General features: G+C 45.8%; 1 protein-coding gene across 1 annotated transcript; it reads left to right on the top strand.

Annotated features, from left to right (window-relative positions):
* Positions 1-29,755: 29,755 nt before the first annotated feature.
* LOC134945677 (uncharacterized) lies at positions 29,756-131,675 on the top strand. The gene is made up of 4 exons (XM_063935118.1): positions 29,756-30,165; positions 37,224-37,350; positions 127,884-127,957; positions 130,564-131,675. The coding sequence occupies exons 1-4, from the start codon at positions 29,847-29,849 to the stop codon at positions 130,938-130,940; spliced, it is 897 nt and encodes a 298-aa protein (XP_063791188.1). The 5' UTR covers positions 29,756-29,846; the 3' UTR covers positions 130,941-131,675.
* The last annotated feature ends 2,616 nt before the right edge of the window (positions 131,676-134,291 follow it).

Here is a 134,291-nt window from a genome sequence, read left to right as displayed (position 1 = left end):
TGCTGCCCTGCTCAGTGCTGTAACTGCTGGTGCTGAGGAGAATAATCCGCCTCCTTCTCTGCCCTGTCCCGCCTCTGATGCTGCCCTGCTCAGTGCTGTAACTGCTGGTGCTGAGGAGAATAATCCGCCTCCTTCTCTGCCCCGTCCCGCCTCTGATGCTGCCCTGCTCAGTGCTGTAACTGCTGGTGCTGAGGAGAATAATCCGCCTCCTTCTCTGCCCCGTCCCGCCACTGATGCTGCCCTGCTCAGTGCTGTAACTGCTGGTGCTGAGGAGAATAATCCGCTCCTTCTCTGCCCCGTCCTGCCTCTGATGCTGCCCTGCTCAGTGCTGTACATGCTGGTGAGAGGAGAATAATCCGCATCCTTCTCTGCCCCGTCCTGCCTCTGATACTGCGCTGCTCAGTGCTGTAACTGCTGGTGCTGAGGAGAATAATCCGCCTCCTTCTCTGCCCCATCCTGCCTCTGATGCTGCTCTGCTCAGTGCTGTAACTGCTGGGGTTGAAGAGAATAATCTGCCTCCTTCTCTGCCCCATCCTGCCTCTGATGCTGCCCTGCTCAGTGCTGTAACTGCTGGTGCTGAAGAGAATAATCCACCTCCTTCTCTGCCACGTCCCGCCTCTGATGCTGCCCTGCTCAGTGCTGTAACTGCTGATGCTGAGGAGAATAATCCACCTCCTTCTCTTACCCATCCCACCTCTGATGCTGCCCTGCTCAGTGCTGTAACTGCTGGTGCTGAGGAGAATAATCCGCCTACTTCTCTGCCCTGTCCCACCTCTGATGCTGCCCTGCTCAGTGCTGTACATGCTGGTGCTGATGAGAATAATCCATCTCCTTCTCTGCCCCGTCCCGCCTCTGATGCTGCCCTGCTCAGTGCTGTACACGCTGGTGCTGAGGAGAATAATCCGCCTCCTTCTCTGCCCCGTCCCGCCTCTGATGCTGCCCTGCTCAGTGCTGTAACTGCTGGTGCTAAGGAGAATAATCTGCCTCCTTCTCTACCCCATCCCTCCTCTGATGCTGCCCTGCTCAGTGCTGTAACTGCTGGTGCTGAGGAGAATAATCCGCCTCCTTCTCTGCCCCTTTCCACCTCTGATGCTGCCCTGCTCAGTGCTGTAACTGCTGGTGCTGAGAATAATCCGCCTCCTTCTCTGCCCCGTCCCGCCTCTGATGCTGCCCTGCTCAGTACTGTAACTGCTGGTGCTGAGGAGAATAATCCACCTCCTTCTCTGCCCCGTCCTGCCTCTGATGCTGCCCTGCTCAGTGCTGTAACTGCTGGTGCTGAGGAGAATAATCCGCCTCGTTCTCTGCCCCGTCCCGCCTCTGATGCTGCCCTGCTCAGTGCTGTAACTGCTGGTGCTGAGGAGAATAATCTGCCTCCTTCTCTGCCCCGTCCCGCCTCTGATGCTGCCCTGCTCAGTGCTGTACATGCTGGTGCTGAGGAGAATAATCTGCCTCCTTCTCTGCCCCGTCCCGCCTCTGATGCTGACCTGCTCAGTGCTGTAACTGCTGGTGCTGAGGAGAATAATCTGCCTCCTTCTCTGCCCCGTCCCACCTCTGATGCTGTCCTGCTCAGTGCTGTAACTGCTGGTGCTGAGGAGAATAATCTGCCTCCTTCTCTGCCCCGTCCTGCCTCTGATGCTGCCCTGCTCAGTGCTGTACATGTTGGTGCTGAGGAGAATAATCCGCCTCCTTCTCTGCCCCGTCCTGCCTCTGATGCTGCCCTGCTCAGTGCTGTACATGCTGGTGCTGAGGAGAATAATCCGCCTCCTTCTCTGCCCCGTCCCACCTCTGATGCTGCCCTGCTCAGTGCTGTAACTGCTAGTGCTGAGGAGAATAATCCGCCTCCTTCTCTGCCCCGTCCTGCCTCTGATGCTGCCCTGCTCAGTGCTGTAACTGCTGGTGCTGAGGAGAATAATCCGCCTCCTTCTCTGCCCCGTCCTGCCTCTGATGCTGCCCTGCTCAGTGCTGTAACTGCTGGTGCTGAGGAGAATAATCCTCCTCCTTCTCTGCCCCGTCCTGCCTCTGATGCTGCCCTGCTCAGTGCTGTAACTGCTGGTGCTGAGGAGAATAATCCGCCTCCTTCTCTGCCCCGTCCTGCCTCTGATGCTGCCCTGCTCAGTGCTGTAACTGCTGGTGCTGAGGAGAATAATCCGCCTCCTTCTCTGCCCCGTCCTGCCTCTGATACTGCCCTGCTCAGTGCTGTAAATGCTGGTGCCGAGGAGAATAATCCTCCTCCTTCTCTGCCCCGTCCTGCCTCTGTTGCTGCGCTGCTCAGTGCTGTAACTGCTGGTGCTGAGGAGAATAATCCGCCTCCTTCTCTGCCCCGTCCTGCCTCTGATACTGCCCTGCTCAGTGCTGTAAATGCTGGTGCCGAGGAGAATAATCCTCCTCCTTCTCTGCTCCGTCCCGCCTCTGATGCTGCCCTGCTCAGTGCTGTAACTGCTGGTGCTGAGGAGAATAATCCTCCTCCTTCTCTGCCCCGTCCCGCCTCTGATGCTGCCCTACTCAGTGCTGTACATGCTGGTGCTGAGGAGAATAATCCGCCTCCTTCTCTGCCCCGTCCTGCCTCTGATGCTGCCCTGCTCAGTGCTGTAAATGCTGGTGCCGAGGAGAATAATCCTCCTCCTTCTCTGCCCCGTCCTGCCTCTGATGCTGCCCTGCTCAGTGCTGTAACTGCTGGTGCTGAGGAGAATAATCCGCCTCCTTCTCTGCCCCGTCCTGCCTCTGATGCTGCCCTGCTCAGTGCTGTAACTGCTGGTGCTGAGGAGAATAATCCGCCTCCTTCTCTGCCCCGTCCTGCCTCTGATGCTGCCCTGCTCAGTGCTGTAACTGCTGGTGCTGAGGAGAATAATCCTCCTCCTTCTCTGCCCAGTCCCGCCTCTGATGCTGCCCTGCTCAGTGCTGTAACTGCTGGTGCCGAGGAGAATAATCCGTCTCCTTCTCTGCCTCGTCCCGCCTCTGATGCTGCCCTGCTCAGTGCTGTAACTGCTTGTGCTGAGGAGAATAATCCGCCTCCTTCTCTGCCCCGTCCCGCCCCTGATGCTGCCCTGCTCAGTGCTGTACCTACTGGTGCTGAGGAGAATAATCTGCCTCCTTCTCTGCCCCGTCCTGCCTTTGATGCTGCCCTGCTCAGTGTTGTAACTGCTGGTGCTGAGGAGAATAATCCACCTCATTCTCTGCCCCGTCCTGCCTCTGATACTGCCCTGCTCAGTGCTGTACATGCTGGTGCTGAGGAGAATAAACCGCCTCCTTCTCTGCCCTGTCCTGCCTCTGATGCTGCCCTGCTCAGTGCTGTAACTGCTGGTGCTGAGGAGAATAATCCGCCTCCTCCTCTGCCCCGTCCCGCCTCTGATGCTGCCCTGCTCAGTGTTGTAAATGCTGGTGCTGAGGAGAATAATCCGCCTCCATATCTGCCCCATCCCCCCTCTGATGCTGCCCTGCTCAGTGCTGTAACTGCTGGTGCTGAAGAGAATAATCCGCCTCCTTCTCTGCCCCGTCCTGCCTCTGATGCTGCCCTGCTCAGTGCCGTAAATCTGCTGGTGCTGAGGAGAATAATCTGCCTCCTTCTCTGTCCCGTCCTGCCTCTGATGCTGCCCTGCTCAGTGCTGTAACTGCTGGTGCTGAGGAGAATAATCCGCCTCCTTCTCTGCCCCGTCCCTCCTCTGATGCTGCCCTGCTGAGTGCTGTAAATGCTGGGACGACAGGCCAACCTCCGCCCGCTGTATGTTACATATGTTTGCAGGCTGACTCTATGTCAAAGAGCCCTAGCTTTCCTTGCTTAGCTTCAACACTAAAGTATGGTTCTGCCCCTACCCATGTGTGCCTCTATCCTTACCCGTGTGTGCCTCTGTGTACATTGCTCCAGGCATTCCAGAGTTATGCCGAGAACTATGGATTTTTAATGTCACCCCCTTCCCACCCCTAGGGGTGCTATGGGTGTCTTACTCCCACAGTATTTTTTTTCCAGAGTGTAAGTCATATGTGTACCAAGTTTGGTGTAAATTGGTCTATACATTCCAGAGCTATGCCGAAATCTATGGATTTTGACATGTCACCTGTAACATGGAATACAGTGTTCTAAGGCAGGGGTGCAAAACCACCGGCCCGCAAAGACATTTGTTCCGGCTCACCTGCTTGTTTATCAGTGAAACACGCCACCGCTCAGTCTGGCGGTGACGTGTCTCTGCTGTTAGGGCAGGGAGGAGTGCGCAGCTACTACGTCCGACAGTGGCAGGTAGGATCTTAAACCAGCCACTGGTTCAGAGCTTGCGGACTGGCAGCCAATAAGGAGCTACCACTGTCAGTCCGCGAGCTCTACTTGGCTTACGAAACAGCGGCTGGTCTGAGGTCCTACACGCCGCCGCAGCCTGACATAGCCGCGCTCTCCTCCCTGCCCTGACCCGACAGCTGAGACACGCCGCCGCCAGATGGAACTGCAGCAGTCTGGCACTGTGGATGTTACAATTCACCTGCCTCTAATGTTTGGCAGGTGAATTACAAGAAGAGTTTTACCACTGGAGGTGCAGGCAGATACAGAGTGGTGCAGAAATAGTTAACCAGACTTGACTGTGGAATACTGTATTAACTTGAGCCAGGTGTAGCAGAATTTTAAGTTTAGAAGACTATGGACTCCCCCTTTAAGACAGGAATGTGCAGCACCACACTTTTCACTGATTATGGACAGCAGATGGACACAGCTTTGAGCCAAGGCTTGAATTCAGGACCAGAATTTATCACAATCACTGCTGCAGGTAATGAATGTCCAGAGATGTGATGGAATACTAAGTACTTTATTGTAGCAGTGATATAATAATGTATGGCAAAGGAATCACAGTAACAATCCAAGGTACAATAGGGGTCATTCCGAGTTGATCGCTAGCTGCCGTTGTTCGCAGTGCAGCGATTAGGTAAAAAAAAAAATCGGTAATCCTGCGCATGAGTATGGGGCGCAGTGCGCACGCGCGTCGTACTTTCACAAAAGCAGACGTAGTTTCACACAGGGTCTAGCGACGCTTTTCCGTCGCACTACTCGCCGCAGAGTGATTGACAGGAAGTTGGTGTTTCTGGGTGTCAACTGACCGTTTTCAGGGAGTGTGCGGAAAAACGCAGGCGTGCCAGATAAAAACGCAGGCTTGGCGGGGGAACCGGAGGCATGGTTGGCCAAACGCAGGGCGTGTTTATGACGTCAAAACAGGAACTAAACAGACTGAAGTGATCGCTAGCTAGGAGTAATGGGTCCTACACATTGGCCGATCTGCCGACGGGCGACCCTGCGGTGGAGGGGCAGTGACGGGGGGAGTGAAGTTTCTTCCTCCATCACCCGGCTGCACTGAAGTGCAGGCAAGTATGGACGAAATCATCCATATTGGCCTGCATGTAAAGCCGACGGGGGACCAGCGATGAGCGAGTGCGGGGCCGCGCATCGTTCATCGCTGGAGCCTCACACTCAAAGATATGAACGGGATCTCGTTCATTTATGAACGAGATCGTTCATATCTTTGATGTTGGCCAGTGTGTAGGGCCTATAAGTCTTCAGCTACTCTGAAACTGCACAATCTTTTTTTGTAGCAGTTCAGCGATCCTTTCGTTCGCACTTCTGCTAAGCTAAGATAAACTCCCTGAGGGCGGCGGCTTAGCGTTTGCACTGCTGCTAAAAGCAGCTAGCGAGCGAACAACCCAGAATGAAGGCCAATGTGAACAGAGTGTAATTGGTTGTCCAGAATGAGACTTGCAACAAAATAATGGAATAGTTTAACAAGAATCCAGAGTAATATAATCCACAGAATTAAGATTGCAGGACTTGCACAATAAATCAGAAATGCATGCAGCATAGAGGAAGTCCACAGTAGTATGTAAACATAGATAATGAATGCTTAGAGAATCCACAGGGCACAGTGAAAGTCCATAATACTTAGCTGAGGTCATCCTGGAACACAAACTGGCAAGAACAGGAGTTGCTGGATAACATGAACTGACAGACCAGGTTTCTCAGCATGAACAGGAGCTAGGACTAAGACATCAGACAATGCAGATAGTTCAGGCAGGAAAATAGTATAATATCACCGGCGTGGGAGAACTCAGCCAGCTGGTTTATAACCGCCACACTAACCAATGAACAAGGCCAGGCTGGGAGTGTTAACTCTAATTACAAATCCTGTGCACCTGCTGAGCTGCATGTACACAGAGCATAAGAAACAGAAAACACAGGAAGACACAGATTGATCAGTTGACATCAGGTGCATTCTGAACAGAATCATAACAGTGGGGGCATTTGTGTATCTGGCACTGTGGGGGCATTTGTGTATCTGGCACTGCACTGGCATATGTGTATCTGGCACTGCACTATTGGGGGAATATGTGTATCATGTCCCATTTTAATTGGCCACACCCATTTTTTTTGCACGTGTTCACCTTCACCGCACGCACTCAGTACCTCTAAGGGGCATAACTACTGGGGGGCAGGGTAATTTTTAAGTTGATAATTTTTGTATGGCCCCAGAAAGATTTTATAAATATCCAAATGGCCCTTGGTAGAAAAAAGGTTCCCCACCCCTGTTCTAAGGGCTACCAGCTGGTTCTTGGTGATGCTCACGTAATTACCATTGCCCAGAAGTCTTTTAGCCTCCTGCAATGCTAGTCTTCACCTTTAGCAGTCGCATTTCCATGGTGAATTAAGTCCACCCTGTACTCAGATGCCCCTAGGTCTTGTGTAAGGACAAGGCAACTATTGGAGGCTGGGCAAAAGTAAATGCAGTACGGTGAAGCGTTCACTGAATGCAACCTTGATAACACCGTACAATGCACAGATTATAAATGAATGCATGTGAGTGCAACAAAGCACAGGTTGGAATTATAATTACCACAAACTGTATGAAAATGCAACAATGCACAGGGTGGTAAAGAACACAGACTGTATGTAAATGCAACAATGCACAGGGTGATTTAAGCAACCAACCCATATATAAATGCAACAATGCACAAGGTGGTAACAATAATGAAACAAGTGAGAAAGGCAAGAGCCTGTGTGGAAGTTCCACACAAAACCTGTATTTTAGACAAGCTGGATCCAACCAGGAAAATGATCTAGAAAGGGTATTCAAATCTCAGCAGTTCACAGGGCTGACAGGTTCTCACATGCAGCAGGAACTATCACCAGCAGATTGTGAGTGACCAGGAAGGGGATTTATATGTATCTGATCCAATCAGCCCAGGAATCCAGAGAGGCAATGATTTAAGTAAAGGACATGCAGCTGGACATCTAGACACACAGAGGCAAACTACTAATTATGTAGCAGCTGAGGCTGAACACAGTGATACATGCAGCAATCTAGCTGCTGGAGTGAAGTAATACAGATGCGCCGCTAGCAGCTTGTAACAGTACCCCTCCCTTGAAGGGGGGTTAAGAAACCCCTAGAACCTGGTTTCTGGGGATATCTCGTGAAGAATCCTTTTTAGTTCAGGACCATGGAGGAACCTCCCAGACACCCAAGCTCTCTCCTCAGGACCATAGCCTTTCCAGTGAACCAAATAATGTACTTAGCCCCACACAAACTTGGAATCCAGGATTTTCTCCACAACAAACTCTTTGATGTCCCCGAATCATGACTGGAGAAGGTCTCTTGAAACCTCAAACTTTAAATTTTTTAGAAACAAATGCCGGTTTGAGCAAAGAACAATGGAAGGTATTATTGATTCTCAAAGATCTGGGTAATTGAAGATGGAAAGCATCAGGATTGACTTTATGAATGATTTGAAATGGCCCGATGTAACCGGGACCCAATTTCTGAGTTGTCTGGCGGAGCTTGATGTTCCGGGCAAACAACCACACCATGTCACCTACTTTGAAAGAACAAGGTTTCTGAAATCTGTCAATAAATCTCTTAGACCGGGCTGCAGCATCCTCCAAGGTTTGATGCAATTACCTCCAAATCCTCCTGAGGTGGGAAACGAGAGGAAAAGAAGAACTAGACTGTTGTGATGAAGTTAAAGAATTAAATTTAGGATAAAAATTAGATACACAAAAGAAAGGAGACATGGAAGTTGAAGAATGTTCAGAATTATTATACGCAAATTCTGCAAAGGGTAAGTGGTCAACCCAATCACTGTAGATACTGCTCCAAAGATTGATTAACCCGCTCTGTCTGCCCATTGGATTGTGGATGATACCCTGATGAAAGACTGATACTGATCCCCAATTCAGCACAAAAAGACCTTCAGAAACGGGCCGCAAATTGAGAGCCTCTATCCGAGACAATGTCTTGCGGTAATCCGTGAATACGAAAGATGTGTTAAATGAACAAAGAAGCAAGATCCTTAGCATTAAGCAGTTTAGACAGGGGAATGAAATTAGCCATTTTACTGAAACGGTCAACTACAACCCAGATGACCGAAAATTTGGAAGATTTTGGTAGATCCCCAAAAAAATCCATAGATAAATGAGTCCATGGCTTGGAGGGTACAGAAAAAAGAAGCGATTATAAAGAAGGAAGAATTTGAGGAGACATGTTTTTGGCATAGACATGACACACCCTAACAAACTCCTGAACGTCAGATTTGATAATTGGCCACCATACAGATCGAGAGAGAAGGTGTAAAGTTTGTCAGGTTTCTGGTTTTGTCTGTCCCCGGCGGGGGCACTAGTGGGTCAGTGTTGGTGCGATGTACAAAGCGTGAAGGCAATATAAAAGTCCTGCGCTGATGTTTATTATCACAGAGGTCACAGAGCAGATTATATAACAGTGCATAATAACTGAAGACCGGCAATGTAACAAACAGCGATTGATAACTAAATCCAAAAGTAACTGAAAGTCTCTTGCAACAAAATATGTAATGACTTGATACTGAATGCAGAGGAAATAAACAGAACTCCGGTAATACTTGAAAGCACACAATCTCTGTATAAAACTAGATGAGATGAACTGATAACTGAATATAAATGGATTTGAAAAGCAGAACTCCAGTATGATTTGGAAACACACAGTCTCTATATAGCACAAGTCCTTATGGCCACACTAGGCCCAAGCAGGAGACAGTCTCAATGCAATAAGCTGGTATCACTGCTGAGATGCACAGATTGATATGCTGATAATGAAGTGCACAGGTAAGGTAATGAAAGTGCGAATGAAGAAAGCCCGCTCCCAGGACTACAGGCTTGGTTTGCAGAGTGATGGAACCTTCAGCAATACGACTTCCATCCACAGCAGTAAGATGAACTGGACGAGGCAGCTTTAAAACTGGAAGACAAAATCTATCCACTATAGCTTGTGAGATAAAGTTCCCGTATAGTTGACGCACTAGAAAGAATTAATCAATCATAAAATGTAACCGTTATTAAATTAACATTAAGAATATATATGAGATTTCATTGACCCAAATTGCAATGAAACATAAGAGTTAAAATCAAAACAAACTGACATATATGTGAAACCTACAAGATAGGAGCTGGTGAATAAAGAAGTTTAAAAAGCGTGTCCTGCGTGTATTTTATATATATCCCCTATAGGATTCTTGTATTCAGAGAATCACCAATATTTAGTCCATTATAGGTGTGATTCTGTTTTTATGTGATGGCTGTTACAACAAATAATAGCAGTAAGCACTCTCCCGGTGAGTGGTTCCAGAGAGTCAATACTATCTTGTATGTATCGTCATTCACTCCACAAGAATAATCCCTGAAAGTTTCTCCCAAATATAGGGACTGTGAGTGTCAGAGGATATAAATATAATAGAGAGTTAATTGGATAGTGTATGAGCCACTTATTTATATGTTTCACGAATACATATAGATACACACGAGTTTGCACTTACACTTGTTTCCCACACAGTTTTACCATTGTTTGATTTACACCAGCGTCTGATGCGTATCACTGGTCTTCACTTTTGTTTTTTCACTTTAAGACTCTATCAAAACATAATTGTACTGATGCTTCAGTACACATCACTGTCTTCCAATGCTCTTACTCACCTTTTAATAATTTTTTTAGTGATTTACCTAAATTTAGCACTCATGTACACTTCACATTACACACATGCATAGGTGTAGAGTTTATCCTTGCCTCCTAGTAAATAAACTACAAAGAGAATAGATATCATATGGGATATATTCTGGAGATTCCCTCAGAAGACCACTTGATTCATGATAAGATGGTATATAATATAGATACTTACCTCGATATCGGATGGAAATATTATATAATCAGAGAACAGATATATTTTTGATAGAATCATTAGGATATTTATCACCGGATATACCCTCTGCGATAATTGATTGGATATAGAGAGTGGCAATGGGGATGAGAACCGACATCAGTATAAACAATCAAAACCACCACTCTCTACGCGTCATATGTACACCCTTTATTCTCTATATTTACTACACTTTCTATTTTTCTTTATTCACTATTATGATTATTCTAATAATTTTTTTCTTTATGAGAAAACAATGAGTGATATAAAGTTATGATTGGATATTTAATGAATTTATAATAAGCACAGTATTGACTGTTATTATAATGGAAGATATACATATCTATGGGAGATATACATATCTATAGGAATACATGATACATATATATAGGAATACATGTTCCAGACCACACATAAGACAGGATTCGATGTGAACTCAGTGACCCTGCGATCTGTATATGTATTCATATCTTGATTGGAATAGACATATAGGTATCAGAACCTATTGGATGCAATAGGACTATGGACACTTCAAACAGTATGGGGATAATATAATGTGGCAAACGGAATTAATAGGTATGATATTGCCGGTAAATATTAAGTTTTGCTTAATGTATACGTATATCGGGGCGTGGTGAGGATAGATCCCCGTCCTGTGGATATTAAATATGTTACCCTCGGATCGAGATCTGCAGGCCGTGACTGGAGGAAGAAATCATGTGACCGCGACTCATTGGCTGGCGGCCGCACGTGATCGGCCAAGACTCTCGAGACAGAGATAGGCTGGCGGCCGCACATGACTTAGAACAATGTTATGATTGGTCTATGCAAATCCGATTTATTCATGTCCTGGAAAGGCGCTCGTGTTGATCTCTGACGAAGCTGCCTATTAGTGCAGTGAAACACGCGTGTAGGGCACGGCGTGCCTGCGTGTACTTAATATACCATGTTATAAAACAAATGTGTTAAATATTTATACTACTTTGGCTGTTAGGATTAACCAAGAGAGAGGCTATACCAGACTGTCCAGAAATAGACATTAATGCAGGAAGATAAGATAGCAATAAAATCTGCAACAAAGTGTCATGGATAACAATCTGTAACAATGGTGGTCATTCCGAGTTGTTCGCTCTGTATTTTTCTTCGCATCGTAGCGATTTTCCGCTTATTGCGCATGCGCAATGTTTGTACTGCGACTGCGCCAAGTAAATTTGCTATGCAGTTAGGTATTTTACTCACGGCTTTTTCTTCGTTCTGGTGATCGTAATGTGATTGATAAGAAGTGGGTGTTTCTGGGCGGAAACAGGCCGTTTTATGGGTGTGTGTGAAAAAACGCTACAGTTTCTGGGAAAAACGCGGGAGTGGCTGGAGAAACAGGGCAGTGTCTGGGCGAACGCTGGGTGTGTTTGTGACGTCAAACCAGGAACGACAAGCACTGAACTGATCGCAGATGCCGAGTAAGTCTGGAGCTACTCAGAAACTGCTAAGAGAGGTCTAATCGCAATATTGCGAATCCGTTGGTCGCAATTTTAAGAAGCTAAGATTCACTCCCAGTAGGCGGCGGCTTAGCGTGTGCAAAGCTGCTAAAAGCAGCTTGCGAGCAAACAACTCGGAATGACCACCAATGTTTATAACAGCACATGCTGACAGTAGCTTATGTCTCCTTACTATGTGCTGATGGTAGCTGACACATATTTGTATTGAACAGCAATTAAGTGAATCTCAATCTATGTCAACAGATTATCAGTATTAATATGTGTTGGTGCTCCTAATCAGATCACTTTTGAAGGATTTAAATTCTTTAGATGTCAGCTGGATAAAGTTGTTACAAAGAGACATCTTGAATAAATGATGAGACAGTGCTAGTATTAACATTCAACACACCATATTGTAACAGACAATATGGTAACATTTGGAAACAGATGATAGTTGTATGACTGAATACTAGAATAGTGTAGCATAAAATTACCATACTACAGCCATTACAAATCAATACTTACCGGCAGCTATATTAACTAATGGAGTATTAAACTCCCTGATATACATAGATTGTGGGGCTTATATATCAGTCCCCAAGGGGTACTTAATGCATTAGGCACTATTCCACACCGTATGTTTAATCACACAGTGAAATTCATATAATTTAAAGGGACATAATATATGGGGTTGATGCACATTATGAATAGGAGTGCTGTCTCCAAGAATAATAACTTTATATATCTGAATAAAATAAACTGAGAATAAACTCGAATTATTGCATTATATTGCAGTTCATAGAACCTATTCAGGTCATATGTGGGTTATGAGAGATTATAATCTGGGATTGCTATATTCCCTTAAAAGACCCACATAGATGTGAGGATTGCTATATCCCTTATATGTGGATTACTGGAAATCAAAAATTGGGACTGCTATATCCCTTAAAGTAATCCACACGAAGTGGGGACTGCCATATCCCCCGGACGAAGAATAATTTCCCCATATATATGCCCAGATAATCATGTGTGTTATAATTAATGTGGATAGTACATATATCCTTGTGCTGAGAATATACCATATATCTTGATACCTATTCTCTTAGCTGACCTTGATCTAATAGTATATCATATACAAATGCTTTTTGGCCACAATTGAGGCTCATACACTATCTAAATAACTCTCTACTATACTTATATCCTCTGACACTCACAGTCCCTATATTTGGGAGAAACTTTCAGGGATTATTCTTGTGGAGTGAATGACGATACATACAAAATAGTATTGACTCTCTGGAACCACTCACCGGGAGAGTGCTTACTGCTATTATTTGTTGTAACAGCCACCACATAAAAACAGAATCACACCTATAATGGACTAAATATTGGTGATTCTCTGAATACAAGAATCCTATAGGGGATATATATAAAACACATGCAGGACACGCTTTTTAAACTTCTTTATTCACCAGCTCCTATGATGTAGGTTTCACATATATGTCAGTTTGTTTTGATTTTAACTCTTATGTTTCACTGCAATTTGGGTCAATGAAATGTCATATATATTCTTAATATTAATTTAATAAAGGTTACATTTTATGATTGATTAATTATTTCTAGTGCGTCAACTATACAATTTCTTCTTACTTCTCCCCCCAATTCTAGTACATATACACTGTAATTGACAGCACCCCCTTATGTTACTAAATATTATTCAAGATAAATTTAAAAGGGGTTCTACATAGTGATTGTATGGTGATGATTCACATACACTCACACTATTGAAACACACTATTGAAAACATACGGTGAGTGTGCAGATACCCAACCCATGTGAGATAAAGTTCCCAGCAGCACCACAATCCACTAAGGCAGACAACGACTGGAGACCATTCTGAATTTCCAGAGTAACGGACAGTATGAGATCTTGTGATGAAGGAGCTTTATTGAAGGTCCCTAACTTGACTCCTCCTCTACAAGTTAGGACCTGGCGTTTCCCGAACGAGCAGGAGAGGAACCAATCAAATGACCAGCAGCAGCACAATAGAGACACAGCCTTTCCCTTAACCTTCTGGATCTCTCCTCAGGTGTTAAGCAAAACTTATTTACCTGCATAGGTTCATCAGTAGTAATGGGTATAGACTGTACTGGAGGCATTACTCGATGCTTGCGTAGATCACCTCGGGAGCATTCACTGGCTCGCTCACGTAAACGTATTTCAAACTTAACACACAAGGAGATTAGGGCTTCCAGTTGTTCTGGGAGATCTCGAGTAGTTAACTCATCCTTTATGCGGTCGGAGAGACCATTCCAGAAGGTGGCAACCAATGCCTAGTTGTTCCACTTCACCTCTGATGCCAATGTCTGGAACTGGATGACATACTGAGCAACAGTACGTGTTCCCTAGTGGATCTGTAGGAGGTCTGAAGAAGCGGAGGTAGTACGCCCAGGTTCATCAAAGATGCGTCTGAATGCGGCAACAAATTCTGTATAATTATTCAGCAGTATATCTGCTCGCTCCCATAGCGGGGAGACCCAATTCAAGGCAGAGCCAGACAAAAGTGAAACAATATATGCAACCTTTGCCATGGGTGTTGGAAAATTCAGTGGCAGCAATTCGAAGTCACATTGATTCAGGAATCCACGACACATTTTAGGATTACCGTCAAACTTGCTTGGTGTAGGAAGATGAATACGATACACAGAAGTAGAAGCAACTGAAGAACTAGAAACTGATGAACTGGAAACTGGAGCAGAAACTGGAGATGACACTGACGAAACTTGGGTTGAAAAGGACTGTTGCAGAGTGTCCAATCGGGAAGACATTCCTTGCAAAAATGGTATAATCTGCTGCTGTGTAGCCTCTTGACCATCCAGTCATGACACCAGACTTTGGAGTGCCCCTGACCCCACACTCTGACCACCATCGGGGTCCATGGGTCCCGGACAAACTGTCAGGTTTCTGGTTTTGTCTGTCCCCAGTGGGGGCACTAGTGGGTCAGTGTTGGTGCGATGTACAAAGTGTGGAGCAATATAAAAGTCCTGCGCATATGCGCTGATGTTTATTATCACAGAGGTCACAGAGCAGATGATTTAACAGTGAATAATAACTGAAGACCGGAAATGTAACAATCCGCGATTGATAACTATATCCAAAAGTAACTGAAAGTCTCTTGCAACAAAATATGTAATGACTTGATACTGAATGCAGAAGAAATAAACAGAACTCCGGTAATACTTGAAAGCACACAGTCTCTGTATAAAACTAGATGAGATGAACTGATAACTGAATATAAATGGATTTGAAAAGCAGAACTCCAGTATGATTTGGAAACACACAGTCTCTATATAGCACAAGTCCTTATGGCCACACTAGTCCCAAGCAGGAGACAGTCTCAATGCATTAAGTTGGTATAACTGCTGAGATGCACAGATTGACATGCTGATAACGAAGTGCACAGGTAAGGTAATGAAATGAACACCTGAGGAGAGTCTCTTACTGCTGATGAGCTTGTAGCTGGCTGTGGCTGAAGTCCGGAGTAAACAGGAGAGCTGTAGAATGATGAATGGAACAGTGAAGGTAACCACGGAGGATCGCTGAAAACAGGAACACAGGAACCAGGAGAACTAGGCACACGATATGTGACTCGTTGTCTGAGACAATGAGACTGAGCCAGGAACTGGAGTTTATACCCCTTGCTCTGTGATGATTGGATGTTGAATCCCTGTGAGAACACACCCCGCTGGATTGGGTGTCTGGATCAGCTGAGCGCAGGTGTCATGGCGGCGCCCATACCGGACAGACGCTGGCACACAGCGGGGCACACGCTGGATGCAGTTGAGAGACACTCAGTGACATCAGTCATTGCACTTGCGGGCAGTGCACTCATGCAGCCGCGACTGGGGCCATGACCTCCAGAGGCCTGCACACCAGCGCGCTGGTAAGTGAGATGCTGAAAAATGACGATTCCTGACCAAGTTTTAGTAACACTTGGATGTCCTGAGGTCTTGTTGAAATGGAACTCAGATAACATGGCAGACCTGAGTTTCTCTAGAATGAACAGGAGTCCCGAAGGGGTCTCAGATGGGGCCTGCGTCTGTGCTGACTAGACTTGTGAGGCAAGATTCATGGTGAGACCATAAATAATGCATCCTGGGGAAAGAATAGGCTTCGGAAACTTAGAGACTTCATGGCTAGACAAATAAACTCTGGGATAAAGTGTCAGCTTTGATATTTTTGGAGCCTTGCCTAAAGGTAATTATAAAATTGAACCTAGCAAAGAACAACACCCATCTGGCTTGCTGAGACTTCAATATTTTAGCTGATTCAAGATAGACTACATTTTTGCGGTCGGTGAATGCGGTTACCGTATGCCTAGCCCTCTCTAGCCAGTGCCTCCATTCATCCAGAGCACATTTGACGGCTAAGAGCTCTCGATTTCCTACGTCATAGTTGATTTCAGCAGGGGAAAATTTCAGAGAGAAAAAGGCACAGGGGTGGAGTTTATGACTGGCTGGATCCTCTTCTGAAAGAATAGATCCAACACCCACTTCAGAGGCATCTACTTCTACAATGAAAGGCAGATCTGGATTGGGAGGCCGGAGAACAGGAGCAGAGAAGAATGCTTTTTTAAGGTCCTCAAATGCCTTAACCGCCTGCGGTGACCAATGAGCAGGATCCGCCCCTTTCTTGGTTAAACTCACAATTGGGGCTACTATTGAAGAGAATGAATCGATAAATCTTCTGTAATAGTTTGCAAAACCGAGGAAACGTTGAGTAGCTTTTAGATTAGAGGGATGAACCCATTCCACAATTGCCTGAAGTTTCTTAGCATCCATAGAAAAACCTTTGGAGGTGATGATGTATCCTAGGAAGGCCACCTTCTTTACCTCAAATTAACACTTCTCCAGTTTTGCATAAAGATGATTTTCCCTGAGCTTGGTGAGGACTGCTTTAACATGAGCTCGGTGTTCCTTTTTTTTTTTTTTTACTCGTCCCCTTGCCAGATCCGAATAAGATTGTATGCTCGTCGCAAATCAATCTTGGAGAAGACTGTAGCATTTCTGAGATGATTGAATAAGACGGAGATCAGAGGCAATGGGTATTAATTTTTGATTGTTATTTTATTCAGCCCCCTGTAATCTACACATGGCCGTAATGAGCCTTCCTTTTTTTCCAACAAAGAAAAACCCTGCTCCCACTGGTGACTTAGAAGGCCTAATAAAGCCTTTTTATAAACTCTCCCGGATGTATTCCTCCATAGCTTTCGTCTCAGGTAAAGATAGAGCATAAAGGCTGCCTTTAGGGAGTCTAGCTCCAGGCATAAGATTGATTGCACAATCATAAGGACGGTCAGGAGGCAAAGATTCAGCTTGCTGTTTGAAGAAGACATCCATGAAAGACATATATCGGGCTGGCAACCCTTTTGGGACTGGAATTGCTGAATGGGCCGGCACGGTGAAACATTTGGCAGCACATTCCGTGCCCCAAGAAACAAGATCTCCAGTACTCCAGTTGAACACTGGGTTATGAGTTTTTAGCTGGGCAAACACAGAACAATTGGAGTGAGTGGACAATGTACTAGGAAAAAAGATAATTCTTCACAATTAAACATTCCAACAAAAAACTGGAGGGCTGGAGTCCAGGTGCTCACCCGCCTATTTTTAAGAAAACTGCCATCTAAACCACAGGTGCAAATTTATTGGACAAAGAGTATCTATAGGAATTCCTTGGGCAAGAACAAATTCCAAGTCCATAAAGTTTCTGGCATCACCCGTCTACAAAAGCAGTTACTGTACTTCAATTGGTACAGGAGGGGTAGTTATCCTAATAGGTAACAATAAAGAATAAAGAATTATTCAGGGTGATGTAGCAGAGACCTGAGAAAACTCTCCCTGAATTTCTCGGGTCTACTTGTTTTCCGTCTTCTGCAGACAAGTGTTAGCCAGATGACCCTTGGACCTGCAATAAAGACATAATCCCAGACTGTGACGTCTAGCCTTCTCTTGAGGTGTCAAATGGAAAACCCCAATTTGCATGGGTTCCTCAGTATCCCCCGCAACCTCTGGCACTGTCCAACAGGATTAAGGTATGGGAACCTCTTTCTGCATCCTGCATTCCCGGATCCGCCTATCTGCTTTGATGGCTAACTCCATAAGTGCATCCAAAGTGGCCGGGAAAGAAAATTAAATGAGAAAATCCTTAATTTGCTCTGTTAGTCCCAACTGGAAATGAATCCGAAGTGCCGGGTCATTCCAACCACATTCATTGGTCCATCGGCGAAATTCGGTATAATATACCACAGCAGAATTTATCCCTTGCCTAAGGGAACGAAGATGAGCCTCCATGGAAGCTGCCTGATCTGGGTCATCATAAAGTATTCCCAGGGCTTTAAAGAAGGAATCCACGGAACGCAGACTGAAGTGATCTGCTGAATGGCCAAAGGCCCAAGATTGTGGGTCACCTTGCCACATGGAAATTAAGATTCCCACTCGCTGAGTCTCAAAACCTGAAGAGTAAGGCCTGAGCTTGAAATACAGCTTACAACTTTCCCGGTAGTTCACAAACTGTTTACAGTCCCCAGAAATCCTATCTGGGAGGTTTAGTTTAAATTCACTCGCAGCAGGTGACAAGACAGTCTGGGTCCTATGACTTTCCTCCTGGGTGTCCACATGAAGTGTAAGGTCCAGCAGCTGCTGGGTCAAATCCTGTTTCTGGCCCGACAGAATCTGGGCCAGATTTTGCACTGGATCCACCTGGAAATGAACGAACCATGGAGGTACGGTTTGTTTTGGCTAGTGATACTGTAACATGGAATACAGTGTTCTAAGGGCTACCAGGTGGTTCTTGGTGACGCTCAAGCAATTACCCTTGCCCAGCAGTCTTTTAGCCTCCTGCTATGCTAGGCTTCACCTTTAGCAGCCACCTTTCCAGGATGAATTAGTCCACCCCATACAAAGTCAACTATTGGAGGCTGGGCAAGAGTAAAGGCAGTACGGTGAGACGTTCACTGAATACAACCTTGATAATACTGCACAATGCACAGACAGAGATTATAAATGAATGCACAATAGTGCAACAATGCACAGGTTGGAATAATAATGAACACAGACTGTATGTAAATGCAACAATGCACAGGGTGATTTAAGCAACCAAACCATATATAAATGCAACAATGCACAAGGCGGTAACAATAACTAAATAAGTGAGAAAGGCAAGAGCTTTTGTGGAAGTTCCACACAAAACTTTTATTCTAGGCAAGCTGAATCCAACCAGGGAAATGATCTAGACAGGGTATTTAAATCTCAGCAGTTCAAAGGGCTGACAGGTTCTCACATGTAGCAGGAACTATCACCAGCAGATTGGGAGTGACCAGGAAGGGGATTTATATGTGGTTGCTCCAATCAGTCACAGGAATCCAGAGAGGTAATGATTAAAGTAAAGGGCATGCAGCTGGACAGCTAGACACACTGAGGCAAACTAATAATTATGCAGCAGCTGAGGCTGAACACAGGGATACATGCAGGAATCTAGCTGCTGGAGTGTAGTAATACAGATGCACCACTAATAGCTTATAACATCACCCCCTTCCCACCTCCACCCCTAGTGGTTCTAGGGTTGTCTCTCCCCCCAAAGTATTTATTTCCAGATTGTAAGACATATGTGTACCAAGTTTGGTATAAATTGCTCCAGGCATTCCAGAGTTATGCTGGAACACACACACACACACACACACACACACACGTCTAGGGAGACCAATCCCGGGCCGTTCCTGGGTATCGGGATTGGTCAATCCCGGGATTCCCGCAAAATTTGGGATCTGCTTTTCCCTATGTAGCCACCCCCCTCGCCGCGCCAAGCACACAAAACTCACCAAACATCGTGGGCGGCGGGTGGGAAACCTCTTCTCCCCTCTCCCTGTGGCTCCCGGCAGTGAGTAACGGCACAGTGTGACCTCTGTCTGCTCGTTAAGCTGCGCGGAGGAGCCAGGGGGAGGGAGCCGGAGGCGTGTGAGCATCCTCAGGACGCTTAACGCTGATCCTTTAATCCCTGGGATAGGAGCTTCCAATCCCGGGATTCTATCCAACACATTTTTGGGCATAAATCCCGGGATCCCGTCTATCCCGATCCCAGGATTGGCCTCCCTACACACGTCCATTTATATATATATATATATATATATATATATATATAAAAATTATTGGGCTTTACAGCATACAGCAATATCATTACAGTACATTTATTCTGTCTGATTTAACATATTAATTACATTATTTTAGAGCAAATTGAGAACAGGTTATTTATAAAAGATTTACATAGACAAGTACTAGTTTATACAAGTAAATTAGTCACATACAAGAGCAAAAAAAAGTTAAAAAATCATTAAGCAGGAGAAGATCCGGATCGGTGAATAGGGACATTGCCCACCAAATTTCTTGTTTGATACCACCGAGTTAAATGAAAACATTTGTGTATCTGAAATTTCAGATCAAGTGAAAAGTAATATGTTAAATCTACCCATATATATATAATTTTTTTTTCCCCCGGTGGATTTAGCTCAGCAGGTAAACATGTCTTTGCAAACGCATGTGACCAATTTCTCTGAAATTCTATTACCAGACAGGTTCAGGTTTTTTTTACAGGTAATTGTTGGTGTGCTGGGAGGGATACAAGGGGGGTGGGAGCACTCCCCCTCTCTGTCTCTGTTGTTTGTGACCCCTCCCCTTTTTGAGCACCTGATATATAATTATTTCCAGGAATGATTGAGCAGCTACCACTGTTTGTCTGGATTTAGCTCAGTGTGCAGAATCTTCCATCCGATCCATATGGAAAGCATTGTATAGCTTAGCATGAAACAAAGATAAGGTTGGAGGATCCGTATAAATCCAGCTTTGCTAAAGACATTGACAATCATCTGCAGAGGTGATAAGAAGACGCTATTTACTATGGTTTGGAATTATACTTGGTGTAGGAGGAAACAGTAATACTGACCATTCAGGAGAAATCAGTAAATAATTAAGAAGATACTGTAAGTTATGGCAAATTGACAGACGTGATACCAGAAATGAACAGTGGGCCCGATTCGGACCTGTTCGCTAGGCTGCGATTTCGTACAGTCTGCGATCAGGTCTGAACTGCGCATGCGTATGCACTGCAATGCGCAGGCACGTCACGAGTGTACAAAGCGGATCGCTGCTCAGCGATGGGTTTCTGCAAAGAATCCATTCGCATGGGCGAGCTCAAGGAGATTGACAGGAAGAAGGCATTTGTGAGTGGCCACTGACCGTTTTCAGGGAGTGGTTGGAAAAACGCAGGCGTGTCCAAGCGTTCACTGGGAGGGTTCCTGATGTCATTTCCGGTCCCGGACAGGCTGAAGTGATCGCAGCGGCTGAGTAAGTCCTGGGCTGCGCTGAAACTGCACAAGATCTGTTTGTACATCTCTGCTACACATGCGATCACACACTTGCACATCAAAGATACACTCCCCTATGGGCGGCGACTATGCGAACGCAGGACTGCAAAAAAAAAACTAGTGAGCGAACAGGTCTGAATTACCCCCAATAAAAGGGCAACCCACGTACAATGCATAACTGTAGCATTATCCAGCTATTATTTTAAGCAAGATCCTGAATCTGTCGAATCCATCAGATACCTTCCATGAGGTGAAAGGAATCCCCAATGGAATATATTATAAATCATTTCTCTGTACGTAGACAATATATAAAAGCAGAGAGCGCAACTATGGAGCAGATAGAATTAATATATATTTTTATTATTTAAAAATAAAAAACGTTACAATTCTATTTAAGGTGCATATATACGTTTTGTCCAATGATTGGGGCGTTCCCGATTAATCGGACAACCAATCGTTCTGTGTGTACAGTATGCACGATATCATGCATGGCGCGCTCTCGTGGCGTTGTCCGTTGCTTCTCCTGATCTTACGGCATGTTCAAAAGATCAGGGGAAGTGGCTGCTGATCCCATGCTGCACTATGCGGGGAGGCATAGTGGGTGATCATGCATCAGAATGCTCCACGCATATGGCTGTCCCGATATGTCGGCCCGAGGAGCATCCGATGCATCGGTAGGTACACATCGTACTGCATGTACCCACCTGTAGACAGGTTAATGCTCCTAATTTATAAATATTGGCAAATTGTGACTAAAGAGACAAAGAAGACAGTTACCGAGCCAACTGATAGAAAGACAACGGTCAATGCTGCAACCACGTTACTAAGAAAATAGGGATTACAGAATGCTTTGTATGTGCAGAGCCGTAAGTAAACATTTTGGAGCCCTGTGCCAGGAAAAGAATGATCGATGTGTTTTCCTGTAAATGTGACACGTGATGTTTGGTAAAGGATGTTTGGGTGTCACCTGGTGTAAGGTGCGGTCTCAGAGAATAGCTGGTATCTTGTGAACCATTTCGGCAGAGAGTTTGGCTGCTGGTGGTATTGGCTGAATTTCTGTTATAAATAAATACCAGTAAATGGCAAAACACAAATGTAACACTGACACAAATGGTCCATTACCGTGTGTGGTGGGGACATGGAATCACAGGTTTTGTTTAGTAGATTTGAAACCACTGCCACATTGTAACATTTGTCTTGGTAGGATAAGTAAGTACATTGGGGGTAATTCCAAGTTGATTGCAGCAGGAATTCTGTTAGCAATTGGGCAAAACCATGTGCACTGCAGGGGAGGCAGATATAACATGTGCAGAGAGAGATAGATTTGGGTGGGGTGTGTTTAATCTGCAATCTAAATTGCAGTGTAAACATAAAGCAGCCAGTATTTACCCTGCACAGAAATAAAATAACCCACCCAAATCAAACTCTCCTTGCAAATGTTACATCTCCCTCCCCTGCAGTGCACATGGTTTTGCCCAACTGCTAACAAAAATCCTGCTGCGATCAACTTGGCATTACCCCCCTTATATCCCTTTCACACTGCAAAAAATAACCCGGTATATTGCTGGGTCAATGCGGGTCAACCCGTGAATAAAGAAGGGTTATTCCCAGGCTATTTCAGGATCAGGGGCAGTGTGAACGGGTTTCACCCAGGACCTGTTCACTACACAGGGAGAGGCAGCACTAGGAGATGAGGCAACCCGACCCGGGAAGCCAATTGTTAAGGTCCAATGCCAGTTCGCACGCGTGAAGGTCCCGTTTCCAATTTCCGGATGCGACCCAACATTAGTGATTCCTTTCATTGATATATAGCGCTCATGTAGAGTTTGATCAGTGAAAGAGACACACATGAAAGTACATGTACAGCACATGTATGTGTCCATCTCCACAACAGTAGCACATGTATGTGTCCGTCTATACAACAGTAGCACATGTATGTGTCCATCTCTACAACAGTAGCACATGTATGTGTCCATCTCTACAACAGTAGCACATGCATGTGTCCATCTCTACAACAGTAGCACATGTATGTGTCCATCTCTACAACAGTAGCACATGTATGTGTCTGTCCATCTCTACAACAGTAGCACATGTATGTGTCTGTCCATCTCTACAACAGTAGCACATGTATGTGTCCATCTCAACAACAGTAGCACATGTATGTGTCCATCTCTACAACAGTAGCACATGTATGTGTCCATCTCTACAACAGTAGCACATGTATGTGTCCATCTCTACAACAGTAGCACATGTATGTGTCCATCTCTACAACAGTAGCACATGTATGTGTCTGTCCATCTCTACAACAGTAGCACATGTATGTGTCCATCTCAACAACAGTAGCACATGTATGTGTCCATCTCTACAACAGTAGCACATGTATGTGTCTGTCCATCTCTACAACAGTAGCACATGTATGTGTCTGTCCATCTCTACAACAGTAGCACATGTATGTGTCCATCTCAACAACAGTAGCACATGTATGTGTCCATCTCTACAACAGTAGCACATGTATGTGTCTGTCCATCTCTACAACAGTAGCACATGTATGTGTCTGTCCATCTCTACAACAGTAGCACATGTATGTGTCCATCTCAACAACAGTAGCACATGTATGTGTCCATCTCAACAACAGTAGCACATGTATGTGTCCATCTCTACAACAGTAGCACATGTATGTGTCCATCTCTACAACAGTAGCACATGTATGTGTCCATCTCTACAACAGTAGCACATGTATGTGTCTGTCCATCTCTACAACAGTAGCACATGTATGTGTCCATCTCAACAACAGTAGCACATGTATGTGTCCATCTCTACAACAGTAGCACATGTATGTGTCCATCTCTACAACAGTAGCACATGTATGTGTCTGTCCATCTCTACAACAGTAGCACATGTATGTGTCCATCTCTACAACAGTAGCACATGTATGTGTCTATCTCTACAACAGTAGCACATGTATGTGTCCATCTCTACAACAGTAGCACATGTATGTGTCCATCTCTACAACAGTAGCACATGTATGTGTCCATCTCTACAACAGTAGCACATGTATGTGTCCATCTCTACAACAGTAGCACATGTATGTGTCCATCTCTACAACAGTAGCACATGTATGTGTCCATCTCTACAACAGTAGCACATGTATGTGTCCATCTCTACAACAGTAGCACATGTATGTGTCTGTCCATCTCTACAACAGTAGCACATGTATGTGTCCATCTCAACAACAGTAGCACATGTATGTGTCCATCTCAACAACAGTAGCACATGTATGTGTCCATCTCTACAACAGTAGCACATGTATGTGTCTGTCCATCTCTACAACAGTAGCACATGTATGTGTCTGTCCATCTCTACAACAGTAGCACATGTATGTGTCTGTCCATCTCTACAACAGTAGCACATGTATGTGTCCATCTCAACAACAGTAGCACATGTATGTGTCCATCTCAACAACAGTAGCACATGTATGTGTCCATCTCAACAACAGTAGCACATGTATGTGTCCATCTCTACAACAGTAGCACATGTATGTGTCTGTCCATCTCTACAACAGTAGCACATGTATGTGTCCATCTCTACAACAGTAGCACATGTATGTGTCCATCTCTACAACAGTAGCACATGTATGTGTCCATCTCTACAACAGTAGCACATGTATGTGTCTGTCCATCTCTACAACAGTAGCACATGTATGTGTCTGTCCATCTCTACAACAGTAGCACATGTATGTGTCCATCTCTACAACAGTAGCACATGTATGTGTCCATCTCTACAACAGTAGCACATGCATGTGTCCATCTCTACAACAGAAGCACATGTATGTGTCCATCTCTACAACAGTAGCACATGTATGTGTCCATCTCTACAACAGTAGCACATGTATGTCTCCATCTCTACAACAGTAGCACATGTATGTGTCTATCTCTACAACAGTAGCACATGTATGTGACCATCTCTACAACAGTAGCACATGTATGTGTCCATCTCTACAACAGTAGCACATGTATGTGTCCATCTCTACAACAGTAGCACATGTATGTGTCCATCTCTACAACAGTAGCACATGTATTTGTCCATCTCTACAACAGTAGCACATGTATGTGTCTGTCCATCTCTACAACAGTAGCACATGTATGTGTCCATCTCAACAACAGTAGCACATGTATGTGTCCATCTCTACAACAGTAGCACATGTATGTTTCCATCTCTACAACAGTAGCACATGTATGTGTCCATCTCTACAACAGTAGCACATGTATGAGTCCATCTCTACAACAGTAGCACATGTATGTGTCTGTCCATCTCTACAACAGTAGCACATGTATGTGTCCATCTCAACAACAGTAGCACATGTATGTGTCCATCTCAACAACAGTAGCACATGTATGTGTCCATCTCTACAACAGTAGCACATGTATGTGTCTGTCCATCTCTACAACAGTAGCACATGTATGTGTCTGTCCATCTCTACAACAGTAGCACTGTTGTGTCCATCTCTACAACAGTAGCACATGTATGTGTCCATCTCTACAACAGTAGCACATGTATGTGTCCATCTCTACAACAGTAGCACATGTATGTGTCCATCTCTACAACAGTAGCACATGTATGTGTCCATCTCTACAACAGTAGCACATGTATGTGTCCATCTCTACAACAGTAGCACATGTATGTGTCCATCTCTACAACAGTAGCACATGTATGTGTCTATCTCTACAACAGTAGCACATGTATGTGTCCATCTCTACAACAGTAGCACATGTATGTGTCCATCTCTACAACAGTAGCACATGTATGTGTCCATCTCAACAACAGTAGCACATGTATGTGTCTGTCCATCTCTACAACAGTAGCACATGTATGTGTCCATCTCAACAACAGTAGCACATGTATGTGTCCATCTCTACAACAGTAGCACATGTATGTGTCCATCTCTACAACATTAGCACATGTATGTGTCTGTCCATCTCTACAACAGTAGCACATGTATGTGTCCATCTCAACAACAGTAGCACATGTATGTGTCCATCTCTACAACAGTAGCACATGTATGTGTCCATCTCTACAACAGTAGCACATGTATGTGTCCATCTCTACAACAGTAGCACATGTATGTGTCCATCTCTACAACAGTAGCACATGTATGTGTCTGTCCATCTCTACAACAGTAGCACATGTATGTGTCCATCTCAACAACAGTAGCACATGTATGTGTCCATCTCAACAACAGTAGCACATGTATGTGTCCATCTCTACAACAGTAGCACATGTATGTCTCCATCTCTACAACAGTAGCACATGTATGTGTCTATCTGAACAACAGTAGCACATGTATGTGTCCATCTCTACAACAGTAGCACATGTATGTGTCCATCTCAACAACAGTAGCACATGTATGTGTCCATCTCAACAACAGTAGCACATGTATGTGTCCATCTCTACAACAGTAGCACATGTATGTGTCCATCTCTACAACAGTAGCACATGTATGTGTCTGTCCATCTCTACAACAGTAGCACATGTATGTGTCCATCTCTACAACAGTAGCACATGTATGTGTCCATCTCTACAACAGTAGCACATGTATGTGTCCATCTCTACAACAGTAGCACATGTATGTGTCCATCTCTACAACAGTAGCACATGTATGTGTCCATCTCTACAACAGTAGCACATGTATGTGTCCATCTCTACAACAGTAGCACATGTATGTGTCCATCTCTACAACAGTAGCACATGTATGTGTCCATCTCTACAACAGTAGCACATGTATGTGTCCATCTCTACAACAGTAGCACATGTATGTGTCCATCTCTACAACAGTAGCACATGTATGTCTCCATCTCTACAACAGTAGCACATGTATGTGTCTATCTCTACAACAGTAGCACATGTATGTGTCCATCTCTACAACAGTAGCACATGTATGTGTCCATCTCTACAACAGTAGCACATGTATGTGTCCATCTCTTCAACAGTAGCACATGTATGTGTCCATCTCTACAACAGTAGCACATGTATGTGTCTGTCCATCTCTACAACAGTAGCACATGTATGTGTCCATCTCAACAACAGTAGCACATGTATGTGTCCATCTCTACAACAGTAGCACATGTATGTGTCCATCTCTACAACAGTAGCACATGTATGTGTCCATCTCTACAACAGTAGCACATGTATGTGTCCGTCTCTACAACAGTAGCACATGTATGTGTCCGTCTCTACACCATTAGCACATGCACCAGATTTATGACAGGAGCGGTGCGTATAACCTAGAGAAAGCAGAGAGATGAAGCGTGATAGTAATTAGGTCACATTGCCCGTCACTCACACACAATATAAGAATTTAATGAATTGTCATAAACATGAGAGAGACTCAGTGAAATTAAATGAAATGTATTTTATTACCAGTTATTTCTACAGTAGCTACATATTCCTCAGTGCTTTACAGAGAACATTTGGCCATTCACATCAGTCCAGTGGAGCTTACACTCTATGGGAGTCATTCCGAGTTGATCGCTAGCTGAAAATGTTCTCTGCGCAGCGATGATCCAAAAAAATCGGCACTTCTGCACATGCGTATGCGGCGCAATGCGCACGCGCGACGTACTTTCACAACGGCCGATGTAGTTTTACACAAGGTCTAGCAACGCTTTTCAGTCGCACTGCTGGCCGCAGAGTGATTGACAGGAAGAGGGCGTTTCTGGGTGTCAACTGACCGTTTTTAGGGAGTGTTCGAAAAAATGCAGACGTGCCAGGAAAAGAGCAGGCGTGGCTGGGAGAGCGCAGGGCGGGGGTGTGACATCAAATCCGGTACTGAATGGTGTGAAGTGATCACAAGCGCTGAGTAGGTTTTGAGCTGCTCTGAAACTGCACAAAATATTTTTGTAGCCGCTCTGCGATGAAAGCGTTCGCACTTCTGCAAAGCTAATACACACTCCCATAGGGCGGCGGCTTAGCGTTTGTACGGCTGCTAAAAACTGCCAGCGAGCGATCAACTCGGAATGACCCCCCTTGTTCCCCACTCCCTGCTCTATACTTTCTGCATGCAGCACCAGGCCGTACAGGTTGGGGATGAAATGCCAGTGGTCAGGATACAGGCAGCAGCATCCTGATGTTCAGAATACCGACGGGGGTCGGGTAAGCATGCCACCCCTCACCCCCTAACCCTCCCTTACTGCAGCCCATTCTGTATAACCCCCACACATTTAATATTATCCCCTACTCCATACACTGAGACCTACTGTACATAAGCATCACTAAACTCCACATACAGTACTACACTATGTGTCCCGGGATCCGGTCTCTAAGTCGACCACACTTGGGTCGACACTGTCTAGGTCGACCACTATTGGTCGACAGCAAGTATGTCGACATGGTTTCTAGGTTGACAGGGACTCTAGGTCAACATGTTCTAGGTCGACATGACAAAAGGTCAACATGAGTTTTTCACAATTTTTTCTTCATTTTTGGAACTTTTTCATACTTAACGATCGACGTGGACTATGACTGGGAATAGTCACCTGTGCCGAGCGCAGCGGTAGCAGAGCGAGGCACCTTGCCCGAAGCATGGCGAGCGAAACGAGCCATGCGAAGGAACACGGTGCACTAATTGGGGTTTCCGGTCACTGTACAGAAAAAACGATACCCAAAAAAGTAAAAAAAGTCATGTTGACCTAGTACACATTGACCTAAAGTCCCTGTCGACGTAGAAACCATGTCGACATACTTACTCTCGACCAATAGTGGTCAACCTAGACACTGTCGACGTAAGTCTAGTTAACCTTACATACCACACCTATGTGCACTATAGTCCACAGAAGTACCCCATGCAATACCTACCATATCAAACTAACTGCACCAAATATTCCACACACTATACCATACTTACCGACTCTTCTGCCAGGTCGGACCAGCAGGGGGCGGGGAAGGGTAGTGACGAGGAGAGGGGGTGGAGCAGAGGTGGAACGGGGATGTGGTGGAGGCGGGGTAGAGGTATGACTGAGGTATTACGTAATTTAAGCCACGCCCCCACCGCATAATGCCGCTATTATAGGCATTATATTGTAAGGGGCATGGCTATGATGACGCGATTCAACAAGAATCGCGTCATCGACTGCCCGGACCGCCCACTTTACTTACTAAGTGGGCAGCTGGGCAGGGGGGAGCGCAGGAATCGGGAGACTTGCCTGCTTTTCCGGGGGAAGGGTAGGGTCACCCGATTTTCAGGAACCTCCCGGCCATTCCGGGAGAGTAAGCAAGTATGCACTATACCCTCCAACACTGCAAAGTCACAAATCGGTACAAAAAAAAAAAAGAAAAGAAAAAATGAAAGCGGGCATGACCATGGGTAAAGGGGGCGTGGCCCCATGGCATTGCCATTTACCTCTATGGGACTACTGGAGACAGTGAACCCGATACAAGGCCCCTCTTGGCTGGCATAGACCATAAAAATTGTACAGTACCGGCCAATAAGGTGGAGATGGAGGGTACGCAGCACTGAAGACGTTACATTGTGTCACCGACTCTTAGCAGTAATATTCCTACACTGTTATATTATATAGAGACACGTTACACCATAACTCACTTCCTGCTATTATTTACTGTACAGTTACACTGACTCTATCTGGACATTCTCAGAGCTGCACTCTGTAATCATGTTTACTAAAATGAAAGTGAAAGAATCTAGAAGCAGATACTGCGTAGGTTGAAGTACATTCTGAGGAAAGAGTATACAGAGAAAGACAGAGACGGAGAGAGACAGAGACATGGATCACAGACAGCTGAGAGACAACATCCATAACTTCAGCCTCGATGACTGCGCTCGGGGGAATCAGGGGTATAACCGGGTTCTCCTGCAGATATTCGGTTATACAGGTCACGGGAAATCCTCTCTGATCAACTCTTGTAAATATTCCCTGGAAGAGGACGGGGGATTTATCGAGCATGCTGTGGCTGGAGATAACTATTATGGAACAACTACGATAAGAAAAGCCTATGAGCTCACCGGTAACATCACCATGGTGGATAACAGAGGGTACAATACAATGGACGGCTTCCAAAGAGCTGAAGTTTATGCCCAACTGGGTAAGTGAGAGCTGTGACTATAATGACCATATTCAGGGCCGGTGCAAGGTCTCTCTGCACCCTAGGTAAAGCTTCAGCATAGCGCCCCCTAACCTGCAACCCCCCCCCCCATCCCACCACCACCACCACCTCTCAGAGGGGAGATGCAGGTGGCCTCTAGGTGGGCTGGGGTGAATTGCATCATTATACATATACATAGAAAAGGGACAATACTTAAGGACTTTTAAAGTATATTGTATATTTGAAGTAAAACAAGAATATATATATATATATATATATATATATATATATATAATGCGATGTGGGGACCGGCACTCTCAAACACAAACACAATTGCCCCGGTGCCTCCTCAAGTGATCCAAGGACCATGTATATCCACAAAGAAGGAGTGGCACTCGTGGGACTTCAGTCAAAAAACAAAGGACACAGCGGTCACTAGTTGGGTCTAATCGACGTTTCGATAATTTAATATCGTCTTCAGGATAAACAAAGTGCATACAAGACAACATTTATATACCTACTCACCACCCCTGATGTATCCACGCCATCGCTGCGGGCGCCGGGTCCTCTGACGACAGTAAGACTCCGTCGCGCACTTCCTGTGCGCCCGGACGCTCGAGCGGTTGCCTGGAGACCAAAAACATCATGTGACATCAACAAATAACAAATGGCATCGGGTAATGCAGGAGCGCGTGTATCTAGCATAGATACACGTACAGGGACAACATGTTAATAGTTACACATGTAAATGCTGAAAACACATCATATATACAAAATAGCAATATTATATAAGTACCTGCTGGAGACATATACTGTGTACAAAATTGTAAACTAGCACAGATTGGGCTAGAGGCGTCAAAAGAACATAAATATTGCACAAACCAGAATCAATGGTAACTCATGATGCTGCAGAAAAAAAAAAAGGGCAAATGCTTCCTTAGTAAGTAGCAGTGAAGAGAAAGATGTGTTACTGATAATCCACGTAGGGATTCATGAGTCCAGAAACATCATGGAGCTAGACTAGACGCCTCAAATCTAATAATAGCAGGAAAATTATAAGAAAAATGGAAAAAATTTCTGGGAGAGTACATGTAAACTCACAGAAAATAATTCACAAAAAGCACAATATACTTCACAAAAAGCAATTCAGGGGAAGATTCTCATTGAGCCCTTTAGGTGCAATAGTATTCAGGCGGTATATCCACCTGGCTTCTCTCTGAAGTAGGGCCTTGCCCCTATCACCCCCCCTAAGGCGTTTGGGTTCAGTATCAATGATTTTGTATCGCAGTGTGGTAAGACCATGTCCTAATAATTTGACACTTCAAATTATTAGGACATGGTCTTACCACACTGCGATACAAAATCATTGATACTGAACCCAAACGCCTTAGGGGGGGTGATAGGGGCAAGGCCCTACTTCAGAGAGAAGCCAGGTGGATATACCGCCTGAATACTATTGCACCTAAAGGGCTCAATGAGAATCTTCCCCTGAATTGCTTTTTGTGAAGTATATTGTGCTTTTTGTGAATTATTTTCTGTGAGTTTACATGTACTCTCCCAGAAATTTTTTCCATTTTTCTTATAATTTTCCTGCTATTATTAGATTTGAGGCGTCTAGTCTAGCTCCATGATGTTTCTGGACTCATGAATCCCTACGTGGATGATCAGTAACACATCTTTCTCTTCACTGCTACTTACTAAGGAAGCATTTGCCCTTTTTTTTTTTCTGCAGCATCATGAGTTACCATTGATTCTGGTTTGTGCAATATTTATGTTCTTTTGACGCCTCTAGCCCAATCTGTGCTAGTTTACAATTTTGTACACAGTATATGTCTCCAGCAGGTACTTATATAATATTGCTATTTTGTATATATGATGTGTTTTCAGCATTTACATGTGTAACTATTAACATGTTGTCCCTGTACGTGTATCTATGCTAGATACACGCGCTCCTGCATTACCCGATGCCATTTGTTATTTGTTGATGTCACATGATGTTTTTGGTCTCCAGGCAACCGCTCGAGCGTCCGGGCGCACAGGAAGTGCGCGACGGAGTCTTACTGTCGTCCGAGGACCCGGCGCCCGCAGCGATGGCGTGGATACATCAGGGGTGGTGAGTAGGTATATAAATGTTGTCTTGTATGCACTTTGTTTATCCTGAAGACGATATTAAATTATCGAAACGTCGATTAGACCCAACTAGTGACCGCTGTGTCCTTTGTTTTTTGACTGAAAGTGGACAAATCTATGGGGCCAGATGGGATACATCCAAGGATACTAAAAGAACTTAAAGAGGTGCTGGTAGCACCATTGACAGAATTATTCAACCAGTCATTAGCTACAGGAGAAATTCCAGGGGACTGGAAAAGAGCAAACGTAGTCCCACTGCACAAAAGTGGAAGCAAGGAAGAGGCAAACAACTACAGACCAGTGAGTCTTACATCAGTAGTAGGGAAATTGATGGAAACACTCTTAAAAGAAAGAGTTGTAGATCATCTCAAATCCGGCAATTTACTGGATCCCAAACAGCATGGATTCACTGGGGGAAGATCATGTCAAACAAATCTTATTGACTTTTTTGATTGTGTGACTAAAGTGATGGATAAAGGTGGAGCCATGGATATAGCTTATCTTGACTTTAGTAAGGCTTTTGACACAGTTCCACATCGCAGACTGCTAAATAAACTTGAAAGTTTGGGATTGGATATTAGGATTATTGAATGGATAAGATCTTGGTTGAAGGATAGAAAACAGAGAGTTGTGGTAAATGGAGTGCATTCACAGGAGGGAAATGTTACCAGTGGAGTACCCCAGGGATCTGTACTTGGACCAGTGCTTTTCAATATCTTTATTGGTGACATTGCAAATGGGATTAAAGGGAAAGTATGCCTTTTTGCAGATGACACAAAGGTATGCAACAGGGTAGACACACCAGGTGGGGTAAAACAAATGATTGAGGATCTAGGTAGACTAGAGGAATGGTCAAGAGTCTGGCAATTACAGTTTAATGCCAAAAAATGCAAAATCATGCACTTGGGTCTCAAAAATCCTAAAGCTAAATACAGTATTAATGGCACTATACTGGAAACTACTGAGGAGGAAAGGGATCTAGGAGTCACTATTTCAGATGACTTAAAGGCAGGTAAGCAATGTAACAAGGCAATGAGGAAGGCTAGTCAGATGCTTGGCTGCATTGGGAGAGGAATCAGCAGCAGAAAGAAAGAAGTAATAATGCCACTGTATAGGTCATTGGTACGGCCTCATCTAGAATACTGTATTCAGTTCTGGAGGCCATATCTTCAAAAGGATATTAATACATTAGAAACTGTACAAAGGAGGGCAACTAAAATGGTGCATGGCCTACATCACAAAACATACCCAGAAAGACTAAGAAATCTCAATATGTATAGTTTGGAGCAGAGAAGAGAAAGGGGGGACATGATAGAAACTTTCAAATATATGAAGGGTTTTAACAAAGTCCAGGAGGGAAACATTCTCCAAATGAAGAGAAGCAATAGGACACGAGGACATGCACTGAGACTGGAGGGGGGGAGGTTCAGGGGAAATTTGCGGAAAAATTATTTCACAGAAAGGGTAGTGGACAAGTGGAATAGCCTCCCATCAGAGGTGGTAGAGGCTAAGACAGTAGAGCAATTTAAACATGCATGGGATAGACATAAGGATATCCTTACAAATAAATAAGGAACAAATAAGGTTAGTGATAAAAAAAAAATAATATATAAAAAAAAAAAGGGGCAGACTAGATGGGCCAAGTGGTTCTTATCTGCCGACAAATTCTATGTTTCTATGTTTCTATGACTGAAGTCCCACGAGTGCCACTCCTTCTTTGTGGATATATATATACACACACACACACACACACACACACATGGGGGTCATTCCGAGTTGTTCGCTCGTTATTTTTTTCTCGCAACGGAGCGATTAGTCGCTAATGCGCATGCGCAATGTCCGCAGTGCGACTGCGCCAAGTAAATTTGCTATGCAGTTAGGTATTTTACTCACGGCATTACGAGGTTTTTTCTTCGTTCTGGTGATCGTAATGTGATTGACAGGAAGTGGGTGTTTCTGGGCGGAAACTGGCCATTTTATGGGTGTGTGTGAAAAAACGCCCCACCGTTTCTGGGAAATACGCGGGAGTGGCTGGAGAAACGGTGGGAGTGTCTGGGCGAACGCTGGGGGTGTTTGTGACGTCAAACCAGGAACGACAAGCACTGAACTGATCGCAGATGCCGAGTAAGTCTGGAGCTACTCAGAAACTGCTAAGAAGTGTCTATTCGCAATTTTAAGAAGCTAAGATTCACTCCCAGTAGGCGGCAGCTTAGCGTGTGCAAAGCTGCTAAAAGCAGCTTGCGAGCGAACAACTCGGAATGAGGGCCTATAACTTTATCTCTATAACAGCTTCGGCTGCAGGAGAGTGAACTGTAAACCCCAATTCTCTCTAAAAAAAAAGACCAAATATATACAGCATAAAGCACTGCTGTTTTCAGAGAAAATATTATATAATAAAAACATATATTTATTTTACAGATACCAATACACACGTCCAGTGTTACACAAATGACAAATTGCATAAGATAAATAAAAATAAACCGTTACAATGACATAGAATGTCTATCCTGTTTCTCCTCCTTATAGTCTGACGCCCTTCCAGGACATATTACTCGGAAATACTACTCAACTTTATTTATGACAATTGTCAGAGCAGTTACCCTCTAATAGTAATCTCTGACCTGTATCCAAGAAAGACTTCAATATAGTTATATCCTGCTAAAAGAAAATTATTATAATTTCTACAGTATTTCTAGACAGATATTTACCAGCCAATGAGACTTTTTATCCATCTCTAGAAAAAACTGACACATACTAAAACACAGCCGCGAATTGCAACAAAAGTCGTCATGGCAACCAGGGAGACACAAGTGGCTACATTACCTGGTAGTAAATGTTTCCAAACAAGTTCCAACAGAGGAAACCGCTGTTGTGCTTAAATAGGGTATGCGGTTAGCATACCAACAGTGGGGATTCCGAAAGTCACGATACCGATGCAGGGGATCCTGATCGGGGAACTACAGCACCGCCGGAATACCGACGAGGTAGGTGATTCCCCCTCTGTGGATGTCCACAACGGGTTCACTACGATATGCCGGCGGTCGGGCTCCCGGCAACCAGCGTACCGGCGCCGGGAGCCCGACCGCCGACTTAACGACAGTGTGGCGAGCGCAAATGAGCCCCTTGCGGGCTCGCTGCGCTCGCCACGCTACGGGCGTGCCACACTATTTCATTCTCCCTCCAGGGGGGTCGTGGACCCCCACGAGGGAGAATAAGTGTCGGTATGCCGGCTGTCGGGCTCCCAGCGCCGGTATGCTGTTCGCCGGGAGCCCAACCGCCGGCATACTGAAGACCACCCGTCCACAACACCCTTAGAAGGAGAATAGAACCTGTGGTGAGCAAAGCTTGGCCAATAACCATGTCCGGAACTAGGTGTGTTCGAAGCAGGGTAGGGGGCGCTCTTGGTGGCACTTGTCAATTATCTGTTTTAATTACTGTCACTTGCAGCTTCACCCCCCTTTTTGAAGCCCAGCATCTCCTGAAAGCCCTTCTCCTATCCTGACCCCTTCTGTCACTAATACCTATACAGCATTCAACTTGAGATTTCTTTTTTATTCTGTCACACTGTCCTTTATAACATTTTAAGATGCTGATATACCTGGGATTCAAATCCATTGCCTGTGGCATTGCAGTCATATGCCCTTGCATAGAAAGGTGGATAATTCTAAGCTAGAGAATACAAACTATTTAAAGCTTACCTTGGACTCCAGCATTGCGGCTGAGCAGATCTATGTAGTGTGTGGCCGCAAAAGATTGGATGTGCGGCTGCACACTACATAGATCTGCTCAATTTGAATGCTGATTTTTTTTTTTTTACAAAGTTCCAGTAGCTTCATATGAGGTACATAGTTGTTATGCACGATCAAATAGCTCAGTAAGTAGTGTTAATAAATATATATATATATATATATATATATATATATCCTATATATTATCCCAGATATGTGACTCTGTGACTCATTTCCTAATGCTGGGTGTGGCTAGGAGCTCTCATTGGATTGGCGGCAGGTCTATCACACCCAGCCCACAGCTGTTTGGGCGATAAACGTCCTCCCACACAGATTAAATCCAATGGTAGGCCTTTGGCTGCTGTGTGTTCCTTGGACTCCACTCGGCTGCAGAGGGGCTCGCTGTCGGGGTAAAGCTGCAGTGCATGGCCTGGGCATAGAAGCCTTGAATACCTGCTGCAGGGAGCACCAACAAAGGTAAGCAGCTTAGCTGCATCAAGGAGGAGAAGCAGGAGAAGCATTATCCCCCCCCCCTCCCCCACACGCAGCACCTCCAGGTCTACTCCCCCACCCGCGGCACCAACGCCCCTCCCCCACCCGTGGTACTCCAGCCCCACCCGCGGCACCCCCGTAAGCGCCCAAGTGATTATAGTTACCTTTTCATTGTAAATATTATATGGTTTATCATGCTGTGATGCCCACAGTGCCACTGATATGCTGAATGATTAAATGAAGACTTTACTGTTTCACTTTATAATTGGAATGCTTCTTATTATGGCTACAATTATTCAGATCTGGTAACTAGAAAATGTTTTGGATTATTGTATCTCTCTCTCTCTCTCTCTCTCTCTCTCTCTCTCTCTCTGATAATGCCCAGCGCTCTTACAGCATACTACCGTGATTCACTTTATTATGAAGATGGGGTGGGGCCAAAATGATACAATTCTCATAGAATCATGTTTTATATACCACAGCCCCTCCCCATAGACCCACAAATTGCAGCCCAAAGGGTAAGATTTTCCAGTTGCAAGTGTAGAGATAAGGGAGGGGGGTGATCAGGGTACCTGGGTGTTTCGGGGTACACCCCCCTCCCCTTCTGCACCACTGCAATAACCAGCTGTTTCTTTGCCATAACTGGTCATAACTAATATAATCAGGTTTTGTTCTTACAGGTAAATTCCACCTCATTTTTTTTGCCAGGAAACTTCATCCCTGTAGGTGAGAAGGTGGTTTGGAAAGATAATTACACTGATATGATGACAAGTGTGGAGCGATCTGAAATGGACCCAAATTACACAGACTTCATTGTTCCTGTTTTGGTTTATAGGTAAGTGACTTGTTACCTTTTGACATAACAGGGTCAATTGGGCAGAAGGAATGGTGTAATGGTTAGCACTCTTCCCTCACAGCAAAGGGTTTGATTCCACCATGTCCCTAACTGTGAGGAGTTTGTATATTCTCCCTGTGCTTGCGTGGGTTTCCTCTGGGTGCTCTGGTTCCCTTCCACAATCCAAAAATATACTGGTAGATGAATTGGCTCCCAACAAAAATTAACCCTAGTGTGTAAGTGTGTATTTGGAAAGAGTAAATGGGCCAAGTGGTTCTTATGTGATGTCAAATTCTACAGATGGGTCCTCCGTTATCGTGACTGTTTCTGCGCCTAGACGGAGGTTTAGTCACGCCTAGGCGATAGCTTAGGTTGCTGAGTTTAATCACAGACAGGCGCGTTGAGGCACAAGCATGCAATACACATCTCCAACACTGGGTGGCTAATGGTCCACAAATCCAGTACTTTAGCTTGAATAGCGGCGGATTGATCTACAGTACAAGCTCTGGCAAATGATCAGTGACGACTATACTGTTAATATAAAGTCCTGTACTGCATAGTGTACACACACAGATGGTGACCATTGGTCAGACGGAGAGAGTATAAAAGAAAAAGCTTATTCAGACGCAAACAAACGTGTTAAAACACTTGTGTATGCAGACGCAACTAATGTGTGAACACTTGTGTATGCAGACGCAACTAATGTGTAAAAGGAATAATGTACCTCATTGACTTTACAGTATGTACAGTGCACTAAGGCCTTCATTCCGAGTTGATCGCTCGCTAGCTGCTTTTAGCAGCAGTGCAAATGCTAAGCCGCCGCCCTCTGGGAGTGTATCTTAGCTTAGCAGAATTACGAACGAATGCATCGCAGTGCAGTAGCAAAAGAAGACTGTGCAGTTTCTGAGTACCTGCAGACCTACTCCTTCCATGCGATCACTTCAGACAATTCAGTTCCTGATTTAATGTCACAAACACGCCCTGCGTTCGCCCAGCCATGCCTGCGTTTCCACAGGCATGCCTGCGTTTGCATCTGACACGCCTGCGTCTTGCAACACACTCCCCGAAAATGGCCAGTTACCTCCCAGAAACACCTACTCCTGTCAATCACTCTGCGGCCTGCAGTGCGACTGAAAAGCGTCACTAGACCTTGTGTGAAAGTACTACGGCTGTTGGTAAAATTTGTCGCGCGTGCGCAGTGCGCCCCATACGCATGTGCAGAATTGTCGCTTTTTCACTTAATTGCAGAAAAGCGAAAACTTTTATCTAGCGATCAACTCGGAATGACCCCCTAAATAAGCATCCGAGTCCCCTAACGGCATAAACGAACACCAATGGGAAGGAATTGCTGCTTGCGTTACTATTACAAATGAACTTGTGTATCTTCCATGCAGCGACGTGGGCTAGCGGTGAAGGCTCCTGCCTCCCACGCTGAGGGTCCTGGGTTTGATTCCCAAAATGCCAATCTATATATTTTTTTTCCCCTGACATTCACTTTATTAATTTTTTTTTCTGTGTAATCATTGTAAAACTTTCAATGGGAGGGTGCACACAGGTTTCACATTAATCAGGGTAAATCTGCAGGATCGACTCATTCCGCTATCTAAAATACACAGCGGTAATTAGCACCTATAGACATATCAGTAAATATAAATTAGTGCATTCTGACGCAACTAACTGTTCGAGCAACACAGTACTGTAGATCGTTGGCGTTAGAGAATCTCTATTGTACTTTATACAATTCGGTAATTTACTAAGAATTTGTATTCTCAATCACTGCCGACAATAGCCAAATACTGCCGGGAATTCGTAAAAAAAAGGAGCTTTCAAATAGACCTGCTTTTTGCTGGTGTGTTCAGATAGTCATGCACGGATCAGTGAGATCCGTGCATGCTTCTCTGTGGAAAAGGGTCAGAAATAGTTAAAAATGTCAAAAAAATTTGCGTGGGGTCCCCCCTCCTAAGCATAACCAGCCTCGGGCTCCTTGAGCCGGTCCTGGTAGTTTAAATACCGGGGAAAAATTGACTGGGGTCCCCCTGTATTTACACAACCAGCACCAGGCTCTTGGGCAGGCCCTGGTTCCAAAAATATGGGGGCCAGTGGTGACTTGTTGGGGGGGGTAATGCCACGGCTGCAGGGACCAGTATAAAAGTGTCTCCCGGCTGTGGCATTATCTCTCTGGCTAGTGGAGCCCGGTGCTGGTTTTAAAAATATGAGGGACCCCTACATATTATATCCCCCATATTTTCGGAACCAGGACCGGGCGCAGAGCCCGGTGCTGGTTGGCTAAATATGGGGAACCCCTGTCCCAATTTTTTCCAGTATTTAAACAACCAGGGCTGGCTCAAAGAGCCCGATGCTGATTATGCTTAGGAGGGGGGACCCCACGCAATTTTTTTTAACACTTTTAACTCTTTTAATACTGTACACAATGAAGCCCTGCACGGATCTCACTGATCCGGCCAGGTTTCATTGTGTTACAGTATGTCCGGCATAACACAATGATTAGGGATGGGGAAAGGGGGAGGCGGTGGAAAGGGGGATGGGGACAGAGGCGGAACTACCGTCAGTGCAACCAGTGCGTTGCACTGAGGCCCGCCTCTGTCCAGGGGCCCAAAGCATGTAATGAGTCAAACTGACTCATTACATGCCGCTGTGTGCAGCGGGCAACCGCTGCCCGCAGCACACAGCCGCCCGAACAGAGAGGAGAGGAGCAGCGCGGTACGGGGGAGAAGGAGGAGGAGGGAGGTGGAGGAGGGAGCCGCAGCAGCGCTTTACTACTGGTTGAGGCGCTGCTGCTGTCCCTCTGCTTCACTATAGGCTGTCTTCCGAGAACAGCCTATAGTGAAGCAGAGGGGCAGCAGCAGCAGCGCCTCCACCAATAACAGCGCTGCTGCGGCTCCCTCCTCCACCTCCCTCTTCCTCCTTCTCTCCTGCCTGGGAATCGTGACCAGAAGCTGCACCGAGGAGCCTGAGCCAGCGGAGAGGGTATGTATAATTCTTTATTTTCTTTCTTTTCTTTCTTTCTACAAAAAGGGGGACTGTCTGCCACAATGTGTAAAAAGGGGGAATCTGCTTGCCGCAATGTGTAAAAAGGGGGAATCTGCTTGCCGCAATGTGTAAAAAGGGGGAATCTGCCTGCCGCAATGTGTAAAAAGGGGGAATCTGCTTGCCGCAATGTGTAAAAAGGGGGAATCTGCTTGCCGCAATGTGTAAAAAGGGGGAATCTGCCTGCCACAATGTGTAAAAAGGGGTAATCTGCTTGCCGCAATGTGTAAAAAGGGGAATCTGCCTGCCGCAATGTGTAAAAAGGGGGAATCTGCTTGCCGCAATGTGTAAAAAGGGGGATGCTGTCTGCCGTAATGTGTAACAAGGGCACGCTGTCTGCCGTAATGTGTAAAAAGGGGACGCTGTCTGCCGTTATATGTAAAAAGGGCACGCTGTCTGCCGTTATGTGTAAAAAGTGTACGCTGTCTGCTGCTATGTTTAACAAGGGCATGCTGTCTGCCGTAATGTGTAAAAAGTGTACGCTGTCTGCCGCTATGTGTAACAAGGGCACGCTGTCTGCCATTATTTGTAAAAAGTGTACGCTGTCTGACGCTATGTGTAACAAGGGCACGCTGTCTGCCGTTATTTGTAAAAAGGGCACGCTGTCTGCTGTTATGTGTAAAAAGTGCACGCTGTCTGCCGCTATGTGTAAAAAGGGCACGCTGTCTGCCGTTATGTGTAAAAAGGGGGACGCTGTCTGCCGTAATGTGTAAAAAGGGGACGCTGTCTGCTATAATGTGTAAAAAGAGGAATCTGTCCGCCGTAAGGTGTAAAAGAGTCTCTACCTAATTTGAATAATGGAGACTACTGTGCACCATTTTATGAATTGGTATTATTTTGTGGCCACACCCCTTCCCCACGAAGCCACGCCACTATGTATTTTTGTGCGCACCTATGGAGCGCACTGCCCCTGTTTTGCATGCAGGGGTGGGGCTCCGATGCCGTTTCTTGCACACAGTGCTAAAATGTCTAGTTACGGCACTGTTGCTAGGTATCCATTTCTCTGGCCCTGAGCAGGTCCCCCTCACCAGATCCTCTCCAGGGGTGAGGGGGTGGACTTGGATGGGATGGGGGGCCCAAAGCATTTTGTCGCACCTGGGCCCACCGCTCGCTAGTTCCGCCACTGGATGGGGAGGCTGTGAAAAATACCGTGTTTTGCAATATGTGAGCGTCTGAGTCCTCTCACAGCATAAAGGGGAGGGGGAAGGATAAGGGGGGGGGGGGATTAACCAGCGGAGGTCAGAGACGCTGTCGAAAATATTAATTGTCTGTCGGGACCCAAAAAAAGAAATCAATAAATCAATAAATAAAAGTAGTGTGGACAGATACAAACGAACGTGTTAAAGCAATGGTCCATTGACGTTCGGTTTATGGGGGTCATTCTGAGTTGATCGCTAACTGAAAATGTTTGCAGCGCAGCAATTAAGCAGAAAAATGGCACTTCTGCGCATGCGTATCTGGCGCAATGCACACGCGCAAAGTACTTTCACAATGGCCGATGCAGTTTCACACAAGGTCTAGCGACGCTTTTCAGTTGCAATGATGGCAGCAGGGTGATTGACAGGAAAGGGGCATTTCAGGGTGTCAACGCACGCATGCCAGGAAAAACGCAGGCGTGGCTGGGTGAACGCAGGGTGTGTTTGTGACGTCAAATCCGGAACTGAATGGTCTGAAGTATTGATGTGCACCGGACATTTTTCGGGTTTTGTGTTTTGGTTTTGGATTCGGTTCCGCGGCCGTGTTTTGGATTCAGACGCGTTTTGGCAAAACCTCCCTGAAATTTTTTTTGTCGGATTCGGGTGTGTTTTGGATTCGGGTGTTTTTTTACAAAAAACCCTCAAAAACAGCTTAAATCATAAAATTTGGGGGTCATTTTGATCCCATAGTATTATTAACCTCAATAACCATAATTTACACTCATTTCCAGTCTATTCTGAACACCACACACCTCACAATATTATTTTTAGTCCTAAAATTTGCACCAAGGTCGCTGGATGACTAAGCTAAGCGACCCAAGTGGCTGACACAAACACCTGGCCCATCTAGGAGTGGCACTGCAGTGTCAGACAGGATGGCAGATTAAAAAAATAGTCCCCAAACAGCACATGATGCAAAGAAAAAAAGAGGTGCACCACGGTCGCTGTGTGACTAAGCTAAGCGACCCAAGTGGCCGACACAAACACTTGGACTATCTAGGAGTGGCACTGCAGTGTCAGACAGGATGGCAGATTTAAAAAATAGTCCCCAAATAGCACATGATGCAAAGATAAATTAAAGAATTTGAATTTTGATTTTTGGGTCATTTTACTGAACTTTTGTCTTTTGGATTTTACATGCTCTCTACTATGACATTGGGCATCGGCCTTGGCAGACGACGTTGATGGCATTTCATCGTCTCGGCCATGACTAGTGGCAGCAGCTTCAGCACGAGGTGGAAAAGGATCTTGATCTTTCCCTATTTTACCCTCCACATTTTTGTTCTCCATTTTTTAATGTGTGGAATTATATGCCAGTAATATATCAATAGCAATGGCCTACTGTACCGTACTGCTATATATCATATACTGGTGGTCAGCAAAATTATGCACTGTCCTCCTACTATATATATACTACGCAAAACTTAAATGCACCACAGGTATGAATGGATAGTATACTTGACGACACAGAGTTAGGTAGAGCAGTGGACTACTGTACCGTACTGCTATATATTATATACTGGTGGTCAGCAAAATTCTGCACTGTCCTCCTACTATATATATACTGCGCAAAACTTAAATGCACCACAGGTATGGATGGATAGTATACTTGACGACACAGAGTTAGGTAGAGCAGTTGCCTACTGTACCGTACTGCTATATATTATATACTGGTGATCAGCAAAATTCTGCACTGTCCTCCTACTATATATATACTGCGCAAAACTTAAATGCACCACAGGTATGGATGGATAGTATGCTTGACGACACAGAGGTAGGTAGAGCAGTGGACTACTGTACCATACTGCTATATATTACATACTGGTGGTCAGCAAAATTATGCACTGTCCTCCTAATATATATATACTGTGCAAAACTTTAATGCATCACAGGTATGGATGGATAGTATACTTGACGACACAGAGGTAGGTAGAGCAGTGGCCTACTGTACCGTACTGCTATATATTATTCACTGGTGGTCAGCAAAATTATGCACTGTCCTCCTACTATATATACTGCGCACAACAACTAAAATGCACCACAGGTATGGATGGATAGTATACTTGACGACACAGAGGTAGGTAGAGCAGTGGCCTACTGTACCGTACTGCTATATATTATATACTGGTGGTCAGCAAAATTATGCACTGTCCTCCTACTATATATACTGCGCACAACAACTAAAATGCACCACAGGTATGGATGGATAGTATACTTGATGACACAGAGGTAGGTAGAGCAGTGGACTACTGTACTGTACTGATATAATACTGGTGGTCACTTGTCAGCAAAATTCTGCACTGTCCTCCTACTATATACTACAATGCAGCACAGATATGGAGCGTTTTTCAGGCAGAGAACGTATAATACTGGTGGTCACTGGTCACTGGTCAGCAAAACTCTGCACTGTCCTCCTACTATAAAACTGGTAGTCCCCAGTCCCCACAATAAAGCACACTGAGCACAGATATTTGCAGCACACTGAGCACAGATATGGAACGTTTTTCAGGCAGAGAACATAGATATTTTCAGCACACTGAGCACAGATATTTGCAAGCACACTGAGCACAGATATTTGCAGCACAAAGAGAACAGATATTTGCTGCACACTGAACAGCACTGAGAGAACGCTGCACACGTTCTCTCCCTATCATCTCCAATGCACGAATGAAAATGGCTCCTTATATAGAATACGAATCTCGCGAGAATCCGACAGCAGGATGATGACGTTCGGGCGCGCTCGGGTTAACCGAGTAAGGCGGGAGGATCCGAGTCTGCCTCGGACCCGTGTAAAATGGGTGAAGTTCAGGGGGGTTCGGATTTCGAGGAACCAAACCCACTCATCACTAGTCTGAAGTGATTGCAAGCTCTGAGTAGGTCTGCAGCTACTCAGAAACTGCACTATCATTTTTTGCTGCTGCTCTGCGATGCTTTCGTTCGTACTTCTGCTAAGCTAAGATACACTCCCAATGGGCGGCGGCTTAGCGTTTGCACGGCTGCTAAAAGCAGCTAGTGAGCGAACAACTCGGAATGAGGGCCTATGGGGGTAATTCCAAGTTGATCGCAGCAGGAATTTTTTTAGCAGTTGGGCAAAACCATGGGGGTCATTCCGAGTTGTTCGCTCGCAAGTGAATTTTAGCTGATTTGCTCATGCTAAGCCGCCGCCTACTGGGAGTGTATCTTAGCATCTTAAAATTGCGAACGATGTATTCGCAATATTGCGATTACACACCTCGTAGCAGTTTCTGAGTAGCTTCAGACTTACTCGGCATCTGCGATCAGTTCAGTGCTTGTCGTTCCTGGTTTGACGTCACAAACACACCCAGCGTTCGCCCAGACACTCCCCCGTTTCTCCAGCCACTCCTGCCTTTTTTCCGGAAACGGTAGCATTTTTTCCCACACGCCCATAAAACGGCCTGTTTCCGCCCAGTAACACCCATTTCCTGTCAATCACATTACGATCGCCAGAACGATGAAAAAGCCGTGAGTAAAATTCCTAAGTGCATTGCAAATTTACTTGGCGCAGTCGCAGTGCGGACATTGCGCATGCGCATTAAGCGGAAAATCGCTGCGATGCGAAGATTTTTACCGAGCGAACAACTCGGAATGACCCCCCATGTGCACTGCAGGGGAGGCAGATTTAACATGTGCAGAGAGAGTTAGATTTGGGTGTGGTGTGTTCAATCTGCAATCTAATTTGCAGTGTAAAAATAAAGCAGCCAGTATTTACCCTGCACAGAAACAAAATAACCCACCCAAATCTAACTCTTTCTGCACATGTTATATCTGCATCCCCTGCAGTGCACATGGTTTTGCCCAACTGCTAACAAAATTCCTGCTGCGATCAACTTGGAATTACCCCCTATGTGAGCTATTAAATTCAATTCAATTAAAATGGGCTTAAAGCTTAATATCTCCGGTTGTGAAGGTCCAATCGGCTCAGGTTGGTATGGAAGGGGAGACAATTAGCTACCGGAGGGTACCAACCCCAAGTTTCTGTGACCCTCACAAGGCTCATGGCAAGCGTCGGAAACCATGGTGGGTCTGAATTAACAGGCCCATTATAGTCTAAGGGAAAATGGGTCCAATTTGCATACTGATATCTCTGGTTCTGGGTGTCTCAGAGACTCAGGACTGATACCATACAAAAGAGGATACTCTTCGCTTTCAAGGAAGACCAACCACTAGTTTATGTGATGCTGCAAAGGGAAATGGCAAGCAACTGTGTGTCGGGTCCCCTCCAGTTGTCCACCCAGCTTGCACGGGATGCAGGGTTTCTGGCTAGATAGAAAATACTGTACAGAGATACTAAGGACGGTGATTTGGCATCCAGGAACTTAGGGAGGAGCTTTTATCTCTTTCCATTATACATAGAAAGATTACACTTGCCGCTGTACGTTACAATCGGTTTGTGCTTATTAGTACCCTAATAGAACATACTGTACAGAGGCTGTCCCCCCCCATCCCCTGGGCGGTGGTTGGATGGCTGATAGCCCTTGTTTGTGTAAAATAAATAATATTGTTTTTTTGTCGTAGAACCACAAGTACCAGCATGCGGGGAAATAACGGGCCCGCTGGTACCAGTAGTTTTACCACAAAAAAAATACCCAAATAAAAACAAAACACACACACCTTGAAAGTATGATTTTATTCAAACACACTTACACACTCATACATACTTACTTACATCCCACACCGAGAATCATATCCACTTGTCCAGTAGAATCCACGGGGTACCTGTAAGGAATAAAATTATACTTAGGGACCATCTGGTGAAGCTCGGTCCTCTTCGGTCCTGTAGTAATCCAAAGGGTCGATTAATAAAAAAAAACAAAATCCCGCTCCATGCAACTAAAGCGGTTCCATGTGGACACATGGAACCACTTTCCCCGAATGCCGGGACCCCCCATGACTCCTGTCACTGGAGATCCCAGCAGCCAATCAGGGCGCTCACATCATGGCACGCTCCTGCTTAGCTGTGCACTACTTGCCTGTCAATCAGGCAGAGCACAGCGGCTAGAATGGAGGATAGCGGTCCTCCATTCTAGCCTATGATGGGAACTTTGCGGTTTGCGGCTAACCTCGAAGTTAATTGGGTACCTGGAGGGGGAGTCCCCTTGATTTAAGGGGTCCCCACTATCCCGGGGTACCCCAGCCAGGGGTGACTAGTTGGGTGGGTTATGACACATAAATGTGTCCTCCGGCATTATCTTCTCGGCTAGTGGAGCCCGGTCCCTCATATTTCTGGAATCAGGGCCGGCCCAAGAGCCCGGTACTGGTTGTCTAAATAAAGAGGTACCCCAGTCAATTTTTCCGCGGTATTTAAACTACCAGGACCAGCTCAAGGAGCCCGAGGCTGGTTATGCTTAGGAGGGGGGACCCCACGCAAATTTTTGTTGACATTTTTAACTATTTCTGACCCTTTACCACAGAGAAGCATGTATGAGTCTCACTGATCCGTGCATGACTATCTGAACACACCAGCAAAAAGCAGGTCTATTTGAAAGCTCCTTTTTTTTACGAATTCTATGCTTTCCCGGCAGTATTTGGCTATTGTCGGCAGTGACTGTGAATACAAATTCTTAGTAAATTACCGAGTTGTATAAAGTACAACACAGATTCTCTAACGCAGATGATCTACAGTATTGTGTTGCTCGAACAGTTAGTTGCGTCAGAATACACTAATTTATATTTACTGGTATGTCTATAGGTACTCATTACCGCTGTGTATTTTAGATAGTGGAATGAGTCGCTCCTGCAGATTTACTCTGATTTATGTGAAACCTGTGTGCAACATCCCATTAAATGTTTTACAATGGATTACACAGAATTTTTTTTTTTAAATAAAGTGAATCTCAGGGGGAAAAAATAATATAGATTGGCACTTTGGGAATCGAACCCAGGATTCTCAGCGTGGGAGGCAGGAGCCTTCACCGCTAGCCCACGTTGCTGCATGGAAGATACACCAGTTCAAGTGTAAAAGTAATGCAAGCAGCAATTCCTTCCCATTGGTGTTTGTTTATGCCGTTAGGGGACTCGGACGCTCATTTAGTGCACTGTACATACTTTAAAGTCAATGAGCTACATTATTCCTTTCACACATTAGTTGCATCTGCACACACAAGTGTTTTAACATGTTCATTTGCATCTGTATAAACTATTCACTTAGTGATTTGGAATCCAGGAATGTAGGGAGGAGCTTTTATCTCTCCCCATTATACTTAATACTACGGGATTTGGACGCTCACATATCCCTTACATCAATAGACCATACTGTACCTGGAACACGTTCGTTTGCATCTCTATATGCTGTTCTATTTGCATCTGTACTGTATATACTGTTATATACTGTATGACATACTAGTAAAGAGAGCACCACTTTCCGTCAAACTCAAAGTGACAGGTGGGCTACGCCCCCAATTATTCAAATCAATCCCTAACCACACCCCTAATCACTCCTCCAACACTCCCACTTTTCCTCCCCTTCTGATGTTGTTTTATATGAAATAAGCTTACAAAAGGAGTTATAAGCGTAGTTTAATCATTGCAGCAATGTATATAATTTCCAATGATCAAATAAGCTTTATTTTTGCATAAATAGTGATCTCACACAAGATGTCTGGGATTCTGTGACCGATAGTTGAACTCAATCCTTGTGATTTGTTATAGATAGGTGAACTATTAATGGCAGGGCAAACAGACGTATGTGTGCATTAAGAGTTCACTATATGTGTATTTTAAGATATGGTGTTTGTGACAGATTAGTAAACTAATAACCAGTACACATAGACGTGTAATTTGTTTTAATTAGTAGTTGACATAGAGATCTAGATGTTCCTTACGATGTTTACGTTGTTACAGACAGATTGGTTAACTAATGACCAGTACACATAGACGTGTAATTTGTTTTAATTACAGAGAAGTAATATATTATTGATCAGTACACACAGACAAAACATTTTTGCTTTAATAAAAATTTGGCATTGAGAACCGGTATCATTATTACAGATAAGATAGATCTTAGTGCTCCACGCAAACAAACAGTCCGTTTGTTTTAATTAAGAGTGTTCTATAGTATAGTGCAGGGCTGGCCAAACCAGTCCTCGAGATCTACCAGCGGTTCACATTTTCCAGCCCACCTTCCAAGAGCACAGGTGTAGTCATTACTAATTAAGATGTGCTGCATTCATTCCTAACTGACAATTCTACAGATCTCCAGGAGGCCTAAAAAACATGAACTGTTGGTAGATCTCGAGGACCGGTTTGGCCAGCCCTGGTATAGTGTATCTTTATTATGATTTGTGTATTTTTACAGACATTTGAAGGATCCACGCAAACAGATACAGTACGTCTGGGTCATTAATTAAGAAATAGCACTAAAAAGTTTTATCTTTATTGTGACCGATCGTTGAACTTTGATTGCAAGCAGACATGTTTGGTTCATTAATTAAGGTCTATCAAAAGTGCTATGAGAACACGGGTTTGTAATTGACTGGTTGTCGTATGTAAAATGGCATACACGCTATGAATAATGATATATTAGCAATTAACAGCGGTTAGTTGTGAGAGAGAGAATACAGATTTAACTGCGCTGCAGTAACCCGACTGGTAATAAGCATAATACTTAATTGCCGGTTTATAGATTCTAACCTGGTGTATATCGCTGCATGCATACCACATATTACAACGTGTATATCGCGGCATGCAAAATATATATAACTGTCAGTGATCGCAAAAACGCGCTATAGCGCGTTTTTTACCCCAAAATGAGGACTGGGGACTCACTTGTTAAGAATGGGCGGGTCCCCAGGGACGCGCTCCATTGAAATTGCTCTCTGGCGCTCGATTGGTCTCTTGCTGACTTTTCTCTGACCTTAGTGGTCAGAAGTCAGCTGCTGCTGCTGCTGGGCGGGAAGGTGCGGTGCCGGGAGTCAGAGAGTTTACACACTGTGAGGACTGACGGGAAGCTGCAGCGTGGCGCTCCGGGGCTTGATCTGCACTTGTCACCCTCTCCCCGTCTGCACTAGTCAACGGGAGGGGAGGGGAGGGGGTGGGGGGGCCGCTAGATAACAGATGATACGGGAGATGCCGGAGCCGCCGCCGGATGACATCACCCAGCAGAGTGATGAAGCAAGTCGGACCCGCCACCTGGGAACAGATCCCTGCACAGAGCTGGCAGGGCAGAGGTAATTTAGCTGAGCCAGTGTGCGGGGCCAGGCAGAAACTGAACAGCAGCAGGCTAATGCTGCCTTAACAGTGTCTGCCAGCCCAGTATCCCCCACCATTACTGACCCTGCCAGTCCAGTGTTTCCACCTTCCCTCCCCAACCAGCCCACTGTGTTATCTCACTGCCCTTCCATCTAGAACCCCCCCCCTGTCAGTCCAGACACACTGATTCCCCTCCCCAACTCAGCCCAGTGTTACTTCCTCACACCCCTATATCTCTGCCCCTCTACCTGGCGCAATGTGTATAACGCGCTCTGCCTGGTGCAGTGTGCATATTGTCATCGACCTGGCGCAGTGTGCATATTGTCATCGACCTGGCGCAGTGTGCATATTGTCATCGACCTGGCGCAGTGTGCATATTGTCATCTACCTGACGCAGTGTGCATATTGTCATCTACCGGGCGCAGTGTGCATATTGTCATCTACCTGGCGCAGTGTGCATATTGTCATCTACCTGACGCAGTGTGCATATTGTCATCTACCTGACGCAGTGTGCATATTGTCATCTACCGGGCGCAGTGTGTATAACGTGCTCTGCCTGGCGCAGTGTGTACAACGTGCTCTGCCTGGCGCAATGTGTATAACGTGCTCTACCTGGCGCAGTGTGTATAACGTGCTCCACCTGGCGCAGTGTGTATAACGTGCTCCACCAGGCGCAGTGTGTATAACGTGCTCTGCCTGGCGCAATGTGTATAACGTGCTCTGCCTGGCGCAATGTGTATAACGTGCTCCACCTGGCGCAGTGTGTATAACGTGCTCCACCTGGCGCAGTGTGTATAACGTGCTCCACCTGGCGCAGTGTGTATAACGTGCTCCACCTGGCGCAGTGTGTATAACGTGCTCCACCTGGCGCAGTGTGTATAACGTGCTCCACCTGGCGCAGTGTGTATAACGTGCTGTACCTGGCGCAGTGTGTATAACGTGCTGTACCTGGCGCAGTGTGTATAACGTGCTCTACCTGGCGCAGTGTGTATAACGTGGTCTACCTGGTGCAATGTGTATAACGTGCTCTACCTGGTGCAGTGTGTATAACGTGCTCTACCTGGTGCAATGTGTATAACGTGCTCTACCTGGTGCAATGTGTATAACGTGCTCTACCTGGTGCAGTGTGTATAACGTGCTCTACCTGGTACAATATTTATAACATGCTCTACCTGGTGCAGTGTGTATAACGTGCTCTACTTGGCGCAATGTGTGCAACGTGCTCTACCTGGCGCAATGTGTGCAACGTGCTCTACCTGGCGCAATGTGTGTAACGTGCTCAAACTGGCGCAATGTGTATAACGAGCTCTACTGGACGCAATGTGTATAATAATGCGCTGTACCTGGCGTAATGTGTATAACGTGCTCTGCCTGGCACAATGTGTAGAACATGTTCTACCTGGCGCAATGTTTATAATGTGCTCTACTTGGAGCAAAGTGTATAGCGAGCTGTACCTGGAACAAAGTGTATAACATGCTGTACCTGGTGCAATATGTATAATGTGCTCTACCTGGTGCAATGTGTATAACGTGCTCTACCTGGCGCAGTGTGTATAGGAGGTTCTACCTGGTGCAGTCTGTATAAGCGGAACTACTGTGTGGTGTAATGTGAATTGGCACTATTATGTGGTCACGCCCCTTCCCCATGAAGCCACGCCCCTTAAATTTTGCGGCGCGCCTTCGGCGCGCACTGCCTATTCTTTACGGTCTGGTAAGGTGGAACACCAATTCACTTTCTGCCTAAAGGGCACATAAATGTCTAGTTACAGCTCTGGTGCAGGGTGTCCTGTATGCTACACAGCCCAGCAGCATTGTCACCCCATCCCCCTACCTTGCAACACTTTTGTAGTGTCCAAACAATATTAAGATTAATAAGAACCCTCATTCCGATGGGACCCAAAAAAAGACTGGTAGGACCCCAATTTTCGAAAGTGAGGGGTCCCTGGGACCCACTTTTTTTTTGGATCAGCGCGATCACTGACTGTGTATTAAACCATTTATATCGCTGCATAACATAGATTACTGTATATTACAACATATATATCGCTGCATACATGCCATATGTTACTGTGTATTAAACAGTGTATATCGCAGCATACAGACCATATATTACTGTGTATTACAGCGTGTATAGCACTGTATACAGACCACATATTACTGTGTATTACAACATATATATCGCTGCATGCATACCACATATTACTGTGTATTAAACGTTTATATAGCTGCACACCATATACAGGTTGAGTATCCCTTATCCAAAATGCTCGGGACCAGAGGTATTTTGGATATCGGATTTTTCCGTATTTTGGAATAATTGCATACCATAATGATATATCAAGGCGATGGGACCTAAGTCTAAGCACAGAATGCATTTATGTTTCATATACACCTTATACACACAGCCTGAAGGTAATTTTAGCCAATATTTTTTATAACTTTGTGCATTAAACAAAGTGTATCTACATTCACACAATTCATTTATGTTTCATATACACCTTATACACACAGCCTGAAGGTCATTTAATACAATATTTTTAATAACTGTGTGTATTAAACAAAGTTTGTGTACATTGAGCCATCAAAAAACAAAAGTCTCACTATCTCACTCTCACTCAAAAAAGTCTGTATTTCGGAATATTCCGTATTTCGGATATTTGGATATGGGATACTCAACCTGTATAACTGTATATTACATTGTGACATGTCAAGACCTGTATATTAATGAAAAAAGATTCACACCATTTATATAATTGTATACATACCATATATAACTGTGTATTAAACCGTTTATATCGATGCATACCATAGATTACTGTATATTACACCATATATATCGCTGCATACATGCCATATGTTACTGTGTATTAAACAGTGTACATCGCTGCATATAGATCATATATTACTGTGTATTACAGCGTGTATAGCACTGTAAACAGACCACATATTACTGTGTATTACAACGTTTATATCGCTGCATGCATACCACATATTACTATGTATTGAACGTTTATATAGCTGTGCACCATATATTACTGTATATTACATCGTGACATGTCCAGACCTGTATAATAACGAAAAAAAGATTTACACCAAATACCACATATTACTGTGTATTACAACGTGTATATCACTGCATGCATACCATAGATAACTGTGTATTAAACCGTGTATATCGCTGCATACAGATCATATATTACTGTGTATTACAACATGTATAACACTGTATACAGACCACATATTACTGTGTATTACGTGTATATCGCTGCATGCATACCACATATTACTGTGTATTAAACGTTTATATAGCTGCGCACCATATATTACTGTATATTACATCGTGACATGTCCAGACTTGTATATTAACGAAAAAAGATTCACACCATTTATATCATTATATACACACCATATATAACTGTGTATTAAACCGTTTATATCGATGCATACCATAGATTACTGTATATTACATTGTGACATGTCCAAACCTGTATATTAACGAAAAAAAGATTTACACCAAATATCACATATTACTGTGTATTACAACGTTTATATCACTGCATGCATACCACATATTACTGTGTATTAAACGTTAATATAGCTGCACACCATATATTACTGTATATTACATCGTGACATGTCCACACCTGTATATTAACGAAAAAAGATTTACACCAAGTACCACACATTACTGTGTATTACACGTGTATATCGCTGCATGCATACCACATATTACTGTGTATTAAACGTTTATATAGCTGCACACCATATATTACTGTATATTACATCGTGACATATCCAGACTTGTATATTAACGAAAAAATTTTACACCAAATACCACATATTACTGTGTATTACAACATGTATATCGCTGCATGCATACCACATATTACTGTGTATTAAACGTTTATATAGGTGCACACCATATATTACTGTATATTACATTGTGACATGTCCAGACCTGTATATTAACGAAAAAAGATTTACACCAAATACCACATATTACTGTGTATTACAATGTATATATCGCTGCATACATGCCATATATAACTGTGTATTAAACCGTTTATATTGCTGCATAACATAGATTACTGTATATTACAACGTATATATCACTGTATACAGACCGCATATTACTGTGTATTACAAAGTGTATATCGCTGCATGCATATCACATATTACTGTGTATTACAACGTGTATATCGATGCATACATACCACATATTACTGTGTATTACAATGTTTATAAAAATGCTAACACCAACAATGTTGTCAGGCGGTGCTTAGTCAATCGGTAATACGTTGGCAGTCGTTTACTCTAACTCTATATCCCTAGCGCACTGTTACCTGCCTACCTCCTGTTCCCGTAGCTGTTAGCGCTTTCTCATACTGGTTAATATTGTTACAGACTGTACACCTTTACACACATGAATAACTGTGAGATTTTGTATGTTACACAGGTTTAATTCGTGGAATTTTACAGACGTTTAAATTTAAAACATGTTTCAAACGTAGCCGATTATGCCTAGTCACGGTTCCGTTTAAATTATTTCTGCAAAATGATGTATGTTGGCTTTAATAAAAGCAGTTGTCTTAACAGACCGATCTATGTCTTTTGGTAGGCCTTTCATATACGGCTCAACAACTTCTTTAATAATGTCATGTTTACATGTAGCACCGTGGCTCACACCTTTAATGTGTTTTAACAAATATCCGGCATTTACACCCCCCCAATGTTCTCAATATATTCCTGTATCTTACCCCATCAACGCATAAAATTGTATTTCAGCGTATTGGTCTACTTGTTCTGTATTTTGAATTCCACCAGCTATGTCGGTCGTCCGTGGTAAAAATATTGGGTGTTGCTGCTACACAATAAACCACTGTAGTATTACCAGGAATTCCTGCAACAAATATTAACATTTCACCAGAACTATTCTGCTGTTCTTGTGTCATTGTCTCTATTTTGCTGTTACAGTGACCACGTTACTGACGCTTGATACAGTTTGTAACGCAATCCTAATCCGTTGAGGCGCATCATCTTCGGAATACGACAATTTCTTTTAAGATCTGTAAAATATTGAATTATAATCTTTGTCGTTCATTCTTGGTCGATGTGGTCTGCGTTTGTTCGGGTTGATACAGCCGTGATGTATCCCCATAGCCAATGGCCTAGCATTCTTCTTTAGGCTATGTCGGATCGAGGGCATTGCAAATTGTTCATTCGCCATTTCAGCAACGGTTGTGCGAATTGTTGTTTTGCCAAATTATGCTAGGACAGTGCATTAGCGCATCTGTAGCATTGCAACTTGGTAAGCTAATGTGATTGATATTTATGAATGGTATTGAATGTGAATAAAAAAAAACAAATCAACTCTAGGGAACAGGCTATATAATAGGTAGCATGTATCACCATCTCAAGGTTGTGATAATCTCCAGGGCAATTCCACTGGATATTTATCCTATAATTTGGGTATCATTTTTAAACAAATAATACTATGTGATCATGTGCAATCTGACTATCTGCACCAGTATTATGTGTTCCAGAATCATAATATATATGATAAATATATAGCGTTTAAATAAGATACCATATTCTCATACTGACATACATATGAAAACCGATAATAAGCAGATACGGCTACTGTAATACTTTATATGATGATTTTGGTATACACATATACTACAGGTCACTACAGAGATATGAAACATGATATATAAGATCGCTAAACAAAACAAAAGAGATCTGTAATTATTTCTGACTAACTAGTTAACTCAGTATACAGTAATCATATAGGTCCCTGTGTCATATAGATATGTGCTTGGCATAAATATTTCCAAACGTTGCTAAAGCTAAGATGTTTCATGCATGTTGTACCACTAAATATTGTAAATAGAATATCAACATGACAGATGATATAACTGAATTTATCATGATGAATCTTAAATATTCCTATATTTTACTAATGTAATACCCTTATGAGGTATAATTTTTAAACAAATAATACTATGTGATCATGTGCAATCTTCCTATCTACACCAGTATTATGTGTTCCAGAATCATAATATATTTGATAAATATATATCGTTTAAATAAGACACAGATGAGTTAAATTTAATAGTAACAATACTCATATGTTATGTTGGTAATAATGTAACGGGCTATTTTAACATAACAGATCCTATTTAAGAAAATTATGACATGATATGCCTAGTGACCCAATAGTTATTAAAACTTTTTACTGTAAATATAATGTTTGTGCATGCATACCCCATGAGATATGTACTTCTAATAAGCACAAACAATCATATTTATTTATTTATTTATTAACAGTTTCTTATATAGCGCAGCATATTCCGTTGCGCTTTACAATTGGAACAACAGTAATAGAACAAAACTGGGTAAAAACAGACAGAGAGGTAGGAAGGCCCTGCTCGCAAGCTTACAATATTGGCATTCTATTCTAACATTTAGGGTAAAAGATTAGAATGGATCAAGGTAGCATAGCTTAAGGACTGATATCGGTTCAGCGGCCTCTTTGACAATCCATGTTATGGATATGAAGTAAACCCACTATTAATAAGCATTAAAAAGGATACCAAGAATATGATTTTGACATATGGCCCCAGATTTTCAAATAAAGGATATGTAGTGTACCCCCTTATTTAATCCTAATGGAGTCATAGTATTCAACAGGCAAATGTATCTAGATTTTTTCTTTAGTGACTACTTAGTGATGTTACCACCACTTATCCCTAACTCAACCTGTTCTAGATCATAAATTTTCACCTTTTTGTGATTACTAGTGTGGAATCGTAGAAAGTGTCTCACCAAACTTGTCATTTTCTTTATGTTGCTTATATCTCTTTGTGTATTTTTAATGATATATGCATGATCCAATATTCGTTTTTAAAAAGCATCTTAGTCATGCCGATATATTTATAAATGAATGGGCCTATTAAGCAGTAAATGACACCAAATGTGTGGAGCAGTTAATTAATCTTTTTTATTTCTGTTTTATTGTTATTTCTGTCAGAGAACTTCTGAGTGATATGAATATATTGGCATGCTTGACATTGTCCACAGTGATAACAGACAGATAATGATGGATTTTTCCTCTGATGCTTGGAAAAGTGACTTCTAAACAAATTATCCCGTAAATTTGTTGATATCTTCCAGATGATCTGTATGGTTTTATCAAATTCTTTCTTCAGATCATAAGCAGTGTTGAGTATATATCGATATTTGTGTAATGACGCATTGATGTGTATCCACTCTTTACAGTATGTAACAATGTATCTTATTTGGCACAAGGTGCGTTCTCTTGTTTTGGGTATAAGTAAGGATATACTTGAGGTTTTATTGGTGGCATTATAAGCTTTCTGTAGGTTCTGTTTTTCATAGACCATCTTAGTGTATATCTTTAACTCATCTTGCTCTTTTTCTATAAATTTTAACATCCGATCAATTTCTTCTGGTTTTGGATATATTCTCCTTTTGGAATTGATCTCAGAGTGGCTGGATAATGCGTACTGATGTGATGTAAAATGCAGTTGGCGGACATGGTCTTACGGAAAAAATTGGCGCTGATTTCTTCAACAGCTGTGTGAGGATATGGGGTTCTTCTAATCACTCAGACACAGAGCCGATAAAACCAAAGTGATGGTTTATTTCTCACAGCACACAGGAATAAATAATTCACAGGAAACAAAAGTAAATATAGCCCAGAAACAGTATACAGGTAGCAGTCCAGATAGTAAGTCCCAGTAGAGGATTTAGGTCCACAGCAATTCCGTGCAGAAGTTCCAGATAAACAGGTCCATACAGCAGAACTATCACTGAGTCCACACAGCAGTGATAGCAGATTAGTCCAGGCAGTAGTAAGTACATATAAGTCCACACAGCACTGGTGATGCATTCCACAAGGTTCCCTGGCAGAAAATCACCCCTTAGCCAGAGTCCTGCGACTAACATCCAGAGCTGACCTGCGCAACCTCTTTTAAAACCTTCCAAATACCCATCATGCCGCAATCACCTGGGGAGGAGACGGTGGGACCCCACCTCAGGTATTTCCATACTCCCTCCCATAGCTGGCCTTCTCCTGCTGACCACATTCTGGGTCAGGCTCCGCGTTGTCTGTGAGAGACCAGGATGTAACAGGGGACAGTAAACAGAAGGAACAATGACAGGGAAATTGGGTTAAGTCCTGATTGTCCCCTGTGGAGGAGAAGCTTCAAAGAGACATTACCTGGTCCTCAAATGTATTTCCTGTGTGACTATATAAGAATCACAGGATTATCAATGATACTTGTAACCTCATACACAGACTGGCATTCTCCTACAATAACATAACATGACATCACTATGTGCCAGGTCACAGCACACCTGTATTTACCTGAGTAATACCTCATACACAGAATGGTATCCTCCTACAATAACATAACATGACATCACTATGTGCCAGGTCACAGCACACCTGTATTTACCTGGGTAAGATTATAGTACAGAATATATAGGCTAATGGATAAACACACACGGGGTAATAGTGACACAAGCCAGAGAGACATGGAAACAGAAGGAATAAAAAGTACATTAAACGCTATAAAGATTGAAATGCCACAAATACAGTATTAGCCCCACCCCATATCCCCACACTCCTTCCTCTACTTTTTGTTCCTCGTTCCGAAGTGTTGAGGAAACATTACCACCCAGGAGCGGTGGGTGCAGGTGAGAGAATATCATGTGTGTGTGTACCACCTGAGTCTCACAGGGTGATGTCACACCAGACCCATGTGGTAAGAGGCAGTAGTGTTAAACAACCAGCAAGGATAATATTATAATATGACACATTCATTTTCACCAGCAGGGGATTTAGCAATTCAGATGTTGGGTATCCCCACTCCGCAACATTGCAAACTTTTACACCCGGCCCACCTATTGGGTGTACTAATACCGGTGCCTCTGGCACAACGGGGCAGGGAGTACCTTCCACCTCCCCCCCTTGCACAAGGTACAGCTGCCTAAAGGCAGGCCAATGTTGGGGTTCTGCCCCCAGCACTTCCGCAACTCTGTCCAGTCTTTCCTTCCTCAAACCCCAACTAGGGTGCTGGCAAATTTCCGTACAGCACGTGGTCTCAATACCCAGTGCTGAGGATGGACCCTTCATCAGAAACAATTCAGCTGGTGGCTGCAGGGGAGACACCAGCACAGGCTGGTCCTGTTCCAGCGCTCCCCCCTCAAAAGCCAGTACAGGTTGAGTATCCCTTATCCAAAATGCTTGGGACCAGAGGTATTTTGGATATCGGATTATTCCGTATTTTGGAATAATTGCATACCATAATGATATATCATGGTGATGGGACCTAAATCTAAGCACAGAATGCATTTATGTTACATATACACCTTATACACACAGCCTGAAGGTAATTTTAGCCAATATTTTTAATAACTGTGTATTAAACAAAGTTTGTGTACATTGAGCCATCAAAAAAAAACAATAGTTTCACTATATCACTCTCACTCAAAAAGTCCGTATTTCGGAATATTCCGTATTTTGGATATTTGGATATGGGATACTCAACCTGTATCTCACCTGCAGCTCCTTCTGCGCACTCCTCCTCCTGGATAACCTCCTTCCCCGCCAGTCCTGTGCACTTGGTAGCTGATGGGGTACCATTCAGGGTTTTAACAACTGAAGCTTCCACAATTTTCTCCACAACTATCTCTTGCTCTGCAGATGGAAGGGGAGCGGGTTGCACTGTGCCTTCACCCAGGTTAAGGAGACAAGGTAGCAAGTGGCATCTCCCAACTTCCACTTGATCTTTAGTTGCTTTGACCTGGCTTAAGGCAGGCACATCCCTCGGGAAAAAGTTATAGTCCACAACATTTTCACAGGTATTACGGTGGTGCAACACATCCTTTTCTAGTTCCTGCTCTGATATTATGGTAACAGTCTCTGCTACCAATGTCACTTTTGAATCACAGGGTACGTACCAGTATTCAGATTACAGCTCCTCATTCTCCAAATTGTTAAAATGGAATAATCCTTCATAATCTTCTTGTGGAGGTAGGGTAGCAGGAGATACACAGGGCATTTTCTCATCAGCCTTCCTCAGTGAAATAAATGGGGCTGCCTTTGCCAATCCATCGCGATGAGCCTCCCCCAGCTGAATAAGCTGGGCATCCTGGAGCAAGAGGCCATCCGTGACTGGTATGTTTGTAGTCGGGGAGTGGAACAATACTCCCCCATCCATGGTGATCTCTTGGGCACAGTCTTCATTGACTCCCTGGCAGCTGGTTACTAGGTCTACATCTTCCACCTCAGCAAAAGGGAAGGTGTAGCGCAGCTCCTCCTGGGATGTCTGTATTGCGGGCATAGCCTTCTTCACTTCAGCACTAGTCTCTCCCAGCATAGTACACCGGGCAACTGCTTCCCTTGGGTGTGGGAGAAGCTGTTGCAGACGGTGCCTTTCTGCATCCACCCTGCAACACTGGTCTCGCCATGCTGGGGTATCCAGGAACCCCTGATCCATTGCCTCTTCCTCTGCCACAATGAAGCACTCCTCCAGACACTCCAGCTTTTCCCACACACTCATCCCTGGGCCGAGACGAAGGATCCACGTCCGGTAATCGGTGAACGCTTTTGTTGGATCCCGCTGATCCTAGAGAATAAGCTGGAGGATTTCCCTGCGAGTGCAGAATTGGAAAGGGATGCCTCGCAGCTGGCATTCTGCTATCAGCTCCTCCATGCTCATTTCTTCCAATGTGGTTATGGGCCCCGCTGACAATGACTCTTCTCCCTTGGTAACAGGCACTTGCAAGGCGGACCCCTCAGTCGTCTGCCCGGGTTGCAGCGGCCCTATTTTGGATATTTCCTCTGGCTCTAACCCAGAAGATAATTGATTCTGGACTTGCCCTTCAGCCTCAGAATATTGACTTCTCTGCATCATTTGGGTCACTGTAGCAATCACTTCCTCTGTGAATTCTACAAATTCTGGCTCCCCCAGCAGATTCCATGGCTGCCTCACTTTTACAGTGCAGGAATGCATCCCCCAGGTAACACAACTTGTCCTGTATGCTGGATACTCTCCAGCTACTGATCATCCACCTAGTTTCATTCCAGTACTCCCAAAAGTACTGCATCTTTGTAACAATCAATAACAGATCCGGCTTACCAGCATGCAGATACACAGACACACCTCCATCCACGAGCTCCACTGCCCTGGGAGACTTGAGGTGTTCATTTTCTTTCCTTGGAAACATTTTATTTTGCACAGGAATGACACCTGCTCACTTGTTACCACCTCACTGCAGTGCCTCTTGCATTACATATGGCCTGATCCTCTGTTCTCTGCTGGGCCTTCACGCTTCCTGCGGTCGTTGTTTGGTGTCTGAATGATCCCACCGCTGCCGCCAAATGTGAGGATACGGGGTTCTTCTAATCACTCAGACACAGAGCCGATAAAACCAAAGTGATGGTTTATTTCTCGCAGCACACAGGAATAGATAATTCACAGGAAACAGAAGTAAATATAGCACAGAAACAGTATACAGGTAGCAGTCCAGATAGTAAGTCCCAGTAGAGGATTTAGGTCCACAGCAATTCCACACAGAAGTTCCAGATAAACAGGTCCACACAACAGAACTATCACAGCAGTGATAGCAGATTAGTCCAGGCAGTAGTAAGTACATATAAGTCCACACAGCACTGGTGATGCGTTCCACAAGGTTCCCTGGCAGAAAATCACCCCTTAGCCAGAGTCCTGCGACTAACATCCACAGCTGACCTGCGCAACCTCTTTTAAAACCTTCCAAATACCCATCATGCCGCACTCACCTGGGGAGGAGACGCAGGTTTCTGATTGGTGGGACCCCACCTCAGGTATTTCCATACTCCCTCCCATAGCTGGCCTTCTCCTGCTGACCACATGCTGGGTCAGGCTCCGCATTGTCTGTGAGAGACCAGGATGTAACAGGGGACAGAAAACAGAAGGAACAATGACAGGGAAATTGGTTTAAGTCCTGATTGTCCCCTGTGGAGGAGAAGCTTCAAAGAGACATTACCTGGTCCTCAAATGTATTTCCTGTGTGACTATATAAGAATCACAGGATTATCAATGATACTTGTAACCTCATACACAGACTGGCATTCTCCTACAATAACATAACATGACATCACTATGTGCCAGGTCACAGCCCACCTGTATTTACCTGGGTAAGATTATAGTACAGAATATATAGGCTAATGGATGAACACACACATGGGGTAATAGTGACACAAGCCAGAGAGACATGGAAACAGAAGGAATAAAAATACATTAAACGCTATAAAGATTGAAACGCCACAAATACAGTATTAGCCCCACCCTATATCCCCACAGGCTGTTTTGGAAATCTACAAGTCATGAAAAGTATTACTATTGTGACTTATATCCGATGTAAGTTTAAGTACTAAGTCGTTATTATTGAGAAGTTAAATAATTTTTCTAGAAGGGATGCTATTAACACTCTACGGGAGCTGGCAGAGGAAGGTGAGGAATCCACCTCAGATGTTATGGATTACTCCAGATCAATCCTACGAAAAAAACAAACTGAAGGAGACATGCAGTCAACTAGCTGACACCACTACGTACCAGAGACTCTGATTTAATCCTACGTTCAGCTTACTCATATTCTATGAAAAGCTCATTAAGTGAGATTTTAATGGTGGAACAATAACCAAGTCTGATTTTGATTTCCTCAAAGTAATTGATCCTAATGTTTCTACACTGTGCTTATTGCCGAAAGTACATAAGTACTGTACATGTCCAATCTGGTAGACCCAATTGTCTCAGGTATTGAAAGTATAACGGAAAAAGCAAGCATTTTTGTAGTTAAGCACTTACGAAGATTTGTATTAGATACTCCATCGTATGTGCACAATATTATGGACATACTGAATAAAATATATGGGATTACACTGTCAACCAATAATTTGCTATGGTACCCTTTGTGCATCTTTTGCACTTTGTGTAGATTAAATAACATATTAATTATTGGTCTGTATCTACATTTTGCTTCATAATACAGTCATGCTACCTGCTACATATTTCATTTGTGTCTCTTTTGCACTCTGTGTAGATTAAATATCATATTAATTATTGCGCTGGTTGGAGAATAGTTCAGTGAATAGCTGTACTTGGGTGCTTATTTGAGGTCTAGGGAAATAGTTTGTTTTTTTCATAGGATTGATCTGGAGTAATCCATAACATCTGAGGTGGATTCCTTACCTCCCTCTGCCAGCTCCCGTAGAGTGTTAATAGCAGTCCTTCTAGAAAAATTATTTAACTTCTTAATAATAGCGACTTAGTACTTAAACTTACATCTGATATAAGTCACAATAGTAATACTTTTCATGACTTGTAGATTTCCAAAACAGCATTTTACATCCCATCAGTTCGCATTATCCAGCCACTCTGAGATCAATTCCAAAAGGAGAATATATCCGAACCAGGAGAAATTGATCGGATGTTGAAATTTATAGAAAAAGAGCAAGATGAGTTAAAGATATACACTAAGATGGTCTATGAAAAACAGAACCTACAGAAAGCTGATAATGCCACCAATAAAACCTCAAGTATATCCTTACTTATACCCAAAACAAGAGAATGCACCTTGTACCAAATAAGATACATCGTTACATACTGTAAAGAGTGGATACACATAAATTCGTCATTACACAAAAATCGATATATACTCAACACGGATGATGATCTGAAGAAAGAATTTGATAAGAACATACAGTTCATCTGGAAGATATCACCAAATTTATGGGATAATTTGTTTAGAAGTCACTTTTCCAAGCATCAGAGGAAAAATCCATCATTATCTGTCTGTTATCCCTATGGACAATGTCAAGCATGCCAATATATTCATATCACTCAGAAGTTCTCTGACAGAAATAACAATAAAACAGAAATAAAAAAGATTAATTAACTGCTCCACACATTTGGTATAATTTACTGCTTAATAGGCCCATTCGTTTATAAATATATTGGCATGACTAAGATGTTTTTTAAAAAATGAATATTGGATCATGTATATATCATTAAAAATACACAAAGAGATATAAGCAACATAAAGAAAATTACAAGTTTGGCGAGATACTTTCTACGATTCCAAACTAGTAATCACAAAAAGGTGAAAATTTATGATCTAGAACAGGTTGAGCTAGGGATAAGTGGTGGTAACATTACTAAGTAGTCACTAAAGAAAAAATCTAGATACATTTGCCTATTGAATACTATGACTCCATTAGGATTAAATAATGAGATACACTACATATCCTTTATTTGAAAATCTGGGGCCATATGTCAAAATCATATTCTTGGTATCCTTTTTAATGCTTATTAATGGTGGGTTTACTTCATATCCATAACATGGATTGTCAAAGAGGCCGCTGAACCTATATCAGTACTTAAGCTATGCTACTTTGATCCATTCTAATCTTTTACCCTAAATGTTAGAGTAGAATGCCAATATGCTTGTTTGTGCTTAATAGTAGTACATATCTCATGGGGTATGCATGCACAAACATTATATTTACAGTGAAAAGTTTTAATAACTATTGGGTCACTAGGCATATCATGTCATCATTTTCCTAAATAGGATCTGTTATGTTAAAATAGCCCGTTACATTATTACCAACATAACATATGAGTATTGTTACTATTAAATTTAACTCATCTGTGTCTTATTTAAATGATATATATTTATCAAATATATTATGATTCTGGAACACATAATACTGGTGTAGATAGGAAGATTGCACATGATCACATAGTATTATTTGTTTAAAAATTATACCCCATAAGGGTATTACATTAGTAAAATATAGGAATATATAAGATTCATCATGATAAATTCAGTTATATCATCTGTCATGTTGATATTCTATTTACAATATTTAGTGGCACAACATGCATGAAACATCTTAGATTTAGGAACGTTTGGAAATATTTATGCCAAGCACATATCTATATGACACAGGGACCTATATGATTACTGTATACTGAGTTAACTAGTTATTCAGAAATCGTTACAGATCACTTGTTTTGTTTAGCGATCTTATATATCATGATTCATATCTTTGTAGTGACCTGTAGTATATGTGTATACCAAAATCATCATGTAAAGGATTACAGTAGCTGGAACTGCTTATTATCGGTTTTCATATGTATGTCAGTGTGAGAATACGGTATCTTATTTAAACGCTATATATTTATCATATATATTATGATTCTGGAACACATAATACTGGTGCAGATAGTCAGATTGCACATGATCACATAGTAGTATTTGTTTAAAAATTATACCCAAATTATAGGATAAATATCCAGTGGAATTGCGCTGGAGATTATCAAAACCTTGGGATGGTGATACATGCTACCTATTATATAGCCTGTTCCCTAGAGTTGATTTGTTTTTTTTTATTCACATTCAATACCATTCATATATATCAATCCCATTAGCTTACCAAGTTGCAATTCTACAGATGCGATAATGCACTGTCCCAGCATAATTGGGCAAAACAACAATTCGCACAACCGTTGCTGAAACGGCGAACGAACAATTTGCAACACCCTCGATCGGACATAGCCTAAAGAAGAATGCTAGGCCGTTGGTTATGGGGATACATCACGGCTGTATCAACCCGAACAAACGCAGACCACATCGACCAAGAATGAACGACAAAGATTATAATTCAATATTTTACCGATCTTAAAAGAAATTGTCGTATTCCGAAGATGATGCGCCTCAACGGATTAGGATTGCGTTACAAACTGTATCAAGCGTCAGTAACGTGGCCACTGTAACAGCAAAATAGAGACAATGACACAAGAACAGCAGAATAGTTCTGGTGAAATGTTAATATTTGTTGCAGGAATTCCTGATAATACTACAGCGGTCGATTGTGTAGCAGCAACACCCAATATTTTTACCACGGACGACCGACATAGCTGGTGGAATTCAAAATACAAAACAAGTAGACCAATACGCTGAAATACAATTTTATGCGTTGATGGGGTAAGATCAGAGCCGGTCCTAGGCATAGGCAAACTAGGCAAATGCCTAGGGCATTTGGTATGCTTAGGGGCACCAGAAGCTTCTGCTGATTAAAATGATATGCAGCATGCCTATATTCTGTGTGTGACTGCGGCTGTATCTCCATACGTTACAGTGTATTCCCGGAAATCACTGTAATGTAACATTTTGTATGCAGATACAGCAGCAGTAGCACACAGTATATAGGCATGCTGCATATTATTTTAATCGGCAGAAGCTGCTTGTGCATCCTAGCCACATAGTAATGCAAATAAGATGCATTTTCATAAAAAAAGGCGCCCGACGTTAGCAGAGCTGCCAGCTGACTCACGCCAGGCATCTCCTGCAAAACTAGCGGCGGTGCTAGAGGGCACCAGCCAAAATCTTGCCTAGGGCATCATATTAGTTAGGGCCGGCTCTGGGTAAGATACAGGAAGATGTTGAGAACATTGGGGGGGTGTAAATGCCGGATATTTGTTAAAACCCATTAAAGGTATGAGCCACAGTGCTACATGTAAACATGACATTATTAAAGAAGTTGTTGAGCCGTATATGAAAGGCCTACCAAAATACATAGATCGGTCTGTTAAGACAACTGCTTTTATTAAAGCCAACATACATCATTTTTCAGAAATAATTGAAACCGAACCGTGACTAGGCATAATCGGCTATGTTTGAAACATGTTTTAAATTTAAATGTCTGTAAAAAAACATGTATTAAACCTGTGTAACATACAAAATCTCACAGTTATTCCTGCGTGTAAAGGTGTAACAGTCTGTAACAATATTACCCAGTTTGAGAAAGCGCAAACAGCTTGGGGAACAGGAGGTAGGCGGGTAACAGTGCGCTAGGGATATAGAGTTAGAGTAAACGACTGCCAACGTATTACCGATTGACTAAGCACCGTCTGACAACATTGTTGGTGTAAGCATTTTTATACACGTTTTAATACACAGTAATATGTGGTATGTATGCATCGATATACACGTTGTAATACACAGTAATATACATAGTATCTAACATAGTATCTAAGGTTGAAAAAAGACAATTGTCCATCGAGTTCAACCTATTTGTGGTGTCCTATGCACGATTATTTTGTAGAAAATTTTGACTGAAGTTGATGACTGCCGTTATGTTTTACCCCTCATTTTTATAATAACCATAGTGCGTGACTATGCCCCATAACCCTGGATATCCTTATCCTTTAGGAATTTATCTAACCCATTCTTAAAGGTGTTGACTGAGTCTGCCATTACAACTCCCTCAGGCAGGGAATTCCAAACACATATTGTCCTTACCGTAAAAAAGCCTTTACGCCGTATTGTGCATAATCTCCTCTCCTCTAACCCGAGCGAGTGTCCATGAGTTCTCTGTGTTGATCTAACCAAAAACTGGTCCTGCGCAAGATCTGTATAATGTCCCCTTATATATTTGTAAATGTTGATCATGTCCCCTCTCAATCTCCTCTTTTCCAGTGTAAACATGCCTAGTCTTACAAGCCTTGATATGCATGCAGCGATATACACTTTGTAATACACAGTAACATGCGGTCTGTATACAGTGATATATACGTTGTAATATACAGTAATCTATGTTATGCAGCGATATAAACGGTTTAATACACAGTTATATATGGCATGTATGCAGCGATATATACGTTGTAAAACACAGTAATATGTGGTATTTGGTGTAAATCTTTTTTTTTGTTAATATACAGGTCTGGATATGTAACGATGTAATATACAGTAATATATGGTGTGCAGCTATATAAACGTTTAATACACAGTAATATGTGATATGCATGCAGCGATATACATTTTGTAATACACAGTAATATGTGGTATTTGGTGTAAATCTTTTTTCGTTAATATACAGGTCTGGATATGTCACGATGTAATATACAGTAATATATGGTGTGCAGCTATATAAACGTTTAATACACAGTAATATGTGGTATGCACGCAGCGATATACATGTTGTAATACACAGTAATGTGTGGTACTTGGTGTAAACCTTTTTTTCGTTAATATACAGGTCTGGACATGTCACAATGTAATATACAGTAATATATGGTGTGCAGCTATATAAACATTTAATACACAGTAATATGTGGTATGCATGCAGTGATATACACGTTGTAATACACAGCAATATGTGGTATTTGGTGTAAATCTTTTTTTCGTTAATATACAGGTTTGGACATGTCACGATGTAATATACAGTTATCTATGGTATGCATCGATATAAATGGTTTAATTCACAGTTATATATGGTATGTATACAATGATATAAATGGTGTGAATCTTTTTTTGTTAATATACAGGTCTGGACATGTCACGATGTAATATACAGTAATATATGGTGCGCAGCTATATAAACGTTTAATACACAGTAATATATGATATGCATACAGTGTTATACACGCTGCAATACACAGTAATATATGATCTGTATGCAGCGATATACACTGTTTAATACACAGTAACATATGGCATGTATGCTGCAATATATACGTTGTAATATACAGTAATCTATGTTATGCAGCGATATAAATGGTTTAATACACAGTTAAATGTTGTATGCATGCAGCGAAATACACGTTGTAATACACAGTAATATGTGGTATTTGGTGTAAATCTTTTTTTCGTTAATATACAGGTCTGGACATGTCACGATGTAATATACAGTAATGTATGGTGCGCAGCTATATAAACGTTTAATACACAGTATTATGTGGTATTTGGTGTAAATCTTTTTTTCGTTAATATACAGGTCTGGACATGTCACAAAGTAATATACAGTAATATATGGTGCGCAGCTATATAAACGTTTAATACACAGTAATATGTGGTATGCATGCAGCAATATACACGTTGTAATACACAGTAATATGTGGTCTGTATACAGTGTTATACACGCTGTAATACATAGTAATATATGATCTGTATGCAGCGATATACACTGTTTAATACACAGTAACATATGGCATGTATGCAGCGTTATATATGTTGTAATGTACAGTAATCTATGCTATGCAGCGATATAAACCGTTTAATACACAGTTAAATATTGTATACATGCAGCGATATAGACGTTGTAATACACAGTAATATGTGGTATTTGGTGTAAATCTTTTTTTCGTTAATATACAGGTCTGGACATGTCAATGTAATATACAGTAATGTATGGTGCGCAGCTATATAAACTTTTAATACACAGTAATATGTGGTATTTGGTGTAAATCTTTTTTTCGTTAATATACAGGTTTGGACATGTCACGATGTAATATACATTAATATATGGTGCGCAGCTATATAAACATTTAATACACAGTAATATGTGGTATGCATGCAGCGATATACACGTTGTAATACACAGTAATATGTGGTCTGTATACAGTGTTATACACGCTGTAATACACAGTAATATATGATCTGTATGCAGCGATATACACTGTTTAATACACAGTAACATATGGCATGTATGCAGCGTTATACACGTTGTAATATACAGTAATCTATGTTATGCAGCGATATAAATGGTTTAATACACAGTTATATATGTTATGCATGCAGCGATATACACGTTGTAATACACAGTGATATGTGGTATTTGGTGTAAATCTTTTTTTCGTTAATATACAGGTCTGGACATGTCACACTGTAATATACAGTAATATATGTTGCGCAGCTATATAAACGGTTTAATACACAGTAATATGTGGTATGCATGCAGTGATATACACCAGGTTAGAATCTATAAACCGGCAATTAAGTATTATACTTATTACCAGTCGGGTTACTGCAGCGCAGTTTAATCTGTATTCTCTCTCTCACAACTAACCGCTGTTAATTGCTAATATATCATTATTCATAGCGTGTATGCCATTTTACATATGACAACCAGTCAATTACAAACCCGTGTTCTCATAGCACTCTTGATAGACCTTAATTAATGAATCAAACAAGTCTGGTAATGTCTGCTTGCAATCAAAGTTAAACGATCGGTCACAATAAAGATAAAACTTTTTAGTGCTATTTCTTAATTAATGACCCAGACGTATCTGTTTGCGTGGATCCTTCAAATGTCTGTAAAAATACACAAATCATAATAAAGATACACGATACTATAGAACACTCTTAATTAAAACAAACGGACTGTTTGTTTGCGTGGAGCACTATCTTATCTGTAATAATGATAACTGTTCTCAATGTCAAATTTTTATTACAGCAAAAAATGTTTTGTCTGTGTGTACTGATCAATAATATATTACTTCTCTGTAATTAAAACAAATTACACATCTATGTGTACTGGTCATTAGTTAACCAATCTGTCTGTAACAACGTAAACATCGTAAGGAACATCTAGATCTCTATGTCTACTACTAATTAAAACAAATTACACGTCTATGTGTACTGGTCATTAGTTTACTAATCTGTCACAAACACCATATCTTAAAATACACATATAGTGAACTCTTAATGCACACATAGTTCACCTATCTGTAACAAATCACAAGGATTGAGTTCAACTATCGGTCACAGAATCCCAAACATCTTGTGTGATATCACTATTTATGCAAAAATAAAGTTTATTTCATCGCTGCAACATCTAAGAGTTAATAAACAGTAGGCTTTTCAATGATTAAACTACACTTATAACTCCTTTTGTAAGCTTATTTCATATAAAACAACATCAGAAGGTGAGGGAAAGTGGGTGTGTCGGAGGAGTGATTAGGGGCGTGGTTAGGGCTTGATTTGCATAATTGGGAGTGTAGCCCACCTGTCACTTTGAGTTTGATGGAAAGTGGTGCTCTCTCTACTCATACTGTAGCATAATGTAGCGTAAAGAGACGCACCAAGTAAAGTAGTTCTTATGCTGTAGTTCAGTATTGTGTTTTAATGGAGACCATACGCATGCGCATTGGTGATTTTAAAAAGCGACATATGGTGGATGATCTTAGGTATAAAACTCAAAGGTAATGCCAAATGCTCTGTGCACCTCCCTTCGACTAGGCGCGCCTTAGTCAGCCAAGATAACGGAGGACCCATCTAGGATTTCTAGGTTTTGTTGTTCTCGTAGGTTCTCCTGATACAGCAGGAGTTGAGGAACTGTGGTGAACTTCCGCTCAGACAATGGTAATTATTGCACCAGGTAGCTTAGCAGACAGTAGAGACTGGTTGGTCTAAATATACATTGGACTAAGGCTGTAATGAGTTGGTACGTCTTGTAATGGAGAGTTTGCGGCCAGACTAGCTTGGGATTTTAGTGGGCCGGCTGACACTGGTATTAACTTGATCAGACAGGACCCAGAATATTATTGGACCAGTTGGCATCAGAATAAACTAGACCAGGCTTGGACCTGGAGTAATACTGGACCAGCTGGAACCAGGACGGAATGACCAGGCTAGGACCTGGATTAATTTTGGACTGGATGGGACCGGGACGGACTGCTGGCAGCACAAATAGAAAGTGGTTGTTCTGAAGCCGCTGACAGGACAGAACTGGGAAGCGTAGCAGAAGGCAACGTTGTTCAGGCTCCAACTTCCTGTGCAGATAGAGATTTTAATCCTGCTGCCTGTGAGCCATTGGCAATGTGAGTCACATGACAATCTGGAGCTCTGCCATTGGTCACAGCAGTTAGCTGACTCACCGAACAGATGGCGGTGCCCACGGACCGGAGCCGGCAGAAACCCGCAACATGAAGGATGCCCAGACACTGAAAGACTTTTTTTTTTCTATTTGGGCTTATTAGGGGGTTATATAATAGGTTTGGAGCTTAAGGAAGTAATGCTTTTTGGCAAGAATGTTCCTAAATATAAAGTGACAATTAGTTGTATGGCTGGTTTTACCTTATTACTAATTCTCACTTTACATTCAGTGGCGTACTCCCAGAAAACATCCCAGTTCCTTAAACTCGTAAACTATTACATAGCCTGCATTAGCTTGTAAACAAAATTCCATAGAAATTGCTGTATACAGATGTGACATTGAAAATGGGACCTCAAATCACAAGATTTGTTTATCAGATTTCAATGCACTTGTACTTTGTAACATCTGCTGGGGACCATTCCGACCCGATCGCTCGCTGCAATTTATCGCAGCGATCGGGTCGGATCTGCGCATGCGCCGGTGCTGCAGTGCGCCGGCGCATGCAGGACGGCCGAAGGCAGTTGTTCCCTAGCGATCGCCTCTGCCTGATTGACAGGCAGAGGCAGTCGCTGGCCGCCGTTATGGGGGCGCGGTCCGGCCAACGCAGGCGTGGCCAGACCATGTGGGGGGCGGGCCGCTGAGGCTGCGTGACGTCACACGCAGCCGCTGCGACCAGGGGCAGCGACGAACAACTCCCGGCCATCCGCAGGAGCTGCGCTGGCCGGGAGTTACTCAGCAAGTACAAAAGCATCGCCGCTGTGTGATGCATTTGTACTTGTGCGGGGAGGAGGCGGCCGGACTGACGTGTGTCGCGGGCTAGCCCTGTGCTGGGCGTCCCCCCGCATGTCTGGAAACATGATCGTAGCTGTGCTAAATTTAGCACAGCTACGATCAACTCGGAATGACCCCCCATGTTAGGTACATTGCCTGAGGTTGTAAATAATAATAATAATTATTATTATTTTATTTATATGGCGTGCTTTCTCCAATAGGAGTAAAGGTACTTAACAGGTACAATGAACGAGATGCAGTCAATTTGCCTACAATCAAAATCCCAATGGTCAAAATACCAACATTTAAAATACCAACAAGATCAAAATGCCGACATTTAAAATGTCAACAGGGCATAAAGTCGACATAAGTTTTTTAAATGTTTTTTTTCATCAAAAACCGACTTGTTCATACTGTACCATCCCAGTGGACCTGGAGGGGGAATATAGTAATGTGGCCGAATCACAGCGAGCGCATTGAGCCATATGAGCGGACATGGCACACTTATATGGTGCCCATGTCGACCTATGTAGACATACACACAGAAACAATGAAAAATTTGTTGACTTTTTGACCTGTCGACATTTTAAGTGTCGGTATTTGTGACCGTGTCGACATTTTAAATGTCGGTATTTTGACCTTGTCGGTATTTTGATCATCAGTCAATTGTTGCCGGTATTTTGACCATCGGGATTTTGATTGTATGTATTTCATACTGATCCCCAATGAACATAAGGGGTCATTCAGAGTTGATCGCTCGCTAGCTGTTTTTTGCAGCCATGCAAACGCATTATCGCCGCCCACTGGGGAGTGTATTTTTGCTTTGCAAGTGTGCGAATGCCTTTGCAGCCGAGCTCTGCAAAAACATTTCGTGCAGTTTCTGAGTAGCTCAGAACTTACTCAACCCTTGCGATCACTTCAGTCTTTTTAGTCCTGGAATTGACGTCAGACACCCGCCCTGCAAACGCCCGGACACTCCTGCATTTTTCCAAACACTCCCAGAAAACGGTCATTTGACACCCACAAACGCCTTCTTCCTCTCAATCTCCTTGCGATTGGCTGTGCGAATTTCTTCTTCATTCATTGCACAGCAACGTTGCTCTTTGTACCGGTACGACGCACGTGCGCATGCGCAGTTTTGCCATTTTTTAACTTGATCGTTGCGCAGCGAAAATCCGCAGCGAGTGAATAACTTGGAATGACCCCCATAATACAGAAACAATGAAGTAAAGAAAAGCTTTTCATGCAATACAGGGAGCAGGAGATACTACAGGGACATGGCGGAAATGCTGAGTAACAGGAAAGTTTGGAGTCTGTGTGTGACGGATTCTGGAGTTGATTATTTCGCACTGTGCGGGCAGCGATTTCTGACAGTTTTCACATTTGTCAAGTGAGAAAATGTATATAAACAAAAATGAAAGTTTCACTTAATTAAGTGAAATGAATTACAAACAACTGTTTTCCTTTAGGCTGCTGAATACCTATTGCCAGGGGCGTAGCTACAACATTATGGGCCCCATAGCAACATTTTGAAGGGGCCCCTGTCCAGGGGCATCTCTAGAGAGGAGGGGGCCCGGACACAGACTCCGTGTGTGGGCCCCCTCCTCTCCCGTAGCCGGCTGCCGCCGCTGTAGCGCTCTGAGCAATGAGACTCTGGTACAGTGCCAGAGTCTACAGCGCATGTGTTGCACTCCGAAAAATGGCACACATTCTAAACCATAGTAGGATGTTAGTTAAGGTTATGCCTCATAGCAGTACCTTAATTCACATTATGTCACATTGTATCCCCAATTCACATAATGATATACAGGGCCTCCAGTTCATATTATGGCCCTCATTCCGAGTTGATCGGTCGCAAGGCGAATTTAGCAGAGTTACACACGCTAAGCCGCCGCCTACTGGGAGTGAATCTTAGCTTCTTAAAATTGCGAACGATGTATTCGCAATATTGCGATTACTAACTACTTAGCAGTTTCAGAGTAGCTCCAGACTTACTCTGCCTGTGCGATCAGTTCAGTGCTTGTCGTTCCTGGTTGACGTCACAAACACACCCAGCGTTCGCCCAGGCACTCCCACCGTTTCCCCGGCCACTCCTGCGTTTTTTCCGGAAACGGTAGCGTTTTCAGCCACACGCCCCTGAAACGCCGTGTTTCCGCCCAGTAACACCCATTTCCTGTCAATCACATTACGATCGCCGGAGCGAAGAAAAAGCCGTGAGTAAAATTACTTTCTTCATAGTAAAGTTACTTGGCGCAGTCGCAGTGCGAACATTGCGCATGCGTACTAAGCGGATTTTCACTGCGATGCGATGAAAAATACCGAGCGAACAACTCGGAATGAGGGCCCATGTAACATTATAATGCCCTCCAGTTCCTTTCATACCACATCACAATGAGCAGGTCCAGGGGCATACCTAGCTATGTATTGCAGGCACCAAGGCAAACATTTATATGGCCCCTATGTATCTAAGAATGGGGAAAAATGTATATACTGTAAATCATGTACCTTGGACAGGGAAGGTGGCTCCTCTCAGCTCTGGGCCCCATAGCAGCTGCACTCCCTGCACCTATGGTAGCTACTCCCCTGTATATAACACATGTAACTGTGACAGGGAAGGTGGCCACTCTCAGCTCTGGGCCCCATAGCAGCTGCACTCCCTGCACCTATGGTAGCTACACCTTGTATATAACACATGTTACTGTGACAGGGAAGGTGGCTCCTCTCAGCTCTGACCCCATAGCAGCTGCACTCCCTGCACCTATGGTAGCTACACCCTGTATATAACACATGTAACTGTGACAGGGAAGGTGGCCCCTCTCAGCTCTGGGCCCCATAGCAGCTGCACTCCCTGCACCTATGGTAGCTACACCCTGTATATAACACATGTAACTGTGACAGGGAAGGTGGCTCCTCTCAGCTCTGTCCCCATAGCAGCTGCACTCCCTGCACCTATGGTAGCTACACCCTGTATATAACACATGTAACTGTGCCAGGGAAGGTGGCTCCTCTCAGCTCTGTCCCCATAGCAACTGCACTCCCTGCACCTATGGTAGCTACACCCTGTATATAACACATGTAACTGTGCCAGGGAAGGTGGCTCCTCTCAGCTCTGTCCCCATAGCAGCTGCACTCCCTGCACCTATGGTAGCTACACCCTGTATATAACACATGTAACTGTGCCAGGGAAGGTGGCTCCTCTCAGCTCTGTCCCCATAGCAGCTGCACTCCCTGCACCTATGGTAGCTACACCCTGTATATAACACATGTAACTGTGACAGGGAAGGTGGCCCCTCTCAGCTCTGTGCCCCATAGCAGCTGCACTCCCTGCACCTATGGTAGCTACACCCTGTATATAACACATGTAACTGTGCCAGGGAAGGTGGCCCCTCTCAGCTCTGGCCCCATAGCAGCTGCACTCCCTGCACCTATGGTAGCTACACCCTGTATATAACACATGTAACTGTGACAGGGAAGGTGGCTCCTCTCAGCTCTGTCCCCATAGCAGCTGCACTCCCTGCACCTATGGTAGCTACACCCTGTATATAACACATGTAACTGTGCCAGGGAAGGTGGCTCCTCTCAGCTCTGTCCCCATAGCAGCTGCACTCCCTGCACCTATGGTAGCTACACCCTGTATATAACACATGTAACTGTGACAGGGAAGGTGGCCCCTCTCAGCTCTGTGCCCCATAGCAGCTGCACTCCCTGCACCTATGGTAGCTACACCCTGTATATAACACATGTAACTGTGCCAGGGAAGGTGGCCCCTCTCAGCTCTGGCCCCATAGCAGCTGCACTCCCTGCACCTATGGTAGCTACACCCTGTATATAACACATGTAACTGTGATAGGGAAGGTGGCCACTCTCAGCTCTGGGCTCCATAGCAGCTACACTACCTGCACCTATGGTAGCTACACCCCTGTATATAACACATGAAACTGTGACAGGGAAGGTGGCCCCTCTCAGCTCTGGTCCCCATAGCAGCTGCACTCCCTGCACCTATGGTAGCTACACCCCTGTATATAACACGTGTAACTGTGACAGGGAAGGTGGCCCCTCTCAGCTCTGGACCCCATAGCAGCTGCACGCCCTGCACCTATGGTAGCTACACCCCTGTATATAACACATGAAACTGTGACAGGGAAGTTGGCCCCTCTCAGCTCTGGCCCCCATAGCAGGTGTACTCCCTGCACCTATGGTAGCTACACCCTGTATATAACACATGTAACTGTGACAGGGAAGGTGGCCCCTCTCAGCTCTGGGCCCCATAACAGCTGTACTCCCTGCACCTATGGTAGCTACACCCTGTATATAACACATGTAACTGTGACAGGGAAGGTGGCCACTCTCAGCTCTGGGCTCCATAGCAGCTACACTACCTGCACCTATGGTAGCTACACCCTGTATATAACACATGTAACTGTGACAGGGAAGGTGGCCCCTCTCAGCTCTGGCCCCCATAGCAGCTGTACTCCCTGCACCTATGGTAGCTACACCCTGTATATAACACATGTAACTGTGACAGGGAAGGTGGCCACTCTCAGCTCTGGGCTCCATAGCAGCTGCACTCCCTGCACCTATGGTAGCTACACCCCTGTATATAACACATGTAACTGTGACAGGGAAGGTGGCCCCTCTCAGCTCTGGTCCTACAGCAGCTGCACTCCCTGCACCTATGGTAGCTACACCCTGTATATAACACATGTAACTGTGACAGGGAAGGTGGCTCCTCTCAGCTCTGGGCCCCATAGCAGCTGCACTACCTGCACCTATGGTAGCTACACCCTGTATATAACACATGTAACTGTGACAGGGAAGGTGGCCCCTCTCAGCTCTGGCCCCATAGCAGCTGTACTCCCTGCACCTATGGTAGCTACACCCTGTATATAACACATGTAACTGTGACAGGGAAGGCGCCCCCTCTCAGCTCTGGGCCCCATAGCAGCTGCACTCCCTGCACCTATGGTAGCTACACCCTGTATATAACACATGTAACTGTGACAGGGAAGGTGGCTCCTCTCAGCTCTGGGCCCCATAGCAGCTGCACTACCTGCACCTATGGTAGCTACACCCTGTATATAACACATGTAACTGTGACAGGGAAGGTGGCCCCTCAGCTCTGGTCCTACAGCAGCTGCACTCCCTGCACCTATGGTAGCTACACCCTGTATATAACACATGTAACTGTGACAGGGAAGGTGGCCCCTCTCAGCACTGGGCCCCATAGCAGCTGCACTCCCTGCACCTATGGTAGCTACACCCTGTATATAACACATGTAACTGTGACAGGGAAGGTGGCCCCTCTCAGCTCTGGGCCCCATAGCAGCTGCACTCCCTGCACCTATGGTAGCTACACCCTGTATATAACACATGTAACTGTGACAGGGAAGGTGGCTCCTCTCAGCTCTGGGCCCCATAGCAGCTGCACTACCTGCACCTATGGTAGCTACACCCTGTATATAACACATGTAACTGTGACAGGGAAGGTGGCCCCTCTCAGCTCTGGTCCTACAGCAGCTGGACTCCCTGCACCTATGGTAGCTACACCCTGTATATAACACATGTAACTGTGACAGGGAAGGTGGCCCCTCTCAGCTCTGGGCCCCATAGCAGCTGCAGTCCCTGCACCTATGGTAGCTACACCCTGTATATAACACATGTAACTGTGACAGGGAAGGTGGCCCCTCTCAGCTCTGGTCCCCATAGCAGCTGCACTCCCTGCACCTATGGTAGCTATACCCTGTATATAACACATGTAACTGTGACAGGGAAGGTGGCTCCTCTCAGCTCTGGCCCCATAGCAGCTGCACTACCTGCACATATGGTAGCTACACCTTGTATATAACACATGTAACTGTGACAGGGAAGGTGGTCCCTCTCAGCTCTGGCCCCATAGCAGCTGCACTACCTGCACATATGGTAGCTACACCTTGTATATAACACATGTAACTGTAACAGGGAAGGTGGCTCCTCTCAGCTCTGGCCCCATAGCAGCTGCACTACCTGCACATATGGTAGCTACACCTTGTATATAACACATGTAACTGTGACAGGGAAGGTGGCTCCTCTCAGCTCTGGCCCCATAGCAGCTGCACTCCCTGCACCTATGGTAGCTACACCTTGTATATAACACATGTAACTGTGACAGGGAAGGTGGCCCCTCTCATCTCTGGTCCCCATAGCAGCTGCACTCCCTGCACCTATGGTAGCTATACCCTGTATATAACACATGTAACTGTGACAGGGAAGGTGGCTCCTCTCAGCTCTGGCCCCATAGCAGCTGCACTACCTGCACATATGGTAGCTACACCTTGTATATAACACATGTAACTGTGACAGGGAAGGTGGTCCCTCTCAGCTCTGGCCCCATAGCAGCTGCACTACCTGCACATATGGTAGCTACACCTTGTATATAACACATGTAACTGTGACAGGGAAGGTGGCTCCTCTCAGCTCTGGCCCCATAGCAGCTGCACTCCCTGCACATATGGTAGCTACACCTTGTATATAACACATGTAACTGTGACAGGGAAGGTGGCTCCTCTCAGCTCTGGCCCCATAGCAGCTGCACTCCCTGCACCTATGGTAGCTACACCTTGTATATAACACATGTAACTGTGACAGGGAAGGTGGCTCCTCTCATCTCTGGACCCATAGCAGCTGCACTCCCTGCACCTATGGTAGCTACACCCTGTATATAACACATGTAGTTTGCCCCAGCAGTAAAGCCCCCCAGTAGTTTGCCCCCAGTACTAAAGCCCCCCAGTAGTTTGCCCCTCTGTAGTTTGCCCCAGTAGTAAAGCCCCCCAGTAGTTTGCCCCTCTGTAGTTTGCCCCAGTAGTAAAGCCCCCCTGTAGTTTTGCCCCTCTGTAGTTTGCCCCAGTAGTAAAAGCCCCCCAGTAACTAGCCCCCAGTAGAAACGCCGCTAGTGGTACACATATAGGAGGGGGTGGGGGGCACCATACTTACCAAGCCCCGCTCCCGCCGCAGTCCTCTCTCGCCGCCCGCTCCTCTGCACTATGAGAGAGATGTCATGACGTCTCTCCCATAGCGCGCACTGACAGAGCCGGAAGCCGGAGCTCAGTACTGAGCTCCGGCTGCCGCTGCGGAGAGGGAGACGGGCGCCCGCTGGTAACGCGATCTCAGCGGGCGCCCGGCATCTCCCTGCAGCGCCGCCCGGGACATCGGGTTAGGTGAGCCAGGGGAGGCGGAACTGCGTTCCGTCTCCTGGTGGAACTGACGGAACACAGTTCCGCCCCGTTCCGGCTCACTTTAACCCCTGGTGACAGGGAAGGTGGCTCCTCTCAGCTCTGTCCCCATAGCAGCTGCACCCCCTGCACCTATGGTAGCTACACCCTGTATATAACACATGTAACTGTGACAGGGAAGGTGGCCCCTCTCAGCTCTGGCCCCATAGCAACTGCACTCCCTGCACCTATGTAGCTACACCCTGTATATAACACATGTAACTGTGACAGGGAAGGTGGCCCCTCTCAGCTCTGGCCCCATAGCAGCTGCACTCCCTGCACCTATGGTAGCTACACCCTGTATATAACACATGTAACTGTGACAGGGAATGTGGCCCCTCTCAGATCTGGGCCCCAAAGCAGCTGCACTCCCTCCACCTATGGTAGCTACACGCTGTATATAACACATGTAACTGTGACAGGGAAGGTGGCCCCTCTCAGCTCTGGCCCCATAGCAGCTGCACTCCCTGCACATATGGTAGCTACACCCTGTATATAAGTATAACACATGTAACTGTGACAGGGAAGGTGGCTCCTCTCAGCTCTGTCCCCATAGCAGCTGCACTCCCTGCACCTATGGTAGCTACACCCTGTATATAACACATGTAACTGTGACAGGGAAGGTGGCCCCTCTCAGCTCTGGCCCCATAGCAGCTGCACTCCCTGCACCTATGGTAGCTACACCCTGTATATAACACATGTAACTGTGACAGGGAAGGTGGCCCCTCTCAGATCTGGGCCCCAAAGCAGCTGCACTCCCTGCACCTATGGTAGCTACACCCTGTATATAACACATGTAACTGTGCCAGGGAAGGTGGCTCCTCTCAGCTCTGTCCCCATAGCAGCTGCACTCCCTGCACCTATGGTAGCTACACCCTGTATATAACACATGTAACTGTGACAGGGAAGGTGGCCCCTCTCAGCTCTGTGCCCCATAGCAGCTGCACTCCCTGCACCTATGGTAGCTACACCCTGTATATAACACATGTAACTGTGCCAGGGAAGGTGGCCCCTCTCAGCTCTGGCCCCATAGCAGCTGCACTCCCTGCACCTATGGTAGCTACACCCTGTATATAACACATGTAACTGTGACAGGGAAGGTGGCTCCTCTCAGCTCTGTCCCCATAGCAGCTGCACTCCCTGCACCTATGGTAGCTACACCCTGTATATAACACATGTAACTGTGCCAGGGAAGGTGGCCCCTCTCAGCTCTGGCCCCATAGCAGCTGCACTCCCTGCACCTATGGTAGCTACACCCTGTATATAACACATGTAACTGTGACAGGGAATGTGGCCCCTCTCAGATCTGGGCCCCAAAGCAGCTGCACTCCCTCCACCTATGGTAGCTACACGCTGTATATAACACATGTAACTGTGACAGGGAAGGTGGCCCCTCTCAGCTCTGGCCCCATAGCAGCTGCACTCCCTGCACATATGGTAGCTACACCCTGTATATAAGTATAACACATGTAACTGTGACAGGGAAGGTGGCTCCTCTCAGCTCTGTCCCCATAGCAGCTGCACTCCCTGCACCTATGGTAGCTACACCCTGTATATAACACATGTAACTGTGACAGGGAAGGTGGCCCCTCTCAGCTCTGGCCCCATAGCAGCTGCACTCCCTGCACCTATGGTAGCTACACCCTGTATATAACACATGTAACTGTGACAGGGAAGGTGGCCCCTCTCAGATCTGGGCCCCAAAGCAGCTGCACTCCCTGCACCTATGGTAGCTACACCCTGTATATAACACATGTAACTGTGCCAGGGAAGGTGGCTCCTCTCAGCTCTGTCCCCATAGCAGCTGCACTCCCTGCACCTATGGTAGCTACACCCTGTATATAACACATGTAACTGTGACAGGGAAGGTGGCCCCTCTCAGCTCTGTGCCCCATAGCAGCTGCACTCCCTGCACCTATGGTAGCTACACCCTGTATATAACACATGTAACTGTGCCAGGGAAGGTGGCCCCTCTCAGCTCTGGCCCCATAGCAGCTGCACTCCCTGCACCTATGGTAGCTACACCCTGTATATAACACATGTAACTGTGACAGGGAAGGTGGCTCCTCTCAGCTCTGTCCCCATAGCAGCTGCACTCCCTGCACCTATGGTAGCTACACCCTGTATATAACACATGTAACTGTGCCAGGGAAGGTGGCTCCTCTCAGCTCTGTCCCCATAGCAGCTGCACTCCCTGCACCTATGGTAGCTACACCCTGTATATAACACATGTAACTGTGACAGGGAAGGTGGCCCCTCTCAGCTCTGTGCCCCATAGCAGCTGCACTCCCTGCACCTATGGTAGCTACACCCTGTATATAACACATGTAACTGTGCCAGGGAAGGTGGCCCCTCTCAGCTCTGGCCCCATAGCAGCTGCACTCCCTGCACCTATGGTAGCTACACCCTGTATATAACACATGTAACTGTGATAGGGAAGGTGGCCACTCTCAGCTCTGGGCTCCATAGCAGCTACACTACCTGCACCTATGGTAGCTACACCCCTGTATATAACACATGAAACTGTGACAGGGAAGGTGGCCCCTCTCAGCTCTGGTCCCCATAGCAGCTGCACTCCCTGCACCTATGGTAGCTACACCCCTGTATATAACATGTGTAACTGTGACAGGGAAGGTGGCCCCTCTCAGCTCTGGACCCCATAGCAGCTGCACGCCCTGCACCTATGGTAGCTACACCCCTGTATATAACACATGAAACTGTGACAGGGAAGTTGGCCCCTCTCAGCTCTGGCCCCCATAGCAGGTGTACTCCCTGCACCTATGGTAGCTACACCCTGTATATAACACATGTAACTGTGACAGGGAAGGTGGCCCCTCTCAGCTCTGGGCCCCATAACAGCTGTACTCCCTGCACCTATGGTAGCTACACCCTGTATATAACACATGTAACTGTGACAGGGAAGGTGGCCACTCTCAGCTCTGGGCTCCATAGCAGCTACACTACCTGCACCTATGGTAGCTACACCCTGTATATAACACATGTAACTGTGACAGGGAAGGTGGCCCCTCTCAGCTCTGGCCCCCATAGCAGCTGTACTCCCTGCACCTATGGTAGCTACACCCTGTATATAACACATGTAACTGTGACAGGGAAGGTGGCCACTCTCAGCTCTGGGCTCCGTAGCAGCTGCACTCCCTGCACCTATGGTAGCTACACCCCTGTATATAACACATGTAACTGTGACAGGGAAGGTGGCCCCTCTCAGCTCTGGTCCTACAGCAGCTGCACTCCCTGCACCTATGGTAGCTACACCCTGTATATAACACATGTAACTGTGACAGGGAAGGTGGCTCCTCTCAGCTCTGGGCCCCATAGCAGCTGCACTACCTGCACCTATGGTAGCTACACCCTGTATATAACACATGTAACTGTGACAGGGAAGGTGGCCCCTCTCAGCTCTGGCCCCATAGCAGCTGTACTCCCTGCACCTATGGTAGCTACACCCTGTATATAACACATGTAACTGTGACAGGGAAGGCGCCCCCTCTCAGCTCTGGGCCCCATAGCAGCTGCACTCCCTGCACCTATGGTAGCTACACCCTGTATATAACACATGTAACTGTGACAGGGAAGGTGGCTCCTCTCAGCTCTGGGCCCCATAGCAGCTGCACTACCTGCACCTATGGTAGCTACACCCTGTATATAACACATGTAACTGTGACAGGGAAGGTGGCCCCTCTCAGCTCTGGTCCTACAGCAGCTGCACTCCCTGCACCTATGGTAGCTACACCCTGTATATAACACATGTAACTGTGACAGGGAAGGTGGCCCCTCTCAGCACTGGGCCCCATAGCAGCTGCACTCCCTGCACCTATGGTAGCTACACCCTGTATATAACACATGTAACTGTGACAGGGAAGGTGGCCCCTCTCAGCTCTGGGCCCCATAGCAGCTGCACTCCCTGCACCTATGGTAGCTACACCCTGTATATAACACATGTAACTGTGACAGGGAAGGTGGCTCCTCTCAGCTCTGGGCCCCATAGCAGCTGCACTACCTGCACCTATGGTAGCTACACCCTGTATATAACACATGTAACTGTGACAGGGAAGGTGGCCCCTCTCAGCTCTGGTCCTACAGCAGCTGGACTCCCTGCACCTATGGTAGCTACACCCTGTATATAACACATGTAACTGTGACAGGGAAGGTGGCCCCTCTCAGCTCTGGGCCCCATAGCAGCTGCAGTCCCTGCACCTATGGTAGCTACACCCTGTATATAACACATGTAACTGTGACAGGGAAGGTGGCCCCTCTCAGCTCTGGTCCCCATAGCAGCTGCACTCCCTGCACCTATGGTAGCTATACCCTGTATATAACACATGTAACTGTGACAGGGAAGGTGGCTCCTCTCAGCTCTGGCCCCATAGCAGCTGCACTACCTGCACATATGGTAGCTACACCTTGTATATAACACATGTAACTGTGACAGGGAAGGTGGTCCCTCTCAGCTCTGGCCCCATAGCAGCTGCACTACCTGCACATATGGTAGCTACACCTTGTATATAACACATGTAACTGTGACAGGGAAGGTGGCTCCTCTCAGCTCTGGCCCCATAGCAGCTGCACTACCTGCACATATGGTAGCTACACCTTGTATATAACACATGTAACTGTGACAGGGAAGGTGGCTCCTCTCAGCTCTGGCCCCATAGCAGCTGCACTCCCTGCACCTATGGTAGCTACACCTTGTATATAACACATGTAACTGTGACAGGGAAGGTGGCCCCTCTCAGCTCTGGGCCCCATAGCAGCTGCACTCCCTGCACCTATGGTAGCTACACCTTGTATATAACACATGTAACTGTGACAGGGAAGGTGGCTCCTCTCATCTCTGGACCCATAGCAGCTGCACTCCCTGCACCTATGGTAGCTACACCCTGTATATAACACATGTAGTTTGCCCCAGCAGTAAAGCCCCCCAGTAGTTTGCCCCCAGTACTAAAGCCCCCCAGTAGTTTGCCCCTCTGTAGTTTGCCCCAGTAGTAAAGCCCCCCAGTAGTTTGCCCCTCTGTAGTTTGCCCCAGTAGTAAAGCCCCCCTGTAGTTTTGCCCCTCTGTAGTTTGCCCCAGTAGTAAAAGCCCCCCAGTAACTAGCCCCCAGTAGAAACGCCGCTAGTGGTACACATATAGGAGGGGGTGGGGGGCACCATACTTACCAAGCCCCGCTCCCGCCGCAGTCCTCTCTCGCCGCCCGCTCCTCTGCACTATGAGAGAGATGTCATGACGTCTCTCCCATAGCGCGCACTGACAGAGCCGGAAGCCGGAGCTCAGTACTGAGCTCCGGCTGCCGCTGCGGAGAGGGAGACGGGCGCCCGCTGGTAACGCGATCTCAGCGGGCGCCCGGCATCTCCCTGCAGCGCCGCCCGGGACATCGGGTTAGGTGAGCCAGGGGAGGCGGAACTGCGTTCCGTCTCCTGGTGGAACTGACGGAACACAGTTCCGCCCCGTTCCGGCTCACTTTAACCCCTGGTGACAGGGAAGGTGGCTCCTCTCAGCTCTGTCCCCATAGCAGCTGCACCCCCTGCACCTATGGTAGCTACACCCTGTATATAACACATGTAACTGTGACAGGGAAGGTGGCCCCTCTCAGCTCTGGCCCCATAGCAACTGCACTCCCTGCACCTATGTAGCTACACCCTGTATATAACACATGTAACTGTGACAGGGAAGGTGGCCCCTCTCAGCTCTGGCCCCATAGCAGCTGCACTCCCTGCACCTATGGTAGCTACACCCTGTATATAACACATGTAACTGTGACAGGGAATGTGGCCCCTCTCAGATCTGGGCCCCAAAGCAGCTGCACTCCCTCCACCTATGGTAGCTACACGCTGTATATAACACATGTAACTGTGACAGGGAAGGTGGCCCCTCTCAGCTCTGGCCCCATAGCAGCTGCACTCCCTGCACATATGGTAGCTACACCCTGTATATAAGTATAACACATGTAACTGTGACAGGGAAGGTGGCTCCTCTCAGCTCTGTCCCCATAGCAGCTGCACTCCCTGCACCTATGGTAGCTACACCCTGTATATAACACATGTAACTGTGACAGGGAAGGTGGCCCCTCTCAGCTCTGGCCCCATAGCAGCTGCACTCCCTGCACCTATGGTAGCTACACCCTGTATATAACACATGTAACTGTGACAGGGAAGGTGGCCCCTCTCAGATCTGGGCCCCAAAGCAGCTGCACTCCCTGCACCTATGGTAGCTACACCCTGTATATAACACATGTAACTGTGACAGGGAAGGTGGCCCCTCTCAGCTCTGGACCCCAAAGCAGCTGCACTCCCTGCACCTATGGTAGCTACACCCTGTATATAACACATGTAACTGTGACAGGGAAGGTGGCCCCTCTCAGCTCTGGCCCCATAGCAGCTGCACTCCCTGCGCCTATGGTAGCTACACCCTGTATATAACACATGTAACTGTGACAGGGAAGGTGGCCCCTCTCAGCTCTGGCCCCCGTAGCAGCTGCACCCCCTGCACCTATGGTAGCTACACCCTGTATATAACACATGTAACTGTGACAGGGAAGGTGGTCCCTCTCAGCTCTGGGCCCCAAAGCAGCTGCACTCCCTCCACCTATGGTAGCTACACGCTGTATATAACACATGTAACTGTGACAGGGAAGGTGGCCCCTCTCAGCTCTGGCCCCATAGCAGCTGCACTCCCTGCACATATGGTAGCTACACCCTGTATATAAGTATAACACATGTAACTGTGACAGGGAAGGTGGCCCCTCTCAGCTCTGTCCCCATAGCAGCTGCACTCCCTGCACCTATGGTAGCTACACCCTGTATATAACTAGAGATGAGCGGGTTCGGTTCCTCTGAATCCGAACCCGCCCGAACTTCAGCTTTTTTTCCACGGGTCCGAGCGACTCGGATCTTCCCGCCTTGCTCGGTTAACCCGAGCGCACACGAACGTCATCATGACGCTGTCGGATTCTCGCGAGGCTCGGATTCTATCGCGAGACTCGGATTCTATATAAGGAGCCGCGCGTCGCCGCCATTTTCACACGTGCATTGAGATTGATAGGGAGAGGACGTGGCTGGCGTCCTCTCCATTTAGATTAGAAGAGAGAGAGTGAGATTGAGACAGAGACACTTGATTTACTGGTGCTTAGGAGTACTAGAGAGTGCAGAGTTTACTAGTGACTGACCACAGTGACCACCAGTGCAGTTTTATTTAATATAATCCGTTCTCTGCCTGAAAAAAACGATACACAGTGACTCAGTCACATACCATATCTGTGTGCTCACTCAGCCCAGTGTGCTGCATCATCTATGTATATAATATCTGACTGTGCTCACACAGCTTAATTGTGGGGGAGACTGGGGAGCAGTTATAGGTTATAGCAGGAGCCAGGAGTACATATTATTAAAATTAAACAGTGCACACTTTTGCTGCAGGAGTGCCACTGCCAGTGTGACTGACCAGTGACCTGACCACACTGACCACCAGTATAGTATACTATATTGTGATTGCCTGAAAAAGTTAAACACTCGTCGTGAGACTTGTGTGGTGTTTTTTTTTTTTATTCTATAAAAAACTCATTCTGCTGACAGACAGTGTCCAGCAGGTCCGTCATTATATAATATATACCTGTCCGGCTGCAGTAGTGATATATATATATTTTTTATATCATTATTTATCATCCAGTCGCAGCAGACACAGTACGGTAGTTCACGGCTGTAGCTACCTCTGTGTCGGCACTCGGCAGTCCATCCATAATTGTATACCACCTACTTGTGGTTTTTTTTCTTTCTTCTTTATACATACTACATCTCATTATCATCCAGTCTATATTAGCAGCAGACACAGTACAGTACGGTAGTCCACGGCTGTAGCTACCTCTGTGTCGGCACTCGGCAGTCCGTCCATAATTGTATACCACCTACCCGTGGTTTTTTTTTCTTTCTTCTTTATACATACATACTACATCTCATTATCAACCAGTCTATATTAGCAGCAGACACAGTACAGTACGGTAGTCCAGGCTGTAGCTACCTCTGTGTCGGCACTCGGCAGTCCGTCCATAATTGTATACCACCTACCCGTGGGTTTTTTTTCTTTCTTCTTTATACATACATACTACATCTCATTATCAACCAGTCTATATTAGCAGCAGACACAGTACAGTACGGTAGTCCACGGCTGTAGCTACCTCTGTGTCGGCACTCGGCAGTCCATCCATAATTGTATACCACCTACCTGTGTTTTTTTTTTCTTTCTTCTTTATACATACTACATCTCATTATCATCCAGTCTATATTAGCAGCAGACACAGTACAGTACGGTAGTCCACGGCTGTAGCTACCTCTGTGTCGGCACTCGGCAGTCCGTCCATAATTGTATACCACCTACCCGTGGTTTTTTTTTCTTTCTTCTTTATACATACATACTACATCTCATTATCAACCAGTCTATATTAGCAGCAAACACAGTACAGTACGGTAGTCCACGGCTGTAGCTACCTCTGTGTCGGCACTCGGCAGTCCATCCATAATTGTATACCACCTACCCGTGGTTTTTTTTTCTTTCTTCTTTATACATACTACATCTCATTATCATCCAGTCTATATTAGCAGCAGACACAGTACGGTAGTCCACGGCTGTAGCTACCTCTGTGTCGGCACTCGGCAGTCCGTCCATAATTGTATACCACCTACCCGTGGTTTTTTTTTCTTTCTTCTTTATACATACATACTACATCTCATTATCAACCAGTCTATATTAGCAGCAGACACAGTACAGTACGGTAGTCCACGGCTGTAGCTACCTCTGTGTCGGCACTCGGCAGTCCATCCATAATTGTATACCACCTACCCGTGGTTTTTTTTTCTTTCTTCTTTATACATACTACATCTCATTATCATCCAGTCTATATTAGCAGCAGACACAGTACGGTAGTCCACGGCTGTAGCTACCTCTGTGTCGGCACTCGGCAGTCCGTCCATAATTGTATACCACCTACCCGTGGTTTTTTTTTCTTTCTTCTTTATACATACATACTACATCTCTTTATCAACCAGTCTATATTAGTAGCAGACACAGTACAGTACGGTAGTCCACGGCTGTAGCTACCTCTGTGTCGGCACTCGGCAGTCCATCCATAATTGTATACCACCTACCCGTGTTTTTTTTTTCTTTCTTCTTTATACATACATACTACATCTCTTTATCAACCAGTCTATATTAGCAGCAGACACAGTACAGTAGTCCACGGCTGTAGCTACCTCTGTGTCGGCACTCGGCAGTCCGTCCATAATTGTATACCACCTACCCGTGGGTTTTTTTTCTTTCTTCTTTATACATACATACTACATCTCTTTATCAACCAGTCTATATTAGCAGCAGACACAGTACGGTAGTCCACGGCTGTAGCTACCTCTGTGTCGGCACTCGGCAGTCCGTCCATAATTGTATACCACCTATCCGTGGTTTTTTTTTCTTTCTTCTTTATACATACATACTACATCTCTTTATCAACCAGTCTATATTAGCAGCAGACACAGTACAGTAGTCCACGGCTGTAGCTACCTCTGTGTCGGCACTCGGCAGTCCGTCCATAATTGTATACCACCTACCCGTGGTTTTTTTTTCTTTCTTCTTTATACATACTACATCTCATTATCATCCAGTCTATATTAGCAGCAGACACAGTACAGTACGGTAGTCCACGGCTGTAGCTACCTCTGTGTCGGCACTCGGCAGTCCATCCATAATTGTATACCACCTATCCGTGGTTTTTTTTTCTTTCTTCTTTATACATACATACTACATCTCTTTATCAACCAGTCTATATTAGCAGCAGACACAGTACGGTAGTCCACGGCTGTAGCTACCTCTGTGTCGGCACTCGGCAGTCCGTCCATAATTGTATACCACCTACCCGTGGTTTTTTTTTCTTTCTTCTTTATACATACATACTACATCTCTTTATCAACCAGTCTATATTAGCAGCAGACACAGTACGGTAGTCCACGGCTGTAGCTACCTCTGTGTCGGCACTCGGCAGTCCGTCCATAATTGTATACTAGTATCCATCCATCTCCATTGTTTACCTGAGGTGCCTTTTAGTTGTGCCTATTAAAATATGGAGAACAAAAATGTTGAGGTTCCAAAATTAGGGAAAGATCAAGATCCACTTCCACCTCGTGCTGAAGCTGCTGCCACTAGTCATGGCCGAGACGATGAAATGCCAGCAACGTCGTCTGCCAAGGCCGATGCCCAATGTCATAGTACAGAGCATGTCAAATCCAAAACACCAAATATCAGTAAAAAAAGGACTCCAAAACCTAAAATAAAATTGTCGGAGGAGAAGCGTAAACTTGCCAATATGCCATTTACCACACGGAGTGGCAAGGAACGGCTGAGGCCCTGGCCTATGTTCATGGCTAGTGGTTCAGCTTCACATGAGGATGGAGGCACTCAGCCTCTCGCTAGAAAAATGAAAAGACTCAAGCTGGAAAAAGCAGTAGCACCGCAAAGAACTGTGCGTTCTTCGAAATCCCAAATCCACAAGGAGAGTCCAATTGTGTCGGTTGCGATGTCTGACCTTCCCAACACTGGACGTGAAGAGCATGCGCCTTCCACCATTTGCACGCCCCCTGCAAGTGCTGGAAGGAGCACCCGTAGTCCAGTTCCTGATAGTCAGATTGAAGATGTCAGTGTTGAAGTACACCAGGATGAGGAGGATATGGGTGTTGCTGGCGCTGGGGAGGAAATTGACCAGGAGGATTCTGATGGTGAGGTGGTTTGTTTAAGTCAGGCACCCGGGGAGACACCTGTTGTCCGTGGGAGGAATATGGCCGTTGACATGCCTGGTGAAAATACCAAAAAAATCAGCTCTTCGGTGTGGAACTATTTCAACAGAAATGCGGACAACAGGTGTCAAGCCGTGTGTTCCCTTTGTCAAGCTGTAATAAGTAGGGGTAAGGACGTTAACCACCTCGGAACATCCTCCCTTATACGTCACCTGCAGCGCATTCATAATAAGTCAGTGACAAGTTCAAAAACTTTGGGTGACAGCGGAAGCAGTCCACTGACCAGTAAATCCCTTCCTCTTGTAACCAAGCTCACGCAAACCACCCCACCAACTCCCTCAGTGTCAATTTCCTCCTTCCCCAGGAATGCCAATAGTCCTGCAGGCCATGTCACTGGCAATTCTGACGATTCCTCTCCTGCCTGGGATTCCTCCGATGCATCCTTGCGTGTAACGCCTACTGCTGCTGGCGCTGCTGTTGTTGCTGCTGGGAGTCGATGGTCATCCCAGAGGGGAAGTCGGAAGACCACTTTTACTACTTCCACCAAGCAATTGACTGTCCAACAGTCCTTTGCGAGGAAGATGAAATATCACAGCAGTCATCCTACTGCAAAGCGGATAACTGAGGCCTTGGCATCCTGGGTGGTGAGAAACGTGGTTCCGGTATCCATCATTACTGCAGAGCCAACTAGAGACTTGTTGGAGGTACTGTGTCCCCGGTACCAAATACCATCTAGGTTCCATTTCTCTAGGCAGGCGATACCGAAAATGTACACAGACCTCAGAAAAAGAGTCACCAGTGTCCTAAAAAATGCAGCTGTACCCAATGTCCACTTAACCACGGACATGTGGACAAGTGGAGCAGGGCAGGGTCAGGACTATATGACTGTGACAGCCCACTGGGTAGATGTATGGACTCCCGCCGCAAGAACAGCAGCGGCGGCACCAGTAGCAGCACCTCGCAAACGCCAACTCTTTCCTAGGCAGGCTACGCTTTGTATCACCGCTTTCCAGAATACGCACACAGCTGAAAACCTCTTACGGCAACTGAGGAAGATCATCGCGGAATGGCTTACCCCAATTGGACTCTCCTGTGGATTTGTGGCATCGGACAACGCCAGCAATATTGTGTGTGCATTAAATATGGGCAAATTCCAGCACGTCCCATGTTTTGCACATACCTTGAATTTGGTGGTGCAGAATTATTTAAAAAACGACAGGGGCGTGCAAGAGATGCTGTCGGTGGCCAGAAGAATTGCGGGACACTTTCGGCGTACAGGCACCACGTACAGAAGACTGGAGCACCACCAAAAACTACTGAACCTGCCCTGCCATCATCTGAAGCAAGAAGTGGTAACGAGGTGGAATTCAACCCTCTATATGCTTCAGAGGTTGGAGGAGCAGCAAAAGGCCATTCAAGCCTATACAATTGAGCACGATATAGGAGGTGGAATGCACCTGTCTCAAGCGCAGTGGAGAATGATTTCAACGTTGTGCAAGGTTCTGATGCCCTTTGAACTTGCCACACGTGAAGTCAGTTCAGACACTGCCAGCCTGAGTCAGGTCATTCCCCTCATCAGGCTTTTGCAGAAGAAGCTGGAGACATTGAAGGAGGAGCTAACACGGAGCGATTCCGCTAGGCATGTGGGACTTGTGGATGGAGCCCTTAATTCGCTTAACAAGGATTCACGGGTGGTCAATCTGTTGAAATCAGAGCACTACATTTTGGCCACCATGCTCGATCCTAGATTTAAAGCCTACCTTGGATCTCTCTTTCCGGCAGACACAAGTCTGCTGGGGTTGAAAGACCTGCTGGTGAGAAAATTGTCAAGTCAAGCAGAACGCGACCTGTCAACATCTCCTCCTTCACATTCTCCCGCAACTGGGGGTGCGAGGAAAAGGCTCAGAATTCCGAGCCCACCCGCTGGCGGTGATGCAGGGCAGTCTGGAGCGACTGCTGATGCTGACATCTGGTCCGGACTGAAGGACCTGACAACGATTACGGACATGTCGTCTACTGTCACTGCATATGATTCTCTCACCATTGAAAGAATGGTGGAGGATTATATGAGTGACCGCATCCAAGTAGGCACGTCACACAGTCCATACTTATACTGGCAGGAAAAAGAGGCAATTTGGAGGCCCTTGCACAAACTGGCTTTATTCTACCTAAGTTGCCCTCCCACAAGTGTGTACTCCGAAAGAGTGTTTAGTGCCGCCGCTCACCTTGTCAGCAATCGGCGTACGAGGTTACATCCAGAAAATGTGGAGAAGATGATGTTCATTAAAATGAATTATAATCAATTCCTCCGCGGAGACATTGACCAGCAGCAATTGCCTCCACAAAGTACACAGGGAGCTGAGATGGTGGATTCCAGTGGGGACGAATTGATAATCTGTGAGGAGGGGGATGTACACGGTGATATATCGGAGGATTATGATGAGGTGGACATCTTGCCTCTGTAGAGCCAGTTTGTGCAAGGAGAGATTAATTGCTTCTTTTTTGGGGGGGGTCCAAACCAACCCGTCATATCAGTCACAGTCGTGTGGCAGACCCTGTCACTGAAATGATGGGTTGGTTAAAGTGTGCATGTCCTGTTTTGTTTATACAACATAAGGGTGGGTGGGAGGGCCCAAGGACAATTCCATCTTGCACCTCTTTTTTCTTTAATTTTTCTTTGCGTCATGTGCTGTTTGGGGAGGGTTTTTTGGAAGGGCCATCCTGCGTGACACTGCAGTGCCACTCCTAGATGGGCCCGGTGTTTGTGTCGGCCACTAGGGTCGCTTATCTTACTCACACAGTCAGCTACCTCATTGCGCCTCTTTTTTTCTTTGCGTCATGTGCTGTTTGGGGAGGGTTTTTTGGAAGGGACATCCTGCGTGACACTGCAGTGCCACTCCTAGATGGGCCCGGTGTTTGTGTCGGCCACTAGGGTCGCTTATCTTACTCACACAGTCAGCTACCTCATTGCGCCTCTTTTTTTCTTTGCGTCATGTGCTGTTTGGGGAGGGTTTTTTGGAAGGGACATCCTGCGTGACACTGCAGTGCCACTCCTAGATGGGCCCGGTGTTTGTGTCGGCCACTAGGGTCGCTTATCTTACTCACACAGTCAGCTACCTCATTGCGCCTCTTTTTTTCTTTGCGTCATGTGCTGTTTGGGGAGGTTTTTTTGGAAGGGACATCCTGCGTGACACTGCAGTGCCACTCCTAGATGGGCCCGGTGTTTGTGTCGGCCACTAGGGTCGCTTATCTTACTCACACAGCTACCTCATTGCGCCTCTTTTTTTCTTTGCGTCATGTGCTGTTTGGGGAGGGTTTTTTGGAAGGGACATCCTGCGTGACACTGCAGTGCCACTCCTAGATGGGCCCGGTGTTTGTGTCGGCCACTAGGGTCGCTTATCTTACTCACACAGCTACCTCATTGCGCCTCTTTTTTTCTTTGCGTCATGTGCTGTTTGGGGAGGGTTTTTTGGAAGGGACATCCTGCGTGACACTGCAGTGCCACTCCTAGATGGGCCCGGTGTTTGTGTCGGCCACTAGGGTCGCTTATCTTACTCACACAGTCAGCTACCTCATTGCGCCTCTTTTTTTCTTTGCGTCATGTGCTGTTTGGGGAGGGTTTTTTGGAAGGGACATCCTGCGTGACACTGCAGTGCCACTCCTAGATGGGCCCGGTGTTTGTGTCGGCCACTAGGGTCGCTTATCTTACTCACACAGTCAGCTACCTCATTGCGCCTCTTTTTTTCTTTGCGTCATGTGCTGTTTGGGGAGGGTTTTTTGGAAGGGACATCCTGCGTGACACTGCAGTGCCACTCCTAGATGGGCCCGGTGTTTGTGTCGGCCACTAGGGTCGCTTATCTTACTCACACAGCTACCTCATTGCGCCTCTTTTTTTCTTTGCGTCATGTGCTGTTTGGGGAGGTTTTTTTGGAAGGGACATCCTGCGTGACACTGCAGTGCCACTCCTAGATGGGCCCGGTGTTTGTGTCGGCCACTAGGGTCGCTTATCTTACTCACACAGTCAGCTACCTCATTGCGCCTCTTTTTTTCTTTGCGTCATGTGCTGTTTGGGGAGGGTTTTTTGGAAGGGACATCCTGCGTGACACTGCAGTGCCACTCCTAGATGGGCCCGGTGTTTGTGTCGGCCACTAGGGTCGCTTATCTTACTCACACAGTCAGCTACCTCATTGCGCCTCTTTTTTTCTTTGCGTCATGTGCTGTTTGGGGAGGGTTTTTTGGAAGGGACATCCTGCGTGACACTGCAGTGCCACTCCTAGATGGGCCCGGTGTTTGTGTCGGCCACTAGGGTCGCTTATCTTACTCACACAGTCAGCTACCTCATTGCGCCTCTTTTTTTCTTTGCGTCATGTGCTGTTTGGGGAGGGTGTTTTGGAAGGGCCATCCTGCGTGACACTGCAGTGCCACTCCTAGATGGGCCCGGTGTTTGTGTCGGCCACTAGGGTCGCTTATCTTACTCACACAGCTACCTCATTGCGCCTCTTTTTTTCTTTGCGTCATGTGCTGTTTGGGGAGGGTTTTTTGGAAGGGACATCCTGCGTGACACTGCAGTGCCACTCCTAGATGGGCTCGGTGTTTGTGTCGGCCACTAGGGTCGCTTATCTTACTCACACAGCGACCTCGGTGCAAATTTTAGGACTAAAAATAATATTGTGAGGTGTGAGGTATTCAGAATAGACTGAAAATGAGTGGAAATTATGGTTTTTGAGGTTAATAATACTTTGGGATCAAAATGACCCCCAAATTCTATGATTTAAGCTGTTTTTTAGGGTTTTTTGAAAAAAACACTCGAATCCAAAACACACCCGAATCCGACAAAAAAAATTCGGTGAGGTTTTGCCAAAACGCGGTCGAACCCAAAACACGGCCGCGGAACCGAACCCAAAACCAAAACACAAAACCCGAAAAATTTCAGGCGCTCATCACTATATATAACACATGTAACTGTGACAGGGAAGGTGGCCCCTCTCAGTTGTGGCCCCATAGCAGCTGCACTCCCTGCACCTATGGTAGCTACACCCTGTATATAACACATGTAACTGTGACAGGGAAGGTGGCCCCTCTCAGCTCTGGCCCCCATAGCAGCTGCACCCCCTGCACCTATGGTAGCTACACCCTGTATATAACACATGTAACTGTGACAGGGAAGGTGGCCCCTCTCAGCTCTGGGCCCCATAGCAGCTGCACTGCCTGCACCTATGGTAGCTACACCCTGTATATAACACATGTAACTGACAGGGAAGGTGGCCCCTCTCAGCTCTGGCCCCCATAGCAGCTGCACTGCCTGCACCTATGGTAGCTACACCCTGTATATAACACATGTAACTGTGACAGGGAAGGTGGCTCCTCTCAGCTCTGTCCCCATAGCAGCTACACTACCTGCACCTATGGTAGCTATGGTAGCTACACCCTGTATATAACACATGTAACTGTGACAGGGAAGGTGCCTGGCCCCTCTCAGCTCTGGCCCCATAGCAGCTGCACTCCCTGCACCTATGGTAGCTACACCCTGTATATAACACATGTAACTGTGACAGGGAAGGTGGCCCCTCTCAGCTCTGGGCCCCATAGCAGCTGCACTGCCTGCACCTATGGTAGCTACACCCTGTATATAACACATGTAACTGTGACAGGGAAGGTGGCCCCTCTCAGTTCTGGCCCCATAGCAGCTGCACTCCCTGCACCTATGTTAGCTACACCCTGTATATAACACATGTAACTGTGACAGGGAAGGTGGCCCCTCTCAGCTCTGGTCCCCATAGCAGCTGCACTCCCTTCACCTATGGTAGCTACACCCCTGTATATAACACGTGTAACTGTGACAGGGAAGGTGGCCCCTCTCAGCTCTGGACCCCATAGCAGCTGCACCCCCTGCACCTATGGTAGCTACACCCTGTATATAACACATGTAACTGTGACAGGGAAGGTGGCCCCTCTCAGCTCTGTCCCCATAGCAGCTGTACTCCCTGCACCTATGGTAGCTACACCCTGTATATAACACATGTAACTGTGACAGGGAAGGTGGCCCCTTTCAGCTCTGGGCCCCATAGCAGCTGCACTCCCTGCACCTATGGCATACTTACCGACATTCTGGCTGCTCTCTGCGGGAGAGAGCAGCCAGGTCGGCTCAACAGGCGGGCCGGGAGCACTTTGACGAATGGAGGGGGTGGGCCGGAGGCAGTACAGGGGCGGAGCAAGGGCGGGACGGGGGCGTGGTTATGGTGATGCCTTCTTTAAGCCACGGCCCCGCTCTGTAATGCCACGTCATCGTCTGCCCGGACCGCCCACTTTACACACAAAGTGGGCGGACGGGCAGGGGGGACCCCGTCAAATCGGGAGACTTGCCTGCTCTTCCGGGGGGCCGGGAGGGTCACACGATTTTCGGGAGCCTCCCGGCCATTCCGGGAGAGTAGGCAAGTATGACCTATGGTAGCCAGTGCCTGTCAAAGTCAGAAAAAATGTCTCAATGCACGTTGCCATATTTGCACCGCACACTGGTCCGCGCTGCGCGTGCGTATGCTCTCCCGTGGAGGCGCATACCCGCAATAGCGTGCACTCGCAGGCGCGGTATGCGTATTTACGGTAGAGTTTATGTAGTCGTAGCGTGCGACTCATTCGTTACATATTTTCACAATTAATGTAGTTTATAGATCATGGTCCCTTTGATAGATTCTGAAAGTTTGGTTAAAATACAATGTCCCAGAGCTGAGGAATCCCTCTTTATATCGTACGAAGGGTCTAACAGGAATCATACAGCAGTGTTTGGTACCCATCGGAAGAGTATTTAATTAGCAATATTCCGGTGTTGGTTTGGAGCGTATTAATCGCTCGTGCGAATAGTTATGGACATAAGAAGTTTATGTCCATTTCTATTATTTACACATACTCAGGTATGCGGCGGGAAACCCAGTTTCCCACCCACCTGAGCTGTTGGAAATCGTCACAGCCCACCTGTATGAATCACCCTATGACCTTTTGTTATGATACAGGGCCGAATTCCTTCGGCCAATGGACAATGGGATTGTAGGACCAGGAGATTGCATTGTGTGTGGGGCATAAATAGGCAGGCCGACCACATCCAGCTCTCACTCTCTCATCAACGGTTATCTGCTGATAGCCGGGAGCTGGATATCGAGGCGCAGGCGATCATACCCTTTGTGCGTAAGTTTCTCTCCGTAATCATTGTCTTTCTGTGAGCCAATTTCTCTCATCTCATCTCTCTCTCTCTCTCTCTCTCTCTCTCTCTGTTCTGTTCTCTCATATCTCCCCTAGACTAGGCTAGTATTGTATTAGATAGTATTGTATTGTATTGCATTTAGGTCAGTGTAGTATTGTCTTTTTGTATTTATTGTTTAGTTCTGTGGTTAGGAAGTCTCTGTTATATTGTAGTGTATCATTTGTACTGTTATCCCCTTTTACAAGTATATTAGATATAATACAGTTAATAGGCTTTGGAACCTAAACCAGCATCTGTGTATTTCCTATAGTGTTAAGTGTTCACTTGAGCGTCGGTGACGCTCAAGCAGCTTTGTAGTTAGTCAGGTTACACAAGGTTGCACTTACACCCTGTACTCACATTAAGGTATTCAGTGTATTTCATTGGTATAAGGTTTTATCATAAAGGTATAGTGTTGTGAGCGTCTGCATCGCTGGTGACCTCCTCGTGGTCTCGAGCGTAAGCTACGCCATAGCGAATCATTACCCTAGACATAACCAATAACGTGTCCTGTGATCGCTGGGCCGCGAGCGAACGTGACGCTTGAGCGTCTCGCCTACGGCCGAGCGATCGTTACGCCAACAGCGTACCATTACGGTACTTCTTAAGTAAACAGCGTACAGTGTTCTTAGCTTCATAAAGGGTTGTTTATACGACAAAGGAATTTAGCATTGTCAATTGGGAACTCGTCCTATACTTCTCACATCTGCACTAGGTAGATCAGCAGACATTATCCCCCAGCAAAGGGTGGGAGATTGTCTCATAGTGCTGGCGGGATAAGCGTCTGCTTCGCTTAGATAAAGAGTGCTGAAGGAATCCGGTAACCGGAAGTAAGAACAAAACGCTTGTGTCTTTTTAAAACTGTTTATTTTTCTTTTGTCTTGCGTACGCACATATATATCTGCATTTCTGTTTCATTTTCGTATATCACTATTCCTGTTTGCCAATTTTATAGTTGATAGAAAGTGCTAAAAAGAGATTTGCTGTTATTTAATAGTAGAGGTAATAGTTAAAGTATAGAACAACACACGGTTTGTCTAGGAGATACAAGGCAGTCAGTGTGGATTGCGGTAGATGATCAGGGATCATTTACATTGATAAAATTATATATTGTGTTACGGTGGATCCTTTGCATTGCGTACACGTGTCGCTAACAAAGACTAGCGTACGCAATCCAAAAGGCAGACGCACGCAGCGTACATTACGCAACGTAGCGTCCGGTTACGCCCACGTAGCTCAAGTCACGAAAAAAGTGAAGTAACGCAAAGGCGATAATTAACGCACAGCGGTAGATAACGCGACGCGGTAAATAACGCAAATCTATTTTTGGAAAAATCTGAAATTTAGTTTAACAGATCCTGCTCCTAATTGGTAACACTTTTGGCCTAAAGACAATTTCTGCGCAGAAATAGATATAGAAACAAAAGTGTACATGTGTTGAGTGAGTGTGTTTTGTATACAAAAGTTTATATAACTTTAAGGTGGAACCAAAAGGAAAGCCGGGTACTCGTCAAGGGACACACGTGTAAGTGACATATACGGTGGCTAGGGAGGCATCCCTGGTTAAATAATATTTGAGCATTAGAGTATAGCGGACCATAAGGTAACAAGACCAGGAGGTCATAAGGTAACAAGACCAGGAGGTCATAAGGTAACAAGACCAGGAGGTCGTAAGGTAAAAGGTCCGCTATAAAAGTCCAGTGGCACAACGCCTGGGGTGTTGGTGCAGAACCCATATAGGCCATAAGCTCTTGCTGAAGGAATCGCGGCCGGAAACATCGATTCCATTGATCTTTCAGTACATGACAAGTAGTGCTCGTGTACTGAACGATTGGACCGCACGTAATTGTGTGCAGTAGTTAGTAATCTGACCTAATACCATTAGAGTAAAGTGGTCACAAACGCTATTTGTACATTCTGACGTGATTTGTGTAATTTTTTTTATTTTTGGAAGGGAAGTTCGCTGGTCACTCAGGAACTATCCAACAACCGATACTTGCTGGGGAACGCGCCCCAGTAAATAAAGGTTCACAGGGGCCCTAGGTTGGGTACAGCAGCTCTGGTTACAGTGATTGCAGTACTGGCCAACGTGGGCGAGAAGTAAGTGGGGTACTTGATAAACCACCACCGCCGGCCTGCCCAAGGACATCTTGGTTTGTTTGTAAGGGTTCGCTGAAAACCTTGAGATAAAGATCCAAGGAGGAATAAGCAACGCCTGCAGATTATGGGGGCCATTTGTTCAGGTAGGGGGCGATCAACCTCGGTTCGGGTTGATTCAGAGAACCGACCAGTTGGGTCGGCACGATATGTAATGTGTGAAAAATACGGTAGTCACACAGAGGTTTTATGTGATGAATGGGAGAGAATGACTGTACAAGACAGGGACAAATTCCCAAGAATAGGTAGCTTCAGTCCAGAAGTGTTACAAAATTTAAGGAGGAGGATATGTCTCGTAAAATCAACAAAGAGACGAATTCAACATCATGATTGTTTACAGTTATGGCACCAGGAAGGTGAGATACAGAGAGGTTTGGCTCTGGCGGCGGGACCTGGGGCAGTCAGGAAGTTGATTGCCACAGCTCCTCCTCCACCATACATTGCAGGAGAGAAGTTGATTACGGAGAGAAACGCACTGGGTTGTAAAACACAAACTCTTAGTAACACTGTAAATGTTAATGATGTTAATCAAATAACTCATGCAAGTATTAACCCGTGCAAGATGTACCCTGTTTTGAACCTTCCTCAGGAGTGTGATCAAGAAGACGATTCAGCAACAATTTCAGCTCTCTCTCTTGCAGCCACCATAGCAGAGACCACAGTAGGCACAGCGACACCCACGAGATTAGTGAAAGCCCCTAGCGGAGGGATAGGTGAGGTCGTGTCAACGGGTAAGTACGGCACCATGCACTACACTGAAACAATTGTACCACAACAAGCTGTAGAATCTACACAGGAAGAGGCTGTTAGAATTGCTCCTGTAAGGGTAATAGCAGTTCCCAATGGAAAAACAGATGTGTCTGGAGCCACTCCCATAAGGAACATTGCCATGTACACTCCATTTTCCCGAATGGAATTAAGAACAATAGTGTCCGAATTTCCTGACCCCAGGAAGGATTTAGTTGCTAGCCAAAAATACATCAGGGATTTAGGTAACACTGTAGAACCCAACAACAAGGATTGGCAGATACTGCTAAGAGCTTGTTTACCTTCCAATGTTGATGCAACTCAGTTTTTAGCTGATTGTGCATTGGATAAAGATGTACCGCTTACAGACGTGTACAACAAGGATAATGTAAAAAGGATAAATTTACAGCTAAAAGAGTATTTCCCAGCCGTTGTTAAATGGAATAAAATATTTTCCATTAAGCAAAAGGAGTCCGAAACGGCAACAGAATATTTTCACCGGGCACTATTAGAAATGGCAAAGTACACTGGTATAGAAGACATTAAGACCAACCCAAACCATCGAGAAGTAGCAGTATCTGTACTGATGGATGGTTTAAAGGAAACATTAAAGACTAGGGTTCAGACCACGCAACCATGCTGGCGAGGTCTGTCAGTGTCCGGCTTGAGAGAGGCTGCTATTGATCACGACAGAAACATCACTAGGCACAGGGAATCGCAAAGTGATAAGTTGATGTCCGTAAGTATACAGGCACTGACCACAAGGCAGCCTGCGTATGTACCACCGAATCCTGTGGGTAAGGCAAGTGTAATAACATGTTTTTCTTGTAACAGACCGGGACACTATGCACGAGAATGTAGAACAAAGAATGTACAGAGATCTTTTCAACCCCCTAGACAACAACACAACACACGACATTGGGAGCAGGGTCCACAGAGGCGGAGTTTTGAGCCACATACAGGGGAAACAAAAAGATATCCCCCGAACAGAGATTGGCATGCCTCTGGTAGTTCCCAGCTAACTCCCCCACAAGTAGTTGCTGCCAATGGGATTCGGGGAGGTCAGCATACCCAATAGGGGTGTGGCCATACCTGTAATCTGCACCCAGTTAGGTTGATTGCTAGTCTTGGAAGCGAACCAGAGATTGCAATCAATGTGGCTGGTAAAACTTTAAACTTTCTTGTAGACACAGGGGCGGCCAAGTCAGTGATAAATTCGACAGTGGGCATGAGAACCACTGGTAGGACAATTCCAGCCATGGGAGTAACAGGAGTAGTCCAGCACTACCCTGTTAGCAAACCAGCCGAGATTACAATAGGGCCTTTGCATACCAAGCATTCCTTTTTGCTGGCTGCATCTGCACCAACTAATCTCCTGGGAAGAGACTTACTATGTAAAATGGGTTGCGTCATTTATTGTACTCCTGAAGGTGTATTCTTGGACATTCCTGAGAATCACGCTCAGGAAGTACGAGACATGTTAGACTCCCCATCAAAATTAATGTCACATTCCATTATGACAAATAGGAATCCATCCCAAGTAGAAGAGATGACATCTCAGATACCAGAGTCACTTTGGACAAAAGATGGACAGGACACTGGATTAATGGCAAACGTAGCTCCAGTAGTTGTACAAGTAAAAGATGGTAGGATAGCTCCAAAAATCCCACAGTATCCTCTGAAGCCAGAGGTGGAGTTAGGAGTTTTCCCAGTAATAGAGCGCTTGCTACAACAGGGCATTCTAGTAAGAACGTCCAGCACGGCAAATAGTCCCATCTTCCCTGTTAAAAAGAGTGGGGGGAGGGGTTACAGGCTAGTGCAGGATCTAAGGGGGATTAACAAAATAGTTGAGAGTCAGTTCCCCGTAGTGCCTAATCCAGCTGTCATCCTAATGCAAATTCCTCCCACTGCCAAATTTTTCACTGTTATTGACCTCTGCTCCGCATTCTTTTCGGTACCTCTGCACCCTGACAGCCAATATTTGTTTGCATTCACATACAGAGGAGTCCAATACACGTGGACTCGGTTACCCCAAGGTTTCATAGATAGTCCAAGTATATTTTCTCAGGCTTTGCATGATTGTTTACAGTCTTTCCAACCAGACAGTGGATCAGTATTGATACAGTATGTGGACGATTTATTACTGTGTTCAGATTCACTGGAAGCATCTCTGAAGGATACGAAACAGCTCCTGTTTCATCTTTCAGACACAGGTCACAAGGTTTCCAAAGACAAGTTGCAATTATGCCAAGCTAAGGTAAAATATTTGGGACACTGTCTAACACAAGGACTGAGACACCTGACCGCTGATAGAATCCAAGCCATTAGAGACATGACACTGCCACAAACCCAGCAACAGATCAGGACGTTTTTAGGAATGTGTGGGTATTGCCGTAATTGGATCCCAGGGTTTTCCATATTGGCGCTACCTTTGCAGGAAATGGTCTCCTCAAACAAACCTGATCGGATTTCGCATACAGACGAATCCGAAACAGCATTTGAGAGACTCAAACAGTGTCTAACGCAGGCACCAGCACTAGGTATGCCAGACTATGGGAAACCCTTTGAACTATACGGAACAGAAAGTGCTGGGTGCGCAGCAGGTGTACTAACCCAAAAACACGGTGACGCCAGCAGGCCAATTGCATACTACAGCGCCCAGCTAGACACGGTAGCACGATCCCTCCCCACATGCTTGCGTAGCGTTGCGGCGATAGCATTGCTAGTGACAAAAAGCGAAGATGTCGTGCTAGGCCACAACCTCACAATCCATACACCGCATGCGGTATCTGCCTTATTGAATTCTGCCCAAACCAGACACGTCTCATCAGCAAGGTTTACAAGATGGGAATTGGCATTAATGGCCCCAGTAAACACCACCATAAGGAGATGCAGTGCATTAAACCCTGCAACATTTCTCCCAGGTGTGCCTGGTCAGACACAAAGGGTGGAAGGTGAGAGTGATGGGGAAGGAGGATTTAATGCAAAGGAAGATACACATGATTGTATGGAATATTTGACCCAAAATTTTACCGCAAGGCCTGACATCAGTGACAATCCACTGGAAGATGCAGAACTCACGTTCTACACGGACGGTAGTTGTCACAGACAGTCAGACTCGGGAGACTTGTGTACTGGATACGCAGTCGTAGATGACCAAGACACCATAGAAGCGGAACCGCTAGGCCCACCTCACTCAGCCCAGGTTGCTGAACTGGTCGCCCTAACCAGAGCATGTGAATTGGCTAAGGGTAAGTCTGCCAATATCTACATCGATTCTAGATACGCGTTCGGGGTAGTACATGATTTCGGAGCGCTATGGCGTCTCAGAAATTTCATGACGGCAGCTGGTACACCGATAGCGCATGCAGCTCACATAAAAAGGCTTCTAACAGCGATACAGGAACCCGACAGAGTGGCTGTTATCAAATGTAAAGCACATACATATAGCCAAGACCCAGTATCCCTTGGTAACAGCCGAGCAGACGAAGCCGCAAAGCTTGCAGCTGCTACCCCCATACAGACAGACACCACACAACTGATGGTATTTAATACCATCAACACACAGAAGTTGTGTGAGATGCAGAATTTGTGTTCCACACAGGAAAGAGCAGTCTGGAAGGCAAAGGGATATGGCCAGGAGTCCTCAGGGCTCTGGACGGATGGACATGGTAAACCAGTGGCCCCCAGGGCATACCTTCCATGTCTGGCTGAAGCAGCTCACGGGCTGACTCATCTAGGCAAGGAGGGGATGTGCAAATTGGTAAGAGCATACTGGTGCGCCCCAGGATTCTCCTCTCATGCGAGTAAAAGAGCAATGTCATGCCTTACCTGTCTGAGAAAGAATATTGGAAAAGCAATACCTACAGAACCATCCCATATCCCACCTGCCGGCGGCCCTTTCCAGGTAATACAAATTGACTTCATTCAATTACCCCCATGTCGAAATTTGAAATATGTACTTGTTTGTATAGATGTTTTCTCGAATTGGGTCGAAGCTTTTCCAGCAGCTACAAATACCGCTATGTTTACAGCTAAGAAAATTGTGCAGGAATTTGTATGTAGATATGGTATCCCTAGAATCATTGAAAGTGATAGGGGTACCCATTTTACAGGTGATGTCTTTCAAGGAATGTGTAAATTGATGGGTATTGATAGCAAGCTGCACACTCCGTACCGTCCACAGGCGAGTGCGAAGGTCGAAAGAGTGAACAGCACTATTAAAAATAAATTGAGTAAAGTAATGGCAGAGACAGGATTGACGTGGCCAGAAGCTTTACCCATTGTTTTGTATAGCATCAGAACCACTCCCAGGTCCCCTCTTAATCTGTCTCCTTTTGAAATCTTGTTTGGTCGACAACCGCATGTCATGATTAACCCTCAGGATGATTTGAAATGTAACAATGAAGTAACTGTAAAGTACTTGATTAACATGAGTAAGCAGTTGAGGAGTCAAAATGATAAACTGAAGTTGGTGATTCCTGATTTACCAGATAGTAATTGTCATGACATTGAACCTGGGGATTATGTAATGATACGAAATTTTCTACGCTCAGGTTGTCTTATTGATAGATGGGAAGGACCATACCAGGTCTTATTGACTAGCACCACAGCATTGAAGGTTGCTGAGAGAGAGACTTGGGTCCATTCGTCCCACTGCAAAAAGGTTGCTGATCCAGAGAAGTCCCGTGATAAGGAACAGACGGTAGAGGTTGTATCACTGGAGTATCTGTTCCAGGAGGACTGAGGCGGCACCTGAGCCTTGAAGACCGAAAGCAGTTGTCGACTCCCTTCTCCCTTTTATTGTTTTTCTCCACTTCCCAGCCCCTCTCCCTTAAGATTTCTTTTTCCCCCTTCTCATTCTTCTCTATTTTTTCCTCAAAGATGGACTTGCCCCAAGAGACTGTGATCCGGATTTTGATGTTAATCATGATGTTGACCAGAGCAGTCTGTTCCGGCGAGAGTACCATAGAGGTCGAGAGAGGTTCTGGAATGGGTTCCGATTATGATGATGGAGGCGTAGTTTTCCAAGATCAACCAAACCAACAAGCAAAGGCGAGTATCAGAAAACGATCCGATAGAAGAAATTGTGATGGATTGTTAGCTGAAGAAAATTGTATCTGTAGGCTCTGTGATAATCTGGTTGAAGATGGATGCATAAAGAAATGCCAATCTAGTTTTAATATCCATATGGACCGGCATCCATTGAGTGACTATCACTCTCTAGTGGGTAACGTGTTAAACCAAACAGATTGTTGGGTGTGCTCTCAAGTACCTCAGGGTCACAGTAAATCAGGGCTAGTACCATTTCCTTTAACGTTAGGGGAGGTACTTGAGCTAAGTGGTGGGAGACCGGTGGATCGGAGGTTTAACATCTCCAGCCCTCCTAGTTTGAAGCTCCACCAATACCATGTGGATAGGTCCCTCATATGTTTTAACATCTCCAATCCCAGAAAACCGGGAAATTGGGAAGTGTCATGGAGCAACCTTACCATGACCTTTTCACACAGAGCAGATAGAATGCCTACAGATACAGAGCTCGTACGCCACATAACCAGTAGAGGAAAATCTTTCCGGTATCGATATACCTTAGGAAATAGGATTACTAGAGTTGGAGAGGTATCACCAGGATACTGTGCACATATCGTACAAACCGATACGTGCATTAGGCAGATGGAAGAATTAGGGTCAGGAGATTTCACCTGGAAGGTTTGTAACATGGTCATGTCCTTCTCCGTCCCTTATGTTCTCCCCGATGATGCATATTTCATATGCGGGAGAAAGGCGTACAAGTGGCTTGCCCCAAACTCTGAAGGATTGTGTTATATTGGAAAAGTATTGCCTGAAGTGATGACTGTTACACATGACAAAATGAAGGACATACACCGTGGTGCCCAAGCTCCTTATACTCACACTCATTACGAGCACCGAGTTAAAAGACAACTGTCAGAAAGGTTAGAGCATCCGGCCTCCGATCTTATCCATGAATCCACCGGGATTCAGGTTCTGGTAGCGTTAGATTTCACTCGTACCGCTCGAGGAGTGATGAATTATAGATACATTTCCGCACTCGCCAATTTGTTAGATAATATCACTGAAATGTATGATGACACGTTTAGATACACTGGAAGAGAACTTCAAGCTTACAAAACAGAACTAGTTCAGCATAGGATGGTTCTTAATTATCTTACAGCAGTAACAGGCGGATATTGTGTTACATTGGCAACACAGTACGGCATAAAGTGTTGCACGTATATCACAAATAGCACCGAGGATCCGGTAGAGGTCATAGACCAAAAGATGGACGATATTCTCCAATTGAAGTGGGAATTTCGTCGAAAACACAATCTCACCCTTGCTGCTGTAGGTAATGAGCTGACTAGTTGGGTGTCATGGTTGAACCCGCGAAATTGGTTCTCCGGTTTGGGAGAATGGGCTCAAGGAGTCATAAAGGATGTTGGAAAGTTTCTACTATGTATCTTGGGTGTCGTTATATCGATTGGATTGATATTTAGATGCGGGCAGGCTTTAATGAGGTGCAAACAAAGTACAAAAGTGATGAGCTTGAGGAGTGAGGAAACTGTAATTAACCTGGATTTGATTTATGACCCAATGATAGAAACCAGGATGTGATGAAAATGCGATTATACGGTCCGTTTCTTTCACCTGTTTTTCTGCTTTTTCTCCAAGATACAAAGACCCCCTTGGACGAGGAAGCTGACGAGACGAGATGTATACAGACAACGGATTGACCAAAGAAGAAGATTTGACAACTTTAAATATGGACACTTGATGAACTTTGCCATGGATCCCCAGTTTCCCTAGTACTTTTAAACTCACGCTAGCCCAACATTTTTTGTAAATCTGATGGCTCAGACAAAGCTATTTGCTCATGCCCAAGGAGCAATACAGCGCAAAGAAGACGACTCTCAACAGATACCGAACACAACTTCGACGACAGATGTACATTTCCCTGACATAGAATATCATTGCATTTTTCGTAAGTGTTCTTTATCTTCATCTCTACAACCCTCAGGTAACGACACACATAGACGATAGGGAATACAGGCACAGATATCAGCAACCACATACCTCCCCCATTCATGTATCATCAACTAAAATGTGCTCCCCATTTTGTTCAAAATCCGAAAAGAGCTCGGTAAAGTTTGACAGCCCATCCACAGACCTGTACCACAGGATAAGAAGGAATTCAAATGTATACTTCGCAATACCTCGAAGCTTGATTTACAACACGTACGGCACGATGATACATGACCCTCCAAACATGGACTCATACACACATGCTTCTACTTTCTCACTAGGTCATACCCTTTTCACACCTACTCCTCTCTTCTTCCTTACCCCACCATGGAAATCAAGTAACCCCTGACTTACATTTTTCTCCTTAAATGTTTTGTGGCAGTTATTATTGACTGCCAAAGGGTGGACTGTCAAAGTCAGAAAAAATGTCTCAATGCACGTTGCCATATTTGCACCGCACACTGGTCCGCGCTGCGCGTGCGTATGCTCTCCCGTGGAGGCGCATACCCGCAATAGCGTGCACTCGCAGGCGCGGTATGCGTATTTACGGTAGAGTTTATGTAGTCGTAGCGTGCGACTCATTCGTTACATATTTTCACAATTAATGTAGTTTATAGATCATGGTCCCTTTGATAGATTCTGAAAGTTTGGTTAAAATACAATGTCCCAGAGCTGAGGAATCCCTCTTTATATCGTACGAAGGGTCTAACAGGAATCATACAGCAGTGTTTGGTACCCATCGGAAGAGTATTTAATTAGCAATATTCCGGTGTTGGTTTGGAGCGTATTAATCGCTCGTGCGAATAGTTATGGACATAAGAAGTTTATGTCCATTTCTATTATTTACACATACTCAGGTATGCGGCGGGAAACCCAGTTTCCCACCCACCTGAGCTGTTGGAAATCGTCACAGCCCACCTGTATGAATCACCCTATGACCTTTTGTTATGATACAGGGCCGAATTCCTTCGGCCAATGGACAATGGGATTGTAGGACCAGGAGATTGCATTGTGTGTGGGGCATAAATAGGCAGGCCGACCACATCCAGCTCTCACTCTCTCATCAACGGTTATCTGCTGATAGCCGGGAGCTGGATATCGAGGCGCAGGCGATCATACCCTTTGTGCGTAAGTTTCTCTCCGTAATCATTGTCTTTCTGTGAGCCAATTTCTCTCATCTCATCTCATCTCTCTCTCTCTCTCTCTCTCTCTGTTCTGTTCTCTCATATCTCCCCTAGACTAGGCTAGTATTGTATTAGATAGTATTGTATTGTATTGCATTTAGGTCAGTGTAGTATTGTCTTTTTGTATTTATTGTTTAGTTCTGTGGTTAGGAAGTCTCTGTTATATTGTAGTGTATCATTTGTACTGTTATCCCCTTTTACAAGTATATTAGATATAATACAGTTAATAGGCTTTGGAACCTAAACCAGCATCTGTGTATTTCCTATAGTGTTAAGTGTTCACTTGAGCGTCGGTGACGCTCAAGCAGCTTTGTAGTTAGTCAGGTTACACAAGGTTGCACTTACACCCTGTACTCACATTAAGGTATTCAGTGTATTTCATTGGTATAAGGTTTTATCATAAAGGTATAGTGTTGTGAGCGTCTGCATCGCTGGTGACCTCCTCGTGGTCTCGAGCGTAAGCTACGCCATAGCGAATCATTACCCTAGACATAACCAATAACGTGTCCTGTGATCGCTGGGCCGCGAGCGAACGTGACGCTTGAGCGTCTCGCCTACGGCCGAGCGATCGTTACGCCAACAGCGTACCATTACGGTACTTCTTAAGTAAACAGCGTACAGTGTTCTTAGCTTCATAAAGGGTTGTTTATACGACAAAGGAATTTAGCATTGTCATGCCAGATTAAGGTCCAAATGGGCCTGGAGCTGAAATTTCCAAAGGGCCTATTATGCGCTGCTGCTGGGGGTGTGACTTATGATGTGGCGGCATGACCAGTGGTGTGGGGGAGTGGTCTGCGTCAATGGGCTGTGGCACGTGCCTTCCTTCAATCACCTTAATTGCCCTCTGTGCATCCATTAACCCATCTCTAACCAATTCATTATCATTCCCTTCTCATAGTAGCCATTAGCACATTCATCCACCCTATAAGCTCCCCACACACAGCAGCATCCATTACTACCACACTGCAGAAGCCATTACTACACACACCGCAGAACCCTTTTTTACTACACACACCGCAGAACCCCAAACTATGCACACTGCAGCACCCCTTACTACATACACCGCAGAACCCCTTACTACACACACAGCAGCATCCCTTACTACACACCACAGCACCCGTTACTACACGCACAGCAGCACCTGTTAACTACCCCCACCTAGAAATTGATTAACCATTCATTAATCAATTTCAACATCCCAGTGCCCACATATATACAGGTTGTGTATCCCTTATCCAAAATGCTTGGGACCAGAAGTATTTTGGATAAGGGATTTTCCGTATTTTGGAATAATGGCATATCATAGTGAGATATCATGGTGATGGGGCCCAAGTCTAAGCACAGAATACATTTATGCTTCATATACACCTTATATACACAGCCTGGAGGTCATTTAATACAATATTTTTAATAACTTTATGTATAAAACAAAGTTTGTGTACATTGAGCCATCAGAAAACAAAGGTTTCACTATCTCATTATCACTCAAAAAATTCCGTATTTCAGAATATTCCGTATTTCGGAAGATTTGGATATGGGATACTCAACATATATATATATATATATATAAATATATATATATATATATATATATATATATATATATATATATATATATGGGTGGTCTTCAGTATGCCGGATCCGGCATGCCGACACATTTTCTCCCTCTTGGGGGGGTACTCGACCCCCCTGGAGGGAGAATAAATAGTGTGGCGCGCCTAGCGCATCACCGTGCCCGCAGCGCTTGCCACGTGGTTCTTATACAACGTGAGGAGGGAAGCGACAGCCCCACTCCAGAGGACCTTTTGCATTTGTGTATATATATATATATATATATATATACATATATATATATATATATATATATATATACATACACATACACGCACACACACAAATAAAGTACACACACTCACCCACCACCACATACACACACACATACAGTACATACACCACACATATAGTACACACACGCACACAGTATACACACATACAGTAGACACACACACACACAGTACACACACTAATTGATTCCACTAAACAAGAAGCCATTAACCACTTGCCTGACATGGTGATATCAGATGCGACCATGCCTGCAACTGCTCTATCTGACCTGGAGGCACAGCATGCGACCGTGCTGCCGATCACTGCAGACAATGGCAGCCGCTGGGGAGAGCAAATGAACCCTCCCAAGCCACCCCCTTACCCCTCCCTGCATACCTGCAGGCTGCCTCAGCTTTCAAAATGCTATAGTCGCAATGTTCCCGATGTTCCGATGGTCATGATGTTCCCGATTGATGTTTCGATGTTGGGGGGGATTTTTTTTAAATATATAAACAAACATTTTTCTTTTCTTTTCTTTTTACTAAAATCATTTGGGATAGGGTTAAAGTCATGTTCTTCACTTAATTCACTCATAAAAATACCCGACAATTTCAGAGCGGTTTTCGACAAAATAAATCGTCAGTCAAGTGGTTAAACTTACCAGGCTTCCTGCATCAGCAGCAGCTACCCGTACAGCATGGGGGTGGAGCTTGGGAGTGTGACAGGCTCAGGTCCGAGTGAGGGAGACACGATTTTGGCGGGACAGTCCCGTTTCTCACGGTCTGTCCCGCTGTCCCACCGTGGTGAAGGGGGGGCAGTTGAGAGATCCCCCCATGAAGGTCCCTATCCCTCTATATTACGCTATATGCAGGTCCCTATCTCTCTGTATTACGCCGCACGCAGGATCCCCATCCCTTTATATTACAACACACGGCGGTCCCTGTGCCCACTTTTCTTCACCCTCTCTGCTCTTTGAAGCCCCTTTAGTCTTTATACTTTATTCTATTTAAACTTTATTCTTCCTTTCTTTTCTCTATATCTTACTCACATGGCTTCATTTCTTGTCTCTCACATAAGTGACTTCCTTTCTAATCTCTCACATAGAGCATCTTTACCTCTCTCTCTCTATTACCTACTTTTCTTTGCTGCCTCAGGAGCCTTACTCTTTCTTCTCACTCCACTCTGTTTCTCATTACTAGCCCACATTCATCTCTTTTCTCTCCCTCACCCCTTGCTCTGCTTTATGTTTTACTACCTTGCACTGGTTTACCAGAGGCTGCTGCTGAACCTCTTCCTCCAGCCTCTCCAGTCTGTGTTGCTAGTCACAGCAGGCTCACAGCTCAAGCAGGCTTGCAGCAGTGCTGAGAGATGGCCCCGCCCCCGCATGACGTCACGCAGGGGCGGAGCTTGTAGAATGAGGAAGTGCTGCGCGGATCTCAGCATACTGATAGCTTCTGTGCAGGGACTGTTTCCTAGGCTACCTGGTCGGAGCTGAACTCTAATCATGGCAGTCGGAGGGGTGAGTCAGCCCACTAGACTAGAGAGTGCTGGAGCTAGAGTAGGAGATGCACGGGAGAGGATGTCCGCTGGCAGTCTGTGACAGGAAACAGATTTTCTCTAACGTCCTAGTGGATGCTGGGGACTCCGTCAGGACCATGGGGAATAGCGGGCTCCGCAGGAGACAGGGCACATCTAAAAAAGCTTTTAGGTCACATGGTGCGTACTGGCTCCTCCCCCTATGACCCTCCTCCAAGCCTCAGTTAGGTTTTTGTGCCCGTCCGAGAGGGTGCAATCTAGGTGGCTCTCCTAAAGAGCTGTTTAGAAAAGTTTTTTTTTAGGTTTCATTTTCAGTGATTCCTGCTGGCAACAGGATCACTGCATCGAGGGACTTAGGGGAGAGATTTCCAACTCACCTGCGTGCAGGATGGATTGGAGTCTTAGGCTACTGGACACTTAGCTCCAGAGGGAGTCGGAACACAGGTCAGCCTGGGGTTCGTCCCGGAGCCGCGCCGCCGATCCCCCTTACAGACGCTGAAGAGACGGCAGAACGGAGGTCCGGAAACAGGCGGCAGAAGACTCCACAGTCTTCATGAAGGTAGCGCACAGCACTGCAGCTGTGCGCCATTGTTGTCACACGGCTCACTGACTCGGTCACGGAGGGTGCAGGGCGCTGCTGGGGGCGCCCTGGGCAGCAATATAATTACCTTATTGGCAAAATAAATACATCACATATAGCCATTAAGGCTATATGTATGTATTTTAACCCAGGCCAGTTTCTTAAAAACCGGGAGAAAAAGCCCGCCGAAAAGGGGGCGGAGCTTATTCTCCTCAGCACTCAGCGCCATTTTCCTGCTCAGCTCCGCTGGTGAGGAAGGCTCCCAGGACTCTCCCCTGCACTGCACTACAGAAACAGGGTAACAAAGAGAAGGGGGGCATAAATTGGCGATATTTATATATTAAGAGCGCATATATAGTAAACAACACCTTCTAGGGTTGTTTATATACATTTATAGCGCTTTTGGTGTGTGCTGGCAAACTCTCCCTCTGTCTCCCCAAAGGGCTAGGGGGTCCTGTCTTCGATTAGAGCATTCCCTGTGTGGCTGCTGTGTGTCGGTACGTGTGTGTCGACATGTATGAGGACGATGTTGGTGTGGAGGCAGAGCAATTGCCGATGATGGTAATGTCACCCCCTAGGGAGTCGACACCGGAATGGATGGCTTTAGTTATGGAATTACGTGATAATGTCAGCACATTACAAAAGTCAGTTGACGAAATAAGACGCCCGGCAAACCAGTTAGTACCGGTTCAGGCGTCTCAGACACCGTCAGGGGCTGTAAAACGTCCTTTACCTCAGTCTGTCGACACGGGTACCGACACAGATGAATCTAGTGTCGACGGTGAAGAAACAAACGTATTTTCCAATAGGGCCACACGTTATATGATCACGGCAATGAAGGAGGCTTTGCAGATCTCTGATACTGCTGGTACCTCAAAAAGGGGTATTATGTGGGGGGTGAAAAAACTACCTGTATTTTTCCCAGAATCAGAGGAATTGAATGATGTGTGTGATGAAGCGTGGGTTACACCCGATAGAAAATTGCTAATTTCAAAGAAGTTATTGGCATTATACCCTTTCCCACCAGAGGTTAGGGCGCGCTGGGAAACACCACCTAGGGTGGATAAGGCGCTCACACGTTTATCAAAGCAAGTGGCGTTGCCGTCTCCTGATACGGCCGCCCTCAAGGATCCAGCAGATAGGAGGCTGGAAACTACACTGAAGAGTATATACACACATACTGGTGTTATACTGCCACCGGCAATAGCCTCAGCCTGGATGTGCAGTGCTGGGGTAGTGTGGTTGGATTCTCTGACTGAAAATATTGATACCCTGGATAGGGACAGTATTTTATTGACTCTAGAGCAATTAAAGGATGCTTTTCTTTATATGCGAGATGCTCAGAGGGATGTTTGTACTCTAGCATCAAGAGTAAGCGCGATGTCCATATCTGCCAGAAGAAGTTTATGGACGCGACAGTGGTCAGGTGATGCGGATTCCAAGAGGCATATGGAAGTATTGCCATACAAAGGAGAGGAATTGTTTGGGGTCGGTCTTTCGGACCTGGTGGCCACGGCAACTGCCGGCAAATCCACCTTTCTCTGACGTCCTAGTGGATGCTGGGACTCCGTAAGGACCATGGGGAATAGCGGCTCCGCAGGAGACAGGGCACAATACTAAAAAGCTTTAGGATCAGGTGGTGTGTACTGGCTCCTCCCCCTATGACCCTCCTCCAAGCCTCAGTTAGATTTTTGTGCCCGGCCGAGAAGGGTGCAATCTAGGTGGCTCTCATAAAGAGCTGCTTAGAAAAAGTTTTTAGGTTTTTTATTTTCAGTGAGTCCTGCTGGCAACAGGCTCACTGCTACGAGGGACTTAGGGGAGAGAAGGGAACTCACCTGCGTGCAGGATGGATTTGCTTCTTAGGCTACTGGACACCATTAGCTCCAGAGGGATCGAACACATGCCCAGACATGGAGTCCGGTCCCGGAGCCGTGCCGCCGACCCCCCTTGCAGATGCCGAAGTTGAAGAGATCCAGAGGTCCAGAAACAGGCGGCAGAAGACTTTCAGTCTTCATAAGGTAGCGCACAGCACTGCAGCTGTGCGCCATTGTTGTCAGCACACTTCACCAACAGTCACCAACTGTCACTGAGGGTGCAGGGCGCTGGGGGGGGCGCCCTGGGCAGCAATGTATAATACCTTTTTTATGGCTAAAATACATCACATATAGCCCCTGAGGCTATATGGATGTATTTAACCCCTGCCAGATCTCACAAACTCCGAGAGAAGAGCCCGCCGTTTTAGGGGGCGGGGCCTATTCTCCTCAGCACACAGCGCCATTTTCCTGCTCAGCTCTGCTGTGAGGAAGGCTCCCAGGCTCTCCCCTGCACTGCACTACAGAAACAGGGTTAAAACAGAGAGGGGGGGCACTTTTGTGGCGATATAATTACATATGTGAAAATGCTATAAGGGAAAACACTTGTATAAGGGGTTGTCCCTGTATAATTATAGCGTTTTTGGTGTGTGCTGGCAAACTCTCCCTCTGTCTCCCCAAAGGGCTAGTGGGGTCCTGTCCTCTATCAGAACATTCCCTGTGTGTGTGCTGTGGGTCGGTACGTGTGTGTCGACATGTATGAGGACGATGTTGGTGAGGAGGCGGAGCAAATTGCCTGTATTGGTGATGTCACTCTCTAGGGAGTCGACACCGGAATGGATGGCTTATTTAGGAATTACGTGATAATGTCAACACGCTGCAAGGTCGGTTGACGACATGAGACGGCCGGCAAACCAATTAGTACCTGTCCAGGCATCTCAGACACCGTCAGGGGCTTGTAAAAACGCCCATTTACCTCAGTCGGTCGACACAGACACGGACACTGACTCCAGTGTCGACGGTGAAGAAACAAACGTATTTTCCTTTAGGGCCACACGTTACATGTTAAGGGCAATGAAGGAGATGTTACATATTTCTGATACTACAAGTACCACAAATAAGGGTATTATGTAGAGTGTGAAGAAACTACCTGTAGTTTTTCCTGAATCAGATAAATTAAATGAAGTGTGTGATGATGCGTGGGTTTCCGCCGATAGAAAGGTATTGGCGGTATACCTTTTCCCGCCAGAAGTTAGGGCGAGTTGGGAAACACACCTTAGGGTGGATAAGGCGCTCACACGCTTATAAAAACAAGTGGCGTTACCGTCTCTAGATACGGCCGCCCTTAAGGAGCCAGCTGATAGAAGGCTGAAAAATATCCTTAAACGTATATATACACATACTGGTGTTATACTGCGACCAGCAATCGCCTCAGCCTGGATGTGCAGCGCTGGGGGGGCTTGGTCGGATTCCCTGACTGAAAATATTGATACCCTTGACAGGGACAGTATTTTATTGACTATAGAGCATTTAAAGGATGCATTTCTATATATGCGAGATGCGCAGAGGGATATTTGCATTCTGGCATCAAGAGTAAGTGTGATGTCCATATCTGCCAGACACGACAGTGGTCAGGTGATGCAGATTCCAGACGGCACATGGAAGTATTGCCGTATAAAGGGGCGGTCCATCGGACCTGGTGGCCATGGCAACAGCTGAAAAATCCACTTTTGTTACCCCTAGTCACATCTCAGCAGAAAGGGACACAGTCTTTTCAGTCTCAGTCCTTTCGCCCCCATAAGGGCAGGCGGGCAAAAGGCCAGTCATATCTGCCCAGGGGTAGAGGAAAGGGAAGAAGACTGCAGCAGGCAGCCCATTCCCAGGAACAGAAGCCCTCCACCGCTTCTGCCAAGTCCGCAGCATGAAGCTGGGGCCGTACAAGCGGACTCAGGTGCGGTGGGGGGTCATCTCAAGAGTTTCAACACGCAGTGGGCTCACTCGCAAGTGGACTCCTGGATCCTACAAGTAGTATCCCAGGTGTACATTGGAAATTCGAGACGTCTCCCCCTCACAAGTTCCTGAAGTCTGCTTTACCAACGTCTCCCTCCGACAGGGAGGCAGTATTGGAAACAATTCACAGGCTGTATTCCCAGCAGGTGATAATCAAAGTACCCCTCCTACAACAAGGGAAGGGGTATTATTCCACACTATATTGTGGTACTGAAGCCAGATGGCTCGGTGAGATCTGAAATATTTGAACACTTACATACAAGGGTTCAAATCAAGATGGAGTCACTCAGAGCAGTGATAGCGAACCAGGAAGAAGGGGACGATATGGTGTCACTGGATATCAGGGACGCTTACCTACATGTCCAAATTTGCCCTTCTCACCAAGGGTATCTCAGGTTCGTGGTACAGAACTGTCACTATCAGTTCAGACGCTGCCGTTTGGATTGTCCACGGCACCCCGGGTCTTTACCAAGGTAATGGCCGAAATGATGATTCTTCTTAAAAGAAATATGGACGCTTTCCTGATAAGGGCAAGGTCCAGAGAACAGTTGGAGGTCGGAGTAGCACTATCTCAAGTAGTTCTACGACAGCACGAGTGGATTCTAAATATTCCAAAATCGCAGCTTTTTCCGACGACACGTCTACTGTTCCTAGGGATGATTCTGGACACAGTCCAGAAAAGGATGTTTTCTCCCGGAGAAGAAAGCCAGGGAGTTATCCGAGCTAGTCAGGAACCTCCTAAAACCAGGAAAAGTATCAGTGCATCATTGCACAAGGGTCCTGTGAAAAATGGTGGTTTCTTACAAAGCGATCCCATTCGGTAGATTTCACGCAAGAACCTTTCAGTGGGATCTGCTGGAAAAATGGTCCGGATCGCATCTTCAGATGCATCAGCGGATAACCCTGTCTCCAAGGACAAGGGTGTTTCTTCTGCGGTGGCTGCAGAGTGCTCATCTATGAAAGGGCCGCAGATTCGCCATTCAGGACTGGGTCCTGGTGACCACGGATGCCAGCCTGAGTGGCTGGGGAGCAGTCACACAAGGAAATAAAATTTCCAGGGTGTGTGATCAAGTCTGGAGACTTCTCTCCACATAAATATACTGGAGCTAAGGGCAATTTACAAGGCTCTAAGCTTAGCAAGACCTCTGCTTCAAGGTCAGCCGGTATTGATCCAGTGGGACAACATCACGGCAGTCGCCCACGTAAACAGACAGGGCGGCACAAGAAGCAGGAGGGAAATGGCAGAAACTGCAAGGATTCTTCGCTGGGCGAAAAATCATGTGATAACACTCTCAGCAGTGTTCATTCCGGGAGTGGAATACTGGGAAGCAGACTTCCTCAGCAGGCATGACCTCCACCCGGGAGAGTGGGGACTTCATCCAGAAGTCTTCCACATGATTGTAAACCGTTGGGAAAAACCAAAGGTGAACATGATGGCGTCCCGCCTGAACAAAAAACTAGACAGATATTGCGCCAGGTCAAGGGACCCTCAGGCAATAGCGGTGGACGCTCTGGTAACACTGTGGGTGTACCAGTCAGGGTATGTGTTCCCTCCTATGCCTCTCATACCAAAAGTTCTGAGAATCATAAGAAGGAGAGGAGTAAGAACGATACTCGTGGTTCCGGATTGGCCAAGAAGGACTTGGTACCCGGAACTTCAAGAGATGCTCACGGAAGACCCGTGGCCTCTACCTCTAAGAAAGGACCTGCTCCAGCAGGGGCCTTGTCTTTTCCAAGACTTACCGCGGCTGCGTTTGATGGCATGGCGGTTGAACGCCGGAAAGGGCATTCCAGATGAAGTCATCCCTACCCTGGTCAATGCCAGGAAGGATGTAACCGCAAAACATTTTCACCGCATTTGGCGAAAATATGTTGCGTGGTGTGAGGCCAAGAAGGCCCCTACAGAGGAATTCAAACTGGGTCGTTTCCTACATTTCCTGAAAACAGGACTGTCTATGGGCCTAAAATTAGGGTCCATTAAGGTTCAAATTTCGGCACTGTCGAATTTCTTCCAGAAAGAACTGGCTTTAGTGCCTGAAGTTCAGACGTTTGTAAAAGGGGTAATGCATATACAGCCTCCTTTTGTGCCCCCAGTGGCACCTTGGGATCTCAAGGTTGTTTTGAGTTTCCTAAAGTCACATTGGTTTGAACCACTCACCACTGTGGACTTAAAATATCTCACATGGAAGGTGACGATGCTATTAGCCCTGGCTTCAGCCAGGCGTGTGTCAGAATTGGCGGCTTTATCATATAAAAGCCCTTACTTAATTTTTCATTCTGACAGGGCAGAATTGAGGACTCGTCCTCAATTTCTCCTTAAGGTGTTTTCTGTGTTTCACATGAACCAACCTATTGTGGTACCTGCGGTTACTAGGGACTTGGAGGACTCCAAGTTACTTGACGTTGTCAGGACCCTGAAAATATATGTTCCAGGACGGCTGGAGTCAGGAAATCTGACTCGCTGTTTAGCCTGTATGCACCCAACAAGATGGGTGCTCCTGCTTCTAAGCAGACGATTGTTCGCTGGATTTGTAATACAATTCAGTTTACACATTCTGTGGCAGGCCTGCCACAGCCAAAATCTGTAAAAGCCCATTCCACAAGGAAGTGGGCTCATCTTGGGCGACTGCCCGAGGGGTCTTGGCTTTATAACTTTGCCGAGCAGTTACTTGGTCAGGGGCAAACACGTTTGCTAAATTCTACAAATTTGATACCCTGGCTGAGGAGGACATGGAGTTCTCTCATTCGGTGCTGCAGGGTCATCCGCACTCTCCCGCCCGTTTGGGAGCTTTGGTATAATCCCCATGGTCCTTACGGAGTCCCAGCATCCACTAGGACGTCAGAGAAAATAAGATTTTACTTACCGATAAATCTATTTCTCGTAGTCCGTAGTGGATGCTGGGCGCCCATCCCAAGTGCGGATTGTCTGCAATACTTGTACATAGTTATTGTTACAAAAATCGGGTTATTCTTGTTGGGAGCCATCTTTTCAGAGGCTCCTTCGTTGTTATCATACTGTTAACTGGGTTCAGATCACAGGTTGTACGGTGTGATTGGTGTGGCTGGTATGAGTCTTACCCGGGATTCAATATCCTTCCTTATTATGCACGCTCGTCCGGGCACAGTATCCTAACTGAGGCTTGGAGGAGGGTCATAGGGGGAGGAGCCAGTACACACCACCTGATCCTAAAGCTTTTTAGTATTGTGCCCTGTCTCCTGCGGAGCCGCTATTCCCCATGGTACTTACGGAGTCCCAGCATCCACTACGGACTACGAGAAATAGATTTATCGGTAAGTAAAATCTTATTTTTTACCTCAGACTCCTTCCCAACAGAAAAAGACACCGTCTTTTCAGCCGCAGTCCTTTCGCTCCTATAAAAAGCGACCAAAAGGACAGTCTTATCTGCCGCGAGGCAGAGGAAAGGGTAAGAAAGGGCAGCAAGCAGCCCCTGCCCAGGAACAGAAGCCCGCCCCGGCTTCTACAAAGCCATCAGCATGACGCTGGGGCTTTACAAGCGGACTTAGGAACGGTGGGGGGTCGGCTCAAGATTTTCAGCAATCAATGGGCTCACTCACAAGTGGACCCGTGGGTCCTGCAGATAATATCTCAGGGTTACATGCTGGAGTTCGAAAGGTCTCCCCCTCGCCGGTTCCTAAAGTCTGCTTTACCAACGTCTCCCTCAGAAAGGACGTTGGTTTTGGAAGCCATTCACAAGCTGTATTCTCAGCAGGTGATAGTCAAGGTACCCCTCCTACAACAGGGAAAGGGGTATTATTCCACACTATTTGTGGTACCGAAACCGGACGGTTCGGTAAGGCCTATTCTAAATCTGAAATCCTTGAACCTGTACATACAGAAATTCAAGTTCAAGATGGAGTCACTCAGAGCAGTGATAGCGAATCTGGAAGAAGGAGACTTCATGGTGTCCTTGGACATAAAAGATGCTTATCTACATGTCCCGATTTACCCCTCACACCAAGGGTATCTCAGGTTCGTGATACAAGACTGTCATTATCAGTTTCAAACGCTGCCGTTTGGTTTGTCCACGGCTCCTCGGGTCTTTACCAAGGTAATGACCGAAATGATGGTTCTTCTACGAAGAAAAGGCGTATTAATTATCCCGTACTTGGACGATCTCCTGATAAGGGCAAAGTCCAGAGAACAGCTGGAAGTCGGTGTGGCACTAACACAAGTAGTGCTTCAGCAACACGGGTGGATTCTAAATCTTCCAAAATCTCAATTGACCCCGACAACACATCTGCTGTTCCTGGGCATGATTCTGGACACGGTTCAGAAAAAGGTATTTCTCCCGGAAGAGAAAGCAAGGGAGTTATCCGAACTTGTCAGGAACCTCCTAAAACCAGGAACTGTGTCAGTACATCAATGCACAAGAGTCCTGGGAAAGATGGTGGCTTCGTACGAAGCGATTCCATTCGGCAGATTCCATGCACGGACATTTCAATGGGATCTGCTGGACAAATGGTCCGGATCGCATCTGCACATGCATCAGAGGATAACACTGTCACCGAGAACAAGGTTGTCTCTCCTGTGGTGGTTGCAGACTGCCCATCTGTTAGTGGGCCGCAGATTCGGCATACAGGACTGGGTCCTGGTGACTACGGATGCCAGCCTACGAGGTTGGGGAGCAGTCACAAAGGGAAGAAACTTCCAGGGCGTGTGGTCAAACCTGGAGAAGTCTCTTCACATAAATATACTGGAGCTAAGAGCGATATACAATGCCCTAAGCCAAGCAAGACCTCTGCTTCAGGGTCAGCCGGTGTTGATCCAGTCCGACAACATCAAGGCAGTCGCCCACGTAAACCGACAAGGCGGCACGAGAAGCAGGAGTGCAATGGCAGAAGCTGCAAGGATTCTGCGCTGGGCGGAGGATCATGTCGTAGCACTGTCAGCAGTGTTCATCCCGGGAGTGGACAACTGGGAAGCAGATTTCCTCAGCAGACACGACCTTCACCCGGGAGAGTGGGGACTTCATCCAGAAGTTTTCCACATGATTGTGAACCGTTGGGAAAAACCAAAGGTGGACATGATGGCGTCTCGCCTCAACAAAAAATTGGACAGGTATTGCGCCAGGTCAAGAGGCCCCCAGGCAATAGCTGTGGACGCTCTGGTAACACCGTGGGTGTACCAGTCAGTGTATGTGTTCCCTCCTCTGCCTCTCATACCAAAGGTACTGAGAATTATTCGGAAAAGAGGAGTAAGAACAATACTGGTAGCTCCGGACTGGCCAAGAAGAACTTGGTATCCGGAACTTCAAGAGATGCTCACGGAGGATCCGTGGCCTCTACCTCTAAGAAGGGATCTGCTTCAGCAGGGACCTTGTATGTTCCAAGACTTACCGCGACTGCGTTTGACGGCATGGCGGTTGAACGCCGGATTCTAAAAGAGAAGGGCATTCCTGAGGAAGTTATTCCTACTTTAATTAAAGCCAGGAAAGATGTGACCGCACAACATTATCACCGCATTTGGAGAAAATATGTTGCGTGGTGTGAGGCCAAGAAGGCTCCAACGGAAGAATTTCAATTGGGTCGATTCTTACATTTCCTGCAAGCAGGATTGTCTATGGGCCTAAAATTGGGGTCCATTAAAGTTCAAATTTCGGCCTTATCAATTTTCTTCCAGAAGGAATTGGCGTCAGTGCCTGAAGTACAAACTTTTGTAAAAGGTGTACTACATATACAACCCCCAATAGTGCCTCCAGTGGCACCGTGGGATTTGAACGTGGTTCTAAATTTTCTCAAATCTCATTGGTTTGAGCCTTTAAAATCGGTAGATTTAAAATACCTTACATGGAAGGTAACCATGCTATTGGCCCTGGCTTCAGCCAGGAGAGTTTCAGAGTTGGCGGCTTTATCGTACAAAAGCCCATATCTGATTTTCCATTCGGACAGGGCAGAATTGCGGACACGTCCTCAATTTCTCCCTAAGGTGGTTTCGGCTTTTCACTTGAACCAGCCTATTGTGGTGCCTGCGGCTACTAGCGACTTGGAGGACTCCAAGTTACTGGACGTTGTCAGAGCTTTAAAAATATATATTTCAAGGACAGCTGGAGTCAGAAAATCTGACTCGTTTATATTGTATGCACCCAACAAGATGGGTGCTCCTGCGTCTAAACAGACGATTGCACGTTGGATCTGTAGCACAATCCAACTTGCACATTCTGTGGCAGGCGTGCCACAGCCTAAATCTGTAAAGGCCCACTCCACTAGGAAAGTGGGCGCATCTTGGGCGGCTGCCCGAGGGGTCTCGGCATTACAACTTTGCCGAGCAGCTACGTGGTCAGGGGAGAACACGTTTGTAAAATTTTACAAATTTGATACTCTGGCTAAGGAGGACCTGGAGTTCTCTCATTCGGTGCTGCAGAGTCATCCGCACTCTCCCGCCCGTTTGGGAGCTTTGGTATAATCCCCATGGTCCTGACGGAGTCCCCAGCATCCACTAGGACGTTAGAGAAAATAAGAATTTACTTACCGATAATTCTATTTCTCGTAGTCCGTAGTGGATGCTGGGCGCCCATCCCAAGTGCGGATTGTCTGCAATGCTTGTACATAGTTATTGTTACAAAAATCGGGTTATTACTATTGTTGTGAGCCATCTTTTCAGAGGCTACTTCGTTTTGTTATCATACTGTTAACTGGGTTCAGATCACAAGTTGTACGGTGTGATTGGTGTGGCTGGTATGAGTCTTACCCGGGATTCAAGATCCTTCCTTATTGTGTACGCTCGTCCGGGCACAGTACCTAACTGAGGCTTGGAGGAGGGTCATAGGGGGAGGAGCCAGTACGCACCATGTGACCTAAAAGCTTTTTTAGATGTGCCCTGTCTCCTGCGGAGCCCGCTATTCCCCATGGTCCTGACGGAGTCCCCAGCATCCACTACGGACTACGAGAAATAGAATTATCGGTAAGTAAATTCTTATTTTTCCTGTCACTGCTGTCACTTCTGTGGGCCTATTTTCAATGAGGGGCCTGGAGCTGCAGCTCCATCCGCCCCATTGTTAATCCGGCCATGATGGTAGCTACACCCTGTATATAACACATGTAACTGTGACGGGGAAGATGGCCCCTCTCAGCTCTGGCCCCATAGCAGCTGCACCCCCTGCACCTATGGTAGCTACACCCTGTATATAACACATGTAACTGTGACGGGGAAGATGGCCCCTCTCAGCTCTGGCCCCATAGCAGCTGCACCCCCTGCACCTATGGTAGCTACACCCTGTATATAACACATGTAACTGTGACGGGGAAGATGGCCCCTCTCAGCTCTGGCCCCATAGCAGCTGTACTCCCTGCACCTATGGTAGCTACACCCTGTATATAACACATGTAACTGTGACAGGGAAGGTGGCCCCTCTCAGCTCTGGGCCCATAGCAGCTGCACTCCCTGCACCTATGGTAGCTACACCCTGTATATAACACATGTAACTGTGACGGGGAAGATGGCCCCTCTCTGCTCTGGCCCCATAGCAGCTGCACCCCCTGCACCTATGGTAGCTACACCCTGTATATAACACATGTACCTGTAACAGGGAAGGTGGCCCCTCTCAGCTCTGGGCCCCATAGCAGCTGCACTCCCTGCACCTATGGTAGCTACACCCTGTATATAACACATGTAACTGTGACAGGGAAGGTGGCCCCTCTCAGCTCTGGGCCCCATAGCAGCTGTACTCCCTGCACCTATGGAAGCTACACCCTGTATATAACACATGTAACTGTGACAGGGAAGGTGGCCCCTCTCAGCTCTGGGCCCATAGCAGCTGCACTACTTGCACCTATGGTAGCTACACCCTGTATATAACACATGTAACTGTGACAGGGAAGGTGGCCCCTCTCAGCTCTGGGCCCCATAGCAGCTGTACTCCCTGCACTTACGGTAGCTACACCCTGTATATAACACATGTAACTGTGACAGGGAAGGTGGTCCCTCTCAGCTCTGGGCCCCATAGCAGCTGTACTCCCTGCACCTATGGTAGCTACACCCTGTATATAACACATGTAACTGTGACAGGGAAGGTGGCCCCTCTCAGCTCTGGGCCCCATAGCAGCTGTTCTCCCTGCACTTACGGTAGCTACACCCTGTATATAACACATGTAACTGTGACAGGGAAGGTGGTCCCTCTCAGCTCTGGGCCCCATAGCAGCTGTACTCCCTGCACCTATGGTAGCTACACCCTGTATATAACACATGTAACTGTGACAGGGAAGGTGGCCCCTCTCAGCTCTGGGCCCCATAGCAGCTGTACTCCCTGCACTTATGGTAGCTACACCCTGTATATAACACATGCAACTGTGACAGGGAAGATGGCCCCTCTCATCTCTGGCCCCATAGCAGCTGCACTCCCTGCACCTATGGTAGCTACACCCTGTATATAACACATGTAACTGTGACAGGGAAGGTGGCCCCTCTCAGCTCTGGCCCCATAGCAGCTGTACTCCCTGCACCTATGGTAGCTACACCCTGTATATAACACATGTAACTGTGACAGGGAAGGTGGCCCCTCTCAGCTCTGGGCCCATAGCAGCTGCAGTCCCTGCACCTATGGTAGCTACACCCTGTATATAACACATGTAACTGTGACGGGGAAGATGGCCCCTCTCTGCTCTGGCCCCATAGCAGCTGCACCCCCTGCACCTATGGTAGCTACACCCTGTATATAACACATGTACCTGTAACAGGGAAGGTGGCCCCTCTCAGCTCTGGGCCCCATAGCAGCTGCACTCCCTGCACCTATGGTAGCTACACCCTGTATATAACACATGTAACTGTGACAGGGAAGGTGGCCCCTCTCAGCTCTGGGCCCCATAGCAGCTGTACTCCCTGCACCTATGGAAGCTACACCCTGTATATAACACATGTAACTGTGACAGGGAAGGTGGCCCCTCTCAGCTCTGGGCCCATAGCAGCTGCACTACTTGCACCTATGGTAGCTACACCCTTGTATATAACACATGTAACTGTGACAGGGAAGGTGGCCCCTCTCAGCTCTGGGCCCCATAGTAGCTGTACTCCCTGCACTTACGGTAGCTACACCCTGTATATAACACATGTAACTGTGACAGGGAAGGTGGTCCCTCTCAGCTCTGGGCCCCATAGCAGCTGTACTCCCTGCACCTATGGTAGCTACACCCTGTATATAACACATGTAACTGTGACAGGGAAGGTGGCCCCTCTCAGCTCTGGGCCCCATAGCAGCTGTACTCCCTGCACTTATGGTAGCTACACCGCTGCCTATTGCTAGTGTGAGAATCTGCCCATGTAGAGTAAAAATGCAGGTTTCCATCCGCATCCTATGACTGAGCGCAGAAACTGCCACCATCTCCTATATAATAGTCCAGATCTGTGACTCTGTGACTGTGTGTATAACGCTGGGCGTGGCTAGGAGCTCTCATTGGGTTAGCAGCAGGTCTATTACACCCAGTCCACAGCTGATTGAGCGAGAAACGCCCTCCCACACAGGTTACATCCAATGGGAGGCTCTGCCCTTTGGCTGCTGTGTGTTCCCAGAGCAGGATTAGCAATGGGGCTGATGGAGCTGCAGCTCCAGGTCCACACCCCAAAATAGGCCCACTGTATCTGCAGCAACATACCCTCCAACAAATTACACATAAAAATTGCTACAAACTCGAACAAGGGGGCATGGCCACAGGTAAAGCGACATGGCCACACCCCTTTTCCTATACTTTCAATGGAAGTTTGGAGAGCCAAAAATCAGTACAGACCATAAAAAAGGTCCTGTACCTGCCAAAGAGGTGCAGCTGGGGGGTATGTCACTGCATCTGCAGCAAGTCTCCTTTTACTACTGCATCCTATGTCCTGCTGCCAGTCCGCCTGTCCCCTCCGGCATCAACAATCCCCACTCCCTAGCTGCGGTGCAGGTGGCGCAAAAGCTGCTGCGGCCACCGGCATAGATGTGTATGAAAGCGGCGCAGCAGAAGGCTTTCATAGCCCTCCCTGTGCCGCATACTCTCTGAGCCCCGGAGCCTCCTCTGCGCGTGATGTCACAGAAGTGCCTCCCCGCCCCATCCGCGCCCAGATCCCCAGAGGCCCTGGCTCCTCAACACAGCACCTGGGCTGGAAGCCCCGAGATGGCTAATGTAACGGATAGAGGGGGGGATATTACGGAGGGTAATGTCTGGACGCTGAATCAGTGTAAAAGGTGACAGTGCTGTGCAGTGCAGTGGGTGTGCAGTGGGTGTCACTGACTCTGCACAGCACTCTCACCTTTTACACTGATTCAGCGAGTCAGTCAGTTCTGCCAGCCAGTCACTATTGTTAGCGCCGGTGTCCCAACATATATACTATATACTACAGCTCCCAGCAGCCCTTAGCGCAGGAACATTCCGGCCCTTAGGGCTGCTGGTAGCTGCAGTTTATTAAGTGCATCTTCTTCACTGTAATGCAGCGCTTTGGGACACCGGCCATACTGTGATTACAGTAAATGTGTTCTAGCGTTTCGGAATTTTATTCCTTCAGGTTCTCTAAAGAAGGAATAAAATTCAGAAATGTTAGAACACATTTGCTGTAATCACAGTATGGATTATTAATGTATTGAAGTCAGTTTAAATGCGCCTCCCTACGTATTATCGCTGCTTCCAGGAGAAGCATTTCCTGCCCCTACCCCACTCACAGTACCTCCGGGCCCATCCACGGAATCCCCACACCCGCCCCTGCCCCCCCCGCTCCTCCCCCACCTGTCCCTCCCCCACCCGCGGCACCCACGCACCCACTCCCCCACCTGCGGCACCACCCAACTCGCCCCACCCCCTCCTGCAGCACCCCAGCAACTGCCCCTCCCCCACCCATGGCACCCCCTCCCCCATCCGCATCTCCCCCACACCCGCCAATCCCCCAACCACAGCACCTACTATGTGATTCATCAGGCCCTGCGTGCTCTGTTCACACCTGCGTGCTCTGTTCACGCCATCACAAGGGGCTACGGCACCTTAACCATCGCACGACCTTTGTCCGGGCAATATTTAACTACCTGCAGCACCACCGCACTCGCCCCACCCCCTCCTGCAGCACCCCAGCAACTGCCCCTCCCCCACCCATGGCACCCCCTCCCCCATCCGCATCTTCCCCACACCCGCCAATCCCCCAACCACAGCACCTACTATGTGATTCATCGGGCCCTGCGTGCTCTATTCACGCCATCACAAGGGGCTACGGCCCCTTAACCATCGCACGACCTTTGTCTGGGCAATATTTAACTACTCACAAAATTATGATTGGAGGTAATACTCCATATATTAAAAATATTGCACGCCAGAACGGTGTGCAAGGGTATTATGGGGCGTAGCCGCTTGCGACGGTGTGAAGAGCGCCCATAGGGCACGATGAATCACCTAGTTTCTAATATATACTGAATTATGTTTCAATATTTTTCTTCATTTTCTAGTGCCAGGGACGGACCTGCAGAACAGAAAATGCCAAAACTGAAAACATTTATCAGTAACTGTATAGAAATGACAGGTAACTGAAAGCTTTTCATTGTTATAATTATATAATGATTGCATTGAAGATACCCAGCGTCACATAGACTGGTATCAGCGGGAGGATCCGGCCACTGTCTCTTACTACACTGCTCTAAAAAATAAAGGGAACACTAAAATAACACATTCTAGATCTGAATTAATGAAATATTCTTATTAAATACTTTGTTCTTTACATAGTTGAATGTGCTGACAACAAAATCACACAAAAATTATCAATGGAAATCAAATTTATTAACCCATGGAGGTCTGGATTTGGAGTCACCCTCAAAATTAAAGTGGAAAAACACACTACAGGCTGATCCAACTTTGATGTAATGTCCTTTAAACAAGTCAGAATGAGGCTCAGTAGTGTGTGTGGCCTCCACGTGCCTGTATGACCTTCCTACAACGCCTGGGCATGCTCCTGATGAGGTGGCGGATGGTCTCCTGAGGGATCTCCTCCCAGACCTGGACTAAAGCATCCGCCAACTCCTGGACAGTCTGTGATGCAACGTGGCGTTGGTGGATGGAGCGAGACATGATGTCCCAGATGTGCTCAATTGGATTCAGGTCTGGGGAACGGGCGGGCCAGTCCATAGCATCAATGCCTTCGTCTTGCAGGAACTGCTGACACACTCCAGCCACATGAGGTCTAGCATTGTCTTGCATTAGGAGGAACCCAGTGCCAACCGCAGCAGCATATGGTCTCACAAGGGGTCTGGGGATCTGATCTCGGTACCTAATGGCAGTCAGGCTACCTTTGGCGAGCACATGGAGGGCTGTGCGGCCCCCCAAAGAAATGCCACCCCACACCATTACTGACCCACTGCCAAACCGGTCATGCTGGAGGATGTTGCAGGCAGCAGAACATTCTCCTTGGCGTCTCCAGACTCTGTCACGTCTGTCACATGTGCTCAGTGAGAACCTGCTTTCATCTGTGAAGATCACAGGGCGCCAGTGGCGAATTTGCCAATCTTGGTGTTCTCTGGCAAATGCCAAACGTCCTGCACGGTGTTGGGCTGTAAGCACAACCCACACCTGTGGACGTCGGGCCCTCATACCACCCTTATGGAGTCTGTTTCTGATCGTTTGAGTAGACACATGCACATTTGTGGCTTGTTGGATGTCATTTTGCAGGGCTCTGGCAGTGCTCCTCCTGTTCCTCCTTGCACAAAGGCGGAGGTAGCGGTCCTGCTGCTGGGTTGTTGCCCTCCTACGGCCTCCTCCACGTCTCCTGATGTACTGGCCTGTCTCCTGGTAGCGCCTCCATGCTCTGGACACTACGCTGACAGACACAGCAAACCTTCTTGCCACAGCTCGCATTGATGTGCCATCCTGGATGAGCTGCACTACCTGAGCCACTTGTGTGGGTTGTAGACTCCGTCTCATGCTACCATTAGAGTGAAAACACCGCAAGCTTTCAAAAGTGACCAAAGCATCAGCCAGAAAGCATAAGAGCTGAGAAGTGGTCTGTGGTCACCACCTGCAGAACAACTCCTTTATTGGGGGTGTCTTGCTAATTGCCTATAATTCCCACCTGTTGTCTATTCCATTTACACAACAGCATGTGAAATTGATTGTCAATCAGTGTTGCCTCCTAAGTGGACAGTTTGATATCACAGAAGTGTGATTGACTTGGAGTTACATTGTGTTGTTTAAGTGTTCCCTTTATTTTTTTGAGCAGTGTAGTACTGGTCCTCATTCTGTTTGGGACAGAAAGTCCATTCGGAATATGAGTATCTACTAATGTCATGGATATTGTAGATCTTCTCATGTATCATCTTCTACTGTATATTGTATGTCACATCAAAGAGTCAGAACACTAAGGGGGGATTTACTAGATTTACTAAAGTGTGGGTTTGTTGGCATTTTCAACAAAATACTAAAACATACAATAGTGTAGTATTTCCATTTTCCAATAACCACATAATGCTCTCACTGTGACCCCAGCAAGAAGGATCGGGAATTAGATCCTTTTCCTCTAGGATAGATTGTAAGCATCCGGATTGAAGAGCCTAGTTTTCATAAATTGCACTTACATTTATCACATACTGTATGGTATATAATTTCCGTAATACTTATCGCCCCTTTAGATGAACAGACCTGTATATGAGTTTAATCACAGTTTTACAGCAGAAGAGGAGTGACAACGTATAATACATCAGAGGAGTTTTTTCAACTAGTGACAGTGAATTTTTTTTTTCAATATTAGTTTTGGTTTATATCATTATTAATTGGTGTTACATATTTATTATTTATGACACCTATTTTTATTTATTTTTTTACAATTCTATAAATGGTGCCCATGAAATAAAATAATAAATGTTTGTTCTGTTATAAATAAATAAAAATAATACCAACAAACATTTAATTAATATCGCCCTTTTAATATAATTAATAAATAATATTGATCAATCATATAGTGTGTACAGTACCTAGTTTCTGTATGTAGTGATGTCACACATATGTAATGATGTCACACATCCAGCTTCTCTCTTCATAAAATCCAATCACATTAATGACATTGAACACCGCCCTGCTAGAGTCTTATTGCCAAAGTCATGATCATTTATGGAGTCACTGTAACACTTATCTCTTCTCCAGGAGTTGCCCCTATCATTGTCCTCACCAACAAAACCAGCGGAGATTACTTGGAGATGGAGAAGAAGTTCAAGCTGATAGGGGCTGAGACTGTGATAGCCGTGGAGAACTACACCAAGGAGAGATGGATAAAAACTCTGGGGAGAACCACAGACTTCCTGATGTTCATTAATGGTGCCATAAAACAAGTAAAATTCCGTATGGAACAGACAAGGAACCCGCGGGAAGAGCGAGTACAGCGGAAGATATTCCTGCTCCAATACATACATGAGGCTGATAAGAAAAAGGATAAAGAGAAAAGAGAGCGGGAGACGTGCCAGGAAGTAGTTAATAGTAGAAAGGGAGTTTGGGGATGGTATAATTGGGTGTTACGTAGGTAGAGATGCCAGATGTGAGCAGGGGCTGATGTTATTAAATGGAAAATATCACTTAGAGTGGGGTTTTGGTGCATAATTTCACAACCTCCACTTACTGTACCGTAGATGTATAATAGATGTCCCCACTTTGTATACAAGGCAGGTGTCCCCTTCATGTGCTTCTAGTTCTCTCTATATATACAAACCGCCACCGTGGCCTGGCCACATCTCCTTCCACATACATACCGCCACCGTGGCCTGGCCACATCTCCTTCCACATACATACCTCCACTATGGCCTGGCCACATCTCCTTCCACGTATTCACAGCCACAGTGGCCTGGCTGCATCTCCTTCCACATACATACCACCACCGTGGTCTGGCCACATCTCCTTCCACATACATACCACCACCGTGGCCTGGCCACATCTCCTTCCACATACATACCACCACCGTGGCCTGGCCACATCTCCTTCCACATACATACCACCACCGTGGCCTGGCCACATCTCCTTCCACATACATACCACCACCGTGGTCTGGCCACATCTCCTTCCACATACATACCACCACCGTGGCCTGGCCACATCTCCTTCCACATACATACCACCACCGTGGTCTGGCCACATCTCGTTCCACATACATACCACCACCATGGCCTGGCCACATCTCCTTCCACATACATACCGCCACCGTGGCCAGGCCACATCTCCTTCCACATACATTACTACAATGTTTCTCAATAAAGGAATTAATATCAGCTTTGTTGGACTGATTATCGTCACATGTCTATGGAAGAAATAATTATGATGGAATTTATAGTCTCCACCTGGTGTCAGTGACTAGAAGAGAAAAATTCACCCTCCTACACGGGTCACACGGTGGCTCCACTGCATGTGGGGCTGATGTAATGGGCATGACTCAGAGGTGGACCCGGTTGCCCGCTGTTTTTTCTATGAACATGCAGCCAGGCCGCACAGTGCCGCAATGGAAACAGCACAGAGAGCCTGATCAAAATCACATTCAGATTCTGTACACAGGGCCGCCATCTAGAGGGGACTGTCAGTACTGCGTCCCAGGCCCAGACAGAGGAGATGACCTGGATGGCATCTGTGCAGCTGACGCACCGCAGGCATCTGCAGCCATGGACTAGAGATGGCCATCGATCATCGATGATACCTAATCATTGATGGTTTATGGCCGATAATTAATTTTTTTGCCATCGTTGGGAGAAAACCACATGGTTTCCCCCCATCGGTGCCACAGCATAAATTAATATTTTTTTTCTCCAAATTGCTTGGCATTGGAGCATAGCTCCGCCCCTGACACCTGTGAAGCCAGGCCGCAAGGCTGTGTTGGCCCGCGGGTCACTCACAAAATAACGGAGATGACAATCGATGGGTGAAACCGTCAATAGTCTCCCATAGCATATTTGGTGACCATCAATGGCCACTCACAGTTTCACAATAGATGGCAACCATCGATGGTGAGCACACCAATGACCGTTCCTACCAAGGACTTGGAGAGAGACAGCACCAGGCCCGGCAGTATTTCAAATCTGGTGCCGGCCGTGAGCCAATTGAAGCTGGCGGACCAGCAGCCAATCAGGGGCGGCTGCTGTGGTCGGTCTTGACTGGCTACCGGTACGCAAATTTCAATTGGATACCACCAGCACTGAATTTGAAATACCCGCCTGACCACACAGTGTACGCCGGTATTCTGGAGTTTTCCCAATGCGTGTACCTGCGCCCCTGCAGAGTAAGCCGACGACATGCTGCTGACTGTTTTATTTCTGCGCTGGGTTCTGGACGTGGGGCCCACAGAAGGAAGAAGACTGTGCTGCCTCCAGGGGGGCAACCACATGAGGGGAGAAGGGGAAACAAGCCGGTCTGGAGAGGGAGAAAATAAAGGTACAGAAATAGTGTGTGTGTGTGTGTGTGTGTGTGTGTGTGTGTGTGTGTGTGTGTGTGTGTGTGTGCGCGTGTGTGTAGATGGAGTGTATATGATGGAGTGAATATGATGGAGTGTATATGATGTGTAAGTGTATATGATGTGTGAGTGGTGGCATTATACACAGGTTCAGCAGTATATACATGTGGGCATTATACACAGGTGCAGCGGTATATACATGTGGGCATTATACACAGGTGCAGCGGTATATACATGTGGGCATTATACACAGGTGCATCGGTATATACATGTGGACATTATACACAGGTGCAGCTGTACATACATGTGGGCATTATACACAGGTGCAGCGGTATATACATGTGGGCATTATACACAGGTGCAGCGGTATACACATGTGGGCATTATACACAGGTGCAGCAATATATACATGTGGGCATTATACACAGGTGCAACGGTATATACATGTGGACATTATACACAGGTGCAGCGGTATATACATGTGGGCATTATACACAGGTGCAGCGGTATATACATGTGGGCATTATACACAGGTGCATCGGTATATACATGTGGGCATTATACACAGGTGCATTGGTATATACATGTGGGCATTATACACAGGTGCAGCAGTATATACATGTGGGCATTATACACAGGTGCAGCGGTATACACATGTGGGCATTATACACAGGTGCAGCAATATATACATGTGGGCATTATACACAGGTGCAGCGGTATATACATGTGGGCATTATACACAGGTGCAGCGGTATATACATGTTGGCATTAAACACAGGTGCAGCGGTATATATATGTGTGCATTATACACAGGTACATCAGTATATACATGAGGGCATTAGACACAGGTGCAGCAGTATATACATGTGGGCATTAAGTAGCTGACAATGTAGCCCTGAGCCTGTGGGAAAGATTCTTTGTAACAATTAATGACGGCTGTTACATTCAGCCCCGCACATTGGTTTGTATGAACAAATACTGTATATATCACAAAAAGTTTCTATTCAAAAAAATATTTGTACAAATACAGCAGCACATTTATCGCAGGCCAGAATATCAGATTTTTGCAATTAGTTTGGCCATTAACTCATAGTTGTCCAGAATATATATTAACACTTAATTGTGCTATGTGTTTCTAACCGAGCAGTTTTATCAGAAAGCCTTACAGCTGGTTCTCGTATTGAAAATCCAAGCAAGATATATAGAGAGCCAGTCTCTCCTGCCATAGTGAGTCTGTTATCTTAAAAATAGTATATAGTAGTGCTATTTATTTCCAACCGCGCAGGTTTTCCAGAACGCTTTCAAAGTGGTTCTCACATTTAAAATCCAAGCTGCTGTATGTAAAGAAAAGCCAGTCTCTCCCTCTCTAATGAGCCGGTGTTATTAAATACATTGTATATTTCCGCAGAAATGACTGGTCCTTTTAGGTCGAGAAATGCATCAGGAT

Source organism: Pseudophryne corroboree, chromosome 7, assembly GCF_028390025.1.
Source record: "Pseudophryne corroboree isolate aPseCor3 chromosome 7, aPseCor3.hap2, whole genome shotgun sequence".
In the NCBI taxonomy this organism is placed as follows: Eukaryota; Metazoa; Chordata; class Amphibia; order Anura; family Myobatrachidae; genus Pseudophryne; species Pseudophryne corroboree.
The sequence above is the reverse complement of the archived record's forward strand: the minus strand, read 5'-3'. Positions and strand labels throughout refer to the sequence as shown.

Excerpts from the sequence above, each read along its gene's own strand:
- LOC134945677 (XM_063935118.1), top strand. The coding sequence starts at position 29,847 with ATGGATCACAGACAGCTGAGAGACAACATCCATAACTTCAGCCTCGAT. Across the intron at positions 37,351-127,883 it reads GTTCCTGTTTTGGTTTATAG|TGCCAGGGACGGACCTGCAG; the intron begins GTAAGTGACTTG and ends TTCATTTTCTAG. Across the intron at positions 127,958-130,563 it reads TAACTGTATAGAAATGACAG|GAGTTGCCCCTATCATTGTC; the intron begins GTAACTGAAAGC and ends TCTCTTCTCCAG.